Genomic DNA, 144,179 nt, shown 5'->3' with positions numbered 1-144,179 from the left:
TGCGACCCCTGCACTTACCATGAATAAATCCCAAAAATGAAAAATCCCAGAAGAGAACAGAGAGTTTAATTCTGCGTGGACAGAAGCATTTGCCTTCACCGCCAACGACGCTGGCTTACCGGTGTGCTTAATATGTGGCGATAAATTATCGAACAACAAAAAATGTAACGTTGAAAGACATTTTCGAAACAAGCACTCAGCATTCAAAATACCCAAGTGAAGATGAGCGAAAGAGAGCAATTTCGGAACTGCAACGGAAAGCTGAACAGAGCAAACATACTTTCAAAAAGTGGATCACTTCTCCACAATCAACTACAGCTGCTAGTTTTGTGGCAGCTCAAGAGATCGTAAGGAGGGGTAAGCCGTTCACAGACGGAGAATACATGAAAGAATCGTTCATAAAAATATCAGAGCATCTATTCTCTGACTTTAAATGTTTTGGTGTTTGAGCGCATGATGACAGTGTTTGCCAGAGATGTACAGAAAGGTACACTCTCTCACTTCCCCTCCCTGAGAGAGTTCAAAGCAGTGAACATTCACATAAATTGTGATTATTTCCACCGTACAATTATTGCAATGCAAGCTGCATTTAGAGAAATATTCAGTGAGTTCAGAAAGAAAGAAAACCCTCTCTCCTTCCCTGGACATCGACCCATCCCTGCTGAACACATCCGCATTCACAGGAGTAAGTAAGCCCGATCTAGAAATTGAACTGGCCGCATAGCAGATAAAGATTTATGGGTGTCCAAGTTCAAATGCCTGACAGCGGATCTTGAAGAAGTCGCCCGTCAGAAGGCTACTCTCGCTAAAGAGCACAAATGGACTGATATTGAAAACCTCCCCAAACCCGACAAACTTGTTTTCAATACATGGAGTGCCATTCCCGAAACATATATGAACATGAAAAAATATGCATTTGGAGTCCTGTCCATCTTTGGCTCAACATACTTATGTGAGCAAGTTTTCTCAAGCATGAACTTCATAAAGTCCAAATATCTCTCCCACCTCACACATGAAACTGCAGTCCTGTGTGAAGGTCAAAGTCACATCGTATAGCCCCAACATAGAACAACAACAACATTTATTTATATAGCACATTTTCATACAAAAAGTAGCTCAAAGTGCTAGAGATGATCTGCAGCGAACTTCAGAAACAGAAGTCACATTAAACAGGTGAGAACAATAGCATTTAATAGGCTAATATTTAAAAAAAAAAAAAAAAAACACATTTATTTCAGACCCGGAGCTGATGTCGGTTTTTTTGTATGTTCAGGTGCTTCAGTTGATTGCTGGCTGAGAGGGAAACCTGAAGAGGATGAGAGCACACTGAAATGGAATTTTATGTTTACTTTTTTAAAGCTGCTAAGCTACAGCTAAATGTTTTATTTATATTAAAGTGGGCTAGTTTTTATTTTAATTTTATACAGGTATAGGAAGGACTCAAATAGGCCTGCAGAGTTCAGTTACATTTATTTCAAAGTAGGCCTACACATGCACACTGCACTTCTGTTTGTTGTATTCCGTGGTTGTAACATGTAAAATCTAAAAAAAGATTAAAACTTTTAAAAGTTTATAAGCTGTGTTATGTTTTGCGGCTCCAGACTATTTTTCTTTGGAGGAAGAGGGAGCAAAATGGCTCTTTTGATAGTGAAGGTTGCAGACCCCTGCCTTAGGTTAATACTGGCTTTCAGTCCACAGTGGATCTTGAGTATGAATGTCCTTTATATTCTTTCATTTGTCCTAACTGTGCTAAACTCAATCCTTATCTACTGTCATCTCATACTTTTTCATGTTTTATCTTTACTCAATTACTCTTTTACCCATGTTTCCTAGTATTTGTAATGTATTATATAATCTTGTATTGTACAGTATATTGTCACCTTGAACTGCAGTCTTATGTTTTTAATTTGTAAAGCACAGTGTGAAATTGTGCTCTGTGAAACTAGATAGATAGATAGATAGATAGATAGATAGATAGATAGATAGATAGATAGATAGATAGATAGATAGATAGATTCATTCATTAGTTAATTCCTGCATACATTCATTTGAGACCTTCAGCTGCGGTTCCACTGTAGACGTGAACAAATAAAGATGGATGTGATGTTTTCATAAAGATGTAATCTAATTTACTGTGTACTACAACTGTAGCTATCAGCTAATATATCTTGCTGTCTTTTATATATGAAGTACATGCTTATTAGACTTTGCACTTCTGCGTACGGGTCATTTTAAATGCGTCACAATGAATGTATGATGATTTTTAAAAGTTTCTGTACTCTATACTCAAAATAAATTTTTGTATTTTTCATTTTTGTGTTGGCCAACATCATCTCTTGTTATTATGTTGCATAGTTAGTGTGTCCATCCGGTGTGATCTCAAGAACGATTTTGAATGGGCACATAGGACACGCGTCCTAATAATATCAGCCAATAGGCAGCAGGCGTCTAGACTGGTAAGGATGGCTTTGACTGCGGCAGAGCTGATTGCGTTTTTGTTTTTCTGGTAAAAGAGAAATCGCGATTGACTCAAATGAACCTAAACTGCAGCTGGACGTACATAACTGTAAATCAACACTTTTTGTTATAAAAGATACAGAAGATCGGAAATTTTTGGAAAGGGGACCACGATCTACAGGTAAATACTGTACGTCTTCTGCTTTTTGAAGTACCGATGCTGCAAATACTCCGGAATGTATTCAACGTCTGGAAAATATTATGCTAGTAGAAATTGTTTAATATAATAAAGGAAAATTAACCTGTCATGCGATAATAAATAAATAAATTAAAAAAGATAAAATAAAACTTTATTTACTACTACGAAATTAAAAAATTAAAAGTCGCTTTGAGAAAATTCCGCATTAAGTCACATTCCCCACATCTTGAAGTTTTTACGGACGCTGAGTGAAAGAATGAATCTGAGTACTATTCTGAACTTTTGGAAAAGATAGACTATTATAAAACTATAATTATACAATCGGACACGCCACGTTACTTAAAAGTAAGTGTATGAAATTTAAATCGTCAGATAATGGAAATGTACGGTACAAGTGACAGCTGGATAAACCTTACACCAGTTGTAAAAGCGATTCATTACCTGGGAAATTTCAATCTTGATAACGTCATTGTGCCCACTTAATCTCATTCGTGCGTCACGGTGCCGTGCTGGAGACTCGACACTGGCTCCGTACTGATGTGCTTAAGCGGGTGGGTTCGTGAGTGTTTTAGGTTTGGATGTTCTTGCAAGGGTCTCTGACCCCCTGACGCCCACTTGGATTAATGCTTATTTATTTATTTGTTTGTTTGTTTTTGAGTGAACTGACTAGTTTTGTTTCCGCTTGACTGAATTGCCCTATGAATGAATTAACTTTTAAAAAGAACAGGCTTTTCATTATTGCGCTGAAGTTTATTTAGATAGTCCACCTCTGCAAACATTCGCACAGCGCCCCCCTGTGCGCAGACCATGGGCAGCGCGGACTTAAGAAAACCCAATCAAACACCGGACTGGCCCAAATGTGGGGACTGCTACAAGGAGCCTCATAACAAAGGTCCCCTAGCAGCCCAAAATGAGTTAATGACTGTCAGTATAAGTTCACTAAGTCCCTCATTGGCCCAGTGATGTTTTGGTAACTCTGGCCAATCTAATCACTACCCAATGGCTTCCCTCTTTTTATTATTATTATTGTAGCGACCTCAGTGTCAGGCTCGAAAAAGAGATGAAGTAAAAAAAAAAAAAAAACAAACGTAGTAAAGTCTCACCAAAAAAACGTTTTTACTTGAACAAACCAGAGAAAGAATGCTGAACTCGTTACAATCGATTGATGTCTTTCTTGGGTAGTCCTGAGAGGAGTGCGTTACAGTAATCTAGCTGACTGAAAACAAAAGCATGAAGTCTAGAATGACTAGGCAATGGAGAGCAATTTGGCCTGGACATCAGGATACACCCTGCTCTTTACAAAGGATACCCTGGGATCTTTTAAGACCACAGAAAGTCAGGACCTTGATTTTTGCATATCATCTGAAGGACGGAGCCATATTTTACAGCACAGTGTCCCCGTCACTGCACTGGGGCATTAGAATCCACATTCTGACCACAGCATAAGCACCCTCTGCTGGCCTCACCAACACATCTTCCAGCAGTAACTCAGCCTTTTATTAGATGGTCTTCCATCCAAGTATTGGCCAGGCCCAAACATGCTTAGCTTCAGACAGATGGCCTCTTCAGAAGTTCTCTTAGAGGACAGAGCTGCCTTTGATGCAACACAAAGAGCTTTGTTGAACTGTGCCCTGACACTACAGTATTTTCTTATTTTTTTATGAGTTTATTATAAGGGGTAGCCCATTTGGTGCCCCAACACTTCTTTTTTGTCGCCCTTATATGTATGTGTATTATTGTATGTGAATTTCCCCTTGGGATTAATAAAGTATCTATCTATCTATCTATCTATCTATCTATCTATCTATCTATCTATCTATCTATCTATCCATTTTCCAACCCGCTGAATCCGAACACAGGGTCACGGGGGTCTGCTGGAGCCAATCCCAGCCAACACAGGGTACAATGCAGGAACCAGTCCCAGGCAGGGTGCCAACCTACCGCAGATCTATCTATCTATCTATCTTCTATCTATCTATCTATCTATCTTAGCCTGTTCCTCAGTTTATGATCATTTCATCTATTATTATATTGATGTTTTGATTATAAATTTCTTTTTGTTTTGCCTTTTGTGCTTTTGATTTTATTTGTTTTGTTTGTGAGATGTTTATGTTTTTTGACAATGACTTTGCCCTGCAACTTAACATGAAACTCTACCATTCTTGAGTAAACTACATGCTACATGCATATTTAAAGGAAATATGTAAATATTTCACAACCATTTGTTGATCATATTAATGCGTATCATTTATATGGTTTTCATTTTAAAGATATTTTAATACCTGACTCTGATAATAGTTAATCTATCTAAATGTATGCTGACCCTTGCAGAAATGTTTGGCCCAGGCAACACAGAAGGTTAGCTTTTCACGATGTATGCTTGATCATCTTTACTACAGAGTCTTGAATGATTTTGTGGGTTTTAATTGTTATTATTTGTCACATTTTAAAATAATGCCTTTTTTTTTTTTAGAAAACATGAATTTTGGACTAATGACTTTAAAAAACGAATCTGGTAAGAATTAATTTTCTTCACTAAATGCAACATTTGTTCCAATCACAACAATCAAGTTCATCCATTCAGTCATCTATTCATCTTCTAACTCACGTATCCAGTTCAGGCATGGAGAGCATTGGCAGAATTAACACAGGACAGAAATCGAGCTAGGCCGAGGTGCCAGTCTGCCTCAGTGCCCAATTATGCCCACACTCACACTTCTATACACTCATACCAATCACATTTAGAATGTCAAATAACTTAACACACATACAATTCTTATAAAAAGTATTCACCCCCTTAGAAGTTTTCACATTGTGCTGTGATATAACATTGAATCACAGTGGATTGAATTTGTTATATTTGACACTAATCAGCAGAAAAAACACTTTAATGTCAAAACAAAAACAGATCTCTGCAAAGTGTTCTAAATTAATATAAAATGTAAAACATAAAAATAAATGATTGTACACGTCTGCACCCCTTTAAGTCAGAATTTAGTAAATGGCAGTCATGACAGCTTTGAGTTTGTATGCACAGGTCTCTCTCCATCAGTTTTGCACATCTGGACTCTGTAATTTCTCTCCATTCTTCTTTGTGAAACTTCTCAAGCTCTGTCTGGTGCCATGGAGATCATGAGTGATCAGCCTTTATCAAGTCCAGCTGCAAATTCTCAACTGGATTAAGATCTGGACTCCGACTTTTCCAGTCCAGGACACCGACTTTGTTGTTTCTCAGCCATTCTGGTGTTGCTTTGGCCTTATACTTGTGATCGTTGTCTTCATGAAAAACAAATCTTCCCCTAAGCGTCAGGTTTCTTTTAGATTTCATAAGGTTTTCCTCCAGGATTTTCCTGTATTGTGCTGCATTCATTTTACCTTTAAAGGCCTTACAGGGCCTGCTGCACAGAAGCATCACCACAACATGATGTTGCCACCACCATTCTTCCCAATGGGGATGGTGTGTTTTTGGTAATGTGAAGTGTACAAATGTGGCATTTAGTCTCATGGTCAGAAAGCTCAATTATGGTCCTATTAGATCATAGAACCTTCTTCTAGCTGTCTTCAGATTCCCTCTTGTGTGTTCTAGAAAATTCTCCGTGCATTTTTAACAATGACTATCTCTTTGCCACTCTCTCATAAAGCTGTAAATAGTGAAGGATCCAAGCAACAGTTTTTGTCTACACAGCATCTGCAATCTTTTTCACTAGAGCTTGTACTGTAACTCTTTCAAAGTTATCACAGTGGCTTCCATCACTTGTCTTCTTCTTGCACAATCACTCAGTTTTTGTGGACAGCCTACTCCAGGCAAATTTACAGCTGTGCCATACTCTTTCTGTTTCTTAATGAATTATTCAGTGACCATTCCCTGAATTGTACATTTCATCCACTGTTTCACAGAGTTCCTCGGAATATTCTTTGTCTTTATGGTGTAGGTTGGACCACCATACTGACTCCCTGAAAGCCGGACCATCCAGATTCAGTAGCATTTATACTACAATCAAATGAAACCCCAAATAGTTGATTTCTATTTAACTAATTATCCATCCATCCATCCATTATCCAACCCGCTATATCCTAACTACAGGGTCACGGGGGTCAGCTGGAGCCAATCCCAGCCTAACACAGGGCGCAAGGCAGGAAACAAACCCCGGGCAGGGTGCCAGCCCACCGCAGTTAACCAATTATGTTACTTCTAAAACCAGTCGGCTGGTGAGAACAGGTGAAGAATACTTCTGTTATTAATTATTTTGTGTTTTATATTTTTAATAATTGAAACTATTTTGCAGAGATCTGTTTATATTTTAACTTACAGAATCTTTTTTTGTTGATCAGTTTTAAAAAAGCCAAATTAAATCCGGTGTGATTTAGTGTTGTGTAACAATAAAATGTGGAAATGCCCAAGGCAGTGATTACTTTTTATAGGCATTGTGTTTTGGTGTTTGCAAGGATCGCCAGAGTATCCAGAGGAAGCCCATGGGAGGAAAACACAAACTCCAACCTGGTAGCGCAGAGGATCAGCGTGACTTGTTAGTGTGTTTCATTCTCAAAATGGCATCACACATTCCTCTGGCATTGATAGACTGACTAAATGTTTAAGCTCTCCATTTATCTTTTTTAATGGCTGTTTCTCCCACCCATTCAAATTTTGAAATGTTTTCATTTCCTTTGCTTTTCCCCTTTCCCTGTTTTATATCCAAGCTTTTTCTTTTATCAGTCGCACACCTGGTGAAGACTATACAGCTGAAAATGTGTGTCTGTGATCATTTATTTATTCAATGTGGATATTAACTTTATTTTTTCCATGACTATTAGATAACTTTGTGTGAAGAAGTAATTTCTGGTTTCTTTCTTGTTTGGAGAACCACATTTAAATATATCACATCTGTTCATTTTAGATCCTAATTGTTTTCTTTTGAGACACTTTATTTTAAGTCATTGATACCACACATGTATGGATTGAACGGGACAGAATTTCATGTAAAGTCCAATATTGGTGCCAAAGTATTGGCTTAGTATCAAATAATAAAGGCTTGACCTGGATTTATAACCGCTGTAATGAACTCACATATTGGAATTTGTATATTTTTACATGTTGATGAATGTTTGTGATTTGTCAAACACCTTTACATGTACATTTTTTTGCTCTTTTCCCTCTTAACTTGTTTGTACATCTACAGTGTATTGCCTTTATATGTGATTCTGTTTATTCTGCTATATTACTCTTTTTCAACAGAGTGTGACTGTAGCGCAAAACAGTCTACAACATCTCTTGAATTACACCCACAAGAAACACTCAAGAATTTTCCATTAAGTGGGGTCAGTCTAAAAATGTCCATTTTGAGGCATCTTTCACATTATGTCCACTGCAAGCACAAAATGACACAAATTCCATGGTGTTATTTGGATAACTCTCACTAGAAGAAAAAAATGAGTCGCTTCAACCTTCAATTTTTTTGTCATTCTTGTCATATTCTAACCTACTTAATCCTGAAGGGGTGATAGAGCCTATCCTGGCTAACATAGGGTGCAAAGCAGGAACAAACCCTGGACAGGACGGGCACACACAATGAGTAATGTCTGCAATGGAAGAAATAAGATCTGTCAAGGCCATGTGTTTGTTTAGTCATGTCCTTCTCATGCCATCATTTTCTTTCCTTGTGTGTTTTATTATTTAATTTTGTGATAAGTAAAATATTGTTACATAAATCATAAATGACTTCTGTCCATGTTTGGTTGTGGCTTTGTGCCCATTACTGCTGACAGAAAGTCTGGCTTTCTATTACTTTTGATTAAGTGATTGAAGAAATGGCTATAGATTTTCATGACCTTATAGCCCCCTGAGGGATCTATTGAAAATCCTAAGGAGAAAGGCAGATCGCCAACATTCACAAACTACTTCATTTCACACCTGTTGTTTTTCTCTTCAAAATTTTATACCGGGTTTGATCATTCTCATTGAAGTCCATCTTTCAAATGTAAAGTGTATGTTTACTCAGCTGACGGTCTTCTGTTTTCCTTTATGTCTCAGTGCCTCTGAAGAGTATTTCAGTGGAGATTTGGGCCAAGGACTTTATCGCGGATGTTGTATCATCTCTCGACTATGAGAACACAGAGTCAAACCCTGTGGAGGCTGAGTTTATCTTTCCCATGGAATTTGGAGCTTCTGTCTACGACTTGTATGTAGACATTGGCGACACACAGATCAAGGCCACAATCAAAGAGAAGCAAGAGGTAAGACTGAAATGCTGCCGTTTGTAACCATATTTATTTTGCATAACTTTTAAAAATGAAACAATAAAACACATGTAAGGAGGAACACTTCCACAAAAACTTGTTTAAGCTCAAGCTCAACTTTATATTCAACTGTACTCAGTACAATAAAAGTCTTGACAGCATATCTTCTCAGTAGACAATAATACATTATCAAAAAAAAAGACATACACACATATTAAAAAATATAACTACTATGCAACATATAGATAAGATTCCTAACTAGCTTAATATTCTTTCCCTAAATAACTAGTTGCTCACAAAGATTTAATTGATTCTGAAAATCAAACTTGGATGAGGAATGCTGGCTGTTGCCATTCTCGAATAGTCACCGGCGGAGGACATCACACACAAGTTGTGGCTCTTGTACCCCAAAACAAAATGCAAACACTGCAGCACAATAACATCACAAGCAAACTGAAAAATAACTTTCACGAGTTTCGACTTTCACAACTCCCCAGATTTCCCAAAATGACATTAGTGAAACGAATGCAGAAGTCTAGGGGTATGAATATCTAAATGGAACCACCAATAATCCAACGAAAATTCTGAGGAACCTTTGCTGGCATGAATTCAACTTCTTTTGAATTTCATATTCTAGTTTATCATTCACTTCAGCTGGTGAGGATGATACAATATTCCTACAAAATGGACTAAAATGAATTATTTTTAATATCTAAACATTTAAAGTAGGATGGTTTTTAAAATGCAGGGAGGACCAAATGGAAAGTAACCACATCAATATTATCTGTTTACATGAAATTAGGGGGCAGTTGTTCTTTTGCAGTCTTTTCAGAAGTGCATTCTATTTTCAGGTTATTCCTTACTAGTTTCCAAGTAGCTCTTACATTGGTGAGATACTCCATTAAAGTCAGAATGGATGAGCCTATTAAATGTACTACAATCAAGGACGGTTTAAAATCATATAGGCAGGCACTTAAATGGTGATATATGTAATGAACAAGAACAGAATTGTACTCTATCTTGAAATATTTTTACTGTGCATTGAAGAAACTTCCAAATCTTCTGTTTAATGATTTAACTCTGCTTGATAACCTAATGGAAACTTTAAACTGCAACTCATTTTAGAACAATGGAATTGCCTAAAATATAAAACATATTGTAGTCCACAATCATAGCAAAGCTATTGAAATGAAAGCCCTTTTTAATAAACACACCTGCAAGTTCTTTTGATTGTGATAATTTGGAATGGTCTACAGCAGAGGTCCCCAACTCCCATCCTGGAGGGCCCCAGTGGCTGCAGGTTTTCTTAATTAGCTACCTGTTTTTGCTGCTAACGTCTTTTGAATTAATTTTAATTGAATTGTTTTTTTAAGATTAGTTAAAAAATGTCTTCATCGTTCCTCTGAATTGCTTCATTTCTTTCATTAATTGACACCCAAACAGAAATGAAATGTGAACTGAGTGAGCCAACAGAAGTCAGGGCCTCAAACTCCAGCCAATTTCATTCCACCCAGTCGCTTAATTAGGCGTAGGGTCTTGTTGTTAATTGAACTCGTTCTTTAATTCCGTGAGTCTTATTTTGCAATAGCAAACATTTCTGAAATTGTTGATTTTCTCTTTTCTAAGCACACTGTTCAAATGTTTTTTATTGAATTTGAGCAGATCAGCATTCCTGAGACCTTCACCTTTCTTTATTTTCAGATATTGTATGATCAACACAGTTTGCTGGTCCTGTTTTGGTTCATTTTGTAACTCATTATTGTTTGTTTGCTAATTAAGGAAAAAGAAACAATTAAGGGGTCTGAGTTTTCAAGAACAGGTCAATTAAAATGAATTCAAAAGAAGTTAATTAGCAGCAAAATGAGGCAACTTGTTAAGAAAAGGGTTAGAATGAAAACCTGCAGTCACTGCGGCCCTCCAGGACCCCTGGTCTACAGCCACTAAAAATATAATGTAACCTTAAAAAGACAGTAAATCCAGAATAAAATCATGGTGACCTTTTTCAAGGGGTAATTGAGAGGAGGAATAGGTTAGAGAAGCCCCTTAGGGTAACCTTGACTGGGCTTAGCTCTATTGCATATCTTGCATGCCAAGACAAAATTGTTTATGTCCTTGTTCATCGTTTTCCACCAGATATGGTGTTGACTTAATTCAGAAGTTTGTGTATGCCAGCGGGGCCAAGAATCAGTGAGCAGCAAGACCAAAAATCTTAGTTTCAAGGAATTTCTCCATCATTATCAGACTGCTGTGACAGAGTATCTGCATTTTATTTTTTAATCTCCAGCTGCCTCAGTTAAAGTCATCTCTGATTGAGGATCACAGGGATCATTGGGTAGAGGGGTCCTTTCATCGGATTGGCTGGCCCAGCACTGACTCAGCTGTGGAATGGCCAATGAAGAAAGGCAATTTGATGGCCAAGGTCTCCAGGACTCTGGACAAGTCCAAATCATTTTATGTGATATCATCTACTGTTCAATTCTGCTCTGTACTTGTAATATTTCTAGTGCACTATTATACTGTATTGAGGATTACTTGTGTTCTGTTCTGTGTATTTTATTTTATTGCCCCCCTTCTTTTTGACACCCACTGCACGCCTAACCTCCCTGGAAAGGGGTCTCTCCTTGAACTGCCTTTCCCCAGGTTTATTCCATTTTTCCTTTTTCTCTTTTTTTTGGAGAGTTTCTCCTTGTCTTCTTAGAGAGTCAGGGCTGGGGGGCTGTCAAAAGGCAGGGCTTGTTAAAGCCCATTGTGGCACGTCTTGTGTGATTTTGGGCTATACGATAAATTGTATTGTATTGTATTGGTATTCTTTACTGCAGTCTCCTAAGCTCAAAGGAAGCACAGTGACTGAATAAACAAATCAGGAAAGCCTACTCCATAACAGAGTGAACGCTGGACACACCGGAAGCTGTAGTGGAAGGGAGGATGGTGGCAAAATTGAATGCCATCATGAAAAATCCCCTCCATCCCCTCTAAGAGGGTCTCTCTTGGAGCACTTTTAGCCACAAGCTTATTCTACCACGGTTTGCTAAGAAATACTTCTGGGGGTCCTTTCTGCCCATTGCTATCAGGCAGACTAAATGCTTCTTCCCGATGTACTCTATAAGTTCATTTTGAAATTTATTTATGTACTTTTTGATTGATTGATTGGCTATATTAATGTTCCTGTCAGTCTGTATCCTTGATTTTTATGTTTCTGCTGCTGTATTCATCTTTATTTCCACATGGCATTAATAAAGTTTACCTAATCTAATGGAATCTAAATATCCACAATATCTCTGAACCTGTCATTGATAAAAGACTGGAATATGGCTGTGCATTGGCCAAACCATAGGGCATAACTCAGTATTTGTAATGACCTGCGGTTTTGCTAAATGCCGTCTTCCACTTGTTTCCTTCTCTTATTGTAATGAGAATATCAGCACTCCTCAAATGCTTACTTAGTGGACCCAGCAACTAGATTTAAAAACAAAGCAAAACTAAGGGAAGGGAATAACCATTCCTAATAGTAATTTTATTAAGTTCTCTATAATCAATGCAAGGCTTTAGAGATCCATCTTTTGACCGTACTAAGAAAAAGCCAGCACCCACCAGACTGCTGGAGGGTTGAATAGAACTATTCACTAAGTTTTCATTTATATGTCTCTCCATTGCACGAGCCTCAGGCATACATTTTCACTTTATATAATGAGGCCTCAGGTCTGCTGATTGAACAGGGCGACATTATTTTAAAGTAAGATGGACTGAAATGAAAGAGTGTATCTGTAATAGCCATTCAAGGGTGTAACCAGGAGTGCAGGAATTAAATAAACAAATACCAGGGATTGAGACAAAATTGAAGATCGAGAAACATAGTGAAAAGTCAGTGACTTTCATGCAGAGATGTAAATCAAAGTTGAAGAACAGAAAAGAATTTGTAATCACAGAGTGGTTTGAACAATAACAACTTAAGGGTTTTATTTAGTTTGGATTGAACCACAAACTTGGAGAGCCAGGAAGTATGTGGTGCTGACTTTTAAATGGTTGCGGTAATAATGTCACACATCGATCCACAGTACAATGTATTTGAAAAATAACACCTTCAATAACATTCTAAATGAGAAAAGCAACCTGACTATTAAATTTGTTGACCTTTAAACCTTCCAAATGATGTACTGTATATATTTACTTAAGATGCCAAGCAGAAAAATATATAATATAATATCTCGATCATGACATCAGATGAGATCTCAATAGCACAGGTGTATTCATGATGCAGTGGTAGTTCTAATGACTCTTATTCATTAAATCTTCAGGAAGTCCTGATACTGAGCTTCTACCAAAAGAATGAATAATCCTTTGAGCTGCTCTCTGCAGATAATTATCAAAACAATACCTGTTATACAGTAATGTCTTAGTTGGTGCTGACAGACATTTGTTAATGGCATGAAAAGGTTGACCTACTTGTAAATTACCTTCTTCTTCTTCTTCTGTAGCTATTCACATTTTTAAATCAGGTCGCTATGTGTTGTTTTTGACTAGCAGCCATACTGCATGAGCTTCAGTACAGATCCTTTACCTGAAGCTAAGAATTTTCAGTGATGGCCAGTACATGGATGGGAGACCATCTAGGAAAAGCTTGGGTTGCTGCTGGAAGAGATGTTGGTGAGGCCAGCAGGGGGCGCTTACATTGTAGTTTAAATGTGGATCCCAATGCCCCCAGTGCAGTGATGGGGACACTTAGCTGAAAAATTGGCGCCATCCTTTAGATGAACCGTAAAACCGAGGTCCTGACTCTCGGTGTAAAGAGTAAAGAGTAGGGTGTATTCCGATGTCCAAGCTAATCTGCCCACCATAGCCTGGTCATTCTGGCCCTCTAATTACCCCCTGTCTCTAATTGGCTAATTGTCTCTCACCACTTCACTACCTAACAGCTAATGTGTGGTGAGCATACTGGCACCAAAATGGCTACCACTGCATCATCCTGGTGGATGCTGTACATTAGTGGTGGTTGAAGTGGCTCCCCACTGACTGTGTAAAGCACTTTGAGCAGGGAGAAAAGCGCTATATAAATGTAAAGAATTATTACTATTATTAGACTTCTCTGACAAAGATTTTGGCATGATTTTTATAGCCAGATGCTTTTCCTGGTGCCAACCTTCCCCACCTACTTGTAAATGAACAATTTATAAAAATAAACTTTCATAGTCTCTGAAATAAAATAATTTCAAATCACATGTAATACAAAAGGGTGCTGCCTCAAGTGCTTGCTGATGTACGTACTTAAGTGCAAAATACAATTGCAAAGAAACACAAAACTAGATTTTAGCAACACAATTTCAACTGCTAAATGAAAGTTGACAATTGCTAAGCAATCCACATATGTGCTGCAAATGGCTATTAAGGAATTTGAAAAGCTTATTCATCACACTTGGGGTGGGAGACATCACACACTTTCACATGCAGCAAACACCTAGAGGAGCTGACGTTGTGTTGTGAAGCTGTCTTGTTTGTTTGATTTGGTAATCATTCCTCTCCTGACTGTGTTTGCTTAATAACTTGAATGTTTTACATAATTTGGATTGACTGGCAGTGTGGCATAGTGGTTAAGGCCCTGAAGGTGTGTGCTTACATCCTGCTACTGGCACTGTGTGACCCTGAGTAAGTCACTTCACATGCCTTTGCTCCAATTGGCAAAATGCAAAAGAAATGGAACCAATTGTACTTCTCAGATGTTGTAAGCTGCCTTGGATAAAGGTGTCAGTTATTTTTTTTTATCTTATCAATAACTGTAATAATGGCCTCCTTGTTTTCATTATGAGGAGAAGACTTACCAAACAATACCTCCACCCTTGAAAACATATTACATATTTATACCAAGAAGTACATTTTTAAACTCATATTGTTGGATATTTACTCATTATACAGAATGCCATACTGATTATTGGCTCATGAAAATTATGCCCTAGTTTTTCAAACCTGTGCCCAGTATGTTCTCTAGTACTTGGTTCTCTAATTTTTCCTCCCTAAAGAAGTGCATCTTACATTCATTGGCCTTTTCAAACTGTTGCCATGTCAGTGTGTTGAAAAGTGGGCCTGGAATGGACTTAGTTCTGTCCACCTTGCGTTCAATGCACCCAGCATATGCCCCAGACCATCCTGCTGCCCTGAATTGTGTTAAGCCAAAAAACCTTATGTCACACTGATTATTATCTGTTTTCTTCACATCATACTAAATATGATATATAAACATTAGTATTATATATAAACATTTGCTGCTCTTGTTAATTGCACTGCTGCGTTTGGTCATCTTTGTCTGCTGCATTATGTCATTGTTGATGTGCTGTACATATTTGATGTTTGTATGTCAGCTGCACCAGAAAACATATATTATTAATTTTACAGCAAGGTATAATGACAATAAATTAAATTTATAGTCTAAATATTCAAGCCATATCATAAAATAATATCAACATTGTTGAAGTTCCTCCAATGAAGATATCAATTGCTGAAAAAATCACCCAGCACTGTTCAGGATACATTTTTCTTCCCATGAATTACATTATGTGAAAATAATAAGTGACATCATGCTGAATATGATTTATCTTGGTTTCAGGCAAGAAATGAATATGACAATGCCATCAGCAGCGGCATGCAAGCCTTTCTTCTAGAAGAGAGTGAGGAGAGTTCTGATATTTTCCATCTCAGGATTGGCAGCTTGTCCCCGGGTGAGAAAGTATCAGTGTCCCTGTCGTTTGTTATGGAGATGGACGTGCAGGTAGATGGAGCAATTCTTCTCCACTTACCCACTTTGCTTTTTCCAAGGTATACTCCAGAAGGTGAGAATATAACTCTTTAAACATGGTCAGTGTTTGTGCATAGTCAATGTCTGGATGGTGTCTGTGAGTTTTTGTCTGGGTAATCTGGTTTTCCTCCTAAATCTCAAAGTTTTGCATTTATTGGCAATTTAATCAGTGTAAGAGAGCAGTTTGATGGGCTAGCATCTAATCCAGGGTTTGGTTCCTGACTTTCTGTTAATACTGCCAACTCATGTAGTTGAAGCAGAAACCTTGACAACCTTAAAGAGGTATGTGGATAAAATATTTGGACACCTTAGCTATTAGCTCAACAAATGTGCTTGATGTGCTGAATGGCCTCCTCTGGTCTGACAAATTTCTTATGTTCTATGCCAAGCAAGGCTCTCACTCTTTATGGGCTTGAAAATGCTATGTCATGTTCTTCAAATCCTATTGTATTATGGAATAAGTTACCACACCACCTGGAAACATCTTCCATATGCTTGTAGTTCACATTGTGAAGAAAAACTACCTAATATTAGTGCAAACTTTACTCTTAACAGTTTACTCTTACAAACTATCCTTATGTGTCCAAATGGTCTTCTTAAAGAACTTGTTTCAAAATAACTTGCTGGAATACACTGTGCTAGTTCCTTTCATAGTGTTAAAAAAACTTCAATCATATCACCTCTTAATCTCTATTATATTAAATTAAAATCACAACTCTTTCATTTTTTTCCTTGTAACTCATGCCTTGTTGTCCTGGAATCTCCTTAGTCACTCTTCTCTGGACTTTCTCTAATGTTGCTATGTCTATTTTAATTTATGGAAACCAAAACTGAAAACAGCCCTCAATGGGAGGCCTCTCTAGTGAGTTATACAACTTAAGCATAGTCGCCCTTGACTTGTACGTCACACATTGTGATATGAAACTTAACATCTTGTTAGCCTTCTTAATGGCTTCTATACAACATCCAGATGTAGGAAGTGAAGAGCCCACTACAACTCTTATGTTCATCTCATATGTTTGCACTGCCCATTTTCAAACCTCCCATAGGGTATTCAAGTGTAACATTTTTATTCCTATAAGAACATTTAATATAACATCATTTAAATGTACATTTATGTTATCTTAAATTGTATTTGCCACAAATTTACGCAAGTATGCATTCTGTCCAAGTTCATTTAAAATGATTTAGCTAATTTCAGATTATCTGCCATTTTGCCTAGATTGGTATCATCTGAAAAACTGGCATATTATTAATATTCTTATAAGATCCTTCATATTGAATAAGGCCCTTAACCTGAAAATTGCCCGAGGGGTGCTGTACAATGGCTGACCCTGCACTCTGACCTCCAAAGGTCACACAAAAAGACAATTCCCCCACGGAGATTAATTCAGTGTACAAAGTAGAGTAGAATAAAACTAGCAGCAGCCTCAGCAATTATCCCAGAGCAGCAGCACTTTTAACTTCAGAATTGCTTTGTGCTATAAACCTTTGCTTGTTCTATCTAAGCCACATCTTTTAGTTTGATCATAAGCCTCTCATTCAGTACCTTATGAAAAGCCTTTTGCAAAAAAAGCTAAATAATAATGGTATGCACTTTATTGATCGTATTGTTTTGTTGCTTCCTCATTGAATTTCAGCATATTAATGAAATGCAATCTTCCTTTACCAAAACCCACGCTAACTGCTCACTAATACACCTGCTCTTGCCATATAACCCTTGCCACATATTTTTATTTATAACTAGCCATGGTATCTGTCAAAGATAAGCGATAGCATAATTAAAAAATATTTGTTACCTCTTGCCCAACATATATCTTCAACTCCTTTCCTCTGTATTTGCATGTGTGTGAATGTCTCTGAACCGGCGCTCCTTTTCTCAAACACGTACCCATTAAACCTGCATCTCAGACTCTTTTATTATTTTCAAGGCACCTTTCTCACTTTCTGTCCAGTTTTATACTTGCCGTCTGAAGACGACTCTCTCAGCATGCCTCATATGCTTTTACTCTTCCTTTTTCATCACATCACCAAAGCCAAACTGACCAATCAGATTGCTCAGAAGGACTGGACACACAGACCTTAGTGTTTTATTATATAATAGACAGATTGCTTCCATTAATTTACCCGTAATGCCTGTTAAGCTTATTTACCTTGTGGACAGGTAGATGGAACACAAGGTGAGTCCAGAGAAGTATTGGGGTGACAGTCGGGTTAGCCCTTTAATTGTATTTGGAGCTGTTAAACCACTTCTGGCTTCTGAAGAAGGTTGACTCTTAAGAGCAGGTGTAACTTGCAGAGCTCAGTCCTCAACTAACCCTGGGTCCAAATGAGATGTCGACATTCACGGGGAGTCGTTTTACAAAGGTCTCTGACTGGAAGAGACAGAGTCAGTTTCCTTTTCTCAGTGCTGTGGGGAAGAAAAGAGATGATACTCTTAGTGACATCACCCCTCTTGCCCCAGTGAGGTATTAGTTACCTTAGAGACCGCGGAAGGTGCTCTTGTGATGCACATACATGACAAGTTATAGATAATTCAATTAGCTTAATTACCTTTCTTACAGTATATAATGCAGTAATATTTGCTAGATTCCAATCTGTAGAAATATCCTTCATGTGCAGTTATTTTTGAAAGATATGCATCAAGTATTTAAATATGTACTTAGTAACCTTCTTAGGAATTCTAGCACAAATGTGATCTGGTTCCAGCGATTTGTTTGATTTCAGCCTTTTTAATCCCATCAGCTCTTCTCTCATTACATTTTCCAAATTACAAAGGACCTCCTGGCAGTGCCTGTAACTTTTGGGAGGTTATTAACTTCTTCATATGTGAAAACATCAGAAAACAGGACTGTCTGTATGTTTTAGCTCACACTTATCATTGTGAATATATTTTATCTCCTTTGTGAATGTTCTTTTACTACTAATACACAGAAATAATCTCTGTTGGTCATTTCTTCTGTTTCTCTCCAAATGTTTTTAAACTGTCCTAATGTACTTTTAACTATTAAAATTATGCACCCTATGGTTATTGATGGAGTTATCTTGTTATTCTTTTCTAACTCCTGATTTATCCCCTGCAGACTATTTACTTACTCTCTAACTGCTTCAAAATTTCAAGATATACTTGGTCTGCAACATGTGTAAAATAATTCACTGCTCATCTAATGTCTCCACATACTTTATCTGTTTTAGACTTTACTGCATCTGCTAAAAATATTTCCTTACTAAAGTTAAACTTGACAGGTGTTTTTCTACCAAAGCACTGGGAAATGTTTCATATTATAGTCAAAAGTACCTAATGGTTTAATCACCGCTATATTCTGAATTTTATTTCTTACTAGCAAAATACCTGCGCTTCGCAGCGGAGAAGTAGTGTGTTAAAGAGGTTATGTAAACATATATATACATATGCATATATACATATATATACATATACAAATTTACACATCTACATATATATATACATATGTACATATATATACATATAAATATATACATATCTACATATATATACACATATATATATACATATGCACATATATATATATAAATATAGACATACATATATACATACATACATACATTCACATACATATACATATCTACTTATATATATATATATATATATATATATATATATATTCACGGCATTCGTAGTCTGAATCACAATCTGATTGTATGGGTGGTTACCTACCAGGTAACGGTTATGGTTGGCCAGCAAGTCAGCTAACATCAGCCACGGTGCCTTCAGTTGTGAGAAGCAGATCACCTTTTTAAATTGAGGGAAAATATACCAATAACAATTTGTTAAGGATCTGTTTTTTTGTGAAGCTGCCTTTACACAGCCTGTCCGCTGTTTTATAAACGAACGCCATATAAGGCCATCCTTTCTCCTTGCTTAGCGGTTCTGTATTGTTTTATTGTTCGTTTATTACGATTGTTATAGTTATTGTGTAGGTATTTGAGACTCACTTTTCTGTTCAGGTACCCATTTCCTTTATGTAATCCGTGGATTCTCCGCTATTTTTTGTTCGTTTATTACGATTATAGTTATTTATTGATTCCCTTCTTTAGCTGACTGCCTGCTCATACAAGGCGCTCTGCTGTTTTTTTGTGAAGCAGTCTTTACACAGCTTCTCCGCTGTTTTATAAACGAACGCCATATAAGGTCATCCATTTTCCTTGCTTCGCCAAGGAAGCAGCCTTTTTATTTAATCCACGGGTTCTCCGCTGTTTTGTCACAGGTGTCTGGTCACACTTTTAGGTAATCTAACTTGAGACACCATTAAAATATCCGACTACGCCACCCAGTTTTATTAAGAGACTGGGAACTTCTGAAATTTACCAATAATAGCACACAGGTTTCTTTAAATTGGGCGGTGAGTAAACACACAATGAAAGACACAACAGTAATTTTAGAAAAAAGCAACAGTAAGTTCTATTACACAAAACAATATAAGGTACATTAAAAAGATGAACGAACATAACAAAAACTAAACATATCAGGAATCAATTTCCTTTTTTTCTAAAAGTCCATTAAAAACAAGAATTGGAGGATACAACCTTTAGTGGTGCAGAGTCCAGTTTGGGCACTGTGTTACCCCAACACTTAATTGTTCAACTGTCCATGGATGCACTCTGTTCCCCGGCAGAAGTTGTGTCAAATTGTTGACTCCCTGTCAGCGTCTCTTCGTTGTTCCTTTTTTTTCCACTCTGGGCTCCTTGTGTTGCTGGGACCTAGGCACGCCTCATTCCTCGTCTGTCAGCTTCGCTTGGTCCTCTCATGCGGCTTCCCTCTTTCGCTGGACCCACAACTGGCGTCTCCTTGTGGAGCTGTCTCTTCCTCCCTGGAAGTAAATGTTGTCGTCCTTGTGCCTCACGTCATGCCAGCCAGGTACCCTTGTCTGCCTGCGGGCCCCTCTGCCCTGTCCGAGTGTCTTGGCAGCGTTTCCTGTGGACTCTCCCCCCTGCCTTCTGCTGGCCAGCAGTTTATATTTACTTCAGTCCCTGCTGTTGTCAGTCCTGGACAAACAGTTTAATCAATGGCACATCTAAATTGCCTGGGTTTAACAATTAATGAAAACACAAGTTAACAAAATGTATGGTTACCAAACATTAATAAGTACAGATTTGCTGATTAGGAACCAATATTTCCAAGCCAGGTAAATACAGGCATCCTCCAAGGCCAGACTTCAAAGCAGTGACTCCCTTGCAAGACAGCAAATACCATTAATAAGTACAGACAGCCTTTTAACTTCTCACCCCCAGTCCCAACAGTGGGTGCCTAATGGAACCACCCAGTGCACAAAAAAATGTAAACGTGTCCCCCTCTGACAGTTGTATTGTTCGTTTATTACGATTGTTATAGTTCTCTTTGTATACCACGTTGGCAGTTCAGCACTCCGGTTGTAATATAACCAAGTCGTGCAAGCTTACTGTTGAGAATGCAACGTATAGTTGTACAGGAGAAAAGCAATCTTGCCAAACTTAATTTAAACTTACGGTTTACACCGTGCTTTCTTTCTGCCATAGCTGCACTTATGAATATGCTTGTATGCGTCACTCGCTTGCTTCTTATTGTTTCGCTGCCTTCTCAATTGTGTAATAAATGTTTTCTTCAGCGCTCTTTGGGGCTCTTCCTTGTTTTCTGCGTACTGCGTTCACAGTCAGTTCACGTGATTACGTGGGAGGCGTGATGACGCGATACGCAACCCCGCCTCCCACGGCCAGCGAGCTGCAGTCCATTACAGTATATGGAGGTTCCAGTTATGACCGTTACGCTTTGAATTTCGAAATGAAACCTGCCTAACTTTTGTAAGTAAGCTGTAAGGAATGAGTCTGCCAAATTTCAGCCTTCCACCTACACGGGAAGTTGGAGAATTAGTGATGAGTCAGCCAGTGAGTGAGTGAGTGAGTGAGTGAGTGAGTGAGTGAGTGAGTGAGTGAGTGAGTGAGTGAGTGAGTGAGTGAGTGAGTAAGTGAGGGCTTTGCCTTTTATTAGTATAGATTATTTCCAAACAATAAATCTAGATAGTCTTTCCCTCTCAACATACTATGAAGTCACCTCTACAGTATGTGGCCCTGTTCTTGTTTTCCTCTACTTTTAAGGTTAGCCAAGTTAATACTTAGGTAACTGCAGTACACAATGACTATGATTTCCCTCTGAACTTTTTTTTTTAAATAATTCTACAAAAATATGACTGTCTGCACTAGGGGATCTCTAACACACTTTCAATATCAGGCCTCTGTCCCTGAGATAGGACGCTTGGCCAATGAATAAGGGGAGAGGCAGATGTCCAGTTCATAAACTCAGTCCCAAGGAGACGTGCATCTCCTGTTTATAATGTGCACCGATTTTCCTGGAAGTATTTATTTAACAATTTTTAGTAAAAAAGAAATACGTTTGAATGTTTTGAGCATACAAGTGTAAAACTGATATTCAAATTATGTAGCATAAGCTTTTTATTTTTTAACATGGACATTTTTCACATCTTTTGCCACTGTTCAGTATTGGTCACTATCGGCTTGTGTTACAGTAGTCCCTCTATGTTTGCAAACTTGACATTGATGATTTCAGTTACTCATAAAAATATATAAACAAAACTGAAAATGATTTGTATCATATAACATCTCTGTATATTGTGATAAATAACGTCAAATAATACGTTGGAAAGGTTTGGGGGTTTGTCCCGTATAATCTCTTCAATCAATATTTGGTCAAATCAAGTTGAAAAAACATCAAAACATTCGACATCAACAATGGTGTGAGGATTGTTTTTATACAGAGAGTAAATGGCTGACGGAAATGATCTGGCAGAAAGTTAGGAGGGACCGGAAATTACGTCATCAGGGCTGGACGGAAGTGATGTCATTATGGCGGGACCGGAAGTGATGCCATCAATATGGGACAGAAGTGACATCATCATCAGGGACCCGGAAGGGACGTCCTCTGCAGGAGTCGGAAGTGATTTAGCGGAGCCATTTTTGACTATAGTTATTGCTGATGGTGGTTGTGTATTATTGTTTATCTTCTTTGGTTCTGTAAAGGTAGAGAGAGAGAGAGATGTCAGTACCACAATTCAACCCCCCATCGGACAATATATCACTCACCTGCAGGCTTGTTGACTGCCTCCTAAGCGCACGTGTGTGACAATATATAAAATCCAACGTATGTCTGTCTGTATGTCTGTCTGCTTTTCACAAGAGAAGTACTTAACGGATTTAGATTAGATTCTTTTCTATAATTTGCTTGAATATTCCGGTTGATTTTGCGACTTCTGTCATCGCACTAAGTATCAACGTTCACTTGCAGGAGCGATTTTTTCGCGCTAATCTGAGACAGAGGCTGCAGTCCAAGGGGAGTGGAAAGCATGATGTCAGGGGTAGGGAGCTGGGCGGAGCCCTCTTCACTCACTCGCCAGCTTCTGTTTGAATCGCTGGACCTCTCACCACGTTTTGGAGTGTAACTTGCCTCCGCTTAGCTTGTGATACCTGTTTGTTTATTGATTTTTAAGGTTTGCCCTGTTTCACTACTACTCGGGCGGAGCTGCGGGGGATACCTAATCATAAAATATATGAATATTAGTGTTATTTAATATTTGTTAGTATAATATTTGTTAGTGCATCATATATCTTTAATATTAAAAGTTATTTCTGGAAAAAGAAAAATGTGGTGCAGCATTAGTATTAAACACTATGCATCTGTCCAGCAATCTGGCAATTGTAAGTGAGCAGGTGAACATCCTTGTCTGGAGCTGTACATGTGCCAGTCTCTCAGTTGTGATCTGCCGCATTCTTTGCCAGCGCAGTTTTACCACCAGCTCTGTTTCACTCCGCTCACCCAAGGTGAGTGGCAAGTCAATCTGACACACTTTTTCCAAATTCTATGAGCCCAAACCTCTGCTGGCTGCAGACTTAGCAGTCGCTCAGCTGTCTCAGGCACTCACCATTGACTCCAATGATGCAAATTAACCCTACCAGGGAGAGTGTTGGCTCTGAGGCTAGAGATCTGCACTGGCAATCGGAAGGTTGCCGGTTCAAATCCCATAAATGCCAACAGGGACTCTGCTCTGTTGGGCCCTTAACCTGCAATTGCTGAGCGCTTTGAATAGTGAGAAAAGCGCTATATAAATGCAAAGAATTATTATTATTATTATTAACATTATTAGGTGTAGTCCCCTTGTCCCTGAAACCCGTTCCCAAAAAACTGAGGATAACCTGTCTTAATGACCATCGACCAGTTGTGTCTCACCCCTGTCATCATAAAGTGCTTTGAACGACTGGTAATCACCTACATCAAAGCCTCCATCTCAGCTGATCTAGACCATCACCAGTTTGCCTATCGGTCAAACAGATCAACTGAGGATCATCTGTGTGGCGATACATGCAGCTCTCTCACACCTGGAAAAGCCCAACACCTATGTTAGGATGCTCTTCATTGACTACAGCTCTGCATTTAATACCATCATACCTAACCAGCTGATCCATAAACTTTATGCACTAGGACTTGCTCCGTCCATATGCGACTGGTTACTGGATTTTCTCACCAACCGCCCCAGTCTGTCAGGATGGGCAAACACACATCCTCCACCCTTACCCTGAGCACTGGTGTGCCGCAAGGATGTATACTAAGTCCCCTTCTCTATGCACTCTTCACCCATGAATGTCAGCCCATCCACCAATCAAACATTATTGTTAAATTTGCGGATGATACGACTGTCATTGGGCTTGTAACAGACAACAATGAAGCTACATATAGGGAAGAGGTTCAGAATCTGACAGCATGGTGCAACACCAACAACCTGGTCTTAAATACCAAAAAGACCAAAAAAGTTATTCTGGACTTTAGGACCACTAAAAAGACCAATCACAGTCCGATAACAATCAAAGCTTTAAGTTTCTAGGAGTCACCATCTCAGAGGACCTGTCCTGGGCTGACAACAACTTGGCTATAATAGGCAAAGCACCACAACGCCTCTATTTTCTCACGAAGCTAAGGAGAGCTGACCTCCCCCAGAAGCTGCTGGTTCATTTCTATAGATGCACTATAGAGAGCATCTTACCTAACTGCATGATGGCCCGGTACAACAGCTGAACCAAGGCTGCTAAACAAGCCCTGCAGCGGGTCGTAAAAACAGCAGAGGCCATTATTGGGACTGAACTGCCATCACTCGAACTCTTGTATAAGACTCGCTGTGTGAGAAGGGCCAAAAACATTCTCAAGGACAAAACTCATCCTGGAAATTCTTTGTTTGAGCTCCTTCCGTCAGGCAGACACTTTAGGTCAATCCGTGTACGCACAAACAGACTAAAAAATAGGTTATGGCAGATGGGAAAAAGCTTTCTGAACTCTGAATCTCCTCAGTCTGAGATCATTTTTAATTGAACGTGTGCAATAAGCTATATTGGTAATGTGCAATATACTAATGTAATACAATATAGAATATGTAATGTACTATTCATTAATAGGTGCAATAACAATTTATGCTGCTGTACTTTGAGCAATAATAATTTGCTCTGGTTACTTGATCACTTAACACTGTATATGACATATTTGGAATTATTTGACTTTTCTTTAAATGCACCTGGGGCTGTCACAAAAAGTAATTTCGTTGTGTTACACAATGACAATAAAGTGCTTGAACTTCAACTTGATCAATCCCAGTTCTTAGCCTCAACACTCTCCAGCAAGTCTTCTGAAGAGCCATAAGCTTTTCCTAGATGGTCTCCCATCCAAGTACTGGCCAGACCCCAAAAATGCTTAGCTTCAGGTGGATAACCTCTTCTGAAGTGTATGTATACTAAAACTATTTAATAGGCTGTTCATTGTTTCACACAATCATTGTCAGTCTCTCAGTTTTAGAACTGCAGTAACAGGTTATCAGGTTAGGTTGACTATCAATTGCAACCTGACTCCATTAGGAGTGTCACTGTGGGTTAGTGTGTGTGGGATTGGCCCCTGTGATAGACTAGCACCCTGTGCAGGGCTTTTTCCATCCCCAATGCCACTCTGAACAGGAGGGGGATTGAGAATGATGATGATGATGATGATGATGATGATGATGATGATGATGAGTATAAAATATCAATCCTAAGTGAAGGTTAAGCTCCATAATGCTCAGTGAGACACATTCACCGGAGAATGTGATTCAGAAGCACTGCATAGGTGTAAATAAATAAATGAAATTAGTTTCATATCATCTGGTGTGCAACCTCTACATCAAAACCTCCAACAGACAGTGCAGCCTACTTGCTATATTACTAGATTGAAAATCCTTTGGCTGCTGGTTCAGTTGGCACCTCACTCACTGTGTGCCCCTGAACATTCCATTTAACCAGCCTGACCTTCAACTTAAAAATAAGTAAGCATTTAAAGCACAATGAGATGGTTTTTGTCATATAAAATAAAGTTTAAGCAGCTTTTCAAAAGTTTTTCTCTAAGGTCAGTGAAAGCTTTTCATCATCTCTGTCTCTGTTTCTCACTTTCTTCTACAGATGTCAAGTCTCTGAGCACTGAAATTGTTTATGTCCCTGTCAGCTCTGTCCCCTACACCCTGAATTTAAATGCTCACCTGGCATCACCTAATGGAATTGCATCTGTGCAGTCAAACTGTGGCTTGTCTCCTATTGAATATCTAAATGAGGAGAAGACTGAAGCAAAGGTTTGTTCACTTTTGTTATACAATCCCAATTCCAGTGAAGTTGGGACGTTGTGTAAAACGTATATAAATAAAAACAGAATACAATGATTTGCAAATCCTTTTCAACCTATATTCAATTGAATACACTACGAAGACAAGATATCGAATGTTCAAACTGATAAACTTTATTGTTGTTTCGCAAATCTTCACTCATTTTAAATTTGATGCCTGCAACACTTTCCAGAAAAGCTGGGAGAGGTGCATGTTTACCACTGTGTTATATCACCTTTCCTTTTAACAACACTCAATAAGCGTTTGGGAACTGAGGACACTAATTGTTGAAGCTGCGGAGGTGGAATTCTTTCCCATTCTTGCTTGATGTACAACTTCAGTTGCTCAACAGTCCGGGGTCTCCATTGTCGTATTTTGCGCTTCATAATGCACCACACATTTTCAATTTCGAGACAGGTCTGGACTTCAGGCAGGCCAGTCTAGTACCCGCACTCTTTTACTACGAAGCCACGCTGTTGTAACACATGCAGAATGTGGCTTTGCATTGTCCTGCTGAAATAAGCAGGGACGTCCCTGGATGGCAGCATATGTTGCTCCAAAACCTGTATGTACCTTTCAGCATTAATGGTGCCTTCACAGATGTGCAAGTTACCCATGCCATGGGCACTAACACACCCCCACACCATCACAGATGCTGGCTTTTGAAATTTGCGCTGATAACAATCCGGATGGTCCTTTTTCTCTTTGGCCCGGAGGACACGACGTCCATAATTTCCAAAAACAATTTGAAAAGTGGACTCGTCAGACCACAGCACACTTTTCCACTTTGCGTCAGTCCATCTCAGATGAGCTCGGGCTCAGAGAAGCCGGCGGCGTTTCTGAGTGTTGTTGATATATGGCTTTCACTTTACATGGTAGAGTTTTAACTTGCACTTGTAGATGTAGCGATGAACTGTGTTAACTGACAATGGTTTTCTGAAGTATTCCTGAGCCCACGTGGTAATATTCTTTACAGAGTGATGTCGGTTTTTAATGCAGTGCCGCCTGAGGGATCGAAGGTCACGGGCATCCAGTGTTGGTATTCGACCTTGCCGCTTACGTGCAGAGATTTCTCCAGATTCTCTGAATCTTTTGATCATATTATGGACAGTAGATAATGAAATCCCTAGATTCCTTGCAATTGTACGTTGAGAAACGTTGTTCTTAAACTGTTGGACTATTTGCCCACGCAGTTGTTCACAAAGTGGTGAACCTCACTCCATCCTTGCTTGTGAACGACTGAGCCTTTTGGGGATGCTCCATTTATACCCAATCATGACAAACACCTGTTTCCAATTAACCTGTTCACCTGTGGAATGTTCAAAACAGGTGTTTTGCTGCACCTGTCCCAGCTTTTTTGGAACGTGTTACAGGCATCAAATTCAAAATGAGTGAAGATTTGCAAAACAACAATAAAGTTTATCAGTTTGAACATTCGATATCTTGTCTTCGTAGTGTATTCAATTGAATATAGGTTGAAAAGGATTTGCAAATCATTGTATTCTGTTTTTATTTACGTTTTACACAACGTCCCAACTTCATTGAAATTGGGGTTGTAATTTGTTACACTTTTGTGTCAAGTTATGATGGCAAGGTGTTATAGTGGTTGTCACTGGTACTTCAAGGCACCAGCACTGGGTTTGATTTGAAGTCTCTGGTGGTTTTTAAAGCAAGTGGAGAAGCTCTCCCATTGTGTGGTTGGTGTGTGTAGGACAAAGAGAGAGAAGGGCAAGACTCAATAGTGAAATGACTTTGAACGGGCACAAAAGTGGGTGTCCCATGTACTAACATGACTTTACCAGGAACAGCAATTTTTCTTCAGTTTCATCCACAGGGGAGTTATGTGTAGTCATCCAACAAACCTCCAGTCATTCATGGCCCTGTGGTCAGAAACAGGACTGTCGATGAAAGGGGATGATGGAGGCTAACTCAACTTCTGGAGAGTAAATGGCCACAGTCAGGCGTGAAGGAAATGTTCTTCACTCCTTATTTAGCAAGAAAGAGATGACAATCTTTAATTAACACATTGACTGCTGGACCACTTATTACCAGGACACTGCAGTGTAGGTCTATGCATATACGTATGATAAATACTGAAATTAACTCTACCAAAACCTGTAAAAAAATGTAAAGAAATGTGTTAGAAAGCAAAAACTTTATTATTAACATTAATTCTTTCAAAAATTGAAAAAAATTATTGATTGCTTTATTTTCTTCAGTTCACAATACATTTGGTATTTGTTGACTGTTTGCACTCAGTGGATGTCAGAATGTCCATTTAGTGCTGCCTGGACAATTGTGACAAGTTGGGCTCCTTGTGATGAAGAAATGCCCAGCTATCTACATCTTCATATGAGATGCTTCCTGCAGTGCTTGATTGAGCCGTATAGGTACAGGCCGGCACAGGAGATGGAGGGGACGAAAGAGGAAAAATGATAGACAGAGAGAGAGAGGCTTGCAGAACGAGAGTGTGCCATTGAGGCAGAGAAAGACAATGAGCCGACTAGAGAAAGAGAGCAGGCAGTGAGGTCAGGGGTCCCATGGTGGAGTGAGGAATCAGCACTCTAGAGTCGGATCGCACCCACTGATTGTATTGAGGAGTGGGTGTGATCGAGGTGCTGTCGTCTCCAGGGATCTGAGGGACAACTGCATGGGCGTGAAGAATGATGAGAGGACAACCGATCCTGAGCGGTCTGGCATACGCTGATGGAGACAGGGGTCAGGATTGAGAGGACCGCAGCTGCTGAAGTCTTTCCAGTTGAGCGAGCCATGGATGAGCTGGAAGACTTGGAAGGAGTTGGGCTCGGCTCTTTTGACCCAGTGACTGTTGCTGGTTTTTAGTCTTGTTTTAGCCTGGTTTTAAACATTGGGATTTTTCTGTTTTTATAGATTATTATGAACTTTGAGATCTCCACTTCTGGACACAAACTGTTTTGAGTTTTTTTCTGTTTAATAAAAGCACATTTTACACCATCCTGTTGCTTAGCATGTGTTTAGTCCCCATAAATCTGCTCATTTGGTAACATTATTGATAATACAGGAAGAGGGAGCTTGGAGCTGAACCCGCACAGTCACACTTCTCTAGTATGCTGTGTTTTGACAGGCTCAAGGACATACGACTTAACTCGTACCTCACACTCAAAATGTTAAGGAACAGGAAAGAACAAAATAAAAAGAAATCTTCAAGTAAGGCAAAACTCAATTAATTTAAATTTAAATCAGTTTATTTTTCTATAGCACTCTTCACCGTATACATATTCAAGCTGCTGTAACATTAACTGATATACTTTCACTAAACTTCAAATCAGGTTAAACACACAACACAAACAGTGTAATTTCAGATGAATTAACATAAATAAATTGTGACATTAGGTGGATGGATGTAATTGCAGATGCGTAACATTAACAGTGTTGTGGGTTTGTACCCCACACCCAGATTTTGTCCATATCAAGTCTGCACCTTCTGTCCTTGTCTGTGTGGGCTTTTCACTGATTTTCTTATTATTTATTAGGTGGATGTCCTACAACATTTGACAAAGAATTGGTTACATTTCTTTTGTTTTTCTAAATGAAGTACAGGCAGATGACGCAACTTTCTCTGAATCACACAGTGTCAGTATTGGGACTTGAACTCACAACCTTGGGTGTTGAAGGCCAAAGCCTTACCCATTGTGCCACACTGCCTGCCCAAATCATTTCTTCCCACATCCCCAAAGATGTGCAGTTTAGGCTTATCTGAAATTCCATACTGGTGTCCCTTACAGGGCTGTTTATTGCCTTGGGTCCGTTGCTGTTGGGTTAGGCCCCACACCACAACAACCCTGTATTAGATTAAGTGTGTGTAGAGCATGATAATGATGATGGAAAGTCTAGTAATATTGTAATGTTGGTTTCCAGGCTGGATAAATAAATGATAAAAATGAGTGGCTGCAGCAATCAAAATGTGTTTATTGCCCTTCTCTTTTTATTTTAACAAACAAAAAAACAGTAAAAAAGAAACAAAAATCTTTATAATCCTCCCATTGTTTTGGAGGAGAGGAAAACAAAAGCTCAAGTCAGAAACTTTTCTGGGAAATATAAACCTCAGGGGTCCACAGATATTGGAATATTTCAGGTTTAATGATGATCAGGATTCAGAACATAGCTGGCAGCCATTGAAAACAGTGGGTAAGTTTAAATAGTTAGGATTAGCGGGAATCCAAGATAGAGGACTGGATGCAGAGATAACCACAGAGAGCAGCGTGAATGGAACCATTGGAAGAAGGTATCAGGAGTTGTACAGCTGTGGACGTATACCATAAACCATCTCAGTCTGCAGTTGTGCACTGTGGTTAAGTACTGGTAGTCAGCTGCAATGACAAAGGCCAAGATGTAATCAAACGTAATGACTACAACCTGCCTGAAGAATAATCCTGAGTTCCATCGAAAGCTTGCATATTGTAATCTTTTTAGTTAGCCAATAAAAGATGTAATTTTGCTTGACTTTTCACAACATTCATAATGGCTAACACGGTACTACACCCTAGTACTACCAATATAATCTCTGAAAGCTATTTTTTCTTAATTTTCCATCAGATCTCACTGTCCCCTGGCTTCAAGTTTGACCGTGATGTGCAGCTCCTGATCTACTACATCCAGAAGCACAAGCCAACTGCCACTGTGGAAGCTGGACTCATATCAGCAGCATCAGGTAGGTAACAGCACAACTAAGCAATGCCATCTGGTTACCTGTTAGGAAAATACTTATTTTTTTTATCTTTAATTTATTTTATCTCTTCTGTAAATGTTTAAACAAAGAACAGATGCCCACCACAGGGCACATACACACACCAAGCACACACTAGGGACGATTTAGAATCGCCAATGCACCTAACCAGCATGTCTTTGGACTGTGGGAGGAAACTGGAGCACCCGGAAGAAACGCATGCAGACACGGGGAGAACATGCAAACTCATCGGGCTGCGGGGCCCTCCTCATTCACGCACCAGCCTCGGGGCGTACCCTTAACTCCACTTAGTTAGTGAACGAGAGAACTACCTAATGGATTTAGATCAGATTTTTTCTATAATTTTCTTGAACATTCCAGTTGATTTTGTGACTTCTCTTATTGCACTAAGAATCATAGTTTGCTTGCAGGAGTGATGTATTCACACTACTCTGAGACAGAGGCTGTTGGCCGAGGGGAAAGTGGGATGTCAGGAGTAGGGAGCTGGGCAGGGCCTTCACTATTATATGGGCAGAGCCGAGGGAGATGGCTAGTGCATTATAAATATAGGAAGCAACCTATGCAAAGGATTTAGAAGTTTATGGTGACACAGTGTTTTCATTGTCTAAGCAATGTATAGAGGTAATTAAAAAGGCAAATAAAATGCTACACTGCAAAAACTATCCATCCATCCATTTTCCAACCCGCTGAATCCGAACACAGGGTCACGGGGGTCTGCCGGAGCCAATCCCAGCCAACACAGGGCACAAGGCAGGAAACAATCCAGGGCAGGGTGCCAACCCACCGCAGGACACACACAAACACACCCAGCACACACTAGGGCCAATTTAGAATCGCCAATCCACCTAACCTGCATGTCTTTGGACTGTGGGAGGAAACCGGAGCGCCCGGAGGAAACCCACGCAGACACGGGGAGAACATGCAAACTCCCTGCAAAAACTATTGAATATAAATTGAGGGACGTTATGCTGGAGTATTGTGTGCTGTTCTAGTCACCAACACTACAAGAAAGACATAGCAGCACATGAAGCTATGCAGATGAGAGCAACACAAGTGCATCCCAGTACTTAAGGACATGTCTGACTGTGACAGACTCAGTGAAATAAACCTGTTGAGTTTCAAGTAGACGAGACTGCATGGGGACCTAATCCAGGTCTTCAAAATCCTCAAAGGCATTGATAAAGTAGATCATGATTAATTCTTTTAGCTTAAGACATCAGTGGAAGTTAAGTGGAAGTGCATTTAGGACTGAAGCCAGGAAGAACTTCTTTACACAAAGAGTTGCAGGAATCTGGAATAAATGACCGAGACATGGAGTTGAAGCAGAAACCTTGACAACCTTTAAGAAGGATCTTGAGGAAATATTGGGACACCTTCGCTGTGAGCTCAAGAAATGAACCTGATAGACTGAATGGACTCTTCTTGTTTCTCGTAAGGTGTGTTTTTAATTTCAAACCTCCCATTGTGTATTCTAATCTTGTATTATTACTTACAGATCCACCTGAGAATTTTGCTCATTGTTCAAACTTATCTCCCTGTCAACTCCCTGTATCTCTGTATTTCTCCCTTGTTCTGGTAGTCTGTCCCTCATTTCTTCCCAGGTAATCAGATGCAGTTCTTGCCTTAAGAACAAAGGTGCTAGCACTGGCAGCTGAACAGAGTTCTCAGTGGCCACCAGAAAACCCTAACATGTTTGCTATCACTCCAGATCAAGGCCCTGCCATTTCCTGTGTCCTCTTACAAACCTTCCCATTAAGGGAGACAAAGTGATCAGGTGTTTTTATGTTCTAACATAGTGGTACAGGAGTTATCATTGATGCATCATATCTCAAGGGACGTGGGATTCCATGTCTTGGGTTTACATGTTCTTTCTGTTTTTCACATGCAAAACTCCCATCTCCCATAGATGTGCAGGTTAGTTTAAGTGGCAACTTTATCTGGCCTACATGCGACGGAAAGGCAGTCCATTGAGGGTTGAATCCTATCTTGCATGCCAGACTAGGAAGTAAACTAATGTGATGAGTTGGATGATCTGGAAGCTGTCTTTAGGCCCTGCATTGTTCCTAACCAAATCACATTTCATGTGGTATGGAATTGAAGGATTTGAACAAAAGTGCTAGTTCAATCCCTGACACTCTTTTACCTTCAGGCAGCCATTTAGCTATTTAACTCTATACATGTCAAGCTCTCTTTATTATGCAAAAATAGAAATTGTTTTGTCCCAGACAACAACATTATGTCTAAACAACTGTTTTTCAATTGTGATACGTGGACATATCAAGAGTTGGTCTTCATTTCTCCTCTCATATGTCAGGTTTCTTACATTCTTATGTTCTTACAAAAAAAAGCACCCAACACCTGAAAATGAACAGCTGGAGACAACCTTCAATCATCTGCAGAAAGTGGTGTAGAGCGAGCTGCAATATTTGATTAAAATAAGTAAATAATAACATTGAGCTCTCAGAATATTTTATTATTATTATTATGTTAATCCCACACTGTTTTTCATACAAATTGCTAACAAACTGGCCAGGCAGAGCACAAGTTTCATTTCATTTGGATATCTTGCAGTTCTTTATAAAGTATTCATAAGAAACGCTTTATATCTTCTTCTCTGCTATTGGATGTTGGAGCATACACTACTATAATTAAAATGTTTATAGATTGTCTTTCTCCAATAATACTCATAACATCCCGTAAGGCTTTTGTATCTTTCAACTTCCAGTATTATGAGCCCTGGGGTTGTCTTCAGGACGCACATCACTGGCCACTTTATCTCTTTATTACGTACACCCATTCAACTGCTTGTTAACGCAAATATGTAATCAGCCAATCACATAGCAGCAACTCAATGCATTTAGCAATGGACATTATCAAGATGACCTGCTGAAGTTCAAACTGACCATCAGAATGGTGAAGAAAGGTAATTTAAATGACTTTGAACATGGCAAGGTTGTTGGTGCCAGACGGGCTGGTCCGAGTATTTCAGAAACTGCTGATCTACTGGGATATTCACTCACAACCATCGCTAAGGTTTACAGAGAATGGTCCAGAAAAGGGAAAATATACAGAGAGTGTCAGTTCTCTGGGTGAAAATGTTTTATATTCAGTCCAGAATTTCACCCTTCTGCTTCTCCGATAAGTTGGGAGAAAGCTTCTTAGGTGGTAGTGATTGCAGTGCTACCAGCTGTGTACAGTACTATTTAATATATCCCATTGTACATAGTCCCAATGTACATATCCCAGTGTACATACCCTAATGCCACAGATGCAAGGTACTCTTGATTCACTATCCTCACCCTGTGACATTTTTCAAGTTCTCAGCTCATCCAGAAAGGCAGTTAAGGCGTGCCAAAGCTTGGGTCTGTGATGACACTAGTATATCCTCAATTTAGTTTAAAAATCTATTTTCACAATTATAGTAACAAACAAGAAGGCAAACCTTAACATTATTAATTAATATCATTTGTTGCAAAAAGTTTATTAAAATAAAGAGAAAAGAGAGAGACCATCTGTAAAAAGGCTGTTGCATAACGTGGCACTCAGAAGTATACCATTAAACATCTATTTGTGAAACCACAGTAAACTATCCATTCATTATCCAACCTGCTATATCCTAACTACAGGGTCACAGGGGTGTGCTGGAGCCAATCCCAGCCAACACAGGGCGCAAGGCAGGAAACAAACCCTGGGCAGGGCACCAGCCCACTGCAGGGCACAACACACACACCAAGCTCGCACTAGAGCCAATTTAGAATCACCAATCCACCTAACCTGCATGTCTTTGGACTGTGGGAGGAAACCGGAGTACCCGGAGGAAACCCACCCAGACACGGGGAGAACATGCAAACTCCACGCAGGGAGGACTTGGGAAGCAAACTCAGGTCTCCTAACTGCGAGGCAGCAGCGCTACCACTGTGCCACTGTGCCGCCCCACAGTAAATTAGAAAACTCTAAAGAAGTAGTGTTCATGGTTCCAACCCAGCAAAGAATTGCTGCAATTATGGAATCCAGTCAAACAAACAGAAAAATTGTTGATTCATAACAGCAGAGAAAATAAAGAGGTAGTGTGGTAGTGTAGATTATAGTACATTTGCATTTCATCCAGGAATGTCAACATTTAGAAAACACAGACATATTTCCTCTCTTATCATAGCCCTAAATACCAATACAACTGGGTAACACCTCAGCCAGTATTAGCATAAAAATCAGAACAATCGAACAGGGCAGAATTGTAATGCTAACTCTGCTTTCCAATTTTATCTATTGTAATACAGTAAATTAAATTGTATTCTTTTTCTCTTTAGGCTCCTTAATGGTGGACCCTCTTGTGATGGTCAGTTTCTTCCCTGAAATAAATACTGACCAAAAATCAAAGTATGGCGAGTTTATCTTTTTAGTGGATTGTTCAGGCAGCATGCAAGAAAAAATGAACAATGACCCCGAATCTCCTACACATGGAAAATGCGTCTATGTATGTAAATTTACAATTCTTGTGACTCCTTCAATGTTCATTATGGTTGAGATTAATATTTGGTTTCAATATGATGATTCTTTTTTTAATTACAGATTATTAAGAAATGATAACATTCTCATACTCTCTTAATCCAATTCAGTGTTATAAAGGGCTTGTGTATGTTGGCTAAGAAGTGCAAAGAGGCTGCGCTCTTTTAACAGAACAAGCACGCTGTCTATGGTGTGTGGAAGTGGGCGGCAACAATTCAAAGACAGGGTGTGGCAAACCTCAGGGAAGAGAAGGGGTGTGTTTAAAATTCAAGAGAGGCGGGAACTTTTTAACTCACGTTCTGATAAAAGCGCGAGCCTCTTTGCACTTCTCAGCCACAATACTTGATCCTATTCTGGTGCCATGAATCTTAGTTTGGAAGAATGTTGATTTAGTTTGAACCAATTTTGTTCATTTTTATTAAATATTTCCTATTGGTATAAAAATAAATATTAGGTTTGTGATGTCTCATTTAATATGATGATAATCAGGATAGCAAAGTTAGGATAAAATGTTTTAAAAGCTATCTTTGAAAGGGAAAAACTACTAGACAAGTTTTGCTATGCATCTTCTCACTTTTTGATATTCTGACTGCACTTTCATTTAATAAATGCCCATGCCTTTAATGATTCATAAAATGAGTTTTATTACAAATAACATATACAAAGAATTCAATAGAAAAAAATATGACTCATCAAGATGCCCGTTAGTCAGTCAGTCATTTTCCATCCAGCTATATCCTAACACAGGGTCACGGGGGTCTGCTGGAGCCACTCCTAGCCAGCACAGGATGCAAGGCAGGAACAAATCCCGGGCAGGACACCAGCCCACTGCAGGGCACACACACACACACACACACACACCAGGGACACACTAGGGACAATTTAGGATCGTCAATGCACCTAACCTGCATGTCTTTGGACTGTGTGAGGAAACTGGAGTACCCGGAGGACACCCACGCAGACACGGGGAGAACATGCAAAATCCACGCAGGGAGGACCTGGGAAGCAAACCCAGGTCTCCTAACTGCGAGGCAGCGCTTCCACTGCGCCACCATGCTGCCCATGTCCGCTAGTATTGGATTCAAATGAACTTCTCTGTGTGCATAAAAACCAAACAAACAAACCTTCCAGAAACCAGTGAAATCATATTCAAACAATGTAAAACAAAATTCATTAATATAAACTCATAAAGCCATAACACATGGCAAATTAAATGACGCAGTGAAAAGAGTAAAGAAAACCAGGACAAGCCCTGTTTTCTTTACATAAAAAATGCATTGAACATTAAAAATATATATGTACACATATACACATTTAAAATCCTCATAAAAAGTAAACCATTTAATTAAATCATATACCATATAACAATAAAACATTTGAGGCACATGGATTTTACTTCCTTGCTGCTCAACAATCAAACACCCAGTTAGCTCCTGATCTCCTCGCACACCTGCCTTCTGACCCTTTTCTTGGCCATTTTATACAGGTGGTTGAATTAGTCTTTTAAAGAGACAAACCCACCTTGTTTACAGACCATGTGTTGCTATCTGGGTATTTATCCATTTTTACACTTTCAACATTCAACATTCATTTGGAGCTTAGTCTGTCTCCTGCAAACAAATCTGCCAGCTTCTAAAACAGATTGTCATTTCCTAGTCTGATTCTCAAAACTTTGATTGCGGCTCTTTTCACCCACAATGTGTTCATTATAGTCAGCAACATTGACTACAAGGCAGAAACAGACACAGGAGAAAGTTCTGATCCATCACTCAGCCCACACACACACACACACACAAAAATGTTTTCAACGTAGAATGACTTAACCTGCATGTGTAAGCAATGTTGGTGGAGAACTACACTACCATATAGGCAGCGACTGGGCACAGAGTTTAAATCAAGGATGACAGATCCATGAAGTAACAGTTTCCCAGTGTGCTGCCCTGTGATGATGCGGGTCCTGTTCCATGCTCCCACGTCCGCATTGGGAGCCTCTCCAACCCAACACTGTCGGTAATGTAACCAGATGAGCTGTGCAATGAGGACAAATCAAACTGAGCAAGGGGATGGTGCAAAAGGTGCAAGTGCTTCCATTCTATTTTATTCTATTCTATGTTCCAATAATAACCCATAAAAACCAGTGAAAATCCAAATGTCTAAAACCAGGCTAAAACGAGACTACAAACCTGCAGAGGACATTGGGGTCACACCAGCCAAACACAGCTCCTTCTCAGTCTCTCCAGCTCACCCAAGACTTGCTCAGCTGACAAGACTTCAGCAGTCACGGTCCTCTCGCTACAAACCCCCATCTTGGCTGCCTCTGCTGGTGTCTGCCAGATCGCTTGGGTTCAGCTGTCCTCCCGTCTTCCTTCTCACACACACAGTCGTCCCTCGGATCCCTAGGGTGGACTCCACCTCGATCGAACCCTCTCTTCCACATTGTCAGTGGGCGTGATCTGTCCCTCGAGCATCGATCGTTCGCTCTGACCCGGGACCACTGACCGTGTTGACCTCTCTCTTTGCTGGCTGGCTCGTCCACTCTCTTTGATCCCTGATGCTGCTCTCACTCTCTAAGCCTCTTTTGTTTCATTTCTGTCTTTTCCTCCTGATCTTCTGTGCCCGCCCGTACTTATACGGCAATCACACACCGCAGGAAGCTAAATAAGCAATTGAGAACGATTGCACCCTCACATGCAGGTGCAGCTTGCCCCAATTACCTCATCAACTCCCCGCAGCTGCAGGATCGCACCCACGGAGACTGACACGGCCAAGTGTATTATTTAAAAACTGGCCTTTCATTCAGAGCAGCAGACCCGCTACATCACATCCCCAGTACTTAAAATACTTAGTGGAATTTAATAACAAATGTAATATGTACAGCAGTATTCACTTCAATTTGTGGCACAGCCAGCGTCACACATTCCTCTCAGTGTCCATAAGAGTTTTTCAAGAGAGAATCATAAAGATGTGGAGCCTAGCATAAATGAAAAACTCTAAAATTCTCTCCTTCAATAAAGGGACATCCCATCTATTTTTGAGTCATGCCTTACAATGCAGCCATGCCACCCTGTATAGAAAAATGTTGTTTCAAAATTGGGATGAAGTTAATCATACATCCACTGATGCACAGATCTGGACGTATCATAAGTGTTGTTTTCTGGAATCATTGGGTGTTTCGGATCTATCAACAGACACCCACTCCCAGGCAATCCAACCGAGGTTGATCGAGTCTTGGCTTGAGTTCAAGTGGCATTCTGTGGTCCCCACATATCACTCTTTTTCAGCCAGATCCATCTTGATGCCATCTTTGGGAATGAATACCCTTTCAGTACTGGGTAATTTTCCCCCTCTTCCAAATTACTTTCAGGGACCTCCAGAGCCGACGAAGCAGCTTCAAGAAGTTCTTTTAGACTCTGTAGGGCACACCACCTGGGCCAGGTGCTGAGATAGATCTCACCCTCCTAACCATTTCCTCCACTTTCGCTCAGACATGGCTCATTCAGATTGAATTCTAATGTTGACTTTGGTGGAGTTATCAGTGCCCTACAGGCCCAATGGTTGGTCCCTGCTGTTGTCACTGGTGCGCTTAAGGTACTTGTTAATTGTGCCTATTAAGCAAATCAATCTACCCAACTTCTTCTGCCCAAGCAGTTGCAGTTCTGCCAAGCCGGCCCTCTCTATATTATCTGCCACCTTGTTCTACCTCTTGAGTGATTTTAGATCCTGCCTGAGATGCTGGACCCTAACTGCACAGTGGTTCAGAGAATAGGTCACCTGTGCTGGTTTGGCGGGCTCTGTGCCAAATCTTTCAGTTGCAATGCTCATTATGATGGTGGCCATAGTTTTCAGTTAGCGGTCTACTTCCCCTTAGTGTTCCCTTCTAGGATTTGGTCTGTGTCCTCATTGAATTGCCTCCAAACAGGTTTCTTGGAGGATTGGGGCCATTTAATCTTGTGCTTAGCTAGGGTGGCAACAGCATCTGATGTATGGTTGACTTGTAGGACATAGCTGTCTAGCATGGATTGATCTTGGTGGCTCATTGAGTTGCCAGTGGTTTATGACTCTTGATAGCTCTGTGCACTGGATGGAGTTGCCAGTAATGTGCGGGCATTAGATTTAGGTGACACATGGAAGTTTCAGGCAGTATAGTTTGTCTCTAGGCCTCACTCCTCCTGTGTCCATCCAGAAATTACTCCTGCATGCTGTATCAACATTTCCCCTTTCTTACAGCGCATCCAGGCCTGGTGTATCCTGAAGCCCCATTATGTTCTTACAGGCCTTGCCACATATACACAGTATACTCGCTATCGTTCCGCTGTCCTATATAGTTAGCCTTAGCCCCATTTGATTGGTTGCTCGTCCTGCCCCGTCTAGTGCACCCATTGATATCTGATCTTGTGGTTTCGGTAGCATGCTTGGGTTCTTTCTCTCAGAAGATGTGATTCAGGCTGCCCCTTCTCTCCACCTCAAATGCCATCTCTCGAGCTGCCCACTGTCTCTCCAACTGTCACTGCTGTACTTGCTGTCATCAGCCAGCCTATTCCTGGTTGTCCCTGGTAGTACCAGTACCTTTCAGTTAATCATACATGCCCTGATGCACAGACTTGGACACATCATCAGTGTTGTTTCCTGGAGCCATTGGGTGTTTATCGTCTTACAACAGACACCTTCTCCCAGGTGACCCAACCAAGGAATTGAATGACTTTATTAATCAACTGACTAATAGCTTAGTTAATTAAATAAATAATAGCTCATCTAATCAGTTACCAAATTAATCTGGTGATGGCTTATTTAGTCAGTCATCCAGTAGAAGGAGTTTTAACCAGATTTATGTCTGTAAGTGAGGGTTATTTAATGTCTAATTAGCAGAAAGAACACAAGAACATTACAATGATTTTGACAGGATCATGCCATACATTCAAACATGGCTCGTCAAACTCTATTCATCTAACTTCTACAAAACAGAACAACAATAAGAGCATAAACTTAAAACATAGACTTATTAATGTTGTATGCTGACCTTTTTGACATTTTTTATCTTGTCGCTAAAATGGATCAGTGAAACGACATATTGATATCAGTGGGAGGTCTAAAACTAAAGACTGTTTTATTTGAAGGACCAGTTTACATCCTGGTAGTGTGCAAAAGCCATCAAGAGAATTAATAGGATGTTAGGTTATACAGTATATCGTAAGGTGGGGAATATAAGTCTAAGGAGGTTATTCTTAAGTTATAAAATGCATTAGTGTGCCCTCACCTGAGGTACCGTGTGCAGTTCTGGTCTCCATATTTACAAGAAAGACATAGCAGTGCTAGAGAAAGTCCAGCGAGCCTGAGAGGTATGAATTACTGAAGGAGTTGAACCTTTTCAGTTAAGGAAAATGAAGATTAAGACGAAACATGACTGAAGTGTTAAAAACTATTAGAAGATTTAATACAGTGGATCCTAATTATTTCTTTAAAATAAATTCTGCAAAAAGAATACATGAACATGGTTGTAAACTTGTTAAGGAAAGCTTTTGCACAAATGTTAAAAAGTTTTTCTTCATACAAAGAACCACAGGCACAAGAAATAAATGACAAAGTTGTGTGTAGGATAGAAGTGCTCATTTGGGTGAATGGCATGTTTTCATTACAGCTTTTCTAATTTTCTGATACTCCTTCACCATCAATTTGTATAAAAAGAGGAAAATGGGTATAATCAAAGGCAAAGGGAATTTAACTTCTTCTTTCATATGACAGGGGTGTTGTAACTCGGTAAAAAATCATCTTTATCATATTGAAGCTTAAGAAAAAAAAGGCTCATCACTCTAAGATAATAAATGAAGTGCTTTTGGAAGCCTAAGAATCTCTGTAGACTTGAAATGCATCTTCTAATGGTCCACTTCATACAACTACTGTGGTTTCTGTCACAGGGAAAGTGACCAAAGTTTACATATCTGTCACATTTATTGAACATCTTTATTAGAAATAACATTCTTCTCCTTTTTCTCATTAGAAAACGATGAAACTTCTCATCCAGAGCCTACCGCTTGGCTGCTACTTTAACATCTACCTATTTGGTTCAGTTTTTGTAAGGTTTTTTCAGTGAGTATTTCTTATTTATTCTTTCAATGGACACTAACTTGCCTAACCATCTTTATCTCAACTTCCTAGCCACCTCTAGGTTTTTCATTCCATTCTTTGTTTCTTTTTACTAGTGAAAGTGTGGAGAATAACAAGAAGATGATGGACTTAGCCATAAAGAACCTAATTAAAGTTGAAAAATACAACGGGGGATCAGAGATTTTGCCTGCCTTGCGTGACATCTACAAGAAGACCTGCAGACCTGGATACCCCAGACAGGTAACAGACAGGAAACAAAAATTTCATACAAAACAAAACTGTAATTTCCAGTTTAAGGGAGTTTTACCATAACTTTCACAGTGCCCTCTAAAACATTATTCCTATACTAAATATTAATTTAGAATTATGAATATTATGAAATCAAACATGTATGATTGTTATGTCAGCAAGTTGACAAATATGTTTAGTGAGCACCAGGAGATAGACGTGTGGCAGAAAAATGGTTAAAACGGGGAAATCTAAAGATTTGATTGTCAAGCCAAGATGTGAGACAAAAACCGCGTTGAAAAGTGAAGTGAATTGGTCAGTACCACAAAAAATACAAACGTTTAAAGTTTAAAGCATTTTTAATCCATAACTCAGTTAAGGAAGTGACTATTAGCTGACCTTTTAATCTGTTAAATTGATTACCCACAGATCATGACCTCTGAGGACACACCCTTGGAAATTTAAAGTGCTGTTCTAACGGTCAGTATCCAAAATAATGGTGATTATTGAAATCAAACATAGCAGCCAAAACTCACCAAAAAATCAAACAACTCGTAAAGGAAGTAAAAGAATTAAAAATAATGTCAGGAATTAAATTTTCAGCTTCACAAAATCCCAAAAAGAAACATAAGATCATACAAAGTGGTTGAGAGAAACACATAAAAATGTAAGCAAAAAACAAAAAAAGTTCATCCCAGAATTATACCTCTTTGAATATGCAAATCAATATAAATAGCCCTTAAGTTCAGCCATCTGTCAAAAGGGAGGATAGAAGAATTTCAGCGAATACCAAGTGGAGGCAAGGAAAAACATACTATTTGTTGGTTTAAACAGTGATATAATCAACAAAAGGAAGCTGATCGAGTGACATAGCGTGTCGGAGAAACTCGAAAGCTCAAGTTCACAAAGGTGCACAGTGCCGAAATAAAAAAGAAATCACATATCAAAGTCGCCATGAACAGGCGAGTCGTAGCCCATTGTCTGAGTGTCATATGAAAGCTTATTAGGGTACAAAGGAAAAAAAAGGCACACAGTGGGAAAAAGCACGAAATGTCAACTTTAATCTCGAAATTTCTACTTTAATCATGTAGTTTATTTTGTCATTAAAGTAGAACATCGTAAACTTCATCTTAAAATCGTTTAATTTACTAGTTTCTCAAATCCCATCGTAATTAAAGTAGCACGTTAAATGCTTTGTTTTATATTTAATCTTCTATGTGCTCTGTGTGTGAATCACTACGTGCTTCTGGGCTTTCTCTTCCTCCGACAGAACACAGAATCCATTACATTCATGATATTACAGATCTCTGAATAATTTAAATACTTAGATGTATACTTGATAGCATGTTATTAATCATGGGAAGACGGTGGTGCAGTGATTGTTCATGTCTCACGCAAGATGCTTGCTGTGCCGTGTGCGACCTTCAATAAAATACTTTATTGTAGCAGTACTGTCTCTCTTAAACGTACTAACCCCCAATTCCTGTCCTTACTTTTCTTTCTCCAAATACCCAATCGCCACACAATCAGCTCTGTAATAGACATTAAGCCATCTGTAAGCTTAGAACGCCGATTCTTCAAAACTTTTAAGGAAAATTGAAATATCTTCGTTGTACAGGTTTAATTATTCTATCCATCTATCCTTCCAGTGTCATGCCAGTCCCAGCCAGAATACAGCGCAAGGCAGGAACAATCCGTCAACGGAGCGAAAGCTCCTCGCTAGCGCTGCGGCACTGTGTCCTCGCATGTTTAATTATTAACAATATACATTATTTAAATGAAGTTAAACTTTTATCTGTATAATATAATAAACATATTTTGCTGCATTTCATCTTAAAAATGATATCGTCATCATATGTAAATACAAGCTTTATAAACTGGCTCAGGTTGTGCAATATTATAACTGTAGTGCAAGCTTACAGTGAGGTGATTGTACTTATAAGTACAAACAGTTCTACAAGGAGCACTTGATGGACTGATTGAGTGTGTTTATAGTTCTTGGGATGAAACTGTTTCTGAACGGCGAGGTCAGTACAGGAAAGGCTCTGAAGCGTTTGCCGTGTGAGAGCAGTTCAATAGACAGCATGGCTGAGGCAGCATGTGCTTGATGCTGTATACCGATAATTCTCTTTCCGATCAGCTTCTGTAGATCTTTGATTCTCCACTCAGATACAGTGATATAAATACTCCGTGTGGTGCAGTGTGAGTAATATGGAAAAAGATGATCCGCTGTGGCAACCCCTAACGGGAGCAGCTGAAAGAAGAAGAAGAAGAAGAAGAAGGTGCAGTGAGAGTAACAAAGCTAAAGCAGCTATGGTATTTAGAATAGTTTGACCATTCTGTGGACCGTTATATTGTTACAGGTTAATTACAATCAGATGCATTAAACTAATAAACAATATGTGGTTAATTTCAGTGTATTTATAAAGCCGCATCAGGGATGTGGATCAAAAAAATATAGGGTAACCACACAGGAACAGTAGCACTGCTTTGACGCTGGGTGCCGCCAGTCTGCAAAACCAAGCGCAGAACTTGCGTACGCCAGGGTAAGAGGTACCGTGGAAATGTGTGTGGCTTTACACCAAGTTAAGGTTTTATATACCGCGATTTGAATGTGGAAATGTCCTTGCGCAACATTTTTGGGTGTATGCACTGTTTATACATGAATCCCCAGGTCTTTGTGGCTTTCAAACCCCAAAACACGCTACGGCAAAAATTGGTCCAGCCCAAGGACTGGGTGCCCTGGCACAGACAGAGTAATATAGTTTATGCAGTTAAGTGCCAAGAGGATTGCAGTGAATTATACATCGGGGAAACCAAACAACCACTGGTGAAGCGGATGGCACAACACAGAAGAGCTACCTCATCAGGCCAGGACTCCGCAGTCTATTTACATCTACAGGACATTGGTCACTCTTTCAGTGATGAAAATGTGCACATCCTGGACAGGGAGGAACGCTGGCTTGAGCGAGGAGTCAAGGAGGCCATTTACATGAAAAAGGAATGATCATCTCTGAACCGAGGAGGGGGCCTAAGGGTACGTCTTTCACCATCTTACAATGCTGTGATTGCAGCCATTCCCCAACTCTCTGTGAATGGTACTCATGGCCATTGATCAATGGACAATTTGCATATCATTGATCACATGGCCTATTGTTAGTCAATGGTGCTAGTTGCGGTCATTATGCAGTGGTGCTGTTTATATGGTTGGAGAAACCTGCAGTCAACTGAGACTGAGGAAATCACTTGGATGAGTGATGTAACGTATCTCCCGCGGAAAAAACTATGTCCAGATGAACAGAATCAACTTTCTAGAACAGCCTTTATATGCTTTTAGACTTAATATTTCCTGAAAGTCATCACAAAAGTCACAGTCACTAATGTGCTCAAACTAAGGCCGCCCTTGCTACAGCCAACTGAATGGTGATGTGAGAATGAGAACCTTAATAATACTTGTGCTCTATAAGGAATCCTTCTAAACCCCATTTCATTCCCCCTTCATTTTCTTTTTGGAATGTAATACTTAATTATATAAATTGGAAATGAGTTTGGACCATTCCAAATAGGTATTGTATTGCAAATAAGGTTAAAACGATCACATTTACATTTTTTTGTTTTACTAAATTGAATTATTACTTTGTAAGTTTAAACAAGATTAGTGCTCTTTTAATACCACTAAAGAGGAATCTGTGGCCTATTTCTTTGGTCCCCGTATGTTCTGAAAACCACTGTGGACTGATTTGCAAAATTTTCTTTATACAGTAAATAATTGAAGCTTAAGGATTTTGACATTTTATTGTATTGTGTAAGAGAAAAACATAGGAAAACATGGTGTGGAAACCAGGGGCACTCCAGCTGCCTCAGCCCTGACAAAAACAGACAGAGACATGAGTTCCAGCAGAGCATTCATTTATTTACAAGTGGATAAGCACTTTTCCCTCGCTCCCCACAGCAGTACAGTACAATAGAGCACCAATTACAAAGTCCCTACTATCTTCTTTTCCTCTCCTTTCCACCTCCACTTCTCTGCTAGTAAGCTTCGTCCCTCTTCCTCCCAAATCTGTCTCTCCACAAAACTCTCCTCTCACTACTGCACTGCCCTCCTCCAGTCGAGTGTTGCTCTGCATCCTCCCAGCTCTGACTCGCCTGGACAAGAGAGTGAAGTCCCTTTTATTGAGGACCTGGGAAAACTTCCAGTGCCAGGGCCACTGCCCAATGGAAGTACTTCTGGGTCATATGGAAGTCCCGTGAATTGGGGAGCGCATCTCCCTACAGTGCCCCCTTGCAGCACCCATGGATCCCAGCAGGACTGTGCTACCAGACTGCAACTCCCAGCATTCCATGCTGGTTCTCGAATGGGCGCCATAGGGCTACTGCCATATAATGCCTGGGCATATTAAACATCCCCCAGAGACAATCCTTCCCTGTCTTCTTTTCTCTTGGCCAGGGAAGGTATTAAACCCATGTACAGTCAGGACGCCTGTCCATTTATTTGGGACTTCCTGCCCGGGTAAGGAACCATCAGTTCTGTTTGGGATATCCGTCCATCCATTAGGGCCGCCTAGTCCAGCTGTGACCTCCTTCCCTCTCTTGGCCTTTATGTTTCCTCCCATCCTGGTAAAGGGATCTTCCTGGTTCCTAGCCAGAATACCCCTTCATCCTGTGTGCCACCTATAATGGAAAAAGTTATTATTTATTATAAATGTATTGCTATTTTGGGTAAAGTTCATACTCATAAATCAAATACCTAAAGAGATACCTAAAAGAATGATGTAAAAAATGAGAACCCACTGACACTTGACGCGGTAGAGCCCCACAGTGGCACGGTGGTACAATATTTTTTCTAGGTCATCCTGGCAGCAAACACATATACTGTAACCAGCAAGATTACACTACACATTGACACATCATTTTGTGTATTTTTAAATAATAAATGAAAATGAAGACAGACTTTTTGATTCCTCTCAATATTCACTCTCACTCATTTTGTCACTGTCTTGATTGATTTTTGTGGTTATTTATGTTTAAATTGTTCTTGTGACGACCATCATTTTGTGCTCTGCTGTTTAGATGGTCACCACCATTTTGTGTATGGTTGCCAGTGACATTGCAGAAAAATCCTCAAAACATGAGGTACTGTAAGTTTACTATAAGTTTAACAATAAAGCTCACCATTCTTATTCACCTAGTTTCCCCAAAATAAAGTCAAGTCTAGATTTGAAGGTCCTCAGAGTCCTACTGTCTACCAAACTACTTGGTAATTTATTCCATGTGTCTATTTTTTTCTATTTTAAAGTAACACCCTGGATCTAATGTACAAATTCAATTTATAATTTTAAACACTTCAGTTATGTCACCTTTTAGTCTACGCTTGCTTATACTGAAAAGGTTTAATTAATCAAATGTCACCTCATAATTCTTATTTCTGGAATCAGCTTAGGTATTCTTCTCTTTTTAGAATATGGAGACGAAAACTGAACACAATACTGCAGATGAGGCCCCACCAGTGTATTATTTAACTTAAGTATAACCTCCTTAGATTTGTACTCCACACATCATGATATATAACCTAACATTCTATTAGCTTTCTTCACCGCTTCTGTATCCTGCTCTGATGTGGATAGCGACAGAATGTCTATGGCTTATTGGGTGAATAACGTACTTGAGGACACTAGCAAAAATAAAAGTGAAGCACATTTAGGACTGAAAAGCACTTATTTATACAAAGATTTGTGGGAATCTGGAACAAACTACCATGACATGGAGCTGAAGCAGAAACCTTGACAACCTTTAAGAAGAATCTGGATAAGACACTGGGACAGCTTAGCTATTAGCTAAACAAACAAGTCTGATGGATTCAATGGTCTCATCTCACTTCTCAAATGTTTTATGTTCTTAGGTTCTTATGAGGTGTGTTTTTAATTTCAAACTTCCTATTGTGGGTGGCACAGTGGCGTAGTGGTAGCGCTGCTGCCTCACAGTAAGGAGACCAAGATTCACATCTCAGGTCCTCCCTGCATGGAGTGTGCATGTTCTCCCTGTGTCTGCATGGGTTTCCTCCGGGTGCTCCAGTGTCCTCCCACACTCCAAAGACATGCAGTTTAGGTGAGCTGCCGATCCTAAATTGGCCTTGGTCTGTGTGCTTGGTGTGTGTGTTTGTGAATCATGCAATGGATTGGCATCCTGTCAAGGGTTTGTTCCCTGCCTTGTATCCTACACTAGCTGGGATAGGCTCCAGCAGAACCCTGTGACCCTGTTCAGGACAGAGAGGGTTACAAAATGACTGACTGACTGACCTCCTATTGTGTATTCAAATCTACCATTTTTACTTCCTGATCGACCTGAGAATTTTACACATTGTCCAACCTTCCCTCCCTGTCAACTCCCTGTATCTCTTTATTTCTCTCTCATTCTGAAAGTCTGCCTTCATTTCTTCAGGGTCATCAGATGCTGTTCTCACCATCGAGAAAGATGGTAATAGCACTGATAGTTGAACAGATTTCAGGGTTGGTGCCAGAAAACACAAATATCTTTTCTGTAATTCCAGGTTGAGGCATTAACATTTCCTGGTTTCTTTTACAAACTGTCCCAGTAAGGGAGACAAAATGATCCCAACTTTGACAACTGCTTTACTAACAAGGTCTTTAATTCATATAGCTGCTATACTCCTTAGCCTTATAGTTCTTTTTAAATATTGCAGAAAAAGAAAAATGTGTTATTTTCTGTCAATCCTTAACAGAAAATAATGCATAATAATGCATTTACCTTGCTAAATTGCTTTACTTGAAATTTCCATCCATCCATCCATTTTCCAACCCGCTGAATCCGAACACAGGGTCACGGGGGTCTGCTGGAGCCAATCCCAGCCAACACAGGGCACAAGGCAGGAACCAATCCCAGGCAGGGTGCCAATCCACCGCAGGACACACATAAACACACCCACACACCAAGCACACACTAGGGCCAATTTAGAATCGCCAATCCACCTAACCTGCATGTCTTTGGACTGTGGGAGGAAACCGGAGCGCCCGGAGGAAACCCACGCAGACACGGGAAGAATATGCAAACTACTTGAAATTTTTAATTATATAAAACTGAACTTTCAAACAGACTTTTTTCAAGATTGTCTATTATTTTAAAGAGCTATTTAATATTTTGAAAACAATAATTTTTGCCCCCAGTTCATTATCCATCTTTTTTCAGTTATTTATATTTACAGATGGAGAAGTTGAAGATACAAAGTCTGTCATTGATGAAGTGAAGAAAAATGCTGCCACCCACAGGTATTTTTTGTTTTACTACAAAAAAAATCTTACAGTTAACAACCTGTGTTTATCGGTAAGAAATTCATGTGATAAAAGTATCCCATTTATCAGGAGCTGTGATAGCATACTGGTTAAAGTATTTACTTCAAAAACTTCAAGTTTATGTGGCCATTGACATGTGTACATCAATGACCAAAGACAGAGTCCTTATACAAACAACCATCCTTTCCCACATTCATAAAGTTGCCCTGATATTTATTCAGCCATGGTCTATATTGGTTCCCAGCTTATCTTTTCACTAAAGACAGGCAGTATACATGCTGACAGTAGGTGTCAATCCTCCCTTTGGAAGACATCATCACTACTCTTATTAATGCAAATCATTGGTCCTTTTCAGGGATACATTTGAATCATCACAGTTGTACCCAAGCTTATTACCGATGTTAAAATCTTCTGCCGACAGGTGGGATTGGTTTGTATCTGGGCTTTTCAATTCACAAACTGCACACTCTTAGTCACTCTTTGCATAAGACCCTTCATCTCTGTTGTGCCCAATTATTACTTTGGGTATTTTCTATATTACTTAGGCACAAGAAGTCACAATGGTAATTATTTTTTCTCCATAGCTACCAATTGCTGTTAGTTTAAACTATATTTCTATTTTAATAGAATTAAACATTTTGTTTATAAGTGTCTGTTGTGATAATAATTGAAACCAGACATCATAAAGGTTTGGGGCAGCCACCCATATAATATCCCTGGCTGAAAAGGTTTAGATAAGAATAGAGTTGTTCACAAGACTGAGTCCAAAACAGAACTGATTAACTAGAAGCAAGATGGCGGCTATAAAGGCCCGTAGAGGATGTGACATCATCAAAGGGCCCGGAACAGGAAGTGATGTTGTCGGGACTGTAAGTGGTATCATCAAAGGGGGCAGAACCGGAAGTGATGTTGTCGGGAACCAGAAGTGACGTCATCCATGACACTGGAACCAGAAAGTGATGTCATCAAAGGCGCTGGATCCTAGTGGGACTTCCCAGAAAGTGTCTGCAAGGAACTGAGAAGGACAGTCAGTGCACCTCGCCTCCCCCTGGTCCGATGTGGTATTACAATTACTCATGCCCTTTAGGTGCTTCCTGCTCGCACATGTGTGACACTGTATTATCAAAACACTTATTATATTCCATCCCAAAAGTTTACTGTCATTCCTGTTTGTTAACAAATACCCCTTAATTTTAACCCCTGTAACTATACGCTGTAATATGAAAAATCAAAAACCAAGAATGCTTGCATTTGGACTGACCTTAACCATTAATGTTATAAGTACTAAAGTGGGGATTGTCACTAATATAGGACTAATAATATTAGTTGTCATGTTAAATTCTGATTAACTACAGGAAGTGGGTAGTGGGCACAGTTCAGATTACATACAACCATTAATCCCTAATTCTAACATTATTTTCTTACACCAAGTGTCAACGGGAAAATATTTATTCTTACACACCGTTTTTGTACTAAGTGCTGAACATGTTTTGCTAATCGCATTTATCCATATATATAATTCACTAAGTCTATGGCAAGCAAGACGCACGCAAGACCGAGCCTCGCCCACCAACAATTCACTAAGCAGCCGACCATAGCACACGCACGACAACAATTTGCACAAGAGCGAAAGTATATGCCAAGAATGTTTTAATTAATCAAGAACGAAAGTCGGAGGTTCGAATAAGATCACATACTGTCATAGTTCCGACCATAAACGATGCCGACTGGCGATCCGGCAGTGTTATTCCCATGACCTGCTGGGCAGCCATTACTCCCACTGGCATGCCTCCACATAAAGTCAAACTTAAAATTGGTTCAGTCGTCATGCTTCTCAGAAACCTCATGCCAGCAACAAGTCTCTGTAAAGGTACTAGACTGACTGTTCTCAGCATTCACCGCAATGTACTAGAGTGTAAAACAATCACAGCTGCTACCTCACAAACTATCCTTATTCCCCGGATTTGCCTGACCCCATCAGATTCAAATTTGCCTTTTACTTTTACACGCAGACAATTTCCTGTTAGATTGGCATTTGCAATGACAATTAATAAGGCGCAGGGACAAACTTTCAAAAAGACATGCCTGCATCTGCCAAAACCAGTTTTCAGTAACGGACAATTTTATGTTGCTCTCTTGAGATTTCAATCTTTTCATTCAGCCACAGTTGTATCCTCAAACCCACCCCATTTGGACCACTGTGTCTTTCAGGAAGTGTTCACTTATCAATAAATAATTATGCGGCGTATGCTACGCCACGGGTTGGCTAGTTTACTATAATACTCTATTGTCTCCATTGTTGTACAAGTTAAATCCAAAATAAATTAATTTCAGGGTAATCATGCACTATTTGCAATAAAAAAGCAATTGTTACAGATATTCAAAAAGTGCATGCTGCTCTTTAAAGAGTTCAGTTGTCTTTGTAACTGTTTCTCCTTTATCATCCTTTCTACAATTCAGGACCCCCAAAGTTCTTTTTTTTTTTTTTTTTGGTGTCAGAAGTTACCAGCTAGAAATGCATTAAACTTTTAGTTTGTTTCTTTGCATTAACGACCCATGACCTCTTTAACTGGAACTTGAGTATGTTGCCATGGTCTGATCCACTGCGTGATTCCTCTTTTCTGGAGATGGAACCTTTTAGCAGTTAGATGCACAGCCTCAGCTTAGGCTTCCTTCACATTTTAGTGCGCTGTTAGTAGATAGAAGTACCTGATATGGCTCGTTTCTCCTTGTTGTCAGGCAATTCTTTTGTTTGTAGACGTTTACTATAACCCAGTTTCCGGTTTCAAACTCAGGTGCTGTTATATCTGATTTGCTAGGAGGAAAAGCTTTTACCTGCAGTGCTTCATCTGCAACTGTTAAAAGTTACTTATATGAATCCCATAAAGGAGCAGAAAATGCCAGCTGGTCCTCCAATTAATATCTCATAAGGTGTTTTTCCTGCTTCATTGGGTGCACTCCTTATTAATATTAACGCTAGCTGTGAAACAGATGGCCATTTTAATCCAGTTTCTGCTTCTATCATTGGTCAAATAGGATTCTGAAGGTGGTAAGCACAGAGCACATGTACAGTCAGTCGGTCATTTTCTAACCGACTTTGTCCTAAACAGGGTTGCAGGGGTCTTCAGGAGCCTATCTCAGCTAGCATAGGGCACAAGGCAGGAATAAACCCTAGACTGGCTTCTAGTCTATTGCAAGACACACACACACACACAATCCAAGCACACACACACACCAAGCACACACCAGGGCCAATTTCGGATCGCAAGTTCACCTAACCTGCATGTCTTTTAACTATGGGAGCAAAACGGAGCACCCAGAGGAAACCCACACAGACACAGTTTTCCTTTAATTTTGTCTTCTACTTATAACTTTCCTGCGGTGGGCTGGCACCCTGTCTGGGGATTTGTTCCAGCCTTGCGCCCTGTGCTGGCTGGGATTGGCTCCAGCAGACCCCCGTAACCCTGTGTTAGGATATAGCAGGTTGGGAAATAACTGACTGACTAACTTATAATTTTCAATTTAGATCCCACAATAAAAATATAATCACTATAATTCACAAAGAACTAAATGTATTTTCTTAACTAAGAAATATTATTAACAAATTTCCAGTATTCAGCATCAACACAGGTAAATAATGCCACATTAAACTCGTTTATTAGTATCAATCAACCTGGAAATGCATGGGCACAGAATGCAAACCCAATACAGTCTGCGCTGTAAAGAAGGAATGAGAGCTCTGTTGTACCACTCTGTCTATGTGATAAGACATTTCTACTAAAGTTTAACCTAATTAAAACTAAATGTATACCCTAAAACAGAGAGAATGATGAGGTAGGTCAAAAGCCAAATGCTTTGCGTGCCAACTGGGTAAAACCCTGTTTAATTCCAACAAAAGGAAAAACATTAAATAAAATACACACTCGATCGTGCTCTCTGGCTGGGACAATTCCCTTGAAATAGTGCTGTTTTTAAGAGACGCACTCTTTCTTTCTCTCTCTTGAACTTTATGACAGTCAGGTCTGACATGAGACGGTACCTTCCAGAAGTGTCTGCCTTTTATACTGAGCAGACCAGAAGGAACGGGGCTTTCTTGGCATCTCTGTTCTCTAGGGGTGTTTTCTCAAGGCTGTAAGGGAAAGAGGAGGCAAAACCGTTAGCAACAGCACCCCCTCTCATCCCAGGGGTGGTACCACACTCCTTAGGTGAGCCTGGTAGATAATCCACTGGCACACATGCATGACAACCTATAGCTTTTGGTGAATTCCTGTCACTTGACTGCAAGGTATGCATACACTTGACCTGTTTCTCAATAGTTGTCATTTAGCCTCCAGGGACTGGACATGATTCTCAAATGAGGATACACATCTGGGGACAGGCCGTTAAAAAGTGCATAGTGAATAGCAGCGAAATCCTTCTCTGCAAAAGCTATATCAACAGGGCTTTTTCTTAAAACGCCTGCCCTGAATTTAACCATTCCATGAATTTAAAACAGCCACCAGTGTATCAGGGAGAGAGAAAAAGATACTGAACAAAAGACTTGACGCTGAGAGAAAACAAAAAGCTAAAATTGCTGTTATCTGTTCAGGAACTCAGTAGCACAAGGTAACTGAAGCGTAATTATCAATTTTACACACACATGTAGATCACCGCAGCTATTGGGCTCCGCACATTTGAGAAATGTCTCTGACTGCTACAATATCTATCAGTCATTTTAACCATTGCATCACTATATGACATAACAACAGCAAATAAAGTTTAGATAAGCATTGTGGTCTATGGATATGCAATAAGTTAAAATGCTTTGGCTATTTTGTCATGGCATGTTTACACTTCCAATTAGATAATATTACAGTGGAACCTCGGTTTGCGACCATAATTCGTTCCAGAAACGTGCTCGTAGTCCAAAGCACTCGTATATCAAAGTGAATTTCCCCATAAGAAATAATGGAAACTCAGATGATTTGTTCCACAACCCAAAACTATTCATATAAAAATGATTAATACAAAATATAAAGTAAAAATACATAAAACAAATTAACTTGCACTTTACCTTTGAAAAGAATCATGGCTGGTGTGAGTGAGTTTCTGAACTCTTGTGGGATTGCACCCAACGGGACGACACGCGGAAGAGCGTCCCAAAGCAATCGCAGTCTCCTAGCGCTGTAGCAGTTCTCCGTAAAAGCGAATCCGAAAAGATCGCGGACATGCTATAAGCGCCTGTCGTCAATGGGTGATACAAGGAACAAGGAACAATATAAATGTGCAGGGCCCTGCCTGACTGCTATGTCTGTGTATAAATAACCGCGCTGTTGCTGTTTGAAGCTGAATAAAGCTTGTGTTGCTAAAGTACTGAGACTCAGCTTTGTGTTTTAGGGTGCAAGACGGGGACTCGCACGTCACAGCACACACACACACACGAGCGCGTGCGAGCACACATACACACACAGACACACACACGCGCGCGCACACAGTTACAATGCTAATGCTGTAGTAAACACTATACGCTCGTACGGATGTTGACTATATGAGTGAGGCACGCCGACTCAGACGGAGAATAGGAGACGATTGCCCACAATCCCGCAGTGAGAGAGAGAGAAGAACCATCAGCTCAGTTGTGATCACATGACGCTCAGCAGACAAATCGTATACAGTACATACTACTCGTACTGCAAAACCTCGCTCGTTTATCAAGTGAAAATTTATTAAAAATTTTTGCTCGTCTTGCAAAACACTCGTAAACCAAGTTACTCGCAAACTGAGGTTCCACTGTATTAACTTTCTTTACTTATTTGTTTAGATGTGCAGTCAAAAGATGATGTTGTGCAGCTTCATCTGTGCATCTACTGGTGTTGTTATGCAGATTTGTTGATTCGGGTGTTTTGAATACTGAAATCTACATCTCTTGGGGCTCTTCATTATCAGCAGTCCTTTTGATGGATTCGGACACACCGTTGACTTCAAATGCATATTTCGCAGTTCATATTTTCATGAATTTAGCTGTCAGTTTTCTCAAGCTTACATCAACTCCTACACTATCGTCACAACTCTGAACAACAGATAGCACACACAGCACCCTCAACAACACATCATTCACATTTACCACTTGTCCGTCGATGTGGTTGAATGCCAATGTATAATCTGATGCTATCCATCCATCCATCCATTTTCCAACCCGCTGAATCCGAACACAGGGTCACGGGGGTCTGCTGGAGCCAAAACCAGCCAACACAGGGCACAAGGCAGGGAACCAATCCTGGGCAGGGTGCCAACCCACCGCATCTGATGCTACAGAAAGGTTTTTTTTCTTGCATCAGGTTATGTTTATTTTTAAAACAGGTTCTGTTTATTTTTGAAACGTACAATATTCTCTCTGCATACGCAATACACATTTATACATCTAATAGGGTTTTTTTAGGAGACTTTTTGACTATAGACAGTTCATCGTAGAAGTTTGTTGTCAGTCAAATCAGGTTAATGAGGGAACCTCTGATCTTTGCACTTCAAAATGACTACCCCTACTGTACTTTGAGTGCCACTGGTGGTTTAGAAATTTGGCATTTAGTGAGCCATCTAATTTATTGCGCCTAGTTTTAAGCACAATTCACTCATGCTTGTCACCAGGTGTATACATTATACATCCAGCTTCAGCAAGACCAGCTGTCACACCCATGAACGATGACACCACCATTGTTCTCTTTAGTTTTAATGAGCTGCTTCATCAGGCAGTGACTTCTTCTAAAAATGCTTCCAAAACACTCTTTCTTTTCTTACGCCAGCATCTAATGAGCATTATCATTGATTTCAGTGGAACAAATATTTGGCTGAAAATGCTTGAAACCTGCTAAATGCATGCTGTTAAAATGTTTAGGTAAGAAATACTGTCATTGAAAATAATGGCAAATAACTTTTTAAACAGTTTAGGAACAGTTCCAGGGCCCAGTACCTCTCACTTCCTCCACCTGGGGATTTTTTGGGGGTTTAAAAGTTTTCTCCCATATCTTAATTTGGCAACTTTAAATGGCCATAGATTTGGTCCATGAGTGTACCTTGCATTGGACGGCCATTCTGTGTACTGTGCTGCTGGGTTAGTGTTCAGGTTTCTGATATCATGTCATGCATGAAATATGTTAAGAAACTGGATAACCTGATGAGCATTTAAGGTAATCACCATATACCGATAATGGGTAACCCTGCAAAGTCTAGCTCATTTGAGTAGTATGATCGCTCCGTGCCAGGTGAAAAAGCATACCATGCCCTGGTCTGCTTGGAAGAGGTGGGCCCGTGCACAGTTCAGTAGCATTCAGGAACAGGGTAATCACTAAATGTGCCCGAGCACAGAAAACAGATATGACATCAATGATTCGACAAGTCAGATAGTACAATTCTGATTTCATTCAATACCATTTGAGTTAAAAACAGGTTTTTATGCTCACCTTAGATATGAATGTGAATTGTAGTTGGCAAAAAAAGCTGCAAATTCCTCCCTTAACATCATTTGTCTCTGTAAAAATCTTCTCCTACGTGCAGCATGATTAACAGCAAAATACTGTGCTGCACACTTAATAAATCTGTAAGAGGGTAGAGCGTTATCCTGACTTACACAACTCCAAAACAACCACAAACTAAGTCAAATCACTTTGACATGCGTGCTGTCACTCTGTATTCGGATCTTGTTTTGACTTTACACAAAGTCGCATGGTGATGATGAAAGTGTGCCCAGGCCTAGAACATTAAGTTTGATGTGAGTGCAGGCCAGTTGGGATATAGGGAGGAAGGACAATCATGCTTGGGCACAGTACAGAACAAACGTGTCTAGTGTGAGTACATCCTTACTTAGGGTTGCTTTTGTCCATGTCATCTATTGAGAACAAACTTTGCCTTTGTGAAGTAGTCTGACTCTGCTGGGCGCCTTCATGGTGGGTAATACTAGCACAAGCACAAGCTAGTATTATCACTTACTATCACTTATCACTTATTAACTTCATTCTGTCACTAATCAGGGTTCTTCTGTTATAATAATGGATTGGATGGCAGAGGCTTTTCCAGTCTTGTCTATAATAAAAGTTACAGGGGTGATGATGTGTAGTTTTCAATATTTATTACTGTAACTTCTGAAAAACAGTTCTCCCTGCTGTCTATGTAATTATTAATGATCGGTCCAGAGTTGATTCATGTCTTGTGTTGGTTGCTGTTGAGATAGGCTTCAGCTTGTCATAACCCTATTAAGTAGGTTTGAGAATGTTAGGTTGATTTAATATATTCTGGGCTTTTATACCTATAATTTTAGTTTAAGTATTGCTTTATGTTTTTTGTTTGGACTTGAATTGAAGCAAATTTTATTTTTATGCCTTCCTTTCAGTATTTATGTTATGATGTGACCAATTCAGTCTAATGAGGTCATTGGATATAACCACACTCACAGCTCTCACTATCCCTCGATGAATCTCTCGAGAACTTAGCATTAATTAGTTTTCAAGTTGCCCCAAGTTCAGATCTGAATGAAATGTATCTCAGTTGGATTACATTGTTCAATTTCTAGCAATGTACAGTGAGCTCACGTTCCTTAGTTCACTGACTAAGGAAGTTGGAGTTGTTTTTCCTGTCCTACAGCATTGACTTTGATTTGCATACTTGGGGCACTTAATTCTTTAGCTTTAACTGCTGTTCTTTGTAGGCCAGAGACCTTTGGCTAAGTTTTAATTAGAATATTAGCCATCTGCTCTAACTGCAGTAGACCGAAGTTTGTTATCCAATGTGAACTGAGAGAAACTCTTTAAATGTTATTGTGTTTTATTGTATTATATATATATTTATATTAATTGTACATCTTGCCTGAAGAAGGGACCTGGGATGCCTCGAAAGCTTGCATATTGTAATCTTTTTAGTTAGCCAATAAAAGGTGTCATTTTGCTTGGCTTTTCTCTACATTCATAATGGCTAACATGGTACAACACCCTAGTACTATTAATTGTATTGTTAATTGTGGGAATGACTTTAAATGGGTGCCATCACATTGTTTATTTCATTGGCACTCTGTAATAGTCATGCAAGTCGACATCAACATGTCATTAATAATAATAAGTCATTACGACACTACTATATAAAGATATTTGTGTCCAGTTAAATGTTTTTATCTTCCACACCTCACTATTTTCATCCATCCATTATCCAACCCGCTATATCCTAACTACAGGGTCACGGGGGTCTGCTGGAGCCAACCCCAGCCAACACTGGGCACAAGGCAGGAAGCAAACCCTGGGCAGAGCGCCAGCCCACTACAGACCTCACTATTTTATGGATTATTTAATGAAGATGTATTTGAACTGTACCACACTTTGTTTATTTGTAATAAACAGCACAATTTACACTTTGTACCATAACTTGTTGTTTGTGTCCTCACTGTCCTAGGAGAAACTTCCTAATGTTTGTGTGAAATTTACTCTTAAGTTTCCAGCTGTGTCCCTATGTTCTTGATGAATATGTTAACACTTATACTGAAGTATGTGAGGTGATTAACTGTGAATACAATATTTCTATCACAGTATATGCATTCACAAGATTTGATTTTATAAGAACATTGCTTGTGGCCTTTTAATTTATAATAAACTAGGGGGCTCTGCCCCCTGCTCACTTCGCTCGCCAACCCCTGGTCTTGGGTAACCCGAAATAGATTTGAAAGAGATTATTTATCTCCGTCAGTTGTGGTCTTTCATTTTGAACCCGTGCCTGCTTTGCTTCCGCAGTTTCAGACGCGCGTTGTAGGCATCTGCGTTCATTGATCTTATCCAGGCGGGCTCGTGTTTGTATCGTTGAGCTGTATTGTGTTTGAATTTGGTGTAAAGCGTTCAGCGGTTTGTACAATCCCAAGCAGCACATTATTCCTAACTTCACTCCACAATGGTGCCACTCACAATATGGCGGTGACGCCTGCGCCTTCACTCCGCAGTAGTGCCACTCACAATATGGCGGTGACGCCTGCGCCTTTCGTACTATCATTGTTGACCTGTGGGGCCTCCATAGCCTCTCACGTTTGACTCTGGGGTGCAGCTCAGAATCCTCCTTTTTGTGTGGTTGTGTCGTTAGTTGTATGCTATGGGCGCGTTGTTGCTTCATTTCTCATTCACGTTAGTTGAGCTCTTTCGTTCTTGGGCCGTGACTCCTTCGTTCGCGGTGGATACAACTTCGCTTGCAGTTTATTAGACGCGCACCTGTGCAGTACGTCTCATGGTCCCATCGCCGTGTCCCTGCGTCCATATCCGGTTTATTCTCGGTTAGTAATATGGATTATTTCATGTGTCTTACTTCAGATGCTTCACTTTTGGAATTGGAGAAGGTGCCTCTACAGCTCTAGTCAAAGGCATAGCAGAAGCATCGTCAGGTCATTTCCAGTTCATTTTAGGGGAAGACAGTCTGCAGTCAAAGGTAAGCAACATACAATATGTAAAGTGTATTGTTATGAAAACAATTGATTGTAAATAATATTTTCCCCTATTTTTTTAGGCAATGCAGAGTCTGGAATTTGCCTTACAGCCAGCTGTAACCCAAATTGTCCTCAGATGGGATGTTCCAGCTGGTGTGGAGGTGGTCCCTGTGTCTGAAGCTCCAGTCACCTTATTTCACAATCAGAGATCAGTCTTCTATGCACAATTGAAAGGAAAGGTGAGAAAGAACTGAGTTTGACTGACAACACTTAAGACGTTTTTACATCTAGTTGTTTTGGTGCATTTTTTAAAATTCTGCATCGGTTTCCACAAGTATCTAATTTGTTTACGTAAATATGAACATGTCAACTGCACTCTGGTGTGGACCAAAACAACTGGGCCGAGACCCTTTGCAAAGGTTATCGATGCAATATCAAGCAAAACCTGTAGTGGCTCACATGAGGTATGTGTTGTGATGTGAGATTTTACATATAACTTGATAAATATTTTGTATGTCTTTATTTTTAATTTAGGCAAAGCAATGTAATTTAGTGTTACTTTGGTCAGAGGCATTCGTGTTTGCCCTCCCTTTGCGACTGAGTCTCTTTGAATTTTATGACAGTTGGGGGAAGGGGGTGCTTGACATGGGTGTTTCTCTGCTAGAGTCTTTCAACCCCCCCGCAAGAAAGCCAGGTTGCCTAACTGGCAAACTTTAGCTCAACAAATGGTTTTGGGGGATGGCAGGTATTAAGATATTCTATTTCCCCATTGGTCTGAGGTATGCTTGTTTGGAATTGGCTTGTCTTAGAGGCCTTTAAGTACTATGATGCCCTATTGGCTGTAGGGGTTGGACAGAGAATCTATAAATCTGCTTGTTCAACCACATTCTCTCTCTCTTACTAACATCTGAAAGAAGCATCTCTTACTAACCTCTGATGATAAAGACAACACAATGAAGAGCACAGCTTAGCAGCCATATTTGAACAGGCTTGTGGCCTGTTCTGAAGAAAGCTGAGCACCAATGATGCCTTAACTAGAGACATTTTAAATAACTACAAATTTGTGTGCTGCCTGAAACTACACATCACCATTTAATCAGGTTGTATGGTTGCCAATATTCAAATGTATTTTGCATATTGTTATTATTTATGAATATTATCAACTAGCAAAATACCCGTGCTTCGCAGCAGAGAAGTAGTGTGTTAAAGAGGTTATGTAAACATATATATACATATACATATATACATATATATACATATCTACATATACATATATATACATATATACATATATATATATATATATATATATATATATATATATATATATATATATATATATATATATACATATACACATCCACATATATATACATATATATATATATATATATATATATATATATATATATACACATATGAACATATATATATACACATACATATACACACATACATACACACACACACATATACTGTACATATATACATATACACATACATACAGTACATAGTGCGTTGTAACATGGGCTGTGATTGTTACATGGGAGGGAGACGACAAATCACAGCTTCCCGCTTTCTAATCGGGCCTGTGATTGGTGCTTTGACTGATGCCCAGATCCCACAGTATGTCCCCTTAGGAGAGGCGTTAGGCAAGTGTAATTGAATAGCGGTACTGCAAGTTTAGCTTTACACCTGTTTTTAAGGCTTATTGACTGAAAGGGGCTTTCATGAAAAAAGTTAGGGCTTTGCTACAGGATACACCCTCCACAAGTTAAGGAAGTAAAAATAAAGGTATATATTTCTGTTTTATTTAAACCTTTTAAGTTTGTATGCGGGCGGCATGGTGGCGCAGTAAAAGGGTGCCAGTTAGGAGACCCAGGTTCGCTTCCCTGCGTGGATTTTGCATGTTCTCCCCGTGTCTGTCTGGGTTTCCTCCGGGTACTCCGGTTTCCTCCCACAGTCCAAAGACATGCAGGTTAGGTGCATTGGTGATTCTAAATTGTCCCTGGTGTGTGGGTGTGTGTGGGTGTGTGTGGGTGTGTGCGCCCTGCGGTGGGCTGGCACCTTTCCCCGGGGTTTGTTTCCTGCCTTGTGCCCTGCATTGGCAGGGATTGGCTCCTGTATTTAGGATATAGCGGGTTGGATAATGGATGGATGGACATTTGTATGCATAGCCCCATTTGCCCGTTTTCGTTTTTTTTTCTTTCTTCAGTAATATTTCAGCAAACCCGGAGCTTGTCAGTTGAAATCCTGGTGCTGACACCACTGTGTGACCCTGAGGAAGTCACTTCACCTGCCTGTGCTGCAAAAAACAAAAGTAATGTAACAAATTGTACCTCAGATGTTGCAAGTTGCTGGAATAAAGGCATAAGTCAAATAGATAAATATGTATTATACACATTGGAACTATTCATTTATTTTCAGTTAAGTCATCTGCAGCAAACCTTTATAAATGAGGGTTTCTCCTTTTTAGATAGTGCAAACTGTTTCTTCTTCATTGACGTTTTCTCTTGGAGAGCTTTTTTCATTTCATTGAAAATTAAAGCAGCAGCTGCCAAAATATGTAGCTTTCTTATTAATTTTTCAACATTGTGTAAAATAACTTTATAAAGTAACATAAAAGGTTTAAATACTGGTTATCTTTTTACACTAAAATATTACTAAAGAAATACAAAAAAAGTAAAATGCATATGTTTTTTTTCTTTAAGGAGATTAAATATTACTGAAGAAAGAAAAAAAAAAACTAAAACAGCCAAATGGGGCTATGCATATGAACTTAAAAGGTTTAAATAAAACAGAAATATATACCTTTATTTTTACTTCCTTAACTTGTGGAGGGTGTATCCTGTAGCAAAGCCCTAACTTTTTTCGTGAAAGCCCGTTTCAGTCAATAAGTCTTAAAAACAGGTGTAAAGATATTGACAATGAGCTACGCAAACCCACCAAGACATGGAATCGTTTAAATCAAGGCGCTGCGCTACCTTCTTCCAGATCGGCCCCAAGGCGTTCATATTTTTCCAAAGCAGTTCTGGTCTCCATTGGCATCTGTAGCTGAGTCGAAAAAACACCATCCCATACTATTAGTTAATGATTAACACATTTCTACATGTATTGTAAGCATACAATACAACTGATAATATGTTGCGCTTATTTATCTGGTGTACCGACATTTTTGCGCGTTTAACGGCTGAAATCCAACGTGGTTTGTGCCCTTCAGAATGAAAACATTTTGCATTTACCTTTTTAATAAAAGGCGAGGTTTTAAGCCTGAGAAATCACCCCGTAAATGCACACATTTAATTGCACATGTTTTATTATGTATACTTACACAGTATTAAAAGACACTCAACAATTAATGTCATTTACCTTCGTACCCACGTTTGAGTCGTGCTGTAAATCTCTTCCTTGTTTTCAGTTCACGTGATTACGTAGGAGGCGTGATGACGCGATACGCGACTCCGCCTCCTCCATTACAGTATATGGACAAAAAAGAGGTTTTAGTTATGACCATTACGCGTAGAATTTCGAAATGAAACCTGCCTAACTTTTGTAAGTAAGGTGTAAGGAATGAGCCTGCCAAATTTCAGCCTTCCACCTACACGGGAAGTTGGAGAATTAGTGATGAGTGAGTGAGTGAGGGCTTTGCCTTTTATTAGTATAGATTGCTGGTGGTCTGTCTATCGTAATGGCTGTAACACGTGATATTGGAGATGCTCGGTGTAATATTTAGGTTTTACTGTATATAAACAGTGTGTTTACATACATAATTTCAACAAATCTTACCTAATATTTAAGAGAATACAAAGGGTTTATGCTGTATAACTGTGCGGGAAATGTTTATAAGAGTTTGGGAGAGTTTATAAGGGCTTAAAATATATAAAAATAACCACATGAACACATAGTTTTTACTTTGCGGATTTTCACCTTTCGCGGGGGGTTCTGGAACGCAACCCCCGCGATCGAGGAGGGATCACTGTACACTTAAATGAACATCTGCAATGTACACTTTAATCACATCTGAATTGTTTGATTTGCAGTTTTAAACTGTGGATAAGAGGGGTAAATCAGGGAAAAATGTGTCTTAATCCCAATTATTATGGAGGATACTGTATATTAACCAATATCCTATTAGCCTTCTTAACTGCTTCTGTACACCATGTAGATGTAGATGCTGACGAGTTCTCTGTCACTTCTAAGTCCTTCTTATAAGGTGCTATTTTCAACTGTAATTGCTTAGTTTCATATATTTAACATCTGTATTTCATTAATGCAAAATATTATTTTCTGAAATCTGAATTCTGACCATGATAATGCTTTTAGTGTTTTTAGGATATGTGCAATATAATTTCCTTAAAGAGTTTTCTGTGGAAACTTTACCAACTTGAAAATTACTTTTCAATCACAATTCCAGTATTTACATATGTTAAAATGAGCAGTTACCCCATCACCTTTAATGTCCCCTAATTCAGTAGAATGTTCTTCACACCATAACCCTTTTCATTCTGTGTTTATATTTCAAACAGTTTGAAGATGACGCCGTGGGATGCGTTTCTCTGCAGTATAACATATGTGATGAGCAAATCACAACCAAAATCAACTTCAAGCTTCAACCTGAAGACAACTGCAGGTGCAAAAATGACATAACTATGATATAAGAGTAGTACTTCTAGTAGTAGTACTTTAAACTTCATTACATGAGGAATACTTCTAGTATAATTAATTATGTGGAAACTTGTGAATTCTCTGTGGAAGATTATTTGTGCCAAAATGAAATGCAATCCAACATGTTAACTACACTGCAATGACAAACTTAAAAACGCATTAAACAAATGATCGATTGCTTGTTCACTATGTCATGCAGTTTTCATGTAAGTTTAAAATGCAATGCAAAAGCATATTGAATTTTAATTTCAAGTCATCACTAAAAGAAAAGCTTAGTGGATGCTCTAAATGTAATGCATTTTGGTTCAAGACCACACTTTAATTACGCCTAAAGTGAAGGTAATCCAATGACTAATCATCATCAAAAGTTGGGGCAAGTTAGTGTAGGAGGCGTTCGAGTCATGAGTGTGTTCGTCCACCACTAAAGAGTTGATAAGCTGGGGATCCAGCGTCTTATTAAACAGGTGGAAGCTGGCAATGTAAATGGCGATTTAATTCTCTTTTGTGTTGACTGGTTGCTGGAAGGGCCAGTGAAATAGAAGCAGCAATAGGAGAAGAATTTCCAACTGCTACAGTAGCATCCTTAGAAAAAATTCAAGAGCTAATGGCCTGAAGAGCTATAGTATACGATTATGTAGATTATCAACTTGGACGCATGTACACCAGTATTCCTCTAAATATGGTTTGTAAATAACTGAAGATGGGAGATGACAGTACCAGATATTGCTAAACTTCTTGATGTATTGGTCAGGATTATGAGAATAATAGAACAATATAATAGGCAGAACGCCTCTTACCTCAGCTGTTGATGCCACTTACCTCACATTTTGATGCTGATTGGTCATTTCATTACATTCAGATCTGGCAAGATTAATATGTGGTCTTCAATCGAAATGGTATACGGCTGGAAGAGCCGGTAAGCGAAATGCAATACATTTGCTTTGCTTTTAGTTATGACATGCAATTTATAGCCACGAATTAAAATGCTTTTGCATTGCACTTTAAACTAAAGCAAAAATTGCACACCATAGTGAAAAAGCATCACCCTCTGCAATTGGATCCTGGACTTCTTGACAGAGAGGCCACAGTCAGTTCGGATGGGCTGCAACACTTCTAGCATCATCACAGTGAGCGCTGGAGCACCGCAGGGCTGCGTGTTTAGTCCACTGCTCTTCATCCTGCTGACTCACGACTGCACAGCCACGCACAACACCAACCACATTATCAAGTTTGCAGATGATATGACAGTGCTGAGACTAATAGGCAGGGATGATGAAACAGCATACAGAGATGAGGTGGAATGGCTGTCTGCATGGTGTGAAGACAACAATCTATCTCTCATTGTTGACAAGACAAAAGAGATAATCGTGGAACCAGAAAATCACGTCCTGCCCACATCCCACTCAGAATCAACGGTTTAGATGTGGAGACTGTTAGGAGTACCAAGTTCCTCGGTGTGCACATAACTGAGGAACTTACATGGATGCATAACACCTCATCACTATTCAAGAAAGCCCAGCAGAGACTACACTTCCTGAGGCGGCTAAAGCGAGAAAGTCTTCTTCCTTCCATCCTCACCATGTTCTACAGAGGCACCATTGAGAGTGTTCTGACCAGCTGCATCACTGTCTGGAATGGCAACTACAACATATCCGACCACAAGCACCTGCAAAGGATAGTGAAGACAGCAGAGAACATTATTGGGGTGCCTCTCCCTTTACTACAGGACATATTTTACAAACGCAATGTCCGCAAGGCCTGCAGCATTGTGCAGGGCCCCTTACACCCCTCACATGGACTTTGAACACTTCTGCCATCCAAGAGAAGATACTGCAGCATCAGATGCCAGATCTGCCAGGCTGCAGGAGAGTTTTTACCCCCAAGCTGTCAGACTCCTTAACACCAGGTTGCCCCCTGGGATCTTCCACAAGGCCTCAACCACCTCTAAAAACAGAACTTTTATACATGCAAGCCACTGTCCTGCAAAGAAGGAAAAGAACTGAAAATCTCCTACTGACCTTTAAGTATTTTGACACTCTGGATATTCTTCTGCTGTGAAACATTCTGACCTGTCATTGTTTACACGTCTTAAACAACTATTATCAAACACTGATAATTCCTGTATTATATATATATATATATTATTTATTTATTATATTACATATCTACTGACTATATTTATGTATCTAGATTGCAAATACCATACATTGCATCAATGTTCATATTGCTTACTACGTGTCAATATTGCTGCTACTTCTTTGTCTTGTCTTTGCACAATGTCTTGTCTTGTTTGTGTTTTAATTTTAAATTTAAATTTTAATTCTATTTTTCATTTATTATTTGCACTTCATGTTGTTACACTGTGGACCCTGAGCTTCGCAATTTTGTCTATCTGTATACTTTATGGTTGAGATGGCAATAAAGTTTGCTTTGACTTTGATTTGGTTAGTATATTTTTAAGTATGACACAAAACTATGCCAAAATGGAATGCACTGTACAGTTACGCATTGCACTGCAATGTAGTTAACATATTGGTTTGCATTTAATTTTGCCTTGCATAATTTTTCAATACATAGCGCTATTTGTCATGTTATGCTATATGACAAGACATTGACCAGGCTTCGTTTGTGTAACATAAGAGCAGGTGACTAGTTAGTGCCCTCTTATTCTAAACCTATCATGCCTCCCTTTTATCTGAGATGACAAATATAATCATTAAATTCCCACAAAACATTTCCTTCATAAAAGACTTTGTTTAATCCATTACTTGTTTTGAGTCCATTTTTTCAAGTTATTTGTCCAAGGCAGAAGGAACTTATTTTTAATAAGAGGTAATATTCAGAGATCTTGTTTATTAATTGTGTAAAGACAAGTTAAACTGTGGTTGTTTTATCTCCTTTTACAGGCTAATGGCTCACAGACTGGCTGGAAAATCATTGATCACACATTTGGAAGCAGAAGATAGGCTGAACCATAACAATAAAAATGAGCAGAGAATCATCAGCATTAGCACCGAGGCAGGAGTCATCTCAGCTTACACGGCTTTTGTCACTGTCAGGAAAGACAGTAATGTGGCAGTTCAGGGGCCCATGATTTCTATACTAATTCCTGGGGCTCACTTTCAGAGAAGCAGTGAGTGCTTGTTTTTATTTGGTTTTTCAGTGTCAAATTTTTTGTGTAACTGCTTTAAAAGAAATTTTTTAGAGAGGAAATTCTGCTGACATGCTGTGATAATGGGGTAGAAAGAAGGATTCCTCAGTGCAGGAGGACCTTCTGCTATATGAGTTTGTGCAACGCTCACACCACAAAACATTAATGTTTATGTCATTGATCCATTATCACTGCTGCTGCTGCTGCTGCAAAAAAGACATTTTTGCAGTATCTCATTTGGTCTCAAATGAACTTACTGAGGTCTATTTAAAATGACTTCAAATATCCATCCATCCATTTTCCAACCCGCTGAATCCGAACACAGGGTCACGGGGGTCTGCTGGAGCCAATCCCAGCCAACACAGGGCACAAGGCAGGAACCAATCCCGGGCAGGGTGCCAACCCACCGCAGGACTTCAAATATAAGGATGTCAATTTAAATAGTGTAAGCTATCCACATACAACATGTGGTACCTAAAATTAGCCAGGCTTAGAAGGGTCAGCAAATGTTAATATCAAGACTGGGTTAGGCCTCAATACTTACAGTACCCTCCTTAATTTTTGGGACAACAACACATTTTTCTTAATTTACCCCTATGGCGTGTCTATTAAAGCCATCATATTTAGGACTTTGTCACATATCTCTTGTATGCAATGTCTGATTGAAGTCTGTGATTCATAGACATCACCAGGTGCTGAAGATCCTCTCTCGCGATGCTCCCATAAGCCTCTAATGCAGCCATCTTCAGCTCCTGCTTGTTTTGAGGGCTTGTCTCCTTAATTTTTCTCCTCAGCAAATGGAATGCCTGCTCAGTGGATTGAAATTGCTGTGTACAACACCTTAATGGTCTTTTCTTCTCCTCCAGTTTGGGATGAAAGAGATATATGTCATTGTTCACAACCAGCCAAACCCAAGGATCCTGGGACTACTCTGTACTTTACTAACGATATCCTGGATGAAATGGAGCAAACTCAGAGTTGTGGTAAACATTTTCTATCTTCATTTAATGCATGTCAAAATTTAGAGTAATCTGCATTGCAAAGGATCAAAATACTGAAGAAAGAATTTTACATCTGTTGTGCTCAGTGTATCACACTCTGTGTTACACCCTGGCACCTATCTTAAGATCACTTACACACTGAAAACTGCTATCAGTGTTAAAGAGTATTTGGGACAATTTCACAACTTGGTTTCTTCATGTTTCAGGATTTCCTGTACCAGTGTTTAGTTACTTTATATCAAGCACACTTTCATTACAATACAATACAACTTATTTTTGGTATAGTACTCTTCAATGAGTGCAGGTGAGGACCACTGTGAGCAAAATCTGAAGTAAAAAACAAGTTTAGATTATAATAGTTACTAAATCCAAAATTCGTATGTAAGAAGGTACAGATTTGTTAAAACACACAGAAAACTAAATAGAAACTGATTAACAAAAATGAAAAATAACAATAATTGTTGAAATACTCCTCCAACGGTGGAAATAAAAAATTCTAAAAGAGAAAATGAAAGACAAGTCAGAGACCTGGAGACCTTGGCCAACTCACTGTCTACCTCCTCCTGGTAATTCCATAATAATGGAAGAGAAACATAATAGAGGAGAGTTAGTAATGGTTTATAATTAGTATCACTATTATAGCTGCAGAAATGACTGACAAACAGAAGTGCAGTATGCATTGCTAGTCAGCAGCTCTAGTCAGGGTATGCTGGACTAAACTTGTGAGTCTTCAGCCTGGACTGAAAAGCTGAGGCTGAAGGGGCACCTCTTATATTAGTGGGCAGATCATTCCACAGCTTCAAGGTCCTGTAACTAAATGTTTAACCTCCCACTGTTAGTTTATTAATCATTAGAGTCTTAAGTGTGCTCTAGTTTGTAAGTAGTGCATAAGTTCAGATAAATAAGTATCATCTTGACCATTTAACGCTTATATGTTAAAGGGGTGATTTTTAAATCAGCCCTAAACTTAACTTGGAGCCAGTGTAAGGACTTAAGAACTAGAGTTATGTGTTCATATTTTCTTGTTTGTGTAATGATTCTTGCAGCAGCGTTTTGAATTACAGTAACTGAAAGCTGCATAAAGAATGATCTGAAGAAACAATGAACACCACATTGCCGATGTCAATGCCATAGAAATTAATGCATGAATTAATTTCTCAGTATGCTTCAGTCTTAGAAAATATCTTAATTTTCAAACTTTTTTAAAATGGAAAAACATGTTTTGGACAGTTTTGTAATACATGTTTTAAATGACATACTAATGTCAAAGATACTGCCATAGATTGTTGGTTGATTTAGTAAAACTAATGGTGATTCTAGCCGAGTTAAAAAGTGACAGAATATTGTTGCAGTCAGTGACATTCCCTGAAATAAATAGCATTTCTGTTTTTTTCTGTATTCAGAGACAAGAAATTCTCCTCCATCTACATCTTTATCTTATTCACACAACTAATCATGCACAACATCGAATAAACATCATTTGGTCTAAATGAAGCGTATAATTGGGTGTCGTCTGCATAGAAGCAGAAAATTAACATATTTTCTAATAAAAGTTCCAAATGGAAGCATGAAAAATGAAAACAGTGTAAGGGCTCACCTGCGGTACACCATATTTAACTTCTAAGTATAATAAAGGAGTACTGCCAGCACATTTCTGTATGCACTTGAATCGACTTGATACAGAAAAACTAACCCAGGCAAGGACAATGCCTGTGAACTCAATGGAATTTTCCAGCCCCTATAATAAAATAGATGGTTATTGGTATCATATGCTGCACTTTAATCTAAAAATATACTTGCTATGGAATTTCCTTCATCAGAAGATATCAGAATGTTGTTTACAACATGTGTTACTGCCATTTCTGTACTATGACCAGTGTGGAAGCCAGTCTGGAATTTCTCAAATAAATTGTGATGTGTAAGTTGAGACTGAAGCTGAGTGGCAATGGCTTTTTCAAGTATTTTAGGTCTAGTTCTGGCTTTTTAAGTTATGACCTGACAACTGGCCCTTTTAGTGCATCAGTAACTGTGACATTCACTAATGAGTTATTGAGAATGTTAAGAATGGATGCTTCCAGAACATCTATTGCACTCTTTTCTAGATTAGTTGAGACTGGTCTTGGAAAAAAACAGTAGGTTTCATATTAATAAACTTCCTGTTCTGTTAAGCAAATTAAAAATACTAATATGGATGTGCAAGGCAAGACAGAGCTTGATAATCTAGTATTAAATTTGCAAGCTAATACTAAAATCTGGGATCTGATATTGTCAGTTTTCTCATTAATGAAGTTCATGAAGTCTGCACTGGTAATGTCTGTAGGTATTGTTCATTGTAGTCCACAATTACTATTTGTTCCATTTGCCATTTTTTCTAAACAATGCATGAGGATTATTACTGTTGTTATATTATCGATACAAGCAAAACCATTGAAAGTTTGTGACAGGTCTGGATTGCTGTCTTTCTCCTCCAGCAACAACTTGACCACACTTGTACTGTATATTCTTTTCACCTCAAAAATCCAATCTAACTGCTGTTACCAATGTTATTATATGTTTCTACCCGAATGTGATTTGCTGTCACTCTCTCCTGCAGGTTACTAAACAATAATCACAGTAAAGATATATCACTTTTTTTTTTAACTTATACAACGAAGAAGATAATGTTACATAAAATTAAATCAAACTCAACAAAACAGAATTCAATCCCTTCTCAAGAAAAAAAGTAGAGAGCCAACAGCAGGAACAAAACTTTATAAAACAAAAAATAAGGGAGAATGTCCTTTTCCAAGATATACATGCTTATTCTAAAATATTATTAATTAGATCTTGCCATATTTTTAAACAGTTTTGAAAACATCCTGAAAGTGAGAATTTGACTATTTGTAATTTCAAATAATATAGAACATAATTTACAGACATGACTTATAACAGGTGGGCTGTGATTCTTCCAATTAAGCAAGACAAGTCTATGTGCTAGTAGTGTGATATCAGCAGTTATAGTCAATTTATCCTTCTTCACTTGAAGCCCATCTGGGAGTCCACCAAAAACAGCTATTAATGGGTTAGGAGTGATTGTGACGCCAAGGTAGTCTGAGAGGCATTCAAAGATTTTTGGCCAAAATTATATTAATTTGGTGCACTTTCTAAACATGTCGCCCAGTGTGGCTGGAGCTAGATTGCAGAGTTCACAGGTTGAATCTTGGCCTGGATACATTTTGGACAATTTTAACCAAGGTAAATGCGTTCAATGAAAGATTTTAATTCGAATGATTGATTGCTTTGCATATGTGGAGTTAAGAGTATATTCTCTGCATGGCTGCCTTCCACTTCTGAAGCTGTCTGCCGTTATTTAATCCAGTTTTGTCTTGTGATATTACAGAATGATGCACTTTCTCAACCCTTCTAGCTAGAATAATGAAGAGTATCTTGACATCATTTTTCAGAAGTGAAATTTATCTTTATGATATATATTGTAATAAGTCCTTATTTTTCTTTGGAAACACTGTAATTAATGCTTGGAAAAAAGTTTGAGGTGGAACTTTGCTGTCTCTGGCTTCTATAAATGTTGCTAATAATAGTGGAGATAACCTATTAGAGATATTTTTTTAAATTCCACTGGGTAGCCATTAGGGCCTGCTGCCTTCCACAATTTGGAGTAAGTTTATAGCATAATTCAAAGAGATTCAGAGGTTTGTCCAGTTCCTCAATATCTTGTGGTATTTGTAATGCATCTAAATATGCATTAGATTGTGTCTTGTCTTCTTTAAACTGAGCAGAATATAATGACTTATAGTAATCTCTAAAGGTGTGGGTTATATTTTATTGTCATTGATTTTTATCTCCATCTGTGTTGGTAATTTCTGTAATTGTAATTGTAATTTCCTGCATGTGACATTTTTGAGCAAAGATCTTGCTTGTTATGAGCTTATTAGTCTTCTCTCAGTGGTCACAGTAGTGATGTTGCAATTTGAACATTAGCTGTTACATATCTCTTTTGTCAAGAGGTTAAATTCTAATTGCAGAATCTGTCTTTGCCTATAAAGTGCCTCAAGTGCATATAATTCACAGTAAAACAAGGTGTGCATAGTATTTGTTGGCTTAAGCAGTGGTACAAACATTACGAAATTGATCAAGTGATACAGAGTGGTGGAGAAACTCGAAAGTTCAAGTTCAGAAAGTCAAAAAGAGCCTGAAATAAAAAAGAAGTGGTCAGATATCAAAGTTGCTGTGAAAAAGCAAGTTGTAGCCCACTGTCTTGAGTGTCATACGGAAGCGTATTAGGGAACAGGGAAAAGAAAAAAAAATATGGACACAGTGGAAAAAAAGTTTGAAACATCCACTTAAACTATGAGATTAAAGTTTACGACGTTCTACTGAAATGACAAAATAATCTTAAAATCAATGTTTAATTTACTAGAGGTTTTCAGATCCCATTGTAACTAGAGTAGCATGTTGAATGCTTCATATTCTATGTGTTTTTCTATGACCTCTATGTGTGTGAATCACTACATGCTTCTTAAACGAGCTTCCTCTTACGTTGACAGGACACAGAATACATTACATTCAAGAATATTATCAGCTCTCTGAACAATTTAAATACTAAGATGTATACTTAAAATCATTTTCATGATGAAATGCATTAAAGCACGTATTAAACATGGGGGGCACGATGACGCAGTTGTAGCGATGAGCTGGCACCCTATCCATTGTTCCTGCCTCCTCCAAGATGCTTACTGGAACATGCGTGACCCTCGATGAAATAATTTATTGCAGCAGTACTGTCTCTTTCAAATGTGCCAACCCACAATTCCTTCCCTTCCTTTTCTTTATCCATTCTCCAATCACCACACAATCAGCTGTGTAACAAATGTTAAACCATCTGTAAGCTTAGAATGCTGATTCTTCAAAACGTTTAAGGAACATTGAGATATCTTAAAAGTATATGTTTTATTATTCCATTTATTTATCCATCCAGGGTTGCGTCAGTCCCAGCAAGCAAACAACGCAAGGCAGGAACATTCCCTTGATGTCACCGCTACCAATGCACCACCATGCCCACACATTTAATTATTAACAGTATGCATTATTAAATGAAGTTAAAAATGTATGTATATAATGTAATATACATGTTTTAATGCATTTTATCTTAAAAATAATATCAAGAGCTCCAAGAAGATAACTCTTGGAAATCTAAATCAACTTAGAAGCCAGTCGTCATCATCTGTAAATGCACGCTCTCTTTTGAATTAAATTGAATTCCTTTATTGTTATTGTATGGTACAATGAGATTCAATATGCAAATCCTCCATAAACGTATTTTCCTATGAAATAATAAAATAACATAATAATAATAATAACATGATAAAAAACAATGAAAAATATACAATATGAAAGCATAAGTATAATATACATGTGCAGATAGTGCAAATGGTTTATAAGGTGGTTCAGGTTGTGCAATATTACAATTGTAGTTCAAGTTTACAGTTAAGTAATTGTACTTATAAATGCAAATGGTTCTACCAGGAGCGCTTGATGGACTGATTGAGTGCATTTATAACTTTTGGGATGAAACTGTTTCTGAACCTCAAAGTCCCTAGAGGAAAGCTTCTGAAGCGTTACCCGAATGGGAGATGATCAAATAGACTGTGTGCATGGCTTAGGCAGAGTGTGTTATAAATGTTCTCTAGGACTATATGCTGTATCTTGATAATCCTCTGCGCTATCGACACAATCCACTATAGAGCTTTCAAATCAGCTACTGTACCTCTGTGATTCCACACTCAGATACAGTCGGTTAATATGCTGTGAGTGGTGCACTGAGAGTAACAACACTAAAGCAGCTATGGTATTTGGAATAGTTTGGCCATTCCGTGGACCATTATATTTTTACAGGTTGCAATCAGATGCCTTACATTTATAAACGATAATTTCAGTGTATTTGATAAAGCCACATCAGGGATGTGAATCTAAAAAAGAAAGGGAAACCACACAGGAACAGTAGCACTGCTTTGATGCTGGGTACTGCCAGTTTGCAAAACCGAGCAGAAAATGTGGATACGCAATGTGTTGTCTTGCTGTAAAACTATGAGTGACTTTATGCCAAATTTAGTTTTTATACATAATGATGTGAACATGGAAATGGGCATACACAACATTTTTGTTTGTAAGCTCTGTTTATACATGAGGCTCCTGGTGTTTTTTTGATCTGTTCTGGTTAATTTGCCAATTAAATCTGACACCTTCTTGGTTTCCAATTTATTTTTATGGGAAAGATATGAAATTATCTATCCTCTTAAAAAGCCTCCAGAGTTTCCCAGAGTATTCCTGCATAGACCTCTGGGGAGGTGTTTGTCTCTATAAAACAATCATTTTGTTCGGCGGTGAATTCTGTAAAGTGCTCATCTACTAATGACAGGGGGTTAAGATGCCAGTTGCAAAATAAGTGTGTAGGACATAGTGATTTAAGTTCCATGGTCAGAAGGGCGTGGTCAGAGATAAAAATAGCATCCTACTTACAAGATTTGATAGTGAACAATAAATTATTATCAATAAAGAAAGTAGCTATGATGTACTGGTGAGAAGAAGGAAAATGCTCTTGAGTTTGGGTTTAAGAATATCCATGGGTCTGATAAGTTATGATCCATTACAATTTACTTGATTGTTATTGCATGTTAGATATTATCACCATTGTAGTTGAATATTTGTCCTGGTCTGGATTTTAAAAACAATTAAAGTCTCCAGCCATTATAATTGTATAAGTGTTCATAAACACTATCATCAACATTAGGTAAATAGATGTTTATTGAAATTACTTTAGATTTAAATACATAAAATGCACTTCACCATGACATATCACCATTCAGGCTCAGATACTAAGTCTGTTGCTATAAATGAGATTGTTTGGTGTATTAAGATTCCCTCACCTCTAGTTTTCTTTGTAAAACTGGAGTGGAAAATTTGGCCAGGCCAGTCTCTTTGAAATTGAAACTGGTCCTTTCTTATTAAATTAGTCTCCTGCAAAAAATGCTTTGCATTTAGGCCTGTAAGGTGAGCGAATACTTTTTTCTCTTTAGATCATGGTTGAGACCTTTGACATTCCAGTTCACTGTTTGGTCAGGGAGACTATGCTTCTGAACTTTTGAGAACATTTTATAATCTTTTGTAAAAGTAATGCATTGTTTCATAAAATAGCTTTAACCTTGATTTCATATTATTGCCAAGAATCCTATTATTATGTTAGCACTTTCAGTTGTTAGGGTGAAAAAGATAAGTAAGAAGTAACTTTCTCTCTTTCTCCATCCATCCATCCATTATCCAACCCACTATATCCTAACTACAGGGTCACGGGGGTCTGCTGGAGCCAATCCCAGCCAACACAGGGCGCAAGGCAGGAAACAAACCACAGGCAGGGCGCCAGCCCACCGCAGTCTCTCTTTTTCATAACCCCCTATTTTGCCTCCCTAAGTGAGGCCAGACCACACTTCACAGAGTCTTAGGTCTCTGTCAAGAGACAGGGCACATTGAAAACAAAACACAACCAAGCAACAGTGTGGTAAGGATTAATTCTGAGATATCTTATAGATAGTACAGCTAACATGCATTAGACCTGATGATAAGCAGTCCCTTTAGGAAAAAAAAATTGTGGATGAAATTTTTAAGTGCAGTGGCACTTTAAATTACTAGTTACTTAATGGTTAACAATACATTTAATAGAATAAATTTCAGTATAGCAACTGAAAAAAGTAGACAAAAAGGAAATAGAATGTATAGTTATGGCAAATGTTACATTACAGATAGACCAATTTGCATTACCAGGACACAATATGACTCATGCTCATCTTTTAGATTATGTCGGGATCAATCTTTTTAGCTCTTTTTCTGTGTTCTCTTCAGGAAAAATAAAGATGTAGAATTGGCCAGCAACAATCACTTTCAATTTAGTTTGAAATAAGAGGCTGTGACTCATTTCAGCTTTGCGTTACAGCTGTTTAATGCTGTAGATTGCAGCTCGTTTGACAGCTGTTGAAGGAGAGAAATCAAGGAAAATATGAATGTGGTTATTTTCAAAATATTATTTTCTCCTCTTCTTGTCTGAGAATCGACAGAAAACTTTCTTTAACCCATAGTTCATTGGATTGTACAATCAGACCTCTCGTTTTTGAGGCATTGGTTCTACGTATGTGACAAGCTACTGAAATCTCAGTGTCTGATTAAAAGTCCTCTCCACTTTTTTCTTTTTTTTGCCCTATTAAAAAGCCTTAAGCAATTCTCCTTTGGCCATGCTCTCCTTCTCAGGTATGGAGTTTGATTTGTCTTCAGTCCTATTTTTTGTATAAATCGATCTATTTGTATGGAATGATTACAATAAAATAATAAATAAAATTGTAAAAAAAAAAAAAAAAAAAAGTTCTCTCCACTTACAGTATGTGAATTTCTTTGGGTTTGGGACTATCAAGGTTTTCATGGAGAACTTAATTCTGATGTTGTTCCTTCTATATCTCTCTTCAAACGCTGCTGATTTACTGTATCATTGACCAATTACTTTTTTGTCAGTGGGTGGATGTCAAGTCATAAATGTTTGCTTAACTTCTTCCAGGTGAGCACCAAGTACCCTTACTTTATTCTTAGTTTTGCTCATATTTTCCTGAATTTTTTTTCAATTCATGCTAATTTTATTTTAAGGTCTACATCAGAATTTTTGCTTAAACATACCTCCAAGTATTTTGTATCCTGAAGGAGCTTGTCTATTCTGTTGTCCATTCTGTTGTAGTAGTTGACAGTGAGGATTAAGAGCTCAGTTCCGATATCCTGCCTGACATCGGCCTCACTCGCAGTTTTGCTCCCAGATTCACTGTCAGCTGAAGCAGATGCTGCAGAGTGAGGTTCCTGCAGCGTATGCCAAATCCTTAGGTAGTTCTAAATCCTTAGGGTTCCTGTCTTTCTGCCCACTCTCAAAATAAATAAATAACATAAACAATTATTTAAAAACTCCCAAATCCAAACAATTTTTTTTAGTGAGTTTGGATTTTGCAGAATCCTATGCAGTACATAATACATTGAAATGGAAAATCAACTGTTTTGCTCGTCATTATCTACTGTGTTTTTTTTATTCGACATAATCTACAATGTCACATTTGGACCTCCGGATAGTGGCAGCGTGATGCATTTGTTCAAGCGTACACTTCATTTTAGTGAAGCCGAAATGAACTGACTACACTACATTTTTAATCAATTCATAGCCTAGTGTTTTTGAAAAAGCCAATGCTGTTATCCAGCTGCATATCATCATAAGTTTGCAATACGAATCAACAATTAGTGAAACACAAATTAAGTGATGGAGCTAAGTCATGGTGGAACAGAATGGACCAATTTTTTTCTATAGCTGAAGAAGATGTTGTTTTTCAAAATGTGATGGAAAGTGAGGGATGGTGCTTTTGAGTTAGTAAAAATAACATTATTTTTTTGTTGGTAACCCACTGTAATGAGGCAGTGCTAATATTAGGTTTTGGTGCCAATGCAGAGTTTAGACTTTTAGCACTTTTTATTTGATTGAATCAAATGTAAATCATGTTTGTAATATTTCCAAATACCACTATAGATGAAGTCCTGTAATATGGAGTTCTGTTGCCATCTCTTCCACCTCCTCCCGCACCTTCTGGACCCTCCTACTGTAGATGCTTTCTGCACTCCATGGCTTAGAACATTATACAGTACTAGTTGTGTAAGCCCATGCGGTAAAAAGCCATGTGTCCTAGAAACTATGGATTATGGCACTTCAATCAATCAATTGCATTGGTTGCGCATTAGTGGCTAAGCGAGATTCTCTTTCCTCGACGGTTTCATTTTGCCGACGTGCTCGCCTCTGTTGTCTATTAGCGGCTAAACAAGTTTCACTTTTGTCGGTTTCACTTTGGTGACAGAGTCGATTTCTTTGAGCTTCTTGCTGTACCCTTGCACTTCCGGGCCGGACAGACAGATGCACACATTTCCACACATAGATGTTTATATATGAGATATGTAGGAGTAAGATGAGGAAGCCAAAGTGACTGGAGTACCGCCAATCCTTTTTTTACACTTCAGCCACTGCTCTTCACACTTTAATGCCGATTGGTCAAAGGTGAATGACTGTCCTGCAAAAATAACTGTGATGTGGTCTGGGAATAACAAAAAATGTTGAAATCACAAACATTGTTAGACCTTCCCACCTTAATTAAAATGAACTTCTCTTGTTTTATCAGACTTAACATCCAATGCAGACAGCAACAATAAACAAGTAGAGACTGGACAAAGGAATTCAATCACCTCATCAAGGTAAGAGAATTGTGTATGGAACTTTATTCTTCATATTACAAATTTACAATATGTCATATAAAATGCAAGAAAATGTAATTGAAAATCAGGTAATTTTCTTGATTAGTAATAGTAAATTATGCATGCCTTGTCCTGCTCTTGTACATGCACTATGATTTACATCTTCCTTGGTTCTCATGAACATTACAACAATTTAGACGAGAACAGGCCATGGAATCAGCTGAGTCAGTCTTCTCTAGACCTTTTCTAGCGCTGCTACCAGTGTATTATAAAGCCTGACCAGAATCTCCTTGTACTTGTACTCCACAGATCAAGGGTGCTATATAACCACACAATTGTGTTAAGCCTTCTTAATGGCTTTTGAACACTGTTGGGAAGTTGATAGCGTAGAGTCTACTGTGACTCCTAAATCCTTCTCATAAGGTGTACTTTCAATTTTCAGACCTCCCATTGTGTACTCAAAACTAACATTTTTACTTCCTACGTGTAATACTTTACTTTTACTGACATTACATTTCATCTGTCACAAATCTGCCCAAGCCTGTATGCTGTCCAAGACCTTCTGTAATGATATAATGAATTCCAAGTTATTTGCCAATCCACCTATCTTGGTATCATCTGCAAACTTAACCAGCTTGTTACTTATATTCCAATCTAAATCATGTATATGTATTAAAAATATCAGTGACCCTAGCACTGACCCCTGCTGGTCACCACTCGTAACATCATCCAGTTGTGATGAGATTCTTTGCACCAATCACCCACTGCTTCCTGTGTCTGAGCCAATTCTGCACCCATCTAAAAACATCACCCGGAACTCCCATTTCTTTTAATTTGATGCCCAACTTCTCATGTGGCACCTTATCAAATGCCTTCTGCAAGTCAAAATAAATAATACCATATTCTCCACTTTGACCATATCCTTTGGTTGCCTCCTCATAGAATTATAGCATGTTAGTAAAACACGACCTCCCTCTTCTGAACCCATGCTGACTGTTCAGAAAAACTCCTGTACTTGCCATGTTTATGCTCAATCTTATCCTTAATAATTCCTTCCATTAATTTTCCTGTGATGCATGTTAAACTTACTGGCCTATAGTCCCTTGGATCTGCCCCGGGTCACCCTTTTTATCTAATGCGATAAAATTTGCCATTTTCCAGTTCTTCAGAATCTCTCCAGTACACAGTGACCTCCTAAAAATATGTATCAAGAGTTTATATATGTACTCGCTAGCCTCCATAAGAACTCGTGGGTAAATATAACATGGTCCTGCTGATTTATTTGATTTCAGCCTATTTATCTGAGCAGTGCTTCTCCTTCTACAATTTGCAAAACCTTAACTACCTCCTTAGAGTCCTGTTTACCCGCACGGCAGGTTATCCACCTCCCTCACTTGTTTAGAGCGTTCGCTATTTTTTTCATTGCCTGTATTTTTTAATCCCCCTTTACTATTCCCTGATACACTTCACCTCCTCTTTGATTGTTCTTTTACTACTAAAATACTCTCTTAGAGTCATCTTTCGCCTTATCTGCTTTACTCCTCTCCAACTGTCTTCTAGCCTCCCTGATATCCTTCTTAATGATTGCTCTCATGTTCTCATACGCCCTATGATTCACTTTGGATTTATTAGTCTTGTATGCCTTATAAAGCTATTTTTTCCTTTGCAGCTTCTTTTTAAACTCTTTATTAACCCACTGAGGACTTTTTGAAAATTTCCTATTAATTCCAAATTTAGGTATATATCTGTCCTGCATTACATGTAAAAACATTTTTAAACCTGTTCCACTGCTCTGCGACTGTCTCCACACTTAAAAGCTTATCCAGTCTATCCTCCTTAGACTTTGCTGCATCTGCTCAAAATTTACCCTACCAAAGTTAAACTTAACAATTTTAGTCTTTGCATCTGCACTCTTACAAAATACTGAGATCGAATTATATTATGGTCACTTAGCCTTAGTGGTTCAGTCATTTCTACACTCTCAATTTTGTCCTGATGATTACAAAATACTAAATCCAGACAAGCTTTAGTCATGGTGAAAAAATTATCACCAGAAGGCTTTTTTACCTTTTTTTTGGGACGTGGAATGTCACCTCTCTGAAGGGGAAGGAGCCTGAGCTTGTGTGCGAGGTTGAGAGGTTCTGGCTAGATATAGTCGGGCTCACCTCGACGCACAGCTTGGACTCTGGAACCAATCTCCTTGAGAGGGGCTGGACTCTGTACCACTCTGGAGTTGCCCCCCGGTGAGAGGCGCCGAGCGGTATGGGCATACTTATTGCCCCCCGACTTGGAGCCTGTACATTGGGGTTTACCCCGGTAGACGAGAGGGTAGCCTCCCTCCGCCTTCGGGTGGGGGGGACGGGTCCTAACTGTTGTTTGTGCGTATGCACTGAACAGCAGTTCGGTAGTACCCACCCTTTTTGGGGTCCCTGGAGGGTCCTTACCGGTCCCTTTTGTCCTGTGGGACTCTGGAGGCAGCTAATAGGTACCCGGCAGGCCAAGCGGAATGCAGCTTTGGTGGTTGCTGAGGCAAAAACTCGGGCATGGGAGGAGTTTGGGGAGGCCATGGAGAACGACTTTCGGACGGCTTTGAGGAGATTCTGGTCCACCGTCCGGCGTCTCAGGAGGGGGAAGCAGTGCAGTGTCAACACTGTATATGGGTGGGGATGGTGCGCTGCTGACCTCGACTCGGGACGTTGTGGGTCGGTGGGGGGAGTACTTCGAAGACCTCCTCAATCCCATTAACATGCCTTCCAATGAGGAAGCATAGCCTGGGGACTCGGAGGTGGGCTCCCCCATCTCTGGGACTAAGGTCACCGAGGTGGTCAAAAAACTCCTTGGTGGCAGGGCCCCCGGGGGTGGATGAGATACGCCCGGAGTTCCTCAAGGCTCTGGATGTTGTAGGGCTGTCTTGGTTGACACGTCTCTACAACATCGCATGGACATCAGGGACAGTGCCTCTGGATTGGCAGACCGGGGGTGGTGGTCCCCCTCTTTAAGAAGGGGAACCGGAGGGTGTGTTTCAACTACAGAGGGATCACACTCCTCAGCCTCCCTGGAAAAATCTATTCGAGGGGTTCTGGAGAGGAGGGTCCGTCGGATAGTTTAAACCTCGGATTCAGGAGGAACAGTGTGGTTTTAGTCCTGGTCGCGGAACAGTGGACCCAGCTCTACACCCTTAGCAGAGTCCTGGAGGGTGCATGGGAGTTCGCCCAGCCAGTCTACATGTGTTTTGTGGACTTGGAAAAGGCGTTCGACCGTGTCCCTTGGGGAATCCTGTGGGGGGTGTTCCGGGAGTATGGGGTACCGGACCCCCTGATAAGGGCTGTTCAGTCCCTGTACAACCGGTGTCAGAGCTTGGTCCGCATTGCCGGCAGTAAGTCGAACCCGTTTCCAGTGAGAGTTGGACTCCGCCAGGGCTGCCCTTTGTCAACGGACAGAATTTCAGAATTATGGACAGAATTTCTATGCGCAGCCAGGGTGTTGAGGGGGTCCGGTTTGGTGGACTCAGGATTGGGTCACTGCTTTTTGCAGATGATGTTGTCCTGTTTGCTTCATCAGGCCGTGATCTTCAGCTCCCTCTGGATCGGTTCACAGCTGAGTGTGAAGCGGCTGGGATGGGAATCAGCACCTCCAAATCCGAGACCATGGTCCTCAGCCGGAAAAGGGTGGAGTGCCATCTCAGGGTTGGGAGCGAGATCCTGCCTCAAGTGGAGGAGTTCAAGTATCTCGGGGTCTTGTTCACGAGTGAGGGAAGAATGGAGCGTGAGATCGACAGGCGGATCGGTGCGGTGTCCACAGTGATGCGGGCTCTGCATTGGTCTGTCGTGGTGAAAAAGGAGCTGAGCCGTAAGGTAAAGCTCTCAATTTACCGGTCGATCTATGTTCCTACCCTCACCTATGGTCATGAGCTATGGGTAGTGACCGAAAGAACGAGATCGCGATACAAGTGGCTGAAATGAGTTTCCTCCGCAGGGTGTCTGGGATCTCCCTTAAAGATAGGGTGAGAAACTCAGTCATCCGGGAGGGGCTCAGAGTAGAGCCGCTGCTTCTCCGCATCGAGAGGAGTCAGATGAGGTGGCTCGGGCATCTGATCAGGATGCCTCCTGGACGCCTCCCTGGTGAGGTATTCCGAGCACGTCCAACTGGGAGGAGGCCCCGGGGAAGACCCAGGACACGCTGGAGGGACTATGTCTCCCGGCTGGCCTGGGAATGCCTCGGGATTCTCCAGGAATAGCTAGCAGAAGTGGCTGGAGAGAGGGAAGTCTGGGCATCTCTGCTTAAGCTGCTGCCCCCGCGACCCGACTTCGGATAAGAGGAAGAGGATGGATGGATGGATGGATGGCTTTTTACCTGAAATAAAGGCTATTAGGAGACTTGGGATAGGCAAACAGAATTATAGTTTTATTGCAATAAAATAAGCATAAAAATAACAAGGACTCAACCCAATACGGCCAAATTGAGCTGAGCCTCAAACAGTTCCGGACTTAAAACTTATATACCCTTTCATATCACTTTGTCCTTGCTCAATTAGCTCATTCTGCACCTGGCTTTACGGTCCATTGTTTCTCTTGGTGTCTGTTTGGCTTATTTTGATTGGTCTAAGGCTGGGCAGATGGCTTCCTCTTACCATCTTTGGGCTTTTCTTATGTCGTTTCCTATCTTCTCCGACCTTGCTCAGATTAGCTCTTTTGCTCATCTTCTCTGACTCCACTCTACTCCTGTCCGGCCTCCCTTTTGAGTTCCCATGGGAACCCTTATTATCTCCTTACTTTCCTACTGCTGGCCCCCTCCTGGTATTTCTACTTTTCTGTTTTGTTCTTATTTTCTCTAACTGGCCAAGGCCTTAATTCCATATATGGGTTTCCTTTTGTTATTTCCTTTAAGCTTTCCAAACTTTTTTATAATGGTGGCCTGAAGCTTAAGCTTTAATTAAAATTGAACTATGGCACATGCCTTTATTTTATCATCTGCTTGGCATGCTTGGTTTGCCTTTATTTCTATGCTAAAGTTAATTTCTAATATATTCTACTATATTTATTGCTAATGCCTGACTTTACTAATATTTCTTTCATATATTGTATCAGTGTGACCTTGCTTACAGCAAAAGCTTTTTGTTGCTTTTCTGCTGATTCATCAGTCCAGCTGGTTTCTTTACATGCCTTCCAGAGCCATCTTTTCTCTGTGGTATCATTCTTTTAGCTTCCTATCCTTGGACACAGGTGTTGTCAATCTTCTTTTCTTTATCTGTTCTAAGTTGGTTTCTACACGTCATTTTTTTGTTCTTTTTTCTGTTCTTTCCCACACTAGCAATTCTGGTGTAAGCTTAAAAAATAATGCAAAATGACTGATTTTTTAGTTAACTATTTACTTGACCTATCTTATTTTCTTTAACATTCTAATTTGTGCTTAATCTAATGTTTTAGAAGCTTTTAATTACTTTTTATGGCTCTTTATGTTAATTTGCTATCTTCATGCTAATATAAAAAATTTTCCTTCTACATTTTCACCTCACGTTGGTGCTTTAACTTACACTGTTAAAAACAGTCATTGTTTACTTCTAAAACTCCTGGGGGGTATTTTTCGTACATGGATTAGTCGTTTAGTCAGATGTAATTGTTGACGATTTGGCCTGATCCTGGATCTGTCGGTTTTTCGAACTCTTGCTGGAAGTGTTATCATAGCAACACATCCTAATCCTCAAACCTGCTTGGAGCAGGTTTGTTTTACGTAAACAAGGATTAGTTTACACACGTAATCAGTAACGGTGCGTGGAAGTCATCCAGTCATGGCTTCGCAGTTCATGAATGAGAGACCAATTGATATTGGTGCGCAAATTATACGAAGAGAATTTCATATAGAGAGGGTTTTGCGCGATCGGCAAGATCCTTTATTGCTCCCGGAGGAAATTCTTTTCAAAAGATACCGCTTTAGCCGAGGGGGAATGTTGTACCTCAAAGATTCATTAGCACCTTATATTCGAAGTCAAACTAGGCGAAGTCGGGCTCTCACAATCACACAGACAGTTTGCATTGCTTTGACTTTTTTTACAAGCGGCACTTTTTTATATACTGTAAGCGATGCAGAAAATCTAACTAAAAGTGCAGTTTGCTAGGCAATTCGTAAAGTCTGTTTGGCTCTGAAATATTTCCTTCTGGTTTTCATAGTGTTTCCTGGACACCTGCGTGTGCAGACAATAAAAGAGGAGTTTCATGCCATTGCAGGTAGGTAATACACAGGCTAAAACACCCACAGTTCCATGAAGAATCTCAATCAGCCTAACATTCTCATTAACAGGATTTCCAAATGTGATTGGGGCACATGGGACTGATCACAGTGGAGTTTGATCAAACATTATTTGGAAAATGTACCACTCCTCCTGATGAATAATCAGACACAGTGTCTTCATCAAATATTTGACCTTCATCAATATCTCGTTGGTCAGACACAGGTTCAAGGGATATGACATTCCCTGCAACTGACCCAACAAAAAAGAGGGCTATATGGAACATACCTATGGCACACATGGAGGAAAAATATATGCAGTGACCATCCTTTACCTGAAATGAAGTGACCACTGCATCCTGCCACTGGTTCTGAGGAGGAGCTTCCCCCTGGAATGCCCTCAGAAACAGGGCGATGGGCATTTTGCTGGAGAGCCAACTCTTCTGCAGGGGTTAGGTCTGGACCGCGTGGACCTCCACCTGTTTTTTGCTTGTCGGCCTTCTTATTAGCTTTAAAATTAATGTTTTTTATTTTATATATTATTATTTATGTCAACAATTCTTTAAATAGTTATATACAGTACCAATATTTACCAGTTTGAAGTATATTCTTGTACTTCACTTCAACCTGTTCCCATGTTCTCCTTGTGCTCACGTTTGATCTGGAATTATGACATATTAAATAATAATTAATCTGACACATAGGAAATGAAATGCTGCATTCAGTAAGTACAATGTACACTACTTAGCATTTAATTTGTCAGCCACTTTTTGCCAGCCGTCTTTTCTGGTCTGGGCTGCTCTTGCAGTGTTACCCCTTGTGCATATTAAATCTTGAAATCCTTCATGTCCTTCGAATAAAAGGTCTTGCACCGCATGTGTGAAAAAAAAAATGCGCCCGTTCTTTTGTCATTTTGTTACAGCCTATCAAAGACTTGCTGATCATGTTTTCTAGACTCAATATATATGGGCTTTTCACTCAGCGCAGGCGCTTGCATTCATCTCGTATGATTAGATCCAGCTAGACTAATGTAATACACGGCTGCGTTTGAAAAACCGACCTATCCTGGATGAGTGTCACCGGCATTAACTTATCCAAGATGAGGCACCTAATCTCGGATGATTTAAGCGTCGTACGAAAAATACCCCCCTGCTCTTACGCTCTGCCATTTGCAAGGTTATCCCAGTCAATATTTGGATAATTAAAGTCCCCCATGACTATAATATCCCCCTGTAAACTTGCCTTTTTAATATTACTAAAAAGGTCAGTCAGTCATTATCCAACCCATTTGCGTTGAAATTACTGTTTGCTTTTGGTGGTCTGTAACACACTCCTAAAAAAAGGCCTCTTTCCCTAATGCTTTCCAGTTAAAGCTAATGTCCTCACTAAGATGGGGCTCATCGTCCAATTGAAGAGGACTTGCATTTAAATTTTGTTTGACAGTAACGGCGAGCCCACCTCCTTTTCTGTTCTGTCTATCCTTCCTAAAATTGTGTATCCCTTTATGTTATATTCATTTCCATCATTATTTAGCCAGGTTTCCGTTATTGCTATAATATCATAATTATGCTTCACTTATTTGCAATATGTGAAAATAAGATAATGATTCATTGGTTTGAAAAATAATTATCAAAAGAATTATGTTTTCGACTTATACCTATCTAGTGACTTCAAGTTTAGTTGCAAGTCTTTAGCTCGTTTGTTTAACAATCCCTCTTTAAGTCAAATGCTTTTAAGAAGATTGTCTGCCATTTGCTTTGAAAAAAAAAACACAATTTTGATCATTACTCATACTAGGAGTTGATCTAAATGAACATAACGCATTAGTTAAAAGAGCAGATGGGTTGATCAGGTCAGGCCAGGTCAGGGAACATGCACTGGTACAGCGCGTTGCTGCACCCACCACATAACGAAACAGCTTGGGATCCTGGTTGGCATCTCCCCCAAAAAAGATCAAAAGTAGGAAAGGCTCAAAATCTGAAGTAGACAGTCAAGGACCAAATAGCTTGTCAGGTACTCTTTAAATGGATGTTGGAATTGTGTAATATAAATGGTGCTGGTATCTGCAAGGTTGCTGGTTCAAATCCCTTCACTGCCAGGAACGATCCTACTCCATTGGTCCCTTGAGAAAGGCCCTTAATTTGTAAATTACTCCAGGGTGCTGTACAATGGCTGACCCTGTGTTCTGACCTCCAAAGTTCATGCAAAAAGACAATTTACCATCAGCTATTACCAAAGTATATCAAATCAAAGTAAAATAAAAAGGTATGAGATAAACAAAAGGAACAGGTGTTTGCCAAATAAACTTTTATAATTACAGATGTAGTCAGAAGATGACATGGGCAAATGACACATGGATAGTGTGGAGACACACAAAAAGTAAGTGGGAGTGTTTGGGAAACAAAAGATCAAAATCAGCCTGTCAGTCAAATTTTCAAGTGCTTTACTAACTACTTATCTGAGGGTGCGTCTTGAAATTGGTATCATAGAAAGATTGCCATACTATATGTTGTAGGACATAGTTGGCATTACCAATTTTGCTAAGCTTTTGGTGGCCCATAAGGCTTGTTAAGGCAGCAGATTAGACAGGGATACAGAGAACCAACTGCAACCCCACCTGCATTCCAGAGTGAATGGCTGGACTGCAGCTCCACCAACACTTTGGTCTGTTCTGTACTTCAACTGAATAAAAAAGTTATAAATCTGTGTTGATCTGACACCTCTGCAGAGACTCCTTCAGACAAGAAGACACCCAAATGGACATTCATTTTTGGCTTGTAACTGCAAACTTAACTCTGGCTGAACGTAATGGGCAAAACAAAGCAGCAAACACTGGATCTATAATTGGAAGAGACCTCGATCCAATCACCAGAGGTTACACCTTCTTCAAAGCATGGTACATTCATTTCTTCTGTATCTTTGGGGAAGCTGACATCTGTTCTATTTGTGAAAAGCCACACACTGTCTTTGGAGCAAAAAGCTCACAAAGTTTTTTTGGGCCGGGAAGCTCCTTTACATTGAACATTGTAGCTGGATGCCCTGAACTTAACCCTAAGACCCACTCTTCAAGCCAAGCTCTGTGCCAGTGACGGAGCCCAGTCTGAGAAGACTAAGAAGCAGCATTACTTCAAGAGGGGAGCTTCATTATCGTCACTCTTGTGCCAGAAAGAGCAGAGAATGCAGCAAAGAATCTTAACAGAGAGTCGAGGAAGGCAACATCACACCACACAGTGGACAAAGGACTATTTAGCAAAAATTAAGTCTGCACTTCAACATACGAAGAATCTTACACTTGAACCTGGAGCAACAACGCACAACTCCACATAGCATATAACATTATCCTTAAAGTCTTGGTATCATAAAGCTGTTTATTTGTGCCAAGATAAATTAAACAGCCAGCCTCTTTTGTGTTATATGTTTGTCTGTCTTGTCTGCCTTGCATCCCATCTTTTACATTGAATTACAGTACTCTCCATCATGTTTGATTTGTTCCTCTGTTCCTCAGTTTAAAGTTACAAATCAAACAATTCAGACATGATTAAAGTCTACATTGCTGACTTTCATTTAAGGGTATTTGCATAAATTTTGGTTACACCATGTAGAAGTGAGAACAATTTTTCTACACAGTTCCCCTATTTCAGGGTACCATGATGTTTGGAACACAGCAATGGCAGGTCTATTAAAGTAAAGCTGTCAAATTTAGGACTTTGTCGCATATCCCTTGCATGCAATGACTGCTTGAGGTCTGCAATTCATAGATGTCGCCAGGTGCTGAGGATCTGAGGATATCGCACTTGAGTGATGACTCCTTAATCTAATACTCTGCACAGAATGCAGCATGGAGTTATAAAGTGAAGATTCAGTGATGTGGTGCATAATGCCTTCTGGGAGGCAATCTTAGTAAAAGTGCAACGACACAGTCACAAGGTGTCTTAGGTACCACATGGCAACGTAACACATCCAGAAATCAACAACAAAAACATCTAAACTGGTTCATAACTACAGTAAATCACTAATACAGAGCACACATGCACCAAGACTTCATGAGGCCCAAACTTTCCAAAGACCCACAACAGAGCAAACTGTGAATAAAACAATTTTCTAATGGGGTCCCAATTCATAACAGCAAAGAACTGTTTCTTAAAAACAAAGCAGAAGTGTCAAATAGACAAGAGAAGTGTTTTATTAAGCTATTTTCTTAATTTGTTTTTGCTTTCCCTGTTACATCTGATTACATGTTATACACGGAATATGGGGCTTTGCAACTCAAAGAATGTGAATTTTACATGTTTTTCTTGTTCCATCCAATATTTAAAAGTTGAATTTTGATTAGGGAACTGCCATTTTGTAATGACAGTGCCCTAATCAAACTTCAGCTTTTTAAATATTGGATGGAATCAACCGAGAGTACATGATTTATGATGTCATCCAGCACATACATTTCTGGAGCATCCTGTGTTGGTGTGTGTTGATTTATTTTTGTGTTTTCTATTTCTGATTCCAAACTAACATTATTTGTTGTACAAGACTTTTGTGTCTAAACTTGACGATTGGTCGCCTGCCTTTTCTGGTTGCGACTCTTGCCTGTTTCCTCAAAAAAGTCTCCATTTCTGATCCTGTTCATTTAACACACTTACAGTCTTGTTCTAAGTCAGTACAAGAAGTTGGTTATCACAGTCTTGTAGTCTGAGTTAACTAAGTGGGCCTTGGTCGCTAGACCTGTTTTTCTTAGTGGCAGAGATGAGACCAAATCATCACAGAAACACAGAATATGTTCAGGAAGTTAAGTCAAGGTACTCTAGATATGCTCAGAGAACCAATAATGGGACAAAAGAGCCACAACACTTGTGAAGTCATAATACCAAACAAAATAAATATACCCTTCTTACATTTTCCAGGGAGCTCCTATTCAGTACAGAATGCTCAGGGCCCTATCACTAATAATGCAAAAACATTAAGTTAAGGTTTCTTATTTCTCCAAAAAAAAAAATACAGTGATATTTCACAAGAAACACATTATCAAGTTGTCTCTTTAAATTTGGTCATAGTTATGATGCTGTGGAAGAAATCAAGGCAAAAGTATGCTTAAATTAAGGTTGATCACAATAATTAATTCCATAAGACATATTCAAAACCTAAAATTAATGTTATATAATGGCTGCCTTAAATTGCTAGCTACATGGTGCATCAGGAGTTGCCTAAGAAAAAAAATTCAAAGTAAAATAATGTCAGAATGCCAAAACCAAGGCAAAGCCACAGTCTGAAAACACATAAAAACTAAATAATGATGAATGTAAACATCTGCTATACTACCCCAAGACCACTCCTCACAGTTTATGAGGGTTCATCATATCTGTCATCTAATGTTGTATTTAATGCTTGATCTTGTATTCATTGTCTTTTGTTGGTATTATGCTACTGTTCTCTTGCAAAGATATCTTTGCAAACAGATGAAGGTCCAAGTCTTTAGAGTCCTGGTGCTTCCTATTTTGCTAAATGGTTGCGAGAGATGGTCATTATCCAGTGACCTAAGACAAAGGCTGGACTCCTTTGGTGCTGTGTCTCTTTGGAGAATCCTTGGATACTTCTGGTTTGACTTTGTGTCAATTGAGCAGTTGCTCATGGAGTCTCGAATGAGGCACATTACCTTCATTGTGAGGGAGTATCAGTTGCAGCACTACTTCCATATGGCACTATTCACCAAGGGTGATCTGGTTCACAGGATCCTCATTGTTGAGGACCTGAGCAGCTGGTCTAGGCCAAGGGGATGCCCACGTAACACCTGGCTGTGGTAGATAGGTGGTCATTTGCGGAGGGTGGTACTGGACCGCATGTCTGCCTGGGGTTTTGTGCCAGTGTGGTTGGTGCAGCAATGTGCTATACCAGTGCATGCTCCTCAACCTGACCTGACCTGACCTATGGTTACCATTAGTAGTCTATGGGATATATTCAGTTAAGAATTTAATTTTATTATGCACATATGATAATAAATTTAAATATGAACTTGGAACCCTAAGTATACCGATGAATCATATGCTATGTTTCCCTTCTCCCCCATTCATTGGTGAAGAGCCCTGTCTTCATTTCTAAAGTTTTGATCTCAGTGTAAATATGGTTTCTGTTTTCATTCACTACTCTGAATTTTTGGAATATTTATTTAAAAATATTTTTGCAAAAATTTCATGCACTTTGAATGTTGTGAGTTGCAAAAATGAAGAACAGAAGCATACAAAGCTTTGGGGCACAAATGTTGACCCCCGTTTAATACCCAATGCTGAAAATGACGAATTTCTCTAATACATCACTAGCAATGATGTACAATGCTGGATCTTCATAGCCTTCTAAGGTTGAGTTTCTTCTTGGTGGAGATCCTTCTTGGTCAGAAGTCTGGACCAGTTTGTCATTGGACTTCCTGGAAGAGCAGGAGCTGATGAGCTGGTAGAGGAATTGATGTCAGTAGTCTTCTGGAGAGCTCTCTTCCATTCAAGAATGAATAGAGATTATATTAGATGTTGATCCTTCCCCATTATATTTCAAATGGACCCAAAAATGTGTAACACGTCCGATGCTCACGTGCTTGACAGAGCATACAACTGAATGACTGATGTATGGATTATGAATTTTTTTTTTCATGGAGGTTTTAATATCTTGCTGTTGTTCAGTATTGACCTCCATTGAAGTCAAAAATGTTTCTCAGCCATCACTACAAAATACACTAGGAAACAGACAACTGTGATAGAAATTGAACAGTGGAGGGCATCACTTTTCAATAAAAGTAACTTTTATTGTTTTTTTTCATTGGTATCCCACTGTAATGAGGCTTTGATGCCAATACAGAGTTTAGATTTTTAGCAGTTTTTAGTTTTGAATGAAGTAAGCGTAAATCAACTTTGTAATATTACCAAACACCACAATAGGTGATGTCCTGAAATATGGAGCTCTGTTGCCATCTCTTCCACACCATATTTACTGCCCCTCCAGGGTGCTTTCCGCACTCCATGGCCTAGACATTTATACAGTATATATAGGAATAGGATGAAGAAGCCACAACGATGGGAGTACCACCAATCCTTTTTGCCTACTTCAGCCAATTTTCTTCCCACTTTAATGTTGATTCAAAAGTGAATGACTGTTGTGGAACAATAACTTTAATGGAGTTCTGGAACTAAGAAAACCACTGAAATCACATCCACTGTTTGAGCTTCCCACCTTAAATAAAATGAACTTCTCTTGTTTCATCAGACTTAACACCCAACGAGGAGAGCAACAATAAACAAGTGGAGACTGATAAAGGAATTCAATCACATCATCCAGGTAAGAGAATTGTGCATGGAACTTCATTCTTCATAGGACAAGTTTACAATATGTCATATCAAATACAAGAAGAATATCATTTAGAATCAGGTAATTATTTGGATGGGTAACAGCAAATTGCACATGGCTTGTCCCGCTCTTGTATGATTTACAGGTTCTCATGGTTAATCCCCATGTAAGACTGGAACGTGCTATATTTGAAATGAACACAAAACTGTAAAACACGCCCAAGGCTTACATGCTTGACACAGCATAGAGCTGAATGACTGACGTATGGATTATAAGAAAAGGGACTTTTTTTCATAGACATTTTAATATTGTTTGCTGTGGTTCAGTATTGGGCTCCATTGAAGTCCATTGTATCATAAATTTTGAGATCAACAATCATCTCAAAAATATGACAATACTAATGTTTTTACACCAACACTACAAAATGCACAGGGCAACAGACAAAAAAATGTCCTATTTGAGTGGAAGGTTCTTTAAGTTAGCAAGTGATTATGATAGACCAGATCTGGATGGCATGCTAGTATCGGCCTGGATAGGATGATTTGCATTTACCTTGATTTTTATTCCCACATATCACTGTGGTTGTATTTTTACTGTCACTGTTGAACTTGAGTGTTGATCAGTTTTTGCAATCTTTCTGCAGTACTCAGTCACTGGTGGGATTGTTCTTGTGGCACACTGTATCAAGGCTGTATAAGGCAATTAAACAAGTTATGCTGCTCAGTACGAAGAACACCGACTCCTGATGATAGCAAAAGCACTGCAGGTAAATTTTTTCCTTTCATTTACTACTTTTTATACTTTGTTTTTTATTTTCAGTCTTTCATTCTCTTTTATTAGAGCCTGCTGAATCAAGAAATGAAGAACATCAATACATCGTAGAATTTAAAAAGGTAAGAGTGTAAGAATAAATGTCAACCTCAGTTTAACAGTCTGGTTAATCTCTAAAGCTAGGCTCAGGTACTTTTCAGTATTCTTCATCTGTTTCCTAAATCTGTGTAATTTCAATTGGAATTCAGGCATGTGGAATTGGAAAACAGCCACTAATTGTGTCTGGACCGTCAGCATTTCACACATTCTTCAATAAAACAAGAGAAATCATTTGGTATCACCAGTAAACCTGGCAGCCAAGCTTTGGGAGATAACAGGGTAAAATATAAGGAGGGAGAACTATAGAGACACAGAATAAACCAACATACAAACTGTAGAAATACAGACATACAAGTTCCACATGCAGAGTGCCCCACCACAGGTATGAGTCAACACTAATTCCTCTCCATCGTCCAGTAATCCAGTAGTTCACCATTTATACAGAGTCAATGTAAGGCACATTTTAAGACAGAGATGCCCTTTTTTAACAGATATTCAACCTATGGAAGTTATTACAGATTATGACATTTGGTGATCTACATGTTGATAATGTATTTTCATCTTTTGAACAATAATGCTCCAAATTTTATCTTACATATATATGCCATGTCAAGAAGTCTGGAGGTGCGTGAGAGAGAAAGAAGTAACAGAGGAGTATGTGAGGATTGTTCAGGGTATGTATGAGAAATGAGGAACATCAATGCATCGTAGAATTTAAAAAGGTTAGAATGTAAGAGTTAATTTCAACCTCAATCTAACAATCTGGTTAATCACTAAATCTCTTAAACCGAGTGAGGACTCAGTTAAAATCAGTGTTGGGGTAACAGATAAGATCCCAGTAAGAGGAGGTCTGCACCAGGGATCTTATTTAAGTCCTTACCTCTTTGATCTGGTTATGGATGGTGGGATATATGACCAGTCCCCCTGGTGCAGGCTTTTTGCTGATGACATTATTGTGTGTAGCACCAGAAAAGAGAAAGTTAGAAGAATGGAGAAGGGCTTTGGAAGATAGAGGGTTGAAGATAAATAGGAAGAAGACAGAATATCTGAGGTTTAAAGACGATAAGGATTCAGAAGTTAGCCTGCAGGGAGAGCTATTGAAAAGAGTAGATAAGTTTAAATACAGTATCTAGGATTAGTGGTAACCCAAGATGTAAAATTAGGTGCAGAGGTAACCCATAGAGTGCAGTGCGGATGAAACAATTGGAACAAGGTATTAGTGTTGTGTGATTGAAGAATTAAGACAAACTTAAAAGATTTTGTTTTTAAGACGGTGGTAAGACCAGCAATGATGTATTGAGCTGAGATGTGAGCAGTAAAGGGAGAACAGAAGAAGAAGTTGGATGTGTCAGAAATTAGAATATTGAGATGGATGTGTGGAGATACAAAAAACGACAGAATAAGAAATAAGACAATCAGAAATTCAACATAAGTGGGAGAGACATCTGAGAAAGTACTGGAAAGTAGGCTGAAGTGTTATAGACATGTGATGAGGAGAGACATGAAATATGTGGGCAAAAGAGTGATGGGAATGGGAGTACAGGGGGAGAGAAAGTGAGGGAGGCCAAAGCAGAGGAGTATGGATAAAGTAAAACAAGATCTGAAGGAAAAGGGCTTGACTGGCATGGAGGACAGAGCTGTAAGGAGAAGGTTGATCAGTCACATCGACCCCACATAGAAGTGGGAAAAGATGGAGAGGAAGAAGAAGAAAACATAAATTAGAAATTTCATGAAAAGAAACCTACCCAACCTCCCTTATCTTCCAGTTTCATGTGGTGTATTGCCTTCTTGGTACAAAGGAGGGAGTACTTCCTGGAAAGGTCTAGTTGTTATTATACAACAATGAAATGAGCATGGCCTTGTCTTTTTTAGATATGTTCTCCTTGGTTCCAAAGATAACACCTTGGTTTCCATGCTTGATGTCACCTAATCCAAGAGTAAAATATAGAAAGAAAAGAATATGAGGCAAAGAAATTTGGCACTGTTTGCAAATTTGTAAGCTAAGAGTCACTCTTTAATTTGTTATGCCTTATTATAATGTATACAATTTGCCTAAAGAATATAAAGATTTTACTGAAATAATAAGCCAGCATTAAGTTATTACAACTGTAGCCACACAGACAATAAAATCTGCAATAGATATTTAATCTATAGTGCCTCTTGTGTTAGGGTCAGCACCGACCCTTTTTACTTTTAAAATGCATAAAACTACTGCCTAATTTTGTTTATTGCATCAGGGCTTTTTGACTTTGTCAGGAATCTGTATTTAATTAAAATAAAACAAAAAAAAAACAATTGTACTAAATTATAAAATGCTCTGTTGAAAATTATTACCTTTGTGTTGGTAGGGTCAGTTTTGACCCAGTTATAATTTAAGGTTATAAAACAATAGTTAGGGTCAAAACAAAAATCCTAAACACACTTTGAGGGGCTTCTCTCTTTGCCTGTGTGTCTCCTTACCTGAACAAACAAACAAACAAACAAAGACAGACCTGGTCAGACATGTAAGGCTTGCATAAGACAAATTTAGTTTAGCGTTGGTGGCTTGCAGAGTACACATCTCCTGTTTGCAGCAGTCAAAAATGAGAAGAAGATTTACAGTAAGCCAAGCTCTGGATCATATCTTTTCTGAAAATGAGGCAGAGGACACAGAACAGCATAGTGATACAGATAAGCAGGTTTCCGAGGAGGAAGACATTGTAGAGTATCTACCAGAAGGCACAGACACATCTAATGAGTCTGATGAGGAGGTCACCGATGCTGAAGCTGCACTCACTCCTGCTGAAACGTTCAAATCCAAAAGTGGTAACATCTGCTGGAGCTCAGTACCTCCTGACTTACATGGCAGGGCAGCTGCTACAAATGTCATCAAAATGACCCCTGGAATCACAAGGTTTGCTGTGACGAGAGTAAGTGACATCAAGACATGTTTTGATCTGTTTATGCCATTGTCACTAAAGAAAGTCATGATTGCTATGACAAACCTTGAAGGAAAAAAGGTTCATGGCGACATGTGGAATGACATTGATGAGGAATACCTGGATGCTTATATTGGTGTTCTTCTTCTTGCTGGTGTTTACAAATCCAGCAATGAGGCCACTGATAGTCTCTGGGATGCGTCGACAGGCAGAAATATTTTCCGGGCAACAATGTCACTTCAGTCATTTCGAATGATATCAAGAGTCCTTAGATTTGACAACAGAGAAACTAGAGAAAAATCTGACAAGCTTGCTCCCATCAGGGATGTCTGGGAAAGGTGGGTTCAGCTCCTTCTACTGATGTTCAACCCAGGGCCAGAGGTAACAGTAGATGAACGTTTTGTCCCTTTCCGTGGAAAATGCCCTTTCCGGCAGTACATGCCTAGTAAGCCAGGGAAATACGGCATAAAAATTTGGGCAGCCTGTGATGCAAAAACCAGCTATGCATGGAATCTGCAGATTTACACAGGCAAACATGCAAGTGGCATTCCTGAGAAAAATCAAGGAAAACGTGTAGTCCTCGATATGACTACTGGACTGCGGGGTCACAATAGATAGATAGATAGATAGATAGATAGATAGATAGATAGATAGATAGATAGATAGATAGATAGATAGATAGATAGATAGATAGATAGATAGATAGATAGATAGATAGATAGATAGATAGATAGATAGATAGATAGATACTTTATTAATCCCGATGGGAAATTCACATTCTTCAGCAGCAGCATACTGATACAGTATCACATGTGACAATTTCTTTACCAGCTATGACCTTGGACAAGAACTTCTCAGGTGGAAACTTACCATGGTGGGCACAGTAAAAAAAAATAAACCTGAGCTGCCTGCCGAAATTTTGCAGGTGAAGGACAGGGCTCCACTTTCTTCAAAATTTGCTTTTACAGACACCACCACGGTTGTTTCATATTGTCCAAAAAAACACCGGAGTGTGATACTTATGTCCACTTTCACAAAGATGCAGCTGTGTCATCAGCAAGTGACAAAAAGCCCATAATTATCTTGGACTATAATAAAAACAAAGGTGGAGTGGAAAACCTGGACAAACTGACTGCCACCTACACTTGCCAGAGAATGACCAGGAGATGGCCAATGGTTGTGTTTTATAACATTCTAGATGTGTCTGCATACAATGCATTTGTGTTGTGGACCCACATTCACCTAGGGTGGAACTCAACCAGAAAAAACAAGCGGAGAATGTTTCTTGAGGAGTTAGGAAGTTCCCTTGTCAAGGCACACATTGAGCGAAGGGAACGGGTGCCCCGGGACCCAGCCGCTGCAGCCTTGGTCAGACAGCTGCAGAGCTCACGTAGCACTCCTTCCACACCATCAGCAACACAAAGAGCATCAGTGCCAGCATCCTCTTCGGCCAGCACTGCCTCAACATCAACCTACACAGCCACAGCCACAACCCCACTGAGGCCACCTGATTCTAAAAGAAAGAGGTGTCAGGTCTGCCCTAGCAATAAAGACAGAAAGACAAACGTACTCTGCTTCTACTGCAAAAAATATATTTGCAAAGAACACACTAAAAGTGTCACTTTTTACCACACATGCATCTAAATGCACATGCATGTTCTTGGACACAAAGACGTTTTTTGGAACTAGTGCCTCATTTCTATTGGTTTGATTTGCTTGATTGTTCGTTGTTTGTTTGACCTTGCAAATCCACATTTTGAGATTTACCTGTATAGCTTTCCATTTATATTAAAGTTATTTTTGAAAATACTTTTTTGCCTTTATCTTTGAAATAAATATATATGGGTCAAATTTGACCTGTAACACCATAGATGTTACTATAATAATTAATATTATAATCAAAAATATATATAACAAATTTATTTAAGAGATGTGTTCTAATACCCCTCAGTAATAGTCAGGTAACATAGCAACCTTTTATTTATTTAAATAATTCTCTTGAGGTTCATTTAATCATTTTTTAAAATTGAAAACGAGAGGTATGCTGTTAAAGTAAAAGCTCATGAGGTCACAGCAAAAATATTAAAAACATTCTTTTAATGGACAAGGAAGCGCAACAAAGTAACCAAGAGGTAAGGAAAAAAATTGGATGATAAATAATTGTTTTGAGGGTAATATGGCTGATTAAATACACGAGTCAAAACCGACCCGTTAACATAAGAGATAGTAACAGAAAGCTAACATAAGAGGAAGGTTAAATCCCACTTCTAAAACCAATGCTGTAGAGGCTTTAAAGTATTTACCAATATGAAAAAATAAATAAGACACTTTCATAACTGACCATCTCTAAGCAAAGTTTATTGCAGAAACAAACACCCATCAGAGATCGCCTGAGGTCTGGTGTGTGTTTGTGTGTGTTGTGTTTTAGGCAAGTCTTTTTTTTAGGAGTTTAGACTTTTAGCTGAGTTAGCTGATTTAACACTTATCATTATGTTATTTATCAAATACAGAAACAGTCACAAAAAAGCCTCACACCACGCATACACATTTTCCTGCTCAGTTTTTCAATCTGGTGGCACCCAGAGTCAAAGCAGTGCTAGTGTTTCTGTGTCGTTTCCCTTTCTTTTTCGTATTCAAATCCATGATGTGGGTTTTATCAAATGCACCAAAATGAATTGCATATTGTTTACAAATTTAATTCACTTCATCGTGTAACAATAGAATGGTGCACGGAATGGACAAATTATTCCAACTACCATGGCTGCTTTAGCATTGTTAGAAGACATCGCAAAAGGAAGAATTAGAAGAGCACACGTATTTATAAATGATGATGTTTGGCTTCTAAGTCAATTTCCATTTCCAAGAGCTATCCTCTTGGCGCTGTGTGCTGAATTGGTGCCAGCATTACAAAGGCAAACTTTAAAGAATTGTGCTCTACCTGCTCCTTTGTAAGTTCTTTCCACTCTTGAATTTTTAGCCACAGGAGCTTTTCAATGTGTACTTGCTGACCAACTGGATATTTCACAAACATCACAGGGTTGCGCCATGCCAGCTGTATAGGATGGTACTGTCCGCTTGTCATCCAGATGTATAAGATTTTTTTACACTGTGGTTGAACTGATAAACATCAAAATGCAATTTTCAGCAGCGTCCGGTTTTCCAAATGTAATTGGAGTAGTCAACTGCACACTTATTGCTGTTGTAATGGCATTGGACAAGTTACATCAGCCAGGGATGAATCACCAAAAGAATCAGCTGGCATTACATCATGGAGAACCTATAAAAAAGGCAGCTCCGCACAGTTGCAGGTGCTTTTTACAACTAGTGCAGCAAAAAGCAAACAGTCCTTTTAAGGATAGCGAGTCATCTCAAAGAACCATGTAAAGAGTAGAGAATCTTTCAGTTGTGGTGCTTGGTGCCAATGCTACACTATAAAGGCATTTTCAGAGAATAAATTTGCTGATGTAAATAAAGCATTTTCACTCTATTAATGTGCTGCTCTATAGTGCACAGAAAGTGTGTTGCATTGTGCAAGCATGTAGCGTGCTGCATAATATGCACAGAATTGTTGCTTGCACATACTTGAAGAGATGTGGTATGAGGAACCTGACCCTGAACCACCAAATGATCAGTCAATTCGGACAGCATTACGACTTCGTCTCAGTATAATTAGCAGAATATATAAACAGGTAATCGGTTGCATCATTTATTTTTTAACCAACTAATTTAATTTGTTTTCAGTATCACAGAGTACAGCCCTTATATGACTCAGGCGCCGCAGCGAGTGGCAGCCTTTCCAGCAGCTCCGTGTATGCCTTTATCTTTTTACCTTTTTATGTATTTTTCTCTATTTTACTGTTAACTCCTACCACTTTCTTTTATGTGGACTCATTCCCTGGACATTTTTTACTACTTGGACATGGATTTTTACACGTCGAGACTCATCTATTCAAGTAATCAACTTCAAGCGCTGAGAACAAATGCCCATGCTGGTGTGGTTCCCTATACCTGACGAGGTAAGAAGACGGTATCGTGGCAGCAGAGCCGGTGCAAAGATAAAAGCCAAGCGTTTAGCGAGAAAGTGGCGCTACAAACCTTCAGTGCCTTCTGTGATCCTGGGAAATGTAAACTCACTACCAAATAAAATCGACGAACTGGCTGTGCTGGTGAAAAATGTCAGGACCTACAGAGAATGCAGTTTGTTGTGTTTTAGTGAAACATAGCTAACAACTAACATCCCAGATGCTAACGTTAGCGCTACCCGGGTTTAGCACAGTTAGAGCGGATAGAGACACAAGTACCTGAGGAAAGCAGAAAGGGGGTGGACTTGCACTCTATGTCAACACAAGATGATGCAACTCTGGACATGTAAACGTTAAAATCTCCTCTTGCTGCAGGGACATCGAACTGTTGGCCGTAAGTTTGCGTCCCTATTACTTGCCCAGAGAGTTTGGACACGTCATTGTTGTTATTGTTTACATCCCTCCTCGGGCGGATGTGAAGATAGCGAGTGACATCATCCATTCTGATGTTGCTAAACTGCAAACGCAGCACCCTGAGGCACTTGTGCTAATCGCTGGAGACTTCAACCAAGTAACGCTGGACAAAACATTACCTGCCTTCTCCCAGTATGTGGATTGTAACACCCGGGGAAATAGAACTATTGACCTACTGTATGCAAACGTTAAAGATGCATACAGCGCCACCCCGCTGCCTGCGCTTGGGAAAGCAGATCATAACCTGGTTCTGCTTCAGCCTCACTACAAACCAAGAGTGAGGGAGCTACCTACAACCACGCGCTCATTCAGGAAGTGGTCCCCTGAGGCAGAGCAGGCTCTGAGAGACTGCTTTGGAACTACGGACTGGGATATCCTGCAGGGATCTTATAGTGAGAACATTGAGGAGGTTGTTGACTGCACTACTGACTACATCAACTTCTGTATGGACATTGTAGTTCCAGTATGAACAGTACGCTGCTATGCTAACAACAAGCCATGGATTACAAGTGATATCAAGGGCCTTTTGAACCAGAAGAAAAGGGCTTTTAAAGGGTGTAATCAGTATGAGCTCAAGCGCGTACAGAAGGAAGTCAGAGTCCAGCTCAGGGCAGCGAAGGAGCAGTACAGGAGAAAGCTGGAGCAGAAGTTGCAGAATAACAGCATGAAGGAAGTGTGGGATGGGATGAAGATCATCACAGGCTGCAGCTCGAAGCGGTGTGCCACCATCAAGAGAGATGTGGAGAGAGCAAACCAGATGAACAACTTCTTTAACAGGTTTGACCACCCTAACCCACTCTCACTCTCACCTCAGAGTACTGCACCCTCCACCCATCCTTCTGCTGATACCAGCATAGGACAGTTTCCCCCAACCCACAATTACAGCAGCCCAAGTAAGCAGAGAGCTGAGGAGACTTTGTGCCAGCAAAGCAGCGGGTCCAGATGGAGTATCGCCACGATTGCTGAAGGCCTGTGCGTTGGAGCTGGGGAGTCCTCTACAGCGCATCTTCAACCTGAGCCTGAGGCTTTGGAAAACATCTTGCATCACCCCAGTCCCAAAGGTATCACATACTAGTGAGCTGAATGACTTCAGGCCTGTCGCTCTGACGTCGCATGTGATGAAAACCATGGAGCGGCTGCTGCTTCACCACCTGAGGCCACAGGTCCACCACGCCCTCGACCCTCTGCAGTTCGCATACCAGAAGAAGGTGGGAGCGGAGGATGCCATCATCTACATGCTGCACCGATCCCTCTCCCACTTGGACAGAGGCAGTGGTGCTGTAGGAATTATGTTTCTGGACTTCTCTAGCACCTTCAACACCATCCAACCTCTTCTCCTTAGGGACAAGCTGACAGAGATGGGAGTAGATTCATACCTGGTGGCATGGATCGTGGACTATCTTAAACACAGACCTCAGTATGTGCATCTCGGGAACTGCAGATCTGACATTGTGGTCAGCAACACAGGAGCGCCGCAGGGGACTGTACTTTCTCTGCTCCTGTTCAGCCTATATACATCGGACTTCCAATACAACTCGGAGTCCTGCCACATGCAAATGTTCGCTGACGACACTGCTATCGTGGGCTGCATCAGATGTGGGCAGGAGGAGGAGTATAGGAACCTAATCAAGGACTTTGTTAAATGGTGCGACTTAAACCACCTACAACTGAACACCAACAAAACCAAGGAGCTGGTGGTGGATTTTAGGAGGACCAGGCCCCTCATGGACCCAGTGATCATCAGAGGTGACTGTGTGCAGAGGGTGCAGACCTATAAATACCTGGGAGTACTGCTGGATGATAAATTGGCCTTGCCTGCCAATACTGATGCTCTGTGTAAGAAAGGACAGAGCAGACTATACTTCCTTAGAAGGCTGGCGTCCTTCAACATCTGCAATAAGATGCTGCAGATGTTCTATCAGACGGTTGTGGCGAGCTATACTTCTACGTGGTGGTGTGCTGGGGAGGCAGCATTAAGAAGAAGGATGCCTCATGCCTGGACAAACTGGTGAGGAAGGCAGGCTCTATTGTAGGCACAGAGCTGAACAGCTTGACATCCATAGCAGAGCGACGGCCACTGAGCAGGCTCCTGTCAATCATGGAGAATCCACTGCATCCACTAAACAGTATCATCTCCTGACAGAGGAGCAGCTTCAGCGGCAGACTGCTGTCACTGCCCTACTCCACTGACAGACTGAGGAGATCGTTCCTCCCCCACACTATGCGACTCTTCAGTTCCACCCTGGGGGGTAAACGTTAACACTCTCTTACAGCATCCAGTATTGCATTTCTGACTCCAGAACAGCGTCTATCAGCACACAGCCAGGTGGTCACCCAGCGATTTCCGAGACAGAGGTGTGTGTACAGCCAGCATCTGAAGATATGCTGGGTACAGCAGCACAATCACTGCCTGGTGTTGCATCCTCGGCATGGGGGTCAGCGTTTCTAATATTTTCTGAAACAAAATAAACAGACAGTGTGCTGTGACGCGCCTTTTCACGTTGACTGTGATATCTGACCACTTTTTTCCTTTCAGCCACTGTGCGACTTTCTGAACTTGAACTTTCGAGTGTCTCTGCCGCAATGAATCACTGTATCAACTTTCTTTTGTTGCTTATACCACTGCTTAAGCTAACAAATAATACATTTTCCTTGCCTCCACATTGCATTCACTGAAGTTCGTCTTTTTTCCATGTGCTTTTGTCATTGTCTTAAGAAAACATTGAATGGAAGGTGCTATTTATATTGATTTCCATATTCAAATATGCAGAATTCCTGGAGACGTCATATGGGGCTGTACGCACATGCATATGTGTTAAATTTCACATTCATTGGGATTAATAAAGGGAAAGTTCATGGAACTTGGCTTACACAGTTTTATGCATCTGGATTTTCTTTGTGCGCAGACATATTTCTAGTTTTGTCTGTATGCCATGTTTTAGTGTGAATTCTACGCACGGCGTTATACATGAGGCCCCTGGTCTTTTTTTCATAAAAAAATATGCTGTCTCTCTTTGAGTCAGTAGGCCCAGGCCTGTTTCAGCCATTTGCAAGCAATATCTTTCATCGTGTTCTTGAGTTTTATTTTTGTTATCAATACACTAACATTAGTGTGTCCGTTGTAATCTGGGTTGTTTGTTTATTTTTTCATGTTTTATTTCTGTTGTTTCTTTTATCATGTACAATTTGATTCTGTTGTTTATTTTTTAATAGAAAAATCATGTAAGACCATTAAAACATTTTTTGCATTTTTTTCTGACACCATTTGATTTGTGGTTGCTTCAACATTGTTATGGAAGATTGAAAGTGTGCAGCGTGTGACATCACTCTCAGTATAAAGGTCAGTGACGAGCACTTCGTGATCATCCGAGAAAATGGATAAAAACTGATTGTTGGTATGTGGATTTTCATCATTTTAACTTCCAGTGTTTATAACTCACTGCTTCAAATCTTTAACTGTGAGTAAGATTACTGTTTAGGCTTTGACAAAAGATAGGACTGATGTTTGGTGTAGAAGTTTAGCTTGTCTTCACTTATTAAAGGCCTGTCTCCTTACTTTGTAGACAGAATAATGTCATGCTGGAAAGATGTGAATTACAAAAATCTTCATCTTTATTTTTGGTTATCGTATTTCACAAAAAGAGCTTGAGAGACCCTTTGCTCACAGCTCTTTAATAACACCCTCTCCCAATCAATTGCTTCTGCGGTTACAGCTATCCTAAGAAATGCTGGTTTGTAGTTCTTGCCTTAGCCTTGGCCTTCTATCCTGTTCATAACCCCCAATGAGCAGATTTTGAATGGTGAGCATTTCAACATATGGAAATGTGACCCTCTGACTGGGAACAATCAGCAACTTGTCAGCCACCCTGTGTGGGTATGAATGTGTCCATGAGTGGACCCTGAGAGACAGTGGAATGTAATAAAGTTCATTCCATTAGGAATGTCCATTGTCCAATCACATGCATACAGACTGATACACTTGTCTGCTTGCTAGGTTCTTCTAGTGCTTCCGTCAGAGTTCAGAAATTTAGCCTTCACGTTCTTAGTTCCATGTTCACCACAGATACGTGACAGTAATACAATACAACAAAGACAGTGTATAAACTGAATGCATCATCAGACAATACACAAAACAGTTGAGATTCGTGGCTCTTAAAAGCTTTATGACCTGACAATGAAACTGTGAAATGTGTGCAAGTGGTTCTAAGTTTAGAAGGTAGAAAAGTAACTGTGTAGGATATTAGAGATGTTTAATAACAATGCTTATCTCTCTATGGAAGAATGTGTTAGTTATGCCCAGGATGGGAGGGAGGCATATGTCAGTAATTTTCAGAGTTGATTTCATTACCCTCTGTCACGCTTTCTGGTTCTGAGTTGAGCAGGTGCTGTTCCAAGGGTGAACAGGGGTTATGGACTTCACTATCCACAAGTGTACGTTAGTATGGATGTTAGGTTAACTGGTGATTCCAATTTGGCCCTGTGTTAGTATTGATGTGTCCGTGAGTGGACCCCGTGATATTTCCTGCATTGTGTCTGACCAGACATTAATTACTTCTGAAAATTTCACCGAAGGTACTCTTGGTTGAAAGGAAAATGAAACGGTGTACAAAATAAGTACAGTAAAAAATTAATTTATAAAATCTTTTTTTTTTCAGAACATGAATTCCTCATCTACTCTTCTCATTTCCCAGAAGGCCGATGGATCCTGGGATTTTGACAAATCATTGCTATCTGTATTTGATAAAACAGAACAAGAAGTGCTAGAGAAAATGCCGGCAGAGGTCAGTTCACAGTTGTTAAAATTCTTCAGAGCTGTGCTAAATCTCAATTCTGTGGTAGCTTATTTGATCTGAGTGTGTGTTAATTGTCCATTTCTGTTTTCATCCATTAGTTTTTATAGTCCTCTTCATTCATTTATGAGGTGCATCAGCCTATCATCACTCACTGGGCTCAAATTAAAAACCAATGTAGTCCATTGAAGGCTTACCCACACACACACACACACATATCTATAGTAGGAGAATAGTAGGATAATAAACATACAAGGGGTGTTCAATAGTTTATCAAGCTGAACATTGTGTTTGTGTTACAAATCTGAAGTTGTCACTAAAAGTCAGGACATGTCTTGGTGTGACACACATGCACTTTGAAGTCATTTCATATCAAGCAGTCAGAGAGAGAGAGAGAGAGGATGGCAAACATATCTATCTGTGAGTCTATGAAAAAACGTAAAGATTGAGAGCATTGCTCCATCATAAAATTCCTTACAATGAAATGGAAGAAGCCAAAGGAAATCCATGAGATGTTCAATGTTGTGTATGGCAATGACGCACCTTCATACTATGAGGTTATGGGCCAAGCAATTTAAATGGGGACAGGGAATGTGCCAAAAAATGGAGACCATCACTGTGGAAGATCTTTGTGTTAACGTTCATCTTATAGCCCATGGACTAGGAATTTAGCTGACACAGTCTCCACGATCATCCATATTCATTTTATGATGTCAAATTACTGATGGCTTCTCTGAATGCTTACACCAGATCAGAAAGCATATCAACAGGAAGTTAGTCATGAGAATGTGGACCTTCTTAGAGAAAGTCCCTTTTACTTTTTCTCATTATTTTTTACTGGAACGTGGGTTCAGCACCATGATCATTAGACCAAGAATGAGTCAACGCAATTGAAGGATAAGGGCTCCCAGAACCCTAAGAAATTTTGTGTGCAGTAATCAGCCAGAACAGTCATGGTGACAGTTTTGTGGGATACAAAGGGTGTTCTGCTGCACTTTCCAGATGGCTAACTTTGTCAGTATACAAATGAGATGAATGAACATGAAGAAAATATTCTGATTTCTAAGAGCAGTGATGTCAGGGGACGGGATGCACCAGTACAAATAACATGGGCGTTGCGGAGGGGTTGGATAATTCAGAAGAAACTTGTGGCAACACTGAACCTAAGTTGCAGTTTTTTATTGAATTTACAACCGCCACAGGTTTTTAAGTAAAAATGGTTCTGAAAGTGAGGATGTCCTTTATAAATTTTATTAGAAATATAAATTCAAACCATTCATAAATCCAGACATTCAGGATGATGGTTAAATAGATGCAAGATGATGATGATCATGATGATTTTTATTATTATTACATAATAGATGGATGAATTATGGTGATTTGTGTGGTTTCCTTTGACAACACAGAAAAAAAGGGAATATTAGCTTAACAGTAATTCAATGGCAATGCAATTAATAACAAAGAACATCAATGTACTAATTTTCGGCAATAATACACAGTAGAGAACAAATTGAAATGAACGTTAATATAACTGATAACAACGGATATGATACTATTTGGTATATAAATATAACATGAAAATGGTCCTGTTGCTAAACAAGTCTGAAAGTATTGCTGTAGTATACACAAACACTATGAAGTGCACAATTCATGAACTGTAATAGTTAAGTGTAAGTTTTACTGGTTTAAAAGTAACAATATGTGTTAAACTACAATGGCATGAAGCAATACATAATGAAATAATTATGAAATAATATAAAACTGCTTAACAATACAAAGTATATATACAGTATGTACTCCTCTTTTCTTTCTGTGTCTAAAGCCTCCTGTCTTTTTTTTCTGAATTTCTTTCATGGCAGCAAAAATCTTCCTCACTTCAGTCTCATTGTTAATTATAGGAACAAAAATAAATCGTAGGGGGCGAGATCTGTCAGTTACAAAGGGTGTGAAGCAGCAAACCACATTGTTTTTAGTTAAAAACTCTTTGACCAACGCCACCGTGTGTGCAGGTGTGCTCCTATGGTGCCAAAAGTAGTTCTGGCTGCGTCACTTGTCTTTCTTTCTCCTGATGCTTTCCCATTGATGCCTCAAATGCCCTCGACTCTTTTCTGTAACACTTGAAATTTGGCTCAGATGCATCCTATTTTGTTGATCATCACTGAGATGTTTCTACACCTTGTTTGGAGTCCACCTGTGGTCAATTTAATTTATTGGAGTGATTAGGAAACAGGGCGGCACGGTGGCGCAGTGGGTAGCGCTGCTGCCTCGCAGTTGGGAGACCTGGGGACCTGGGTTCGCTTCCCGGGTCCTCCCTGTGTGGAGTTTGTATGTTCTCCCCGTGTCTGCGTGGGTTTCCTCCGGGCGCTCCGGTTTCCTCCCACAGTCCAAAGACATGCAGGTTAGGTAGATTGGCAATTCTAAATTGGCCCGTGTGTGTGCTTGGTGTGTGGGTGTGTTTGTGTGTGTCCTGCGGTGGGTTGGCACCCTGCCCAGGATTGGTTCCCTGCCTTGTGCCCCGTGTTGGCTGGGATTGGCTCCAGCAGACCCCCGTGACCCTGTGTTCGGATTCAGCGGGTTGGAGAATGGATGGATGGATGGGAGGAAACAACAACAACATTTATTTATATAGCCTATTTTCATACAAACAATGTAGCTCAAAGTGCTTTACATGATGAAGAAAGAGAAAAAATAAATAAGAATTAAAATAAGGGAACACAGAATAAAAGTAAGGTCCAATGGCAAGGGAGGACAATAAAAAAAAAAAAAAAACCTCCAGACGGCTGGAGAAAAAAAAAGCTGCAGGGGTTTCAGGCCACAAGACCACCAAGCCCCCTCTAGGCATTCTACCTGACATAAATGACCTCGATCAGTCCTCATAGTATTCAGGGTTCTCATAGAAGAATTTGATGATGACGGTCATGTGGCCTTTAATCCATCAATGTAAGGACATCACTGTGCTTTGATTAGGTGGTGGTGGCGCAGATCGCCACCACAGAAAACCGGAAAAAGAGCAGAAGAGAAAGTAGGAGTTAGTACGGATTTTTGAGCCATCATGAATAATAATGATAATTAATTGAATATACAGAACATCAGGATTAAATCTAAAATGAAGCTATGAGAAAGCCATGTTAAAGTAATGTGTTTTCAGCAGTGTTTTAAAGTGCTCCACTGTATCAGCCTGGTGAATTTCTATCAGTAAGCTATTCCAGATTTTAGGTGCATAACAGCAGAAGGCCGCCTCACCACTTCTTTCAAGTTTCGCTCTTGGAATTCTAAGTACACATTCATTTGAAGATCTAAGGTTACGATTTGGAGTGAAAGGTGAAAGACATTCCGAAATATAAGATGGAGCGAGATTATTTAAGGATTTGTAAACTATAAGCAGTATTTTAAAGTCAATTCTAAATGGCACAGGTAACCAGTGTAGTGACATCAAAACTGGAAAGATGTGTTTGGATTTTCTTTTCTTAGTTAAGACTCTGGCAGCTGCATTCTGTACTCGTTGTAAACGATTGATGTCTTTTTTTGGGTGGTCCTGAGAGGTGTGCGTTACAGTAATCTAGTCAACTAAAAACAAAAGCGTGAACTAATTTCTCAGCATCTTGCAATGTTGTAAGAGGTCTAACTTTTGCTATATTTCTTAAGTGAAAAAATGCTGTCCTAGTAATCTGTTTAATATGTGATTTATGTGATTTCAATAATTACTCCTAAATTCTTTACCTCCGTCTTAACTTTTAATCCTAATGCATCAAGTTTATTTCTAATAACCTCATTATATCCATTATTGCCAATTACTAAAATTTGTTTTCTCTTTGTTTAGTTTGAGAAAATTATTACTCATCCACTCAGAAACACAAGTAAGACATTGTATCAGTAAATCAAGAGAGTTGGAGTCGTCAGGTGCTATTGATAAATACAGTTGTGTGTCATTAGCATAGCTGTGGTAGCTCATGTTATGCCCCGAGATAATCTTTCCTAACGGACCCAGGATAGAGCCTTGTGGGACACCATATAGAATATCATGTGTCTTTGAGTTGTAATTACCACAACTAACAAATAATTTTCTCCCTGCCAGGTAGGATTCAAACCAATTTATAAGATCATCATGGCGCCGCAGATGGCAGCCTCGGTGCCTTGTTCCTTGGTGCTTTCTCTGTTTTTGTTTGTTTGTGCAGTGATAAGCTGTCCCCCTCTGATCACATACAGCAGAGAGGAACTCTTACACATCGGTCAATTCGCTGGTGAAATTTTTTCACCGTCTTTCACTCAAACAGAATACTTTACAGAACTTTTAGTCGGAGGAGCAGCCGCCCTTTACGGAATTAGAAGGAGACGCCGACGAGGGAAGCGAGCCGGAGCGCTTGTTAAACTGCGCCACCGGGGATTTCGAACTGCGCTCCCTTCAATACACCTGGCGAACGTCCGCTCTTTGGCCAACAAGATGGATGAACTGCTTCTGTTAAACAGAATAAACATGGACTTTTCCAGATCTGCCGTCCTGTGCTTCACTGAAACCTGGCTTGGTGAACACATCCCCGATAGCGCATTATACCTGCCGAGCTTCCAACTTCTCCGTGCGGACCGCGTCATGGAGCTCTCGGGGAAAACGAAACGAGGCGGAATCTGTTTCTACATAAACGAAGGTTGGTGTACAGATGTGACAGTACTAATCAAAACATGCAGCCCTCACTTAGAGTCTTTTTTCATTGACTGTAAACCGTTCTATTCACCGCGGGAGTTTTCCTCGTTTATTCTGGTTGGTGTTTACATCCCACCTCAGGCCTGTGTTAGTGAAGCATTACAACACCTGGCTGACCAGATAACTAACATGGAGCACAAACACCCGGACTCCCTGCTCATTGTTCTTGGTGATTTTAACAGAGCAAACCTCAGGCAAGAACTGCCAAAATTCAGTCAGCATATTACGTGTACTACCAGGGACAAAAACACACTGGACCACTGCTACACTACATTAAAGGATGCTTATCGCTCTGTCCCTCGTGCTGCCCTGGGACTCTCTGACCACTGTTTGGTTCATCTTCTCCCGACTTACAGGCAGGACTTAAGATCTGCAAAGCCTGTGGTGAAAACGGTGGAGATGGACCAACGAGGCAAAGCTGGAACTACAAGCCTGCTTTGACTGTACTGATTGGAGTGTTTTTGAGTCTGCAGCGACAGACCTGGATGAGCTTACTGACACTGTGACATCCTACGTCAGTTTTTGTGAGGATATGTGTGTGCCCATGAAAAATTTTCGCACATACAACAACAACAAACCCTGGTTTACTACAAAACTCAGGCAGCTTCGTAAGGCTAAGGAGAAGGCCTACAGAAGTGGGGACAGTATCCTGTATAATCAAGCCAGAAACACATTGACAAAGGAGATCAGAGTAGCAAAGAGGTGCTACACTGAAAAGCTGGAAAATAAGTTTACAGCCAATGACCCTGCATCAGTGTGGAGAGGTTTGAAAGACATCACCAACTACAGGAAACCATCCCCCCATACTGAAGAGAACCATCAACTGGCCAACGAGCTGAATTTGTTCTTCTGCAGGTTTGATAATCCCTCTTTCACACCTCTCACCCACGCCAATCAAAATACACTCCCAGCACTCACTACCAAGCCCCTGCCCCTCCCCACTGACACCATACCTGCACTCAGGATCTGTGAAGGGGACGTGAGTCAGCTCTTCAGGAGACAGAAGATCAGGAAGGCACCAGGTCCAGATGGTGTGTCACCCTCCTGTCTTAAAGTCTGTGCTGATCAGCTGGCCCCCATATTTACACAGATCTTCAACAGATCCCTGGAGCTATGTGAAATTCCCTCCTGCCTTAAGCGTTCCAATATTATCCCGGTTCCAAAGAAAACCTCCATTGCAGGGTTAAATGACTACAGGCCAGTCGCCCTGACATCTGTGGTCATGAAATCCTTTGAAAGACTGGTGTTGACCTACCTGAAAGGACATTACAGACCCCCTGCTTGACCCCCTAAGTTTGCTTAGCGAGCAAACAGGTCAGTGGATGATGCAATCAACATGGGACTGCACTACATCCTGCAACATCTCGACTCTCCAGGGACATATGCTAGGATCCTGTTTGTGGACTTCAGCTCGGCGTTCAACACTATCATTCCAGAAGTCCTCCACACCAAACTCACTTGGCTCACTGTACCAGCCCCCATCTCCCAGTGGATCAAAAACTTCCTGACAGATAGGAAGCAGCAAGTGAGACTGGGAAAAATCACATCCAGCACACGAACAGTCAGCACTGGCGCCCCCCAGGGATGTGTCCTCTCTCCTCTGCTCTTCTCCCTCTACACAAATGACTGCACCTCAAGAGACCCGTCTGTTAAAATCCTGAAGTTCGCCGATGATATGACAGTCATTGGCCTCATCAAGGACAGTGACGAGTCTGTATACAGACGAGAGGTCGAACAGCTGGCCCTCTGGTGCAGTCAAAACAACCTGGAGCTGAACAAGCTTAAAACTGTGGAGATGACAGTGGACTTCAGGAGGAGCCCCCCAATGCTGCCCCCTCTCACACTACTCAACAGCATTGTGTCTGCTGTGGAAAACTTCAGGTTTCTGGGATCCACAATTTCCCAGGACCTAAAGTGGGAACTAAACATAAACACAATTGTTAAAAAGGCCCAGCAGAGGTTGTACTTCCTGCGCCAGCTCAGGAAGTTCAACCTGCCTCAAGAGCTGCTCATCCAATTTTACTCTGCAGTAGTCCAGTCTGTTCTCTGTTCATCTATCACAGTCTGGTTTGGCTCAGCCACAAAACAGGACAGGAACAGACTTCAACGGACAGTCAGGATTGCAGAAAAAATCATTGGTGTTGATCTGCCCTCCATTCAAGACTTATACAGATCTCGAGTCAGGAAACGGGCAGAAAACATCATTGCAGACCCATCACACCCTGGTTACAACCTTTTTCAACTTCTTCCCTCTGGTAGGCGCTACAGAGCACTGTACGCCAAAACTACCAGACATGTGAACAGTTTCTTTCCTCAGGCCATCACTCTCATGAACACTTAAGTCAATCTCACAGCATCAGGGACAATACTAGGTAAAACCGGAGTCCAATTCCTTGTATGTGTACATATACTTGGCCAATAAAGCTGATTCTGATTCTGATTCTGATTCTGATTCTGATTTAAGACCCTGCCAGAGAGGCCCACCCATTGACTAAGGCTATTTCTAAGAATATTGTGATCAATGGTATCAAATGCTGCATTCAGATCTAAGAGGATGAGAACAGATAAATGGCCTCTGTCTGCATTCACCCGCAAGTCATTTACTACTTTAACGAGTGCAGTTTCTGTACTGAGATTTGTTCTGAAGCTTATCAAGAATAGCAGGTTTATTGAGGTGATCAGTAAGCTGCATAATGAGTACCTTCTCTAGAATTTTACTTAAGAGAGGCAGGTTAGAAATACGTCTAAAATTTTCAAAAGCAGAGGATTCAAAATTATTTTTCTTGAGCAGGGATTTAACTACAGCAGTCTTAAGACAGTCTGGGAAGACCCTCATATCTAATGACGAGTTTACTATGTCAAGAATACTATCAATTAGCTTCTTTGAAAAAACTTGTTGGTATTGGGTCCAGGATGCAGGTGGAGGGTCTCATTTGAGAAATTTTTTTACTTAAATCAGGTAAATCTATCCTGGTGAAAGAATTTAATTTGTTTATAATGGAGTACCGAGGTTTAAGAGGTTAAGTATTGGGGAGATGTACTATATTATTTCTAATATCATTAATTTTTTGATTAAAAAATACAGCAAAAGCCTCACAAGTTTCACTGGAAGTATTTTGGAGGCATTCTATTGAGTTACCTGTGTTTAGCAGACGATCAATTGTAGAGAATAAGACTCTGGGATTACTAGCATTGTTATTTATAATTCTAGAGAAATAACACCGCCTCTCAAGATGGACTATGTTGTTGTATTCTGTTATTTTAATCTTCCATATCTCATAGTGGATAATCAGTTTAGTTTTTCTCCATTTACGCTCAGCTGTCCGGCATGTTCTCTTTAAATCAGACACTCTTTGGGCCTTCAATGGTGTAACAGTGCTAGAAGATTTTTTAACTATCTTTAACCATTAGAAAAGGCCTGTACCTGTCTCTAGAAGGTCCCACGACTATCCAAATACCAAAGCCAAGAGGTCAAAGGATTTGCCTGCAGAGCTTAGAGACAGGAATGTGCTGAGGCACAGATGTGGGGAAGGCTATGAAAAGTTTCTCCAGCATTGAAGGTTCCCAAGAGCACATTTGCCCTCATCATTTTTGAATGGAAGAAGGTTGGAACAATCATAGCTCTTCCTTGAGATAGCCATGCAGACAAACTGAGCAATTCTGGGAGAACTATGGTAAGAGAGGTAACCAAGAACTCGATAGTAATTCTGGCAGAGTTCCAGAGAAACTGTGTGGATGTGGGAGAAACTTCCAAAAGGACAGCCACAACTGCAATACTCCACCAATCTGGGCTTAATGACAGAATGGCAAGATGACACATGATAGGCCACATGAAGTTTGCAAAAAGGCACTTAAAGAACTCTACAAGAAACTAAGGAACATCTCATTACCTGAGCAATACCATTCCAACAGTGAAGCATGATGGTGGAAGCAGCATACTGTGGGTGGTTTTTCAGTGGCAGGGACTAGGAGGATACTCAGGGTTGAGAGAACACACAATGGAGTAAAGTAGACAGATATCCTTAATGAAAACCTGTTCCAAAGTGGCCTGGACCCGAGTCTGAGCCGAAGATTCACCTTCTAAAAGGGCAATGACTCTAAGCACAAATCAAAGACAACACAGGAGAGGCTTAGGAACAACTCTGGAAATGTCTTTAAGTTAAAGACAGTTTAAAGCCAGATCCCAATTTTGAACCCATTAAAACATCTCTGGAGAGACCTAAAATAGCTGATCACCAACAGTCTCCATCCAGTCTGACAGAGTTTGAGAAGATCTGCAAAGAATGGGATATTACAGTTTTTTTTTATTTTTAATACATTTAAAACATGTCTAAAATCCTGTTTTCTCTTTGTCATTCTCATTAGATATGGAGAAAAAAAGGGAATTTAAATGATTTTAGCACAAGGATGCAATATAACAAAAAGATAAAAAAGAGTAGAGGTCTGAATATTTTCCGAATACGCCATACACATCTAAACTTTGAAATTAATTTTGCTTTCAATTTTTTTTTTTCATTTTTTGAGCATCTAAATTGAAATCCATCAAAACAGTTAAATATGTTGTTTTTACTTCCTCCATAATTAAACATAAATATTAACTATGAGTTAATGATCACATTATTTTATATTTACCTCCCTAATGGACTTCCCTCTTTTTGCCATTTCAGCTTACAGATCCATCAGTCTGGGTCACTGTCTTGGCACTAGTCTGGGTTGAAAATTTCATTTCTTATTTGACGGAGAAGATTCAATTTATGAGAACGAAATCATTCTACTGGACCCTAAAACACACAGGTATGTCCTCTTAAAAGCTTTTCACTTGGTTGGGTGCTTGTGTTGTCCTGGTAGAATTCTATATTACTTGACTTTCCCCTTTTGTATTCTTTATTGTGACGCCTTTGTCAAAATGCCTCAGATCCCATAGACTTGCCACTGTTTATAAGGTGTTGTACTTTTTAACTTCTCCCCACCTTCCCTTCTACATCTGTATCCTCAGGCAATTAGGTAGAGTAAAAAGACAAGCAGGAGTTAAGTTAGAAGTTCAAGTAATCGTATTATTGATGATATTCATAAAATAATAACCATAAGCAAAGTACAGGTGTATACTGACAACCATACAACCTGATAAATGCTTATATGTAGTTTCCGGAGGCACACAGACTTGTTAGTTAGTTAAAATGTCTTTAGTTAAGTCATCATTTCTTGCTTTCTTCAGGACTTGCCGCATACCTGTCAATATGGCTGCTGTGCTGTGCTCTGCGGTGTGTTGTCCTTTTCATGATAATGGTGTGAGAGAGAAAGTGGGAGGAGAAAAGCAAATGAATTTATACATTCTCTGTTCAAATCCTACGGCTAATAGGGCGCCGTGGTACAGAATGGCCTCTGATTAGAAACAAGACAGCCAATTTTAAACCAATAGAATTCTGGTGTGACATATCTCTCCCAGTTACTGGCTTATTTTCACACTCACCCCCAAAAACCATTTGTTGAGTGAAGCTTGCCAGCCAGGTAGTTTGGCTTACCCGTGGGGGGTTTGAGAGATTATGTCCTGCAGAGAATTATTTGCCAGACTGGTTTTAGGCACTTCCCCCAACCTTGCAATAAATTCCTAAGTCAGTCCTAAAGACTGGTGGTGGTGGGGGGGTCTTTAAACATCAAAGCATTGTTGTTCTCATGAATAAAACACTAATATTACATTTGCTTTATCTGCCTTACAAGTAAAGACATGCAAAATTTTTATCAACTTAAATACAAAATTTCACACAATAGCGGTGCTACAAACCTTCTAACAGTCTAAGAATTTTCAAAAGAGAGTATCTCAATTTTTAAGTTACTGCTAATGAAGAAACTGTGGCAGAAAAGCAAAAGCATGGAGCATATTTCACCAACATGGATTCCTCGATGCCCTTGGTATTGTCCATAAATTCTTGTTTTTAAGTTCTCAAATTGTCAGAATAATCAGAAGATTCAGGGCATGATTTTCTAACTGACTCTGTCAGGATTTTATATGACAGCAGAACAAATGCAAACACGTTTAAATGGGATTCATCCAAAGTATAGTCGGACAAGTTAGGAAGAAAACTGACTATTATGCCAAAGTCAAATGACAAAAGAATTTGCATCAAAACAACAAAAGAATTCAAACTTTGGGTTTGCAAGTGGTTTTATTAGATTGCTGGTTCTGAAATTACTTTCTGTTCACTGACTATTGTTTACATATTTCAGTTTGGCCCTGTTCCTTGATTGTCATTGGTTTTGAGTCTCTTGTTACATTCTTTGATATATAACTTTGATTTCTTGTCCTAAACGTGCTCTTTACATCTTATCTTCTTCGTTACAACCTTTATTTCATTTTAGTTTTCTTGTGGTTTTGGCCAGTTTGCTTATAGTTGCTTTGTCTATTGCAGGTCATGACATGGAGATCATGTGGTGTGCCTTGCCATCCTGCTCTGCCTTCATACGATGGCTGGTCTCCGAAACTTGTTACATTTTTTATTTTTAAGTAGATGCTTTTATCCTAAGTGACTTACAAAAGGGGTCAGCATAATCAAGTAAACATTAGTCTAGAGGGGTGTTTGGGAAAAAGTGTTATAGGACAAGGATGCAAAGTTGATTACCACAAGTGAAGAACTCAGAACAAAATACAAGCAATTTACAAAAATCTAACAACTAATGTCAGACAGTCATTTGTTAACCTACTTAGTTCTGAACAGGGTTGTGGAGGCTGCTGGAGCATATCTCAAGGCACAAGGCAGGGACAAACCCTGGACAGGATGCCAGGACACACATACACATACCCCAGCCATACCCTGTGGCTCTGCCCACGTAGTAGTGAAACAGGGCAGTGAGGAGGGCCTTGCCCGGCTCCCCACTCCTGATGTCCTGTTCCCCCTCCCCTCGGCCTGTAATCTCTGTCTCAGATTAGCGCGAATATATTGCTCCTGCAACCAAACTATGATACTTAGCACGATGAGAGAAGTCACAAAATCAACCGGAATGTTCAAGCAAATTTTAGAAAAAAACCCAATCCAAATCCGTTAAGTAGTTCTCTTGTTCGCTAGCTAAGCAGAGGTAAGATATGCCCTGCTGACATGTGAGCGAGGAGGACTCTGCCCCCACCCCCCAAACCCCCCCGGCCCACTGCGTCTCTCTCAGATTTGTGTAAATAAATCGGCAAGCGAACTCTGATACATAGCACAATGAGAGAAGTCGCAAAATCAACCGGAATGTTCAAGCAAATTCCAGAAAACAACTCGATCTAAATCCATTGTCACACACGTGCGCATGGGAAACAGCTGAAGGGCCTAGACACTTGTAATTCTACGCCAGGCCAGGGGGTGGCGGAGTGTACTGACTATCTCTCTCAGTCCCTTGCAGACCTGTCCCGGGAAATCCCGCCTCTGGACGGCCCCGAGGATGACGTCACTTCCAGACACCAGGATACCACTCCCACTTCCTGCAATGAGGACGTCATTTCCCTTCTGGGCCTTTAAAACTGCCATCTTGCCTCAGTACAGGCAGTTCTGTTTTGGACTCGATCTATACACTTCTTGTTATAAAAAGAGCAATTTGCAGCCGAGCATATTAGACGGGTGGCTGCCCCAAACCTTTGTGATATCTCCGACTCATTCTTCTGACAGTGGCGTAGTCGGCAGGATGCAGCTTTCCCAGAGGAAACAGGGAAGGAACCTCAAATATACTCAGGTAGGAGAGTACCGGGGCCATGGTTCCGGGTGGGTGGCGTGCTCAGTGGTCCGGAGTGGCACGGGGCAGGCTTTGCTCCCACCAAGGGAACAAGAGCCCCTAATCCTACACAGGGAGAATGTGGAGGAGACCCACCAACATGGGCTGGTTCTTGGGGGGAAAACGAAAAGGGCCTACTATGTTCTCTCAGAGGAGAGGACTGGGCCGCCCGTTGGGACCACGGTCCTGGAGACAAAAGGGCTAACCCCAGAACAGCAGGTAAATGGCCTACAAACTTGGGAATATGATCCGGAGAGATCCGCCTGGGAGCAAGCTCTCTGGGAACGAGTAGCTCAATGGCTGAGACCATTTGAGCTGACTACTTTACAAATTGTACAGCAGGTAACCTGCTTTATCTTAATTCAGAAGCGTCCCTTCCATATAACCTGAAGCCTGTTCCGATGTCCCTGGGGCGCGGGGTGGGCCGCTCGCACAGGAGCATGGGGGAATGTGAGTGGAAGGAGGGAGGACAGTTATGTGCACTTACGAACCCCCTGGCTAATGGGCATACGAGGGTGGTAATACTCAATGGCTTTAGAGTTACAGCACTTTTGGATACCGGCAGCAACATGACCATTGTTGATTGCCGTTTTGTACTACCGCGACAGAACGAGAAAAAAGATCAGTATTCGGTGTATACACGGCGAAACACAGTCATATAAAACTGCCCTGTGTGTCGTCAGCTTTGAGTAAGTAGTGAAAAAGATCCCCGTAGCGGTTCACCCTTACCCACCTTTTCCGGTGATACTAGGGCAAGACTGGTGTGACAATAAATGCGGTGTACTAATATCCACTCCTCATAACTCTGTAGGCCTAGTAATAGAAGGAACGAATCCCTCTCGGGCTGTTTCCACGCCGTGTATCCTGCCAGGGGAAAGAGATACGGAAGACTCTGAGGAGGACGGGGAGCTTCCTGGGCCGTCGCACATAGACACGTCATCAACCCGGGCCTCGACGAGCCGGGACGACTCCCCGCCCCTTGAGGTCAGACCGGACCCTCTCTCCGACTTACACTTTCAATTTAATAAAACACCGGCGTCTTTCAGGAGAGAGCAATGGAATGACGACTCCCTGAAGTTTGCTAAAAATGCAGTCGTGCTAGCCAATGGCCAACACACTCATCTTTCCATGCCTCGCGGCCCTCACTTTGTACTTGACAATGATCTGTTATATCGAATAGCTGATCATGAGGGCAGGGTGCGGAAACTGCTGCTAATCCCACGAACCTACCAGCGGCAGGTTTGTGAGTTGACACACGCCCATCTCCTGGGAGGCCATCTAGGCACCGAGAAAACTCTGGAGCAGATTAAGCTCAGATTTTATTGGCCGGGAATAAATGAGGAGGTTCGCCGTTTTTGTATTTCTTGTCCAGAATGTCAATTGCGGCAAATTTCTAGGAGGGACCGCGCTCCTCTCGTTCCCCTTCCCCTGATTGATGTTCCCTTTGAGCGTATTGGGGTTGATATAGTAGGACCTCTGGAGCCCTCATCCCGAGGATTTAAATATATATTAGTCCTCGTGGATTACGCTACACGATATCCAGAGGCAGTTCCGTTGCGCTCTGCCACTACTAAAGCTATCGCTCGGGAATTAGTGGGTGTATTTGCGCGTGTCGGGATCCCTAGAGAAATCCTTACAGATCAAGGGACACCCTTTACCTCGGAGACGTTCAAGGAAACGGCCAAGTTACTCAAAATAAAGCACTTAAGGACCGCGGTGTATCATCCTCAAACTGACGGTCTTGTTGAGAGGTTCAATCAAACTCTCAAGCAAATGCTGCGCAAGGTGGTCAGCGCGGATGGGAGGAACTGGGATCAGCTCCTTCCCCTCGTGCTCTTTGCTTATCGGGAAGTCCCACAAGCCTCTACGGGGTTCTCACCCTTTGAATTGTTGTATGGACGACAACCCCGAGGGTTATTGGATCTATTAAAAGAAGGATGGGAAGGAGAGGCTCTTCCCTCTGTCAATGTATTAGAATATATCGCACAGTTACGCGATCGATTTGGAAAAATCCAACCTATTTTAAAGAGTCACATGGAGGAAGCGCAAGCAGCACAGGCCCACTATTATGATCGTGGCACGGTCCTCCGGGAGTTCCAACCGGGGGACCGCGTCATGGTGTTGGTCCCTACCTCGCATTTGAAGTTGCTTGCCCATTGGCAAGGGCCGTACGAAGTTAAGGAGAAGAAAGGGCTCGTCGACTATTTGGTGAAACAGCCCAATCGTCGACCGAGCGAGCGGGTATATCATGTCAACTTGCTGAAGCCGTGGAAGGAAAGGGACTCGGATTCCTCCTCCGCTCAGCCCCGCTCTTTCTTTGCTCAAGGTACCAGTCTTAACTTCGGTCCCGACTTGAATGCTAAACAGAGACAGGAGCTTGAGACAGCAATCTTGTCCGTTCCGGAGGTAGTTAGTGAGCAACCCGGTAGGACCTCTCTGATTGCGCACGACATCGTGACAGAACCCGGAGTTGTCGTACGAGAACGCCCATATCGTCTTCCCGAAGCAAAGAAGGCAGAAGTGGAGCTTGAGATCAAGCACATGCTGGAACTAGGTGTGATTTAGGAAAGTTATAGTCCCTGGTCCAGTCCGATTGTCTTGGTCAGTAAGCCAGACGGAAGTTGGAGGTTTTGCAATGACTTCCGTCGACTGAATCAAGTCTCCCAATTTGACGCCTACCCAATGCCTCGCGTGGACGACCTCCTCGAGAGACTTGGACAAGCGAAGTTTTTGACCACACTTGACATGACAAAGGGGTACTGGCAGGTTCCTTTAACGCAGGGGTTCTCAATGTCGGTCCTGGGGGCCCACTGTGGCTTCAGGTTTTTGTTCCAACCAGATTCCTAATCAGTGACAACACCTGATAACACTGACCTCAATTAATTAGTAGACATTTTTTTTTCTCTTCACTTATTCTTCATTAAGAAAGCACTGCAGCATATTTTACATTTATAAGACATTTAGGAATATTTCTGCTTTTGCTAGAGATATAAATGCTTAACAACCTTTTGTTGATTTCATTATATTTTTGCCCCTTCTCTGTGCAGTTTGCTCCCTTCATTGTATCCTAATAATGACAACCAGCGGAGCAGACAGCCAGGCAAATAACAAGGCTGCAACTACTTCAGCGTTAGACCCACTAATTAGAAAATAATTAATTAATTAAACAATTAGAACACTCTGCAAAAAACAGAATAAAAATCAAGATGAAAATATTGTTAAAAAGAAAACAAAATACATTATTCCAATATAACTGCTAGGTACATTTTAATATACCAAACTTAGCTTTCTAATTTCTAAATTTTTCCCAAAACAAAGAATTTGACAAATAACAGTTCACTTAATTAGCCCAGGAGTCCAATTAAAAATAGAACCTGGTTGGAACAAAAACCTGCAGCCACAGTGGGCCCCTAGGGCCGACACTGAGAACCTCTGCTTTAACGGACTCCGCGAAGGCTAAGACCGCGTTTAGCACCCCTAGTGGGCACTGGCAGTACATGGTCCTCCCATTTGGGTTACATGGGGCACTGCCAACTTTTCAGCATCTGGTGGACAGAGTGCTCTGGCCCCATAACGCGTTTAGTGCTGCCTATTTGGATGATGTAGTTATTCATTCAAGCACATGGAAGGATCATGTGCAGCAGGTGGAAACGGTATTGCAGACACTGGCGGAAGCCGGGCTTCGAATTAACCCAAGGAAATGTTTCTTTGGATTAAAAGAAGCTAAGTATTTGGGCTACCTGGTGGGTCGTGGTACCGTCAAACCACAGTGTTCCAAAGTTGATGCCATATTAAACTGGCCCCGTCCGAATACCAAGCGACAGGTGCAGGCTTTTCTCGGGTTAGCTGGGTACTACCGCCGGTTTGTACCCCAGTTCTCCGAAAGAGCAGTACCCTTGACAGACCTTACGAAGAAGAAGGCCCCAAACCACGTGGTATGGACAGATAAGACTGCCGCTGCATTTTGTGACCTGAAACAGGCCCTTACGTCAGCACCCATATTGAAAGCACCAAACTTTACACTACCTTTTATACTCCAGACGGACGCTTCAGACACAGGCCTGGGGGCCGTGCTGAGCCAAAGCGTCAATGGTGTTGAACACCCCATCATGTACCTGAGCTGGAAACTGCTGGATCGGGAGACCAGGTATGCCGCAGTGGAACGGGAGGCTCTTGTGATAAAATGGGCGATTACACAGTTGAGGTACTACCTCTTGGGCCGTGAATTTACTCTGGTGATGGACCATGCACCCCTCCAGTGGATGGCCCTTCACAAGGAGTCAAATCCCCGGGTCACTAGGTGGTTTCTTGACCTCCACCCATATGAGTTCTCGCTTGTTCACCGAAAGGGTGCTATCCATGCCAATGCGGATGCCCTCTCTCGAGTCCACAACCTCTCGGACAGGTCTGCCCGACCCGAAGGGTCTGGGCTAAGCGGGGGGCCTTGTCACACACGTGCACATGGGAAACAGCTGAAGGGCCTAGACACTTGTAATTCTACGCCAGGCCAGGGGGCAGCGGAGTGTACTGACTATCTCACTCAGTCCCTTGCAGACCTGTCCTGGGAAATCCCGCCTCTGGACGGCCCCGAGGATGACGTCACTTCCGGACACCAGGATACCACTTCCACTTCCTGCAACAAGGACGTCATTTCCCTTCTGGGCCTTTAAAACTGCCATCTTGCCTCAGTACAGGCAGTTCTGTTTTGGACTCCGATCTATACACTTCTTGTTATAAAAAGAGCAATTTGCAGCCGAGCATATTATACGGGTGGCTGACCCAAACCTTTGTGATGTCTCCGACTCATTCTTCTGACACCATTAAGTAGTTCTCTCGTGAAAAGCGGACAGACATACAGACAGATGTTGTATTTTATATATATAAAGATATATATAGAAGATCTATTATGGTATTCATTCTTAAAAATCTTTCATGATTTTTCACACAGGAACGAGGAAAGGTTGGTTTCTGCTCTGTATGTGGAAACTGCCCTGGCTTGGAAACACCTAAAAAATAATTAAATAATAGAAAATATCACAGAATGTGGCAGAAGTGGTATCATGCACAACACAAAACAATGTCCAAAAACCTTAATGAAGACAATAAAAATCAGCCAAAAACAACAAATACCTAATAATTTAATCCAGTTCTACAGTTTGGGCAAGTACATAAATTTACATAAGCATTAATGGGTTTGGAATAATAATAATAAATACATTTTATTTATATAGCACCTTTCCCATGTTCAAGGTGCTTATTACCTAGGAATTTAACTATTTTTGATTGAATAGTATACTTTTTCATCAAGGTACCATTCAATTACTTAAAAAAATTAAAAGAAAAAAGAAAAAAGTAAGCAAAAGAACACAAATATTAGACAATGGATTTCTGTATGATTTCAAACTTTTGTCCTTTATAAACTTCTCCTTTTATTTGCTATTTTCAGATATGGCCTTTTCATTGAAACTCTGCTTCTTAGGCCAGCATCCTGTAGTTGTTCCTTCGCTGTTATAGATGACATTTGGATTTGATGTGTATTTAATGAAGAAGCCCACATGAGGACCCGTAAGCTGTCTGTTTCTCACGCTACACACTCTGACGTCCTTATCCTCTTATGCAGTTGTCCATCTCGGCCGTCACCATTTTTTTCTGTCCTGGTCAGGTCCAATTCTTTCTCTTTTCTCAAGACAGTAATAGACAGCAATGTATGAAATCTTTAGCTACTTGGTAATCTGTCACATGGAGTAGCCTTCATTTACAAAAACCAACAGACTGACATGTTTATTGGGAATTCTGTTTCATTTTGAACATTATTGAATCCAGAACTGAACTTTAGGAATGCCAGTACTTTGTAATCCAAGTAAACTGGATAACATGTTTTAGTGTTCTAATGAAATTTCAAGGTTTCTCTACTAACCAATTAGTATTTGAACATGGCTAATTAAGGACAAGCTAAGGGAGTTGGACATTAGGACATTAAAGGAATTCCTGCTAAAAATGGGGCTTTGCAGCCATATACAATACAATACAATACAATTTATTTTTGTATAGCCCAAAATCACACAAGAAGTGCCGCAATGGGCTTTAACAGGCCCTGCCTCTTGACAACCCCCCAGCCTTGACTCTCTAAGAAAAAAAGGATAAATTCCCAAAAAATCCTTATAGGGAAAAAATGGAAGAAACCTTGAGAAAGGCAATTCAAAAAAAGACTCCTTTCCAGGTAGGTTGGGCGTGCAGTGGGTGTCAAAAAGAAGGTAGTCAATGCAATACAATACACAGAACAGAACAAATCCTCAATACAGTATAAAAATAAAAATTTTACAAGTATAGACCAGAATTTAACAGTAGATGATATCACATGATATGACTTGGATTTGTTCAGAGTCCTGGAGACCTCATCCATAAAGCTGCCTCCCCCATTTGGCCATTCCACAGCTGAAACAGTGCTGGGCCAGCCAATCTGATGGAAGGACTCCTCTACCCCACGATTCCTGTGATCCTCCATCAGGGATGACTTTTCCTTAGGCAGGCAAAACAACTTAGCAGGTGGGCCGTGGCACCAAGTGCTACATTTGAGTACCGAGAAGAGAAACAGAATAGGTGAGGGTTAGTAACAAATTGTAACTATCGTATTATTTATGTTTTAGTGCTAATGACTAACAACAGAGATGCAGTCTGTACAGTTAATCAGCAGCTCTAGTCAGGATATGTTAAACTGAATTCGTGAGCCTTCAGCTGGGATTTAAAAGCTGAGACTGAAGGGGCATCTCTTATCATAGCAGGCAGACCATTCCACAGTTTAGGGGCCCTGTAACTAAAAGCTCGACCTCCCACTGTTATTTTATTAATCCTTGGAACCATAAGCAGACCAGCATCTCGAGATCTTAATGTGCACTCAGGTTTGTAAATCATGATAAGTTCAGACAAGTGAGCTGCACCTCAGCCATTTAATGCTTTATAAGTTAAAAGCAGGATTTTGAAATCTGCCCTAAACTTAACCGGGAGCCAGTGTAAGGATTTAAGAACTGGAGTTATGTTTTCATATTTTCTTGTTCTTGCAGCAGCATTTTGAGTTAACTGGAGGCTGTATAAAGAACAATTTGAACATCCAGTGAACACTGCATTGCAGTAGTCAATCCTACTAGAAATAAATGCATGAATTAATTTCTCAGAATCCTGTTTATTTAAAAAGCGCCTTAATTTCCCAACATTTTTAAGATGGAAGAAACATGATTTGGACAACTTTGTAATATGCGCTTTAAATGACATGCTAGAGTCAAAGAAAACTTCTAGATGATTCAGTAAATGAATGGTGATTCCAACTGAGTTAAATGATGACAAAATATTGTTATGATCAGCGTCATTCCTTCCAACAATTAACATCTCTGTTAGTACTGAGCGCTGCGGGACACCATATTGAACTTCTGTGTATAATGATGGAGTACTGTCAGCACATTTCTGTACATATTGGAATCGATTTGATAAATAAGAACTAAACCAGGCGAGCACAGTGCCTTTAAGTCCAACATCATTTTCTAGCCTGTGCAGTAAAATAAAATGGTCAATGGTGTCAAATGCTGCGCTTAAGTCTAACAATATAATTACAGTGGAGTTTCCATCATCAGAGGATATCAGAATGTCATTTACAACACACTTTAGTGCCGTTTCTGTACTATAACCAGTGCGGAACCAGACTGGAATTTCTCAAATAAATTGTAATGCGTAAGATGTGACTAAAGCTGAATGGCGACTACTTTTTCTAGTACTTTAGAGAGAAAGGGTAAATTTGAAATAGGCTTAAATTGTTTGGTCAGAGACATTCACACCAGTGGCCTGCTGGAGGTCATTTTGTGGGCTCTGGCAGTGCTCATCCTGTTCCTCCTTGCCCAAAGGAGCAGATACCGGTCAGTCCTGCAGATGGGTTATGGACCTTCTACGGCCCTGTCCAGCTCTCCTAGAGAAACTGCCTGTCTCCTGGAATCTCCTCCATGCCATTGAGACTGTGCTGAGACACAGCAAACTTTCTGGCAATGGCACATATCAATGTGCCATCCTGGAGAAGTTGGACTACCTGTGCACCCTCTGTAGGGTCCAGATATCACCTCATGCTACCAGTAGTGACACTGACTGTAGCCAAATGCAAAATGAGTTAAAAAAACTGATGAGGAGGGAAAAATGTCAGTGGCCTCCCTCCACCTATTAAACCATTCCTGTTTTGGGGGTCATCTCATTGTTGCCCCTCTATTACACCTGTTGTTAATTTCATTAACACCAAAGCAGCGAAAACTGATTAGCAACTCCCTCTGCTACTTAACTGACCAGATCAATAGCCGAGATGTTTCATTGACTTGATGCTGTACTCTGATTAAAAAGTGTTCCTTTAATTTTTTGAGTAGTATATATTATATAATAAATAAAAAATAAATAAAGACAAGCACAGCTCATAAATATTTGGAGTTTTGAGTCCCGTATACTGCAACACAAAAAAGGTCAAATATTTGTGTAACAAAGGATGGGTGGATGGACAATTTAAAGAGCCGGACCAGAAATTAGGATCGTGGAATGCTGGGAAGATGTGGTGGTGGATGGGTAGTGGACATCATCAGTGGGTGAGGAGAGAAAATGACCTGGAAGTGTTGTTTTCTTAGTTGTCCGGGAAGGATTATGGTGGCTGCGCTTTGTCTTTTCTACGGAAAGAGAGAGAGAGAGGTTAGTACCCCGCCATTGTCCCCTGGCACGACTTGTCATGATGCGCATCGGGTCCTTAAGCTGCTCTCCATGCGGTCGTGTGTGACATGACCCCCACTTCAGCCCAGACCCATCGGGTCGGGCGGCCTGAACTGAGAGGTTGTGAACTCGGGAGAGATCATCAGCGTTGGCTTGGAGTTTACTCCGGCAATAAGTGACGGTGAACTTGTAGTCCAAAAACTACCTAGTGACCCGAGAGTTCGAGTCCCTGTGAAGAGCCATCCACTGGAGAGCGGCATGATCTGTCACCAGGATGAACTGTCGGCCCAATAGTTAGTACCGCAGGTACGTTACCACCCACTTGATGGTCAGGGCTTCCCTTTCCACCACTGCATACCTTGTCTCCTGGTCCAACAGTTTCCGGCTTAGGTATATCACAGGGTGCTCGATACCATAGATGCTCTGGCTGTGCACAGCACCTAGACCTGTGTCCAAAGCATCGGTCTGGAGGAGAAAAGGAATAGAAAAATCAGGTGTTCTCAAAAGAGGCGCCTTTGTGAGGGCCATCTTTAAGTCACTGAATGCTCACTCTATTATTTTATTCCACACCACATGAAAAGGGGCCCGCTCTTTGTCAAATTGGTCAAGGGTGCGGCCCTCTCAGAAAACCGAGGTACAAACCGACGATGGTAACTCGCTAGTCCTAAGAAAGCTTGCACCTGCTTCTTGACTATCAGATGGGGCCATTCAAGGATGTCTTTAATTTTGGAACACTGTGGCTTTACTATTCCCCCTCCTACCAGGTAGCCCAAATATTTGGCTTCGTTCAAGCCATAAAAACACTTCTGGGGGTTGATACGAAGCTCGGCCTTCGCTAGCGTCAGGAGAACAGCGTATACCTGCAATACATGATCTTCCCAGGTGCCGGAAAAAATTACTACGTCATCGAGGTTGGCGGCACAATAGGACTGGTGGGACCGTAGTACTCTATCTACCAGATGCTGGAAAGTTGCTGGTGCCCCGTGAAGCCCAAATGGAAGGACCTTGTATTGCCAGTGCTCACTAGGGGTGCTAAAAGCTGTTTTTTAACTTGCAGATGCCGTTAAGGGAATTTGCAAGTATCCCTTTGTCATGTCAAGAGTAGTCAGATAATGGGCCATTCCCAGCCTCTCGAGGAGTTTGTCTACTCAGGACATAGGATAGGCATCGAACTTGGAGACCTGATTGAGATGCCTAAAGTCGTTACAGAATCTCCACAAGCCGTCCGGCTTAGATACGAGAATGAAAGGACTGGACCAGAGGCTATTGCTTTCTTCGATGATGTCCATATCCAACATACGTTGTAGGTGATACGGTCATTCCCTGACTACCACCCCGGGGTCTATCACGATGTTGTGCTGAATCAGCGAGGTCCGACCTGGTGCTTCACTGACCACTTCCAGGACAGACTGTATTGCACCCTATAACTCCTGTCGCTGGTGGGCAGTTAAATTGGGACCAAGGTTAAGGTTGTTTTTTTCTGAGAAAAGGGAGAGGGACGGTCCGGAGGGGTTTGGCTCTTTCCTATCCCTCCAGGGTTTCAAAAGGTTCACATGGTACACCCTCTCGCACAGTTGATGATTTGGCTGGAGCACCAATTAGTCCACAAGCCCTTTCCTCTCTTTAACCTCGTAGGGGCCCTGCCAATGTGCCAACAATTTGGAATGAGAAGTGGGTACAAGCACCATTACGCGGTATCCTGGCTGAAATTCGTGTAGGGAGGAATTTCTATTATAACTCCGGGCCTGTGCTGCTTGAACCCTAGACATGTGTTCTTTTAGGGGGGATCGAATTTTCTTTAGCCTATCGCGTAACTGCACAATATGTTCTAGGATGTTGGTGGAGGGAAGCGCCTCCCCTTCACAACCTTGTTTTAACACATCCAATAAGCCCCAGGGTTGGCATCCGTACAGGAGTTCAAAGGGGGAAAACCCAGTGGAGGCTTGTGGAACCTCTCGATAAGCAAAAAGTACCAGGGGTAAAAGCTGATCCCATTTCCTACTGTCTGTGGAGCATCTGTTTGAGGGTATGGTTAAAGTGTTCCACCAACCCATCCATCTGAGTATGATAGACCTACGTTTTGAGATGTTTAATGTAGAGTAACTTGGCAACCTCCCTGAACGTATCCAAAGTATAGGGCGTACCTTGGTCCGTAAAGACTTCTTTGGGTATCCCCACTCGGGTAAAAATGCCCTGCTAACTCTCGTGCGATATTTTTTGTATTAGTGGCTCGCAGGGGAACTGCCTCTGAATACCGAGTTGCGTAATCGACCAAATACTAATATGTACTTATGGCCTTGCACCGAAGGCTCCAGGGGTCCTACTAGATTGACATCAATCCTCTAAAAGGGAACATCTATAAGGGGAATCGGGACCAGAGGAGCACGATCCCTTCTGGGAATCTGACGTAGCTGGCAGACTGGGTAAGACTGACAGAAATGTCGGACCTCCTCGTTGATCCGGGGCCAATAGAACTGGAGTTTCACTCGCTCCAAAGTTCTCTCGGCCCTGAGGTGGGCGCCTAAGAGGTGGGCGTGAGCCAGTTCGCAGACCTCCCGCCGGTAGGTGCGCGGGACTAACAACAATTTCCACACCTTGCCTTCGTGTTTTGCAACTCGATACAGCAGATCATTCTCCAAGACAAAGTAGGGTCCCGGTGGCGGGGAATCTGACGACGATATGTCGTCTACTGACATGATGGCATTCCGGGCAAACCTCAGGGAATCATCATTCCACTGTTCTCTTTTAAAAGACGCCAGCGTAGAACAAAACTGACAGTCTATGCTAGCGAGCAGATCAGGTGGTAGGTCCCGGAGGAGCGACCATCCGTCCTGGATCCTCACCCGGTTGCACTTCTGGGTCGAGGTCCATTGCCAAAGAGGGCTCCCCCTGACCTTCCACGTCATCTACAGTTGCCAAGGAGCACGGCATGGGAGCAGCTGGGAGGGCCCCTTGACCATCCATGATCAGACCCAACCTAGGTTTAGGAGTGGTCCCTGTTCTACCGCGGTTGTTTTCTGACCAGTTTTGTCTCAATATAACCGGAAAGGGGGGCTCAGGGAATACAGCGATGAGCAGTTGTTTTGGATTCCCCTTCCAGGTTATGAAACACTTTCCAGACCTGTATGACCTGGTCTCCCCGAGCACACAAGTCACGCTCGTTCTTTGAGCTACCCACTGTCGCGATAGAACATAATGGCGAGCAACAATGGTAATGTAACTCCCAGAGTCGAACAATGCCACAACTGAGTGTCCATTTATCAACACCACTCCTGTATTGGAGACCGCCAGAGGATTCGACAGAGCACAGTACCTCTCTCCCTTGGCGATGGTGCAGTCCATCGGCTCGATGTTGAGGGGACAGGTGGTGAGAATATGCCCCACCTCGCCGCACTTGAAACTGCGTGGCAGGGTGGGCACCGTGTCTTTCAGCTTCGCCGGAGCCTCCGCAGCGCAACAGGTGGGATCAGAGGTAGCGACGTGTCCCTGTCGGACCCCGCAAGCTGACCTCTCCGACCCCCCTGAGTTGGGTTACCTCCAGTTGGTGCTCTAAGACCTCCAGAAAACCGTTCATATCTTTGTAGGGGTGTCTTCCGACCTGCTGGGTGAGATAGTCAGGCATGGCATTGACTAACCCCTCACAGGCTACTTATTCGACCACCTGGCGAGCCTGGTTGGCATCTGGCCTTAGCAAGCACCCGAGCTTGCCCCAGAACTCGAACGCCTAGGCTCTAGCCGGGCAGTCGGATCAAATTTCCAGTGCCACCATTCCCTCGCCTGTTGGCCTGAGGTTACACCGTAGCGCTTGAAGATCTCGGCCTTCAGGAGGTCATAATTGGCAGCTTTATCCTCAGGCAGATCATGATAGGCCTGCTGCGCAGTGCCGTTCAAGTACTGGTTCCGAGAGGCAGTCCTCTTGAAAACCGACATAAAGGACTCGATATCATCAAACTCGGAGAGAGGGACGAAAGGAGGTGGTGGAGGCCATGCAGGCTCTGACTTTACCACTTCCACCGCTGCCAGCTGGGAAAATGACGTCATCAAGAAGGGACCAGAGGGTAGAAAGGAACCCGGAAGTGATTTGTTTCCTTAGGCGTCCAGGTAAAGTTACGGCAGCGGTGCTTCATTTTTTTCTGAGGAAGTAAAGAGAGAGAGGTTAGTACCCCACTGTTGTCCCCTTCCATGACTTGTCATGGTGCGCGTCGGGTCCTTAAGCTGCTCCCCATGAGCTTGTGCGTGACAATAAATAAATATATATACACACACACACACACATATATATATATATATATATATATATATATATATATATATATGTGTGTATGTACAGTATGTATATTGAGGTGTATATATAAACATATATGAAAGATTAAAAGATTACATTTGGAGCATAATTGTTCAAACAATGAAAATACATTATTGAAATATAGATCACCAAATGTTACAATGTGTAATGACTTCCATAGATTGAATATTGGTTAACAAGGCTAAAATAAATGAGTAAAAAAGCAACAGATAAGAACATGTCTGCCTTAAAATGTGCCTTTCATTGATTCCGTAGTTTTAATAAATGATGAACTTCTGGATTCCTGGAAGATGGACAGTAATTAGTGTTGAGGTAAGGCGCTCTTCATGTGGAACTTGTATGTCTGTTTTTCTAGATTTTTTTCTACAGTTTACAATGCAAAAGCTGCATCAGTTGTTCCTCTCAATGGCATAAAACCAAAATACTCCTCCCCTATGGTGGTCTCCTCCCAAAGCTGTTTCTTCCTAACCTTCTCTCAGGTTTTCATTGTATGTGATCTCAGTTTTATCCCTCTATAGTTTCCACAATCCCGACTATTTCCATTCCCCTTATAAATCCTGCTGTTCCTCAGCTCCTCTGGTTTTTCTCTGGTCATTCATTTGGGTGGTTTTACACTTTACTTTTCTGGACCTCATTTCAAGTCAATTTTGAAATTTCAGTCTTTACTGTTTACTGAGATCCCTGCAGATGTTTTCTTCCTACAAACCCAGTTATAAAAAACAAAGATCATTTCAAAGTGTCCGTCACCAGTGTTCATAAGGTAAGTTTACTTGTTAGGTGGGCCGAAGTCCCCAGTCCATGTGTTCCCTGTGTTTGTGCAGAGAGTGTTGTTTGAGTCCTTGATCTCGAGCTGAATTCTTTTAAGGCGGACATGCCAGCCCTGCATCTCATGCAGTCAGGACAGGCACCGTATGATCATTGAAAACAAGGACTAGTTTGGTTCACCCTGCTGTACGTCCAAAGGAGGTGGGATTCTTTTAACTGGATAGCAATGTATTGGAGAGGCATATGAGCAGGTTAATCAAGGATTATTTAAACTATGGAGTGGGGAACAGGGAGTTTAGGACTGGTGTTGTCTAACTTTTCACCTGCCCACATTACAACACCGAGATGGCGTTTTCAGAAGTATACAGCTCTGGAGTGCTTGTTGAAAAGTCTCCACTTTCAGGTGCTAAAAGAGCCAGAGCATTTATGACTTTAGATGTTACAGAGTGGCACTAAGATGTGGCTTCTTCTTTCTTTAGTTGTGTATTTATTATTTTTTCCTCTGTGATTACCTGATATCCAGTTTGGATGACTGAAAGAAAATTCTCTTTCCTTGATTTTTTTCAGGGTACAATATGACGGATGTGGAAGAGTGTATGAAATCTGCCTATGAATTCCTGGGAATTGAGATGTCTCATTAATAGTCCTTGCCTATCTCATGATGCAGAAGATCAGAGGTTCACACTCACCTACTTCTACCAGCAAAATGCAGGAACCGTCTGCTGACAGAGAATTCCAAAAACCCCAGCATGTGTGCTTCTCCCTCAGCTCTTCAGTGGGTCACTTTACATAGTGCTATGTTTTATGACTAATATAACTGATCCTCCACAATGCTTTAGCAGCTTGGTGTTGATGCAGCATTGTTGATGAAGACATCTGGATATTGTATTACGTCATCCCAACTGATTCACAAACTTGACTCATCCAGTTCATGGTGTCACAAGTCCTGAGCCTATCTTGCCGCGTTATATACCACAAAATTGTCAATACCTGCTGGCCTAAACTGTGAATAAATATTCTATAGTGAATATCAACACACATTGTGTCCCAGAGCCCCATTCCAGCAATTGTTCTTATACACAGCGGCCTGTAGGAGAACTTGCATTTAGAATAAATGAAAAGAGTGATGTATTAAGGCCTGGCATGTGAGTTTTATATATCGTGGTCAAGCCCCAACTCCCACTGCATGATAGAGTTGCCAGTCTTTGTCACAAGAACGAGCCAAAGACATCAAGAAAGGTTTGGGGCAGCCACCCATATAATATGCCCTAGCTGCAAATAAGTAAATAGTTGTGAGATGTTCACAAGTCAGAGTCCAAAACGAAATTGAGGCAGGTTCTCAAAGATAAAGGCATCTTTATTTGCCGAGACAGGAAGTGATGGCATCAGTGTAACCGGAAGTGACATCATCAGTAGAGGTGGAAATGGAAGTGGCGTCATCAGAGGCACCGGAACCGGGATTGAGAAAGAAAGTCAGTGTACCTCGCCAACTGGTCTGGCATGGAATTATTATTATTCAGGTCCTTTAGCTGCCTTCCAATCGCACGTGTGGGATATCTTACATACATGTACATGGTCCAGATGGACAGTTTCACAGATTGACATTTTGCAATAAATATTTTCCCATTCAAAAATACAATATGGCCACAGGCTTCTCAAAAGGTCAACAAATAAAAGAGCTGTGTTGCTGCCTCTTGCTGTACTGTGATTGAATCTGCATGAAAATAAAAAGGCGTAACTGGACATGCGGATGACTGAGAAGGTGAAGACAATTCAATCTATTTTACATGGAGAATTGGTGGTACATAATCTGTGTAATTTACCATTGTGTGCATTTATTTTGCGTTCTTCCAGTAAACGTTTCCTAAGATACTTTTTTCATTAGTTGTATGTATGTTGCTATACGATAGTTAGCTTTTCAAAACAAATAAGGTGAAAATGACCATGATGACGCAAATACAATAATGACAATTTATTTCTTGTATAGCCCAAGATAAAAGAACGAATGGCTCAATAGGTTTTAACAGGTCCTGCTTTTTTGGCAGCACCCCCAGCCTTGACTCTCAAAGAAGGTAAGAAAAAGCTCTCAAAAAACTTGTAGGAAAAACAAAATGGAAGAAATCTTGGAAAAGGACAGTTCAGAGGTAGACTGCCTTCCAGGTAGGGTGTGAAAAAATGGGGTAAACACAAAAAAACAAACACAAGTAATCCTCTTCACAGAGCTAGATGACCACCTCAGAAATGTAATACAACAGTGCAGACTACAAGGCAAAATGCAGGAATAGATGATACCACTCATTAAATACAGAACTATCAAGCATGATGATACAGATTTGTTCAAACACATCAAAAACCCAACGTTCAAAATCCAGGTGCTAGACTACAACATACTGAAATACAATAACAATCATCTTTCACTGCGGTTATGAGCTTTGAGTTTTATGCTAGAGCTCGGTTAACATGGCCTCCATGCTCTCCATCCATACCATGGATTCGTTTTTACGCCTTAGAGTTTGTTTAAACTTCACGCTCAGAACACGTACGCGCAAGCATCATGGCCACCACGTGTTCCCAGTGTTCATTTGATGCTTCCTCTGAGCAGGTCCTCAGAAATTAACGCGACGCGTGCGCAAGTTGCAGTACCAGCAAAAAGTTGGGGGGCGCAGTGTGATAAAAGTTGGAATGTGACATCAGAGTCTCTGTTTACTATCTACATGTGACAGAAAGCCTCCATGCAGATCCGACGGGATCGATGTGCGCGCTTCGATGTTTGATGAATGGTTTGATGTGGTCAAGCAAAATGCCAACATACAGATGCATTCATGGTGCTTTTATATTCAAGCGTCGCATATTCCCGATCGTAATGACACGATACATTTTAAAACTCTCACATACCATCTTTTGTGCCGTCTTTTTTTTTTTTGCAACTTCACAACAGCAACATAATGTACAGCACTGTATTTGAGCCACAGAGAAAAAAAAATAAGGACATGGTGAAAATGTGTATTTTGTGATTAAAGTGGAAATTTTGGCTTTAATCTGGAAATGTCCACTTTAACCTTGTAGTTTACTTTATCATTAAAGCAGACCGTCATAAACGTCATCCCAGTTTTTAATCGCTACGAGCTTCTTGGACCTGACAGCAGCGGCAAGCAGCAATAGATCACCACACAGAACACATTAAAAGTGTGATATTCCAACTCGGCAGCACGGTGGCACAGTGGTAGTGCTGCTGCCTCGCAGTTAGGAGACCAGGGTTCGCTTCCCGGGTCCTCCCTGCGTGGAGTTTGCATGTTCTCCCCGTGTCTGCGTGGGTTTCCTCCAGGCCCTCCGGTTTCCTCCCACAGTCCAAAGACATGCAGGTTAGGTGGATTGGCGATTCTAAATTGGCCCTAGTGTGTGCTTGGTGTTTGTGTGTGTCCTGCGGTGGGTTGGCACCCTGCCCGGGATTGGTTCCTGCCTTGTGCCCTGTGTTGACTGGGACTGGCTCCAGCAGACCCCCATGACCCTATGTTCGGATTCAGCGGGTTGGAAAATGGATGGATGGATGGATGTTACATTTTACAGATAAATCGTTAATTTCATTTAAATAATGAATACTGTTAATAATTACACACATTGGGGCGACACGGTGGCTGAGCAGTAGCACTGCTGTCTCTCAGGGAGTCACGTCGCTGGTATTCCCTGCTTGGAGTTTACATGTTTTCCTGCTTGGTTTCCACACTGTGCTCCAGTTTCTTTCCAAAAATATGCAGATTTGGGGACTTGGTGCCACTAAAATGACTCCAGTGTATGTGTGTGCTTGTATTCACCTTGCGATGAGCTGAGGCCCCGCCCAGGGATTGTTTCTGCCTTGTGCCCAATGCTTGCTGGGATGGACACATCCCTAGATTGATGGATTTAATCATTAAACATCCTTTTCAGAGATATTGCGTTAAGGTGTCATCGAAATTTAATGGGTGTTCCATGCAATTCACAACACAGCAAAGCCGAACCTGTTCTCACCTTGATAATATCTCACACTGCCACCTGCTGGATTCCTCCAGATTTATGTAAAGTACGCGCGCTAGTATAAACAGTTAAACGCTTGCGTAGCAGGAGTGTCCGCTGCAGCATGCGTCATGTCACGTGAAGTATAAACCCAGCCTTACTGTTATCATTGTTTCCATGTGCACACTCACTGCAGACTCTGCATGATGAATTTTTGGAAACATATTTGGCGATATCAGCAAATCGGCTCGTGAAACTGCTCACACTACCTGACAGCCAATTGAAATTTTTGATATGGCAGAAATTCTTCCAATCGTTCAACATCCCAATTGTGAGATGTAGCAATTAGGCATCATAACCCCTCTGATACTGCGCATGAAACAACGGCCACTGAAACTGAAATTCAAATCGAAAAATTAGTTAGCGACTGCAAATCAGTCATAGAATTTTACCAGAATCGCACAGCATATACCTGGCTTTACATAAATAAAGGTTCAATGGCAGGTAACAGCTTTTAAGAAGGTTCTGGATGAGATAACTCAGCTATTAGCTAAATAAACAAGCTTCATGGACTGAATGGAGGAGTGAATAATAATTTAACCTCACAGGATTTAGAATTTCAGGTGGAAGAAGATTATGTAACCACTAAGGGAGTAAGTGAAAAGACAAACTAATATCAAAATAAGAAAAATCTAAGCCTTGATGGGGCTGTCAAATACAATAAAGCCACTTTCCCACACAAAGAACTGCAAAGCAACCCCTCTCTCCATCCCTTTCTTCTCATGTATCTACATTGGCCTCTTTTTTCATACAGAGAACCATAGACACATGGAATAAGTTAACAAGTAGCGTGGTTGACAGCAAGACTTTAGGTATTTTCAAAACTTGACTTGATGTTTTTTAGAAGAATTAAGTGGATAGGACTGGTGAGCTTTGTTACGCTGAATGGCCTGTTCTTGTCTAGATTGTTCTAATGTTCTTTTCTTTCACCAGACATGTCCTTGTCACTCCCTACACTCGCAAACCAACTATTTAATGACCACAATAAGCTGTTAAATATCCTCTGGGTTCTACTTCTAGGTCACCTAACTTAATGATTGCCTGGGTCACGAATGCCATGTAGAACTCTGAGGGATGGCCTAGCAGGACTCCTCCAGCCAGTAGCAGGCATTCATGTTGTATCGAGTGTTTTATCATGTTGTCAGATCACCTAACACAAAAGGCACCAATTATCTTCTCAAATTCTTTTCCTAATGGGGATGGGAAGAAATGTCAAAACCAGTTATACAATTGTTGTCTGTAAACTCGTACGTGTCTCACTGTCCTTATCGTATCCCCACATATTGAACCCAATAATAGTAGGATGAATGATGACTGGGATTGTCTTTTATTTTCTTTATTTAATAATAATAATAATTCTTTACATTTATACAGCGGTTTTCACACTACTCAAAGCACTTCCACTGCAGGGAGGACCTGGGATGCAAACCCATGATCTCCTTACTGCGAGACAGCAGCGCTACCATTCTACCACTCATTCCTTTGCTTCAAACCTGTTTACCACCAGTAGAATATTCCACAAAGTGTTCTTCATGCCCTAAACAAGGAATGAACAATCATAGCCTCTCTGCAATGCTAGTAACGAATAATAAGACAGACACATTGAGGTTAAGCTTTTACTTAAAATTTATATTCATTTGTATAACGACTAATAGCAGTAAATTTAAGCAATATAAAGAATTATACAACCAGGGTTGGTTCATGCCATCCCAGATGACATTTTGCAGATGGCCCTTACCTTGTAGATTATACATCATTAATTGAAAAGGGAGAAGATAGAAGTCTTGTGAAAGGCAGAACTCCTTGGAAAGTGTCCAGCAGCTAAGCAGATAGCAAGCTCCATTTAAATGCCAATGGCTTCTCTGAAGGTGTCAGATAGGCAGGAACACCACACTCCGTTTTGTAACAAAACACCACAAGAACTAAACTAAACTTAAAACTGAACCGAGACTCTGGTTGAAAAAAAGTTTTAATAGGAGGAAGCCACTCTCTCCCTGCTTCTCGCCTATGTTAAGCACACACACTTGGCTTACTGTCTGCTAGCAAGTTAATGGCTTCACAAAACACAGGAATGTTATGCAAGACATTCTAAGATCCTGCTTTGCCTTTCAGCTTTTCCAGAATATTCTTCAGTCCCGTCAAACCTCAGATGTTTTCATGAAATCTGCCAGTTGAAAAGGCAGACAATTTACAACTACAATTTATTTTGTGTAAAGCCCAAAAGCACACAAGGGATGCCTGAATTGGCTTTTTTTTTTAATTTTTAAATTGAAAAAATCTTGGGAAAGGCAATTCAGAGAGAGACCCCCTTCCAGGTAGGTTGAGCGTGCAATGGGTGTCATAAAATAGGGTCAATACAACACACAAGTAATCCTCTTCACAAATGGCCAATCTATCATGGCCAGGAATACAATATAACAGTACAAACTACAAGAAAAAATGCATAAATAGATTACACTACTCACTAAACACAGAACTATCACTTAACAAAGTTGAAGGTAAATAACAGAAATGAAAAACAACAATATCTGCCCATCAGCTAATTGTAGAACCATGGCCAGATTATAGAAAAGGAGTCAGACAAGCCAGACACAGTCAGAGTCCTGGAGACCAACAAAACGCCTCCTCCCTATTGGCTATTCCACAGCTGAGTCAGTGCCTGGCCAGCCAATCTGATGCAAGTACCCTTCTACCTGATGATTCCAGTGCTCCTTTTTCTGACATGACTTTTCATAGGCAGACAAACAATGTGGCAGTACAGCAGTGGCACCAAGTGCCACATGAGGATACCAATAAGAGAAACAGAACAGTGGAGGGTTAGTAACAGTTTCTGTATATCATATTACTTATATTTTAGTACTAATGACTAATGACTGAGATGCAGTATGCATGGCTAATCAGCAGCTCTTGTCAGGGTATACTAAAAAGAAGTAGTGAGTCTTCAGCCAGGATTTAAAAGCTGACACTGAAGGGGCATCTCTTATAGTAGCAGACAGACCATTCCACAGCTTTGGGGTTCTGTAACTAAAAGCTCGACCTCCCACTGTGGTTTTATTAATTCTTGGAATCATAAGTAGGCTGACAGGTTGAAATCTTTATGTGCACTCTGGTTTGTAAGTAACACCGAGTCCACTCTGTCATAAAATGGCCAGGCAGCCCCTGAGAGGCCTTGATAACATAAATGACAGTCCATGAGGTAACTCTGGATGACTAAAAATCTTTTGTCTATATTCTTGCTGGAAGGACACTCCCATGCTGCATCACTCTGGAATTCCTGCCAGAGCATTTTACAGTTGACCTCCAGTACAGGATACGGACATGAGACAAACTGTTGTGGGAAAAGGAAAATGAGCCAGGAGATCCTAAAATGCAACCAGGATTGAGGTCAAAAAACAAGCAGAAGGCAAAACTGTAAAAGCAAGAAGTATGAATAACCAAAACCAAAAGATGAAGAAAAAATCGAAATTGAGAAACAAAAAAAGAATTTCAGACAAATCTAACACTAGGGCCTACTTGAACTGAATGCTAACTGACACTAAGACCTGTCAGGAATATCTAGTGAGGGATAACGAAAGGTACAAATATTTATAACGTCATATCCAATGATGTCAATGACTGAGTTGGTCACATGATGCTACTGGGAGCGTTGCATATATAATGAAAACTAGACTTTAATAAAAACTAATTTTTTTCAATTTTAGTCAGAATAAAATTTGAAATGAGATCATAAATATAGGAAACTATAAACTGAATAAAATGATATGTATAAAACTGCCCTTAAACACTACGGACACCTTATTATAATTCCGGCCCTCAGCACAGTTATCTTTCAGCACCATACATATGTTGAAATCTAAGCAATCTAAGTAGAGCCCAGTATTAACATTTGTAATGCACCATCTAATGCAGAATATTTTTTAATGTATGTAGTAAAATTGCATTGCATTTCTTATTCCAATAGATGGTGCATCATAAACATTTGTAGTAATAAAATGCATTACTACAAATGTTTATGATGCACCATCTGTTGCAATGACAGAGACATAGCAGTCACTTGGACACACAGATACACACAGAGACATGTATGCAGGGTATCGTTCTGTCCTCTGCATCTTGTTCTGTTACACCCATCACCTGCATGTCCTCTCTCACCACATCCATAAACCTCCTCTTAGGCCTTCCTCTTTTCCTCTTCCCTGGCAGCTCTATCCTTAGCATCCTTCTCCCAATATACCCAGCATCTCTCCTCTGCACATGTCCAAACCAGCGCAATCTCGCCTGTCTGACTTTGTCTCCCAACTGTCCAACTTGAGCTGACCCTCTAATGTCCTCGTTTCTAATCCTGTCCATCCTCGTCACACCCAATGCAAATCTTAACATCTTTAACGCTGCCATCTCCAGCTCTGTCTCCTGCTTTCTGGTCAATGCCATCATCTCCAACCCATATAACATAGCTGGTCTCACTACCGTCCTGTAGACCTTCCTTTTCACTCTTGCTGATATCCGTCTGTCACAAATCATTCCTGACACTCTTCTCCACCCATTCCACCCTGCCTGCACTTGCTTTTTCGTCTCTCTTGCACAATTCCTGTTACTCTGAATTGTTGATCCCAAGTATTTAAACTCATCCACTTTCACCCACTCTACTTCCTGCATCCTCACCATTCCTCTAATTCACACATTCTGACTCTACAGTCAAATAAAAAGAGGAATAATCTTGGTGGTCAATCATCACCCCTAAAGCGGACAGTAGAGCTCACGTAGTATATGTGTACCAAATTTCAGGTCAATAGGTCAAACAGTTTGCGAGCTACAGGGGATTTGAAATCCTGGACAGACAAACGAACAGCCATGGTAGCGTAATATATTGAAAGATTCCAAATGACTTTATTCACTCTCTGTGGTGGGCTGGTGCCCTTCCCGGGGTTCGTTTCCTGCCTTGTGCCCTGTGTTGGCTGGGATTGGCTCCGGCAGACCCCCGTGACTCTGTAGTTAGATATAGCGGGTTGGATAATGGATGGATTTACTCACTCTGAGCATTGAGCGGGAAAGCGACAAACGTCATGAAGAACCATCACTTATTCAACTGTCAGGGAGAGGGGCTCCCCGTGAAATGCCATGAAACTGATTTAAACTCATCCACTTTCACCCACTCTACTTCCTGCATCCTCACCATTAATTAATCGTTAATTAATTAATCGTTAATTGATCCCATCCTTCTGGATCTGGTGATGTTTTTTTTACTGATACTTTTGCTGATTGTTTCTTTTTTTTTGAGAGGAAGGGCTGTGTATGGAAGATGCCTTAACCTATTCAGCTGGAAGATTTTAGGTTGGAGTTCAGTGTATTCTGAGTAAAATGAAAGACAAAAAAAGATTTACAGTATTTTACATACATACCATACAAAAATATATTACAGCATTTTACCTACATTTACAGTAGTTAAAAAGTGCAGTAGGACCTTAGAATGTTTTGTATAGTGAGTCTGTTTGGGATCAACCATGAGCTTGTATGATAATGACTTTGTACCATTTCTGTGTTTTGGGAAACTCTCTGCTCTTCTAGCAGAAAGAAAGTCAGGTGTGTGTGCTTAATTTTGGGCAAGAAGAGAGGAGAGGGAGAGTATGGCTACCTTTTTATTAGACTTAATTTTAAAAAGAGTTGTCTCAATTCAGTTGCTGCTTTTTTAAAAACAATTGAGCTTTCTGTTGCTTTTTGACACTTTTTAAAAAGCTCAGCTAAATGGATACTTGCAAGCAGCCTTTCTACATCTGCTAACCACTAAAATTGGACACTCGGAAAGAAGCTGTCTCTCCGGCAAGGAATCTTTCATTCAATTTTCGATTAAAGATATATGATCTGTACCTAAGGGACTGGACCATCTGGAAAATGTCATCTGGGGCTGAATGAAGACTGCATAGACTCACCCAGAATGTATCATTTTTTTCTATTGATTATATTTGCCGCTATTGTTAATGCAAACAAATATATTTAATGAAAGCTTGGAGTCAGATGAGGTGGCTCGGGCATCTGATCAGGATGCCTCCTGGACGCCTCCATGGTGAGGTGTTCCGGGCACGTCCAACCGGGAGGAGGCCCCGGGGAAGACCCAGGACACGCTGGAGGGACTATGTCTCCCGGCTGGCCTGGGAACGCCTCGGGATTCTCCCGGAAGAGCTAGAAGAAGTGGCCAGGGAGAGGGAAATCTGGGCATCTCTGCTCAAGCTGCTGCCCCCACAACCCGACCTCGGATAAGCGGAAGAGGATGGATGGATGGATAAATCAGTTTCTTTGTCTGATTGATTACTAGAAAGACTGTCTATTTCTTGTCTAGACGTTACTGCAGTAACATAAGTGGTGTCCTGAAGAGCAATGCTGGTTCATATGTGGGGACCTGAAAGGTCTGTGTATCTTACCGGCTCAGCAATCAGGGCAAACAAAATTTTTAGGTTTTCTCTGTGGGTGGGACAGCAGAGCTAAGAACTGACATCATAAACAGTAGATATTAGGAAACTGATATCTGGTGTTGAATTTGATGGTACATTGAGTGACCTGGAATGAGAGGCTTAAGAACCATTCAAGGAAATCATTTCTAAGTTTTCAGTTTTTTAAGCCTTTTTTCTGCCAGTCATGCTTATGTACGCTTTCATTTACTGTAATTGAGTGACTCGGGTTGAGTAAATACAGGATACCTTGCGATGCAAAAAATAAAGAAAAATGAACACTGCTGCTAACGGTGTTTCGCCTCAGACGTCATGAGCCAAGGCCCTTAACCTGAAAAATTGCTCTAGAGATGCTGTACAATGGTTGTCCCTGCACTCTGACCTCCAAAGGTCATGCAAAATGACAATTTCCCCTCAGGGATTAACAAAGTATATCAAAAGATTCAAATTAGGTTTAAGGAATTGGGCTGTAACATGGGTGTCACAAATTTGCTTTTTAGATTCAGTTTTGGAAATTTTTCCCTCAATAATCTTGAAGCAGCTAGTTAAAAGCAGGGCGGAAGACTCCCATCAGGATATCAAGGACATGGAGAAGACGGTACCTGGGACGTTTGGATGTCAGTAGGATGGCAGGGAGACTGCTGCTGCGAGATTCATAGGGAGGCGTGAGAAAAAGTGGATAAATTACAGGCCATCAAACAAAAAAATAGAAAACTAAGAAGTGATGAATACCAGAGAAGTTATGTATAAGTCAATAAGTATGTATCATTGTTTTCTTTACATGTATGTTTGAAAATATTAGAGTGCCTTAATATTTTCATGTTAAACTGATGTAGAGCAATATTGAATATGTTAATAAACTGTGTCATTTGTTACATTTTTATTATTATTTTTTTTTCAATTTTGTATTTAAATGTAGCATGATTGAGAGATTCTAATTAATTTTTTTTATTGTGTTCATGTATGCAAATAAAAATAACTAAATAACTAATCCTAAATGCCTAGGACTAGAAGTATTGCGGAATTTGGAATATTTGCATATACATAATGAGATTTCTTGGGGACACCCTTGATCAAATAGGGAAATGCAACCAAAACAGCTAAATGACAACTCACAAGAATAATAATAATTCATATCACGGAGCCGTTATTAGAATGTGCATAGACATAAACATATTAAACCACAAATTGTGATGAATATGACGTATAGACTATTTTAGTCCCATAATTGCGTTTTTGAACTGATAAACTGAAAACGCATGCACAACATTCAATGAAACTGTCAGTGTTATAAATCTGGCTGAGCCCAGGTGTCTTTTTTAACATGAACTGTCACTCTGGTGTTACGTTTTTGATCTCTCGCTCCCCTCACAACATACCAAAACTGCCCGGTCAGCATCTACTATACATTCAGAGACGGTGGAAGCCCAAATGGAGCGCTAGGCTTTGGGCCCCACTTAATTTACCTAAACGGAGCCATTGATGGTTCAGAGTGCACAGACAGTCCTATGAAACATGGAGTAGCTGGGAATGTTGTGGCGAAAGATTGTCAACAGAAGGCTTTTACTTGAAATGAAGGCTATTAGGAGACTCAGAGGATAGGCAAACAGAATCTATAATTTTATTGCAATAAAATAACAATAAAAATAACACGGACTCAACCCAATACGGCCAAATAGAGCTGAGCCCCGAACAGCTCAGAACCCCAAACTTATATATCATTTCTTATCACTCTGACCTCGTTCAATTAGCTCATTCTGCACCTGTCTTTACTGTCCATTGTTCATCTCTAGTTTCTGTTTTGCTTATTTTTGATTGGTCTTCATCCAGGTAGATGTTTTCCTTTTTTCATCTTTGGACTTTCTTGTGTCACTTCCTTTCCTAGGCCTTTCAAAATATTTTATAATGGTGGCTTAAAGCTAAGCTTTAGTTAAAAAGAAATATGGCATGTGCTTTTATTTAATCATTTACTTGGCAGTCCTGACTTGCATTAGTATCTACACTAAGGTTAATGCTTATATATTTGTCTATATTTA

The 144,179-nt window shown here is 40.4% G+C and overlaps 1 protein-coding gene and 1 long non-coding RNA gene across 2 annotated transcripts; both read left to right on the top strand.

Moving 5' to 3' along the window:
• Nucleotides 1-2,472: 2,472 nt before the first annotated feature.
• Nucleotides 2,473-8,881, top strand: LOC127526718 (uncharacterized). The gene is made up of 3 exons (XR_007934154.1): nt 2,473-2,638; nt 5,130-5,171; nt 8,685-8,881. It is a non-coding gene; the product is annotated as an uncharacterized LOC127526718 (long non-coding RNA).
• Nucleotides 8,882-41,601: 32,720 nt separating this feature from the next.
• On the top strand, nt 41,602-127,886 carry LOC114642147 (von Willebrand factor A domain-containing protein 5A-like). The gene is made up of 13 exons (XM_051922124.1): nt 41,602-41,684; nt 41,798-41,942; nt 49,134-49,213; nt 59,548-59,662; nt 59,741-59,899; nt 64,187-64,290; nt 67,232-67,458; nt 68,343-68,459; nt 78,716-78,788; nt 117,750-118,071; nt 118,245-118,302; nt 118,664-118,836; nt 127,680-127,886. The coding sequence occupies exons 1-13, from the start codon at nt 41,602-41,604 to the stop codon at nt 127,884-127,886; spliced, it is 1,863 nt and encodes a 620-aa protein (XP_051778084.1).
• The last annotated feature ends 16,293 nt before the right edge of the window (nt 127,887-144,179 follow it).

This window comes from Erpetoichthys calabaricus, chromosome 2 (genome assembly GCF_900747795.2).
Source record: "Erpetoichthys calabaricus chromosome 2, fErpCal1.3, whole genome shotgun sequence".
Lineage (NCBI taxonomy): Eukaryota > Metazoa > Chordata > Cladistia > Polypteriformes > Polypteridae > Erpetoichthys > Erpetoichthys calabaricus.
The sequence above is the reverse complement of the archived record's forward strand: the minus strand, read 5'-3'. Positions and strand labels throughout refer to the sequence as shown.

Coding starts and splice junctions, on each gene's coding strand:
- LOC114642147 (XM_051922124.1), top strand. CDS start 41,602: ATGAAACTTCTCATCCAGAGCCTACCGCTTGGCTGCTACTTTAACATC. Junction 59,900..64,186: donor ATGCACAATTGAAAGGAAAG/GTGAGAAAGAAC, acceptor TATTTCAAACAG/TTTGAAGATGACGCCGTGGG. Junction 67,459..68,342: donor GGCTCACTTTCAGAGAAGCA/GTGAGTGCTTGT, acceptor CTTCTCCTCCAG/TTTGGGATGAAAGAGATATA.